The sequence below is a fragment of the Thalia democratica genome, chromosome 1, assembly GCF_965202585.1.
Source record: "Thalia democratica chromosome 1, ktThaDemo2.hap1.1, whole genome shotgun sequence".
NCBI classification, from domain to species: Eukaryota; Metazoa; Chordata; class Thaliacea; order Salpida; family Salpidae; genus Thalia; species Thalia democratica.
Window position 1 is genome coordinate 63174529 of NC_139165.1, and position 144179 is coordinate 63318707.

Sequence of the window (144179 nt, forward strand, 5' to 3'; positions counted from 1 at the left end):
TATCTTTCAATTGTGAAGTTAAATATTTTATTTAAATTACTATTTAACAGTCTGATATGTTCGTTATAGTTTTAAATATATTTTGTTGTTTACTTTTTCTCTACATTACAAATTTTCTTTGTTCATTTTCAATTAAAACAACTTTACTTTTTTGAATTTAGAGTAACTTTAAGTTTTGCGTTAAAACAAAAACTGAAATGTACACTTTTTTCAAGTATAAAATTGTATTAACATAGCAAAGTTTTATTTTTTATTTAATCATTCAAAATCAAACAAAAGCTGTATAAAACTGATTTTCATCTTAAGATAGTCAACTCTTTTAAATTATAATTATGAAAGAAATCTACTTAACTCTCAAACTTGCTCTTATTTAAATATACTTAAGGGCATGAGGGTAATTTTTTTTTTAGAATTTAATTTTTACATGATTCATTAAGCTACCAGTCACTTTTTACTACTTGTTGAAATTCAAAGTTTCTTTTAAGATGAAAGAATTATAGTTATACGGTTTGAAAGGTACTTTATGTGAGGCGCAAACTTATAAAGTTTAAGTGACTATTCTACCAAAAACTTTTCTCCTCAACTTTTTAAGCTCTTGTTTTAAAACGTTTCTAGTCTGGTCTTAGATTAACTTTGAACAACTTGTAGGAAACAGATTTTATTTTTGGTAAAAAATAAAAATTAATTTAACAGTAAAAACTAATTCTTATTTTAAAACTTTGGTCATATTATTTTTAAGTCTTTTTTTCAAGTTCTGCATTTTAGTTGTTTGTAATATTAAAAAAACATTTCCTGAAAACTTAGTAAACTGCACTGAAAATGTTGCTTATCTAAATTGTTATTTGAAACTTATTCATGCATAAAATATAAACAAAACTAAGATGTTGTATATTTAAAAAAATTCAAATTTAGTCAAGTTTAATTAGTTAAACTATGTACTAAAATTAAAAATAATTTAATGCAACAACTCAAAATTTATATGGAGTGAATTTAAACAAGTATCAACAAAACATCAAAAATCAATCAAAACCTGTTTAAAACTAGTATTGTATATTTATTTAAATTTTATCTTTTTTCAAAATGATTGTTTAACATTTGTTTCTATGTATGCAGGATTACCACGTGCCTTTTCAAAATTCTTTCCAGGTTTTCCAAATTTCTTCCAGGTTTTCAAAAGTACAAATTTTTGGGTCTATTTTTAGTTTTAAGTTAAGTTTCAGGTAAGAAACTCTGTTAATAGTATAAAAACATTGAAAAGATACTGTAAAGCTATTTTAATTATGTTTTTTAATTAAAAAAAAACCTTGATGATTGCAAATTTTTTTAATTTATATGATAGATTTTTTGATCAAATTGAAATTTTACTACTGAAAATGTGAAAATTGTTAAAATTCCAGGTTTTTCCAGATTTTTTTAGTGATTCGTGTTCAAAATTAAAAGTTTTCTTCAAAATTTATTAAATTCAAGGTTTTTCCAGGATTCCAGGTAAAGTGACAACCCTGTGTATGCTTGAGTTCATCAATTGTTCTTTTGTTAATGCAATTTATATGGATTCAATTAAGGTTTATTAGACTCATGCAGTCAAGAAACCAAGTATTTAATAGTAGACTGTAAAAAATATAATATTTATATTAATTAACTATATTAGGTTTAAAAAGGATCTAACTTTTCTGTTGAGTTTTTTTTTCATGTTTTGTTGATACTTGTTTAAATTTTGACTTGTGGCATTAATTTAATTGTACTTATTTTTAAATTTAGTACATAACTTGCCCAATTTAACTTAAATAAATTTGAAATTTTTAATATGTAACAGCTTAGTTTTGTTTATATTTTTATGCATCAATTAATTCTAATTAACAATAAGGATAAACAACATTGTTCAGTGTAGTTTACTATTTTATTGAGGTTTGACAAAATCAGAATCTTTTCGGACCATAACTTGATATTAAATAGAGTAGTTAATTTGCATTTTTATTATTGTTTGATTAAACTCTATACTTAACAGTAAATCAAGCAATATTTTTCAGTCAAGACTAATAATTATATATTTACATTAATAATGAAAACTACATATTATAAAAAATTCTAGTTATTAAGTTTTTATATATAGTGTTTTACTAAATGAAAACTTTTTGAAACTTAAGTAAGAATATACTTATAAAAAGTAAAATCAATTATAAATAAACTTCCAAACAACTAGGTTTGTTAACTTTAATCTGAAAGGTACCATTAATAAAATAATACTTAAAAAAAAATGAAATGTTTTTTTTTTGATAATACTTTATTAAAGAGAACTAATCAAAAAATTTAGTTACTATTATAAAAAGAAATATTTTGGACTTTTTTACTTTGTAGGGGTAGCACAAATTACAAGAATCCAATTTAAAGCTGCCCATGTCTCAAAGCTACCCTTTTAGCCTAATAATAGTTAAAGAATTATTTAAGTTTTTATAACTTATTCTAGATAACAATGGTCTGTTTATTTTTATGTAACATTGTATTTCGTGCAACTTTTATTTCCTAGTAATAAATATTAGATAGTATTTTTTGAAAAAAGGTTGTTAATTACAGAGTTGCCGCTCTTTGAGCCGCAACTACCTTGAGTGACTAAAAACTGTGTTGAGCCATTTTTTTTTACAATCCTTAAAAAGGTTTTTTGCCTTAGGGCAAACTACTTTAACCTTATTTTCACTTTTCTTCTCAACTATAAAATGAAAACCTGTATTATATTTATGCTTTTACATATGATGTTCAAACAAATATTTAAATAAAATATTGAAACTGTGTCAACTAAATCTCATTTAAAATCTAGAAAATTAATATTTCCTGAGATATTTAAAAAACCTTAGAACTATAGAGTTTTTTCTCAAAAAACAAAACTATCATGAGTCAGCCTGAATTTAAAGAAAAAACCCATAGTATATCCTGATGTATTCTGAGTGTGTGACAACCATGAAATGAAACAAACTCTGTGTTAGAGTAATGGAAAAATAACAAACACTATTAAAAATAATTCTTGTCTTAAATTAGGGGTGGACAGTTTTGTTGGCTGACCTAATTTACCAGAAAATTTTTTTCACGCTGGACTTACTAAAAAAAAAAGCCTTGGCAGAACATATACTTCTAAAATGTATACCATTTATATTCAAAATTATTATTACAACTACACAATTATTTAGTAAGCACTACACTTAGCATTAAAAAAATCAAGAGTACGGTTGAGAAATATCTTTTTAGTTAAAGACTTAACTTTAATTAATGTGAACAAGAAGTTTTTAAGCTGAAAAATATGTTTAGGGACAAATATTTCTGTTAGCATGATGGATCAGTTGTGGCCTGACTTTGTCTGACATACCTCAAAAATAAATTGAATTTTTTAAAACGGTAAAAAGCAATTTGAAGCAAGTAAAAACTCTACAAAATAAGATCAACTTGTAAAAAACATGGCTTACCTTTTGGAATGACATTTTTTCATTTTTTTATTTTAAAGTATAGATGGCTGTTTGTGAGAAGCTCTAATCAAAATTAAGGTTTGTAAAGTAGTTCAAGAGTCAACTTTTAGGGATCTTATCAAGGAATAAGTAAGCATATAGTGATCAATGTGGTGTGTTTAGACTAAAATAATTTTGCTTGTATTTTCAGCGTATATTTATTATTAATAACTAATAAAAAAAATAGTTTAATAAACAAAGGCATATATATTTATAACAATTTTTCTTCATATAGGATATCTTTTCAAAAAATTACATTTAAAATTCACTACACTTTTACAAGGTACAGAATGAATTCTTAAATTACAGACACAGAGTGTTTTGGTCAACCAACTTTCAGTAGTATTGAATGGGCAAAGTGAAATTATCTATTCTTCATGTCCAATAAAGTTTAAGTTCATCAACAATTACATAGTTTATGACCTATTGATATCTTACCTCATCTTATCTACTCATTTAAAATTTTAAAGAATCTTCAAAATGTAATCAGCTCAACAATATGGTTGATTGTAGAATAAGTTTATTTATGAAAGTACTAAGAAACAGTTAACATATCTTAATCTTCAGATCTTTTAGTTCTTTTACTTAGATATAATTTAAAAAGTTTTCAATTAACCATCTAACTTTTTTGAAATAAAATATACTTATAGTCTTATAATAATTCTAAATAGTAATAATATACACAAAATATACAATATCATAAAAGCAAAAGTAATTGATTCTTTGTTTTAAGTTGTTTAATAGTTTACAGAGAATTATCGAATAAACAGCATCGCTTGTAATAATCCTGTGTCCTGTACCTTAACAATTTTTAGTTTTTTTAAATCTAAAAATGAGAAATATAAACGCTATCTTTACTTTCATAAAAAATTATTTTGTTATTTAGCTAAAAATTAAAAACTCAGCATTGAAATTAGAGAAGTAAAAAATTCGATTTAAACCCAAAGTAAGTGTTTTTAACGCTGCAAGTATAAGTTATTCTATATATATAAGTTCATTACGTAGAAAATTTTAAATATGTAATCTACAAATAAATTATATAAAATGGAAGTTATTTTTCTAAAACAAAAAAATTGTCAATACATACTATAAAAAAAAGACTTGTAAAAAACAACTTCTTCTATTTTGTTCTAACTTTAGAAAAAACAAAACGAAAACAGAATTGTAATCAAATAACTTATATTTTGTTTTAAGACAATTTCTTTAACCTGTGTCAAAAATTAACGTCGAGATATTAACAACTTGGAGATATCTTATTGTTATTCTACAAAAAAACTTAACATAACTGAGTGGTCAGATCAGAATTCCAGAAATAAAGAGTTCAAAACACTAAAAAAACTTTTTTTTCTAAAACCTTTATGCTCGATTAATGGCGTTTTGCTGATAAAAATCTATCAACTATAAGGTTCAAAACGATTGAGACCTGAGTCGACTCATATAAAAATATATTAAAACAGCTATTTATTGAAAAAAAATCATGCAAAAAACACAGAAAAGTTTTTTAAGTTTTGAAGTTGAGAAATTTTTTGGAAGTAAAGCTAGTTTTAACCTTTTTTTTTTGAGGAATTCTGCTAAAGTTTGTAAGCGTTTAAAATCACTATTGTAAACCCGTAAAACTTTTAAATGACTTATTTTCAGAAATATGATATTCAAATAGTTCGGACATAGCAGGCGCACGTAAATATTTTTTAAGTACAAACCAGTTTCGGCGAGTGGTACTTTTGTTAGGGGCATTTTTCTTGTGTCTAGATTTTTTAGTAACTAAAAAAAAAAACTTTTATTTGATAGTTTTTAAACTAATTTAGAAGGATAAAAAAGCTACAACCACAACAAATCGTTTGTAAACAACAGTTTAAAAAAAAACATTTTAGAAGTTTTATAAATTTTAACGAGTTTTGTTTTTTATGTGTAGATCATCTGCTTCAATACGCCACTCCCCTGTTAGAAACTTTTTTGTACTAACAACCTTACTTAAGCACTACCTAAATAAGTAATGCAAAATTAACTGGGTTAATGATTAACTAATAAGCACCATTTTTACAGTAGGTTTGTCAGAATTTTAGAAGTAAAGAGTTCTAAAAACTAAAAAAGCGTTTGTTTCAACTTAAAATATCGGTTTTCTTATGTATAAAAAGCTAGAAACTATGTTTCATCACAATACTTGTATTTAAAAAGTATCTTAGTTTTAGTAAAACCTAAAAACTCTGTGAAATCATTAATGTTAGGAATTTTGAAAAAATTCTAGCTTAGGTTGTCATAATAAACTACAACTAATTTTTAATTAGCAGTTTATTAACAATCTTTTTACTAATAATCGTTTTAAAACAATATAAGACAAATATTAAAAAGCTTTTTACTTAAATTTTTGTTGTGTATTTGTGTCGATCACTGAGTTTCTATCCAGCAACGTTCAACTCAAAGAGTTGTTAATGCGGTCATTAGAACCCCTACGCCATCAGGTCATACAATATTTGTTCATAAGAAAAATTGTACATAAAGCAGATGCTTGCTTTCTTTAATTAGTGTTAATATTTTGTTTGAATAATTAAATTTATTATTAAACCTACAAATTGTGATGTTTAAATTACTTTAAATAATTAAAAATATGCACTTATGAAAACAATATTTAGATAAACTTACTTTAATAACTTAGCTGCCAAAATAAAGGCTGTAGTAGTAGTGAAAAAAACTATCATAAAAATTAAGCAATATCAAAAAAACAGTAAAATAAAATGTTTAACTCATTTTTTGATACCAACAAACTTGGTTAATTGTTGATTATACAAGTAATTTATTTTGAAATATAAATAAAATCCATAAAATTCTTAATTTAATTTATGTTTTCAAGTAAATTAACTTCTATTGTACAGTTTATATCAAATCTATTATTCCGTAAAGAAGCTATTTTTTTCTTCTTCTATTTCATGAAGTACTCCTTCTGCATATTCTAGTTTTTTAGATATTGCTAACTTCGACTTTTTGTTTCTTACAATTTCATCAATATACGGTGCCTGTTGCGTTCCATGCAATAAAAGCTCCCACTTCAGTAATGTACCTTTTTGAAAATAATAGTTATTCATTTTAAAAAAGTTTTATTTTGTGGTTTGTAAATCGTTTATTAAACGACAAAGTAAATAATAACTCAAAAAATTTAATCGAAGGATCTGGTGTACGCAAAAACTTTTTGGTTATTGAGTCATTCACCACGCATACAGTTTAATGTCTTGCTTAGGACAAATCATATATTCAAAGATTTTTTTAATTTACTTCTACAAACTCCTACAAGCTGTTAAATTTATAAGTTAATTAAAAATTAAGGTAATTCAAACTTAAAATAAATACTTAGTATGATACATTTGTCACTTAAAGTTTAAAATAGTGCCTATTTGTTTTTATATTTTTACAGTAGAGACTTATAACACAAAATAGGCTCGTGTTCGAAGTGGTTTTAGTGATAAAACTACTTAATTCTAATTTAGATTTAATTTTTTCTCTTATAGTAAGTAAAATGGTTTCAAAACAATTAACGTTTCGACAATTAAAATTATTTTTTTCAATTGGCCACATCTTAAAAATAAATTAATACTTATTTCATAAATAAAAAAATTATGTATGTCTATCTTTGTAAGATTGTCATGGTAAAAAAAATTGAAAAAAAAAGGGAGAAATTTATAACTACTAAAGAAAGCCATTTTTTGTAAGCTTAAAACTCGTATCTCAAAAAACTAATAACTTATAAGAAAAAAAAAAGGCTGTATATAAGGCATCAATTATAAATTTTTACACCATTTTTAAACGATTATTGGTTAATAAAATTTGGCCGAAAACATACTTTCAGAAAATAAAATAACTTTAGAATATATTCAAACTTCGATTATTGAAATAAATAACGGATCAAAATATTACAGCTGCAAAAAAACTATAAGTATTGTTATTATAAAAGTTAAAAATTAAGAAAGTTATATGTATAAAGCAATTTTTTTTTAAAGCTTAAATCTCTGTTGTATAAATTACAGTTTTACGTACTTAAAATTTTTATAAATTTTTAAAGTGTGTAAACTTATAATTATATATTGATAAAATTCCTAAAATTCAATTTGTTGGATTGATTGATGTATTAATTTTATTTCATAAAAAGTATCAGGTCAGATACTGATATAGATTTTTCCAAATTAAGCCTAATTAGAAACAAGTTTTCAAAGACAAAACGTTTTAGAGTTAAGAAAAGAGCAAACCTTTTTGTGTATTTTTTTCATTTTTGAAACCTATAGATAACTTCCATTCACCAGAAGGATCTTCTCCCCAAGTGTTTGTTGTCATAAAAGGCCAACTGTATAGTTTGAAAATATACAAATAAATGAAATTACGTTATTATAACTTGTTGAAAAACTTTAATTTTGTAGCCAAATGCTTAACAACTGTTAAGTAACTTACAATTTTTAGTTATATTATAAAAGTAAATAAAATCATAATCGATTTTTTAGTTGAGTTTTTAAGTTAATAGAAATTGTAATTTTTTTAAATTGTTTACTTATAGTTTAAAACAAAGTATATAAAAAAGTTCGTGTTTATATGTTTAACAGATTTAGTTTATCTTATTATAACAATATACTTATGACTTTTTTTTATCACTTTTCAAATATAAGTTATTAGGTAATTATATTTTGTTTTTTTATATTAAGATCTGGTCAGAACCAGCTGGACTAGCTAAATCAATAACTCTAAATAAGATGTATAAAACATAAAACATTCAATACTAGATAAAATCAATTTTCGAAATTTTACTTTTTTACACTGCTTAAGATTAAACTAGGTATTTTTATTCATAACTAGTGAGAAATACATTAGAATACGTTATATAATGTAATTAAAACACTTTATATAAAAATAAAATCAGTTACGTTGTTCATTAAAGTATTTTAATGATAATTTGCTTAAAAATATTGTTTTATAAGTTAAAATATTTTTTTCAGTAATTAAAATATAAAAACATAAACCGTTATTATACAATCGTCAGTTTTTTTTTTGTAATAATTTTATTTTTTAAAAGAATTTTGGTTAAATTTACTTTATTCGTTTACATATTTAAAGCAACAATGAAATATTTGTTTCAAACTAGTAAGAATAGCTTTGTCTGAAAAATATATTTTCATAAATTTTATTGCGTGCCTTTTTGTGTTAAAAACTTTATATACTTTAAAGTATCGCTTGCATTATTTTTGAATTATATGCCTGATTGTCTACTTTTTTAACAAAAACTTATTATTTCTAGTTTTAAATTTAAAAGGTAGGGTTTTTTAAATATGCATGTAGATATGCTTTACCAGAGATCGGCAGTCTTTTATAAGTAACAGGCAATTTTTTTATAAAAAGTTCTTGTGGTCCGCCATATCGAGAAAAATATCTTCCGCGGGCAGCAGTTATTTAGAGTTTTTTGTAATAATAAACAATATTAATATTATTTTATAAAAAATATGAGCAACTACGCAATTAGAGGCACTACTAATTACTAAATGTTAAATTATGAGCCTAATTTTATGTTTTACTTGAAAACTAAAAATTAAGTACTATTTTAGCTGAAAAGTACATTATGGTCCTCTACTTGCTGAACCCGTGCTGTTAAAACATATACCTTTGTAAGTTTTTAGTAATAAATAGTAGTGTTATAAATTATATGCTTCTAAATTTAACTTTCTATTTTAAGTTAAATATTGGTGTAAATACTTCAAAAATTCAGTTCACAACTACCTTTTAAAACCGTCTTCAGAGTCGTCATCTTTTGGACGGTTATTAAGTAACATAGATTTAGTTCCGAGTGGTGAGGTAAGATTTATTGTAACGTCACCTCTACGTGAAGATTCCAAAGTTATGAATGCCTAATAGATTAAAAAGATGAAGTAGTAAAGTTATGAGGACATTTGACACACTAACCTTTCAAATCAGTTTTTGGTGCTAATCACAATAACAAATATAAAGGTATAAAAATATTGAAAATTTATTTAGTAAACTAAAGACTATTAAACAATCGCTAACTTGGACATGTTCAAGATATTGTATATTATTACTCTTTCCCCTGCAAGCTTCAGTATTTATTTTAAGTTGAATACTGTTACCACTAGAAAACGATTTAGACTCATCGATCATACCAGCTAAACATCTAAAGCGAGGAGGAACTGTTTTCCACGTTGCTGCAGTTTTAACCTTAAAATCAAATATATTTATACAATTATGAAAAAAATACAGTAAAATTGTAAAACATAATAATTAAATTTTACAAAATACAATGTCTAAAACTGCTGTTAAAAAAGAGTGATTTTGAAAATTTTATTTGCAAGCTTTATATGAATAAAAAAATAAAACTACTTTGATGTAAGTTACAAAGACATATAAGTTGTCACAGAATTTATATAACTAAAGTACATAAAGTAAAACTAAATAAACTTTGTGTAGATACACTTATTGGTAAAATGACAATTATTGTTTACTAAACGACATAAAAAATACGCTCAAAAGGTTTGGTCTGAGGATTTGGTGTACAAAAAACATTTCAGTTATCGAGTCATACACCAGAACAGTTTAACGCCATGCCCAGGACATATGTTGCTATATGTTACAAAAATATGTGTAACTAAGAGTGCAATATACATTGAAAAAGTATAAACTTTGTATTTTAAATCTTAAAGTTTAGAATACTACCGACATCAATAGTTCTGTAAAAATAGTATTTATAATAAACTAAATAAAATTTTTACTATATGTGTAAACTCAAGTGTCATCTTTTAATTAAATTTTAACTATAGTATTTAAAAACATTTAGTATTAAATACCAATAATACCCGTTTTTTAAGTTTTAAACTACTTATAACTTATTGCTTTTGAGCTCATGATTGTAAAATTAGTGTAATAAATGAAAAATTCATCTCTATTTTTTTAGGTTAAAAATCTTGACTTTTAAAGCAGTGTTCTTTTAGAAAAAATTATACAGTAACAATACTTATTAACTTATATACCACGTGACATACTTATTTACTTATCTATACCCATTTGCTTTAGAAATAATATTTTGTAAAAATACATTTTCAATAAAAACAGCTGCAACTACTCGAGCTTGAAGATAAATTGTTTTGATTTTCTAAAATAAAATCATGAATAAAATATAAGATTTAATAAGACAATTGGACAAGCTTCCAGACTAATCTGTTTAGTTACAATTAAAAAGAAAAGTAAATTATAATTTATTTGTAGTATTATAATTAAATTGACTCTTAGTATGCTTGTTCGATGACTAAGAGGTCTTTCTATACATTAGGTCCTTTGAATCTATTTATAAGCGTCAATTGTTTTATCGTCTTCGATAAACTGTTTTTGTTATTTAGTCAAAAAAAGCGTAAAGCAAAAGCTCACTCTATGTTTACAAAAATAAATTGCTTAACCATATTTTCAGCATTTAGAACTCCGAATCCAAACAAATGATTGAATTTAAATCCAACTCCGTTTGTTTGCCAGCTGTGCAAGTTGTCATGCAACAAATTCGGTGTTGACGTCAATACTGTTAAGTGCTGTTAGTATAATAGCTGTATGTTAGTGAAATATACATATATTACTACAAACTTTACTGAATTTCAAGCTTAAAAGAACAACATACTTTTACTTTTAATAAAAGTTTTGTTTCAACTTGTCACCTGAACATCTCGCCAAGTTAGATTGTTGTTGGCTTCTAATGCAAGAGCAAAAACTCCAGCGGCTTCGGGTGCGGCTGCAGAAGTACCTGAGTGTCGTAGAGTGCATTCACCGTACAGATCAGTTGTTGCCTGTTGAGTTTACTATTTATAGACTAAATTTACTATTTATCTATAATAGTATTTCAAACATTATTAGCTAATTTATTTAAATGCGTAACAAATATATAAAGCACTCTCCTAAGTTTTTCTGTGACAGTTTATACGTATTACAATACTTTTCGTCAGAACTAAACAGTAGAACAAATTTAAAACTATGAATTGTTTTTAAACAAAAACACAAAAAGTTAAAACTATCAAAGTAATAAGCGCAATAAATAATCAGTGTAAAGTAATAAATAATTCAACTCAAATACTACTAACGGAAAAAGAAGAAGATAATTTAACTAAATAAAGACACTTTGTAATCAAATTCCTTTTGTTTGCACAGTTCTGGTTTCTCTAAAAATATGGATATAGCCTCCAACTTCACGAGATCAAACACACTATTGCAATTATGGATTGTTCTAAATCTGGATATGTCATATTTCCTAGCACAATCTCTATTAATTATTAGATGTTCTGCAACTGAAGATCTTTTAGCTGCGTTTTTGTTGCCGTTGTCTTAATTCAAGGTTCTTTTTCAATGAATTTTAAAACACAAGCAGGTAGATGTTCTTTTATCCTGGTTTATAAGTGCCTTAAAGTCTGACCGATATAGTTCTTTTCGCAAGAGTAATTAAACTTGTACACTATACAACTTTTGTCTTAGTCTGGTATCGGGTCCATCAAATGCATTTTTAATAAGGGTTTTGAAAGAAATATAACTTTTGGACACACTTGATTGTAAGATGTTTTTGTTAAGTCTTTTTTTGGCATTTGTTTTGTTTTAATATTTCTTATATACATATCAAACTTTCTTGAATGTTCTTCCTTTAGTTCATTTTTAAGCCTAATGTTACACATTTCTATGACCATTCCCAAATTGCTCAAAGAATGACTGTATTTAAATCATGATAGAATAGAATGATAGAAGATAGAACCGAACAATCAGCTGCCATTTTTAGATATATTGATAATAAAAGATAAAACAAGCTTCTTAACAAATGTCTATAGAAAAACAACTTTCACTGGGCAATACTTACACTATCAATCTTTATCTCATTTATCAATCGAAAAGTAAACCTAATCAAAACACTTTACCATAGAGCATACAAAATCTGTGCTTAAGAATTACTTCGTTTAGAGGTTGAGAGAATAAAAGTAATTTTAATAAAAAAATGGTTACCCACCAGATTTAATTAAGAGGGTGATAAAATCACACCACAATAATATAAATCAACCTAGGATATACGGACCGGAGAAGTTCCCAACAATTTTAAAACTACCTTATATTGGAGAAAATCACGCGTAATTGAGAGCAAAGTAAAAGACTTAACAAAAACATCTTACAATCAAGTGTGTCCAAAAGTTATATTTCTTTCAAAACCCTTATTAAAAATGCATTTGATGGACCCGATACCAGACTAAGACAAAAGTTGTATAGTGTACAAGTTTAATTACTCTTGCGAAAAGAGCTATATCGGTCAGACTTCAAGGCACTTATAAACCAGGATAATAGAACATCTACCTGCTTGTGTTTTAAAATTCATTGAAAAAGAACCTTGAATTAAGACAACGGCAACAAAAACGCAGCTAAAAGATCTTCAGTTGCAGAACATCTAATAATTAATAGAGATTGTGCTAGGAAATATGACATATCCAGATTTAGAATAATCCATCATTGCAATAGTGTGTTTGATCTCGTGAAGTTGGAAGCTATATCCATATTTTTAGAGAAACCAGAACTGTGCAAACAAAAGGAATTCGATTACGGGACACGTTCAAAATCCCCCCGCGATCAAAATCCACCCAGTCAAATTTAAGAACCGCTTACCGAACGAGGGTAAGGGTTAGGGGTATTAGTGATAATGAAAAGTAAAAATAAAATAAATTAAAAAAAAATTATAAAATAAATTAGTAAATAAAGAAAATGTAAAAAAAAATCGGGTGGACTTTGATCGGGTGGATTTTGAATGTTGGTGGATTTTGATAGTATACCTTCGATTACAAAGTGTCTTTATTTAGTTAAATTATCCTTCTTTTTTTTCCGTTAGTAGTATTTGAGTTTAATTATTTATTACTTTACACTGATTATTTATTGTGCTTAATACTTTGATAGTTTTACCTTTTTGTGTTTTTGTTTAAAATCTATTCATAGTTTGAATTTTGTTTTACTGTTAAGTTATGACGAAAAGTAGTGTAATACGTATAAATAAACTATCACAGAAAAACTTGGGAGAGTGTTTTATATATCTGTTACGCATATAATAGTATTGTTTAATTAAGCACTAACTATGATCGTCATAAAAGATAATAAGTCTACGTTTTAAAATAACAGAACCATTATTATATGATTAGTATAATAAAAAAATTTAAAGTTTGTTAAAAGAAATTACGAAATTAGCTATATTGTAGAGCTTATATTATAGTTAAAAAAAACTTATATATATCGTTTATTGAACGACAAAAAAAAGCGCTCAAAATATTTGGTCTAAAGACATGGTGTAAGAAGGGACCTTTCGGTTATCGAATCTTACACCACTTGGATACAGTTTAACGTCATTGTCCAGGACTTATATAATTAAGGTTTATAGTATTACAGCTATAAATTCCTATTCTGATAAGATAAAAAAGACACAAAAATTTATAACTTAGTTAAAATTTTATCAGAACTTTAGACAAAAACTTGAATTTTAAAAAACTGTGATACAAGAAAAATAATACTTACCATAAAAACTTAAAACATTTTTCCATACTCATGTAGTAAAAATTTTGAACATCACTTAGTTTTTTGTTTAAGTTTGAACTTTTAATAAATTTCTTAAATTGTAAAGTTTTTGTCTTTAAAGATAGCAATTAAAGTTCTCAATTTATTGCTAAGGAGAACAGTGTAGCTTCCAATATTTTACCATTTTATTTTCAAAACAATGTTTCACTCAAAAAGAGGTAATCAATTATTAATAAAATCTTATTTAAATAGATTTAAAGCTCTTAAATTTTTAACTACTCAACTGTTATAAAAAACTCAATGATAACTTTTTATCAAAAAATTATTACAAGAGTTGTATTAGTTTATTTTTGAAACTTTAAAAAAACTTGTTAGGTTAAAATTTAAACTTGACTAATTTTCAAAGGTTGTAATGAAACAAATACTTAACAAATGTATTTTTTGTTTAATTGTTATTTAATCTTGTTTAATGTAAAATTTTTATTTTTGCTTTTTGCATTAACCATGAAGTTTAATAGCGTAAATACAAGACAATCTAACATAAGTTGTATAAAAAGAATAAAGCTAGTTTTTAATATGATAATTCTGAAGGAAAAGTGCAAAATAATACTTTCCAGCTAATTCAAATTTTTTCAATACATTAACTACTTTTAAAAATACCTAACATAAGTTTATTAAAATCCGCAAAAAAAGCTCTTTGTGTTGAAACATTCAAGCACATACTTATATGATACAATTATAAAACAACAGTTTAAAAAAAATAAAAATTTAATGCTACTTCCTTTGAATGTATATTAATTATCGATAAAATGAATACTTAGAAATAAACAAGTATCTTCCTTTTATAATTAAATTATATTTGTGGAAAAAAATTAAGAATTCAAAATAATAAAACTTGAAATCTGTTAGTATTTTATAAATAATATATTCGTTATTACTTCATAGAAACCTTATAAGAAATAAGTGTATGTATACATTTATATGGTTTCAATAAGAATTTTGACTAGCTAATCAGTGATCGTTTGGTATCATGTCATGCAAACTTTTATAATTTAAATTGCATAGTTTATTATGCTTACTTCGAACTAACCAAATTAACATGAGCTTTCATAGAATTTAGCAGAGCTGATTATTTTAATAGTCAATATTTAAAAACTCTCTATAACAACCAAAAACATTACCTTGATTGTAAACCTTAAAAACAGTTTTTCGTTTGAATGTTGCGTTCGTATCGTCGGAATTTTATTAAAAACATGAATGAATTGTATTGACAATAATATAAACTAATGTACTTGTGTTATTATGTATTAGTTATCTTTGAAGTACTTATATTAAAAAATAATAGTTTTGATGATCATCAAATAAGTTTTTAACATATTTAGCTTTTTGGGTGACAGAGTTTATGTCATTTGCTATGTTCAACGATGTAAGTTTAAAAAAAAAAAGTCAACGATGTAAGTTTTTTTTTACACTTTAAATGCGTTAAGCGAAAAGCAGCTTGGGATTAATAAGTCTTGGTTTTACTCAAAATTTTTGGTACTTGTATTGACAATAATATAAAAAAACATTCTTTTATGTTGTTCATTATAAGTTATTACTGTATAATTCAGTGTACTAAGTTTAAAGTTATATATATTAATACAAAGTCTAACATACTTGAATTTTTTTTTAATAGTTTGATTAATTTCCAGAACTCTGCGCTCAGCAACTTCATATATTTAGTAGTTTATGGATAGTTTGTAATGTTAGATAATCCGACACTTGATATTTTAGTAAATATTTCATAAACTTTAAGAACTATAGCCTACCTTGGTAAGATGTTTGCCTCAGAATTCAAATTTTATGAGGTTGCACATTATTCATTATACTTTATAATGAATTTATATTTATTCATTATACATGTTTAGAGTGAGATGTACATTTATAGAGAAATAAAGCTTAAACTATTCTGCATCTCTAAATTTTGCCAACATCTCACAAATTATTATGAAATTTTTTCTAAGAGCCCTTAGTTTCTTTTTGTTAAAACTGCTGAAAAATTTAATTTTGCAAAGTTTAGAAGTTACTTACTAAGAAAGTAATATTGTCTGTATTTCCTGAATTGATTCGGTCTTGTTTATTTATTGCTTAGTTTTGTCTTTTTTCTCTAGCAGAACTAGTACAGTTAAGCTTTTTAATGTGTCCAAATATTTTGTTAGGCTTTGATTTGTATTATATTTTTCTTAGCTTGGGTATAATTTCAACAATATAAATTAAAAGGTTTTTACATTATTAAAGTTTATTGTGGAATGAGTATATATGGATATAACTTTTTAAATTTTTCTACTTACTACTGCAGTTCCCTCAACATTTCCTCTTCCGTTGCTGAAGGTTGAAGCGAGTGTAGAGGAACAACTTTCATCGTACAGAGCAGTTTCTCCATTGTTAACTGCTGAGTTGACGGAAATTGTCCACATTGAGGCTGCATAACCGTCACAATTACAATCATCATCTGCCCCTCCGTCCCCAGATGCCCACACATATATGCTTCCAAGCCCTTTTCGTCCCTACATATTAAAGTTCAATGTTTTAACAGCTGTCTTTTATTTTTTACATTTTTTTTACGAAGTGCAATTAGGTTCAAAACTTTAAAATTTATAGTAAAGTTAACAACTAAATAACTTTTCATGACAAAAGTATACTTTCTTACGTATATAAAATTTTTATCTTTGTCATTTTAAAAATATCGAAGGCTAGATAATTGAAAGTTAACATGAAAACAAACATATTGCTAATAAGAAGACTAAGCTCTCATACAAAGTATACTTTAAATATAAGTTATATAAATAAATATTACAAGCAAACTATACCTTGTTCACTCCATCAACAATGGCTTTGAGTGTCAATTCCCGTGGACCATCAACTGTTTTTCCATCATCGGTTGGTCCCCAAGACGCACTGATAGTGTAAATTATTTAAAAAAATTGAGAAAAAGTTTGAAATAATTTACTTGCTAAAGTACTTCGTTAAATGTTAAAAAATAATGTTTTATAATACATTTTTTTCTGAGGGTGTTTTATTACTACTTTAGATAGATTGAATATTTTTAACTGCATATTAAAATAACAAAAATCCGTCTGTTATGATTGTCATACATATGGTATTTTAATTATAAAGATAATTTAAGTTTTTTAAGCCTAAAATAATAAAAGTTTGACAAAAATTTCATGCTAAAAAACAAAGAAGAATTGTTTTATAAAATCTTTTGAAAAACCTTGCATTGACTCTTAGAACAAATAGCATATTAATCTTATTGAAATTTAATTATATCAATTACATTTACTTTACTTTACTTAGTTCTGATATAGTTTAAGAATGTTGAAAATTTTAATTAACTTTGAATTTATAATAGCAACATTTATAAATAAAACATAAATTAAGTATTTTTAGTGCCATTATTAAAGAACACTTTATTCTATAAGTTGTTGTTTGGTCTTTAACTCAATTTATTACACTTTCAAATAAATTCATCAGAGGGTTTCTTAAAAATTTTCTAGTTTGTTAACAACCTGTATATGTGGTTGATGTCAGGTTTATACGACATACTCTTTGCTTCAATAAGGTCTGTCATGTAAGGTTGATCAAGCATTCTAATTCCTGATACTTTTGAATTGAACGCCACCCCTACACCGCATATGTCATTATCTGCAATCGAGCTAACTTCTCCCGCACATCGCGTTCCATGACTACAGTTTAATTTATTTGTTCTAAACCACGATGAAATCAATTTTGGAAAACGTGTAATAAAGATTATATAATACATGAACTACGTTCGTTTACTAAATTTAAATCATACAAGGTCTAAGTTGAAGAAAAACTTTGTAAAGCGGAGTATTTGTCTAAGCTCACCAAAGTTAACATGCTAAGAAAAATTATTAACTAGTCTTATTTTTTAACTAGAAATTTATTATTGAAATTTCAACAATGTTTCAAGTCTAAATTTGTTAGAATATGTTATAGTAACGAAGTTGACACTACTTTTTTCCTAAAAACATTGACTTTATAGAATTTTCTCTATACTAAATAAAAAAATATTTAATACGAATGAGAAATCGATGTTTAAAAATATGGTGAGGGACCTGGTGTATAAAAAGGCATTCACTTAACTTACTTGTTTTAAATGTATTGAGCATTAAAAAAATTGGTGTTAAATACTCAAAAGTTGATATCCGAAGAAAATAAACATACCATTCAAACAAAAACTAAACAGTTATCTCAATAGTGCATTCACATGATTAGCAATAGTATTTTGATGATAGATAAAAATCTACTTAACTTTTGTACTTGAGAAAAAGTATTAATCTTAACAAAAGTGCTTTAATTTTAATTCATATACAAAATAAATTACAAACGATACAACACAAAACAGTACCATAGAAGTTGCAACAACTAGGAATAGACCAATGTAATTTAAACTTAATTGATGTAATCAATAATGTCTAGTCTTAAAGAAAAAGTAATTATAAACTTTACATTTTCTAAAACATATGGATTAATAATAAAGTTTGAAAACCTTTCGTAGAACTTTTCGGAAATTAGTCAATCAAACAGTTTTGAAACAATATTTTAACTTGTTATTCTAACAGATAAAAAGAATGAAACCTTCTTTATACTGCTTACTGAACATTAAAAATAATGAATTCAAGTAAAGATTAGCGTATTTTTCTTTAGAGAAAATATTTATAACTTAATTTAATATAGAGTAATAAAAAACGACTTTATTGTTTATAAAACTTTTAGATATCTCATAGTGTTAAGGCTATAGTAAAAATAATCTAGCCTTTGTAAAATTTTTTTTTTAATAATTCAGTAACAAATTTAACTATTTTTATACCGTTTTAACTTTTAGTATTATATATTTGTTTTAAATACTTTTATTATTTTTTAAACTTTATGATTTTAAGACTTAATACGACAAAAACAATAAATTAAAATAAATAAATTTAGTTTTATCGAGTAAAAACTATTGTATAAACTGTTTTTGTGTTAGAAATCGAAAAATCTTCATACTTAAAAAAACATATTTTCCCTTGATAAAAATAAAACACTGTTTGTATGGTGGTAATATTAATAAACTATTTAAAACATAATAAACAGTATTAAAGACAACAATAAAGCATTTGCTCAAGAAAAGAGAGGACACTTTAAGAATAATTGAAGTATTTTTCCCATTGTTAGAGCTGACGATAAAATACTTCGCTAGCATGTTTCATTTACGTTCATTTAATAAAACAACTATACAAATTATTTTATATACTCTTAACAAGCTAACCTCTTAGAATTTTTTCTTAAAAAAATATTTTTAAGTAGTCATATAATAATTTAATTTTAACTTTAAGTTGTCGTAGAATACTTTTAAAATATTAGTCTAGGTACAACAAGACAAAAACCTTTTTATTTATAATTTACAGACTTTTTTCTTAACAAAAACAATTTTATAGTTAATTTTAGTTTTTTTTAATTCATTAGTTCAAATAGTTTATTATTATTAGATAAATAGTTTTTTTTTCGTTTATCAGCGAGATAAAAATAATTTATTGTCTTGTAGTAAATACTTTTTTTAGTTTATATATCACCTATATATTTTTTTAGTTTACTAGAAAGCTTTTAATTTTCTGTTTACCTAAATTGCTTTATAGTTGTTATCAACTAAAAGGCAATCAATGTAGTTCTAAAAATTTACAAAGATATAAATATTTTCAACATAATATTTAACTTAATACGTTTAATATAAATCTTCTTTCAAAATTAACAATGTTTACATAACATTTCTATTAAGCTTACGATTATTATAAAACAAAACAGTTTTATTTTTTAAGATTATAGCCTTAAAACATTTTTTGTGTAGAAATTTAAAACGTTAAAGGTTTTAATGTAGGAAAACTTGAAGTACTTTTAGTATAACACACAAAGGTTTTCTATCTGATTACACGTAGTAAAGTACATTTTCAGTCAATCTAACAGTCAAAGCTTCGTTTAATTTTCTAAAAACATTATCTGCGTTTAGTCTTTATTTTAAATTTAGACTAGTTTTTGTTCCTTTAGAAAATTTTAAATTAATGGTTAAAAAGTTATATACATCTTGTAATACTTATTATAATACTTATTGTAATACTTACTTACTTAACTACAAAAAAAATTGCAAAACAACAAGTATTTAATTTTTATGGCTATCAAAAAACTTTAAAAAATAGTTATAAGCGTAATAGAAAGAAGCATTTTCTTTTTTTTATGAAATTACAAAATTAATAATTTTTTTTGCTAATTAATAAAACTAGTAAAAATTCTATTAGTTTAATTAACGTTTTTATAGAAAATATAATAATTTAGAGTAATGATGTTTGTTTAAATTTGTTTAAATTGTCCTTGAATCAATAACTATAACATTTTTCTTCTCAATTTTTTTGTCTAAACATTAACGCATATTTTGAAAAACGGAAAGCTTTAAAAACAAAAATTATTACCTGTTAAACCAATCTAAAGTAAATCTTGGGTATGGAAATGGATCATTATCGGAAAAGTCGTAACTTCCTTCTTCGTTCTGTAATTTTTCAATAATTTATTCGACACAAGTAAAATGAATTTAGTAAACTTATAGGTTTAAACGATTAAAATTTAGGACGTAACTAAAACACAAAAAAAATAGAAGTAAAAATATAATACAAAAAATTAATAATATACTCTGTTCGTGAACACGTTTACTTTTATGTTTTTTATAATATTATATAGCTGATCTATTATATAATTTTTATTATATTTTAAACTAAATATATAAAGTCTACTAAACATTAAGAAGCAGTTAAAAAAAAATATTTTTTTTAAACAAACCTATTTTTTAATGTAACACAAACATAGAATAAAACTTTATTGAACAAAAACAAAAATTTTGGTCCAAGGACCTGGTGTTCAAAAAAAAAACTTTCGGAGCAAAATAATTGTTTATAGTTTCTTCCTAAAGCCTGACAAATTAACTAACAATAGTTTTTCACTTATCTTAAAAAATTCTACAGATAAAAGTCTTAAGCTAAATAAAAAACAGTTTTTGTGAGGACTTACATAAATTGATTTCATACAAAATTTCAATTTTAAGTTATACGCTATTTAGGCCCACCTTGTAATGCTATATAACATGTTTGATATACTATTACGTTGTTATAATTATGCACGAAGTAAAGAATTTGAAACATTTAAACAGCTATTAACTTTAATGAAAATTAAAATTACAAAATAGATATAATTTTAAAAATATTTGAATTATATTGTATAAAACAATGCAAGTACTTTCACTAAGTTTACTTGAACAATGCATTTAAAACCACTTTTTAAATAAAATGTTGGTCTACATAAACTATAAGTTTCTTGTAAAATGCTAGTTTTATTCAAAAAGCCTTAACTTGACAGTAAAAAATGAATGATGTAATAAAATTAAACGGGCGGCCGTAAATATCTATTGTTGTGGGTAGTATAAAATTTCTAGACTAAAAGTCATTCGCATCGTTTCTTTAGCATGAGAAATACAGTCGATTAAAAAGTAAAAAAAAAAGTTTAAAATATAAGTTTAATGACAATTAATAATTCTAAAGCTAAGTACAAGAAATTAAAGTGAATATTATATACTTTATAGTTTAAAAGAGTAAATTTTGAGAATTTTGTTTTTATCTATAATAAGAAAAGGTGTAAAAAAGTTATTATAGTTTAAAAAAAGTGAATTACTTGGTTTTCATACTTAATTTTTTTGCTAATAAGAAAACGAGCAGTTTAACCTAAAATATCTATTAATACTGAGAAAATTTTGATTTAGTTTAGAAATTTATGTTTTAGCTTTTATTTCCTATGATTCAAAGTTATACTTTTTATTTTGGAAAACACTAAGCTACAAAAAGTTAGAATTACTTCAACAATTTTAAAAAGTGTTAATTGTATATTTTTATAAAGTTATTGATGAATCTTCAATGGTTGTTACTTTTTTTAATTTAAATCATGAGTTTGCAATAATGTTATAACAATATATTTGTTGTTTTTATGTTAGGATTTCAAGTTTTTAGGAAAAATAAAGCAATTGTAAATCAATAAAAATCAATATAAATTCTCAACTATTTACTCTATTAACTTTTTTTACAATTAAACTTATAACAACACGTTTAAATTGCCAAAAGAAAGTAAGTAAGTGTTTGTAAAGCTTTATTACAAAATTATAAAATGCTTAAGTTCTTAAAGTTATCAGTTAAACTGTAGTATTTGTTTTATATATAAAAAACATATTTTGTTTTTGTTTAGTTTTATTTTTACTTCTTACTTTTTTTTTTGTCTTCTTTGAGACCTGCTTATCTTTAATAGCTTACTTTTAGATTAAGCCTCAACATGTTTTAAGTTTTTTTTGTTTTGTATACACAGAATATTTTATAAACTAAAAAAAAATAAAAGTTTTCACATAAATTAAAATAATGTAACTTGAAAAAATAAAAGAATAAATTAAAACAAAAATTGTTAAAAAAAAAAAATTACTCTTAAAAATTATTCTTCAAATGCACCTACTTAAATGGTCTTAAGTAAAAAAACAGATAAGTGTATACAAGCTCATAAAAATATCTCTTTATCATAAAATTTATAGCTTAAGAAAAAAGAAAAGTTTTTGTACCTAAGTTTTTACACGTAATAAAAACGTATTTTTATACTTTGAGCACACCTTTAAAAATAATACTTGTTAATGTTTTAATTTATTTTCTAATTTTTACTTTTTTTTCTTATATAAAGTATTTACGTTTCTAAGTTTTCAATTTTACAAACCTTAAATTAAGACTAAATTAAAAAATTTATAATGTTTTAAGGTGGATATTAGGTTTAAGGGTAATTGATTACGGTTTGTTTTTTAGAAATATGTCATAGGGTTAGTGCTAAATAACATAGGTAAGGGGTTTTGGCTAGGTGGTTACGGTTTAGAGTTGTTCAATAAAGATTTTGGACTTAGACTATCCGTGTAAACTTAATTCTAACTAAGTTTTGTAAGTAAAAATCTTGCAAGTTAAAAAGGCCAATATTTTTATGAACACAAGTTTAAACTTTACAACTGTTTAAAAAACGATAAAAAAAGCGCTCAAAACGTTTAGTCTAAGGACTTGGTATGCGAAAAAACCTTTAGGTTATCAAGTCATACTCTACGGATACATTTCAATGTCCTATCCGGATACAGTTTTCAAAATAAAGAAATTATAGACACACCCAGTAAATGTTTCAAAAGCTAAAATTAAGTTTAAAAGATGCAAGCTGTTATAAATGGGCGGACGCTAAAAATATTTGTTATAATTTTACTTGATTTTTCTAAAGTTGAGCTGAGGTACTCGAGGCTAATTTGTTAACTTTTTACTTAATTTTTTAGAATAATATCTAGAATTTGATAATATTTATTATACTAGTTTTAAATTTCGGGTTCCCAAGCTCTATTTTTAAATGACCCACCTAAAAAAATTAAAGTAACAATTGACCTCCTTATTTAGATATTGCCCATTTACTAGTTATCAACCCATTTATTTTTTCGCCTCTTAGTTATTGGCCCTGATAGCTAAAGTACTAGGATTTGGAAACCCTGATTTAAACAACCTAAAAATTGTATGTAAAAAATGTTTTATGACACTTTAGTTGAAATCTTTTAAAGGTATATTAAATTTCAACCGTTTTAATAAAATTAAGCTCTCACAGTTTAACAGTCTAATGTTGACTCTGATATAAATCATAAATAAATATACAATTTAATACTTTATATAATAATTGTTAAAGTGTTACTTGTTTTTTGTACCAATAAAGGAAAAACTTAAAAAAGAATAAAAAAACTTGTTTGATTAAACCTACTTAAAAAATTTAAATTTACTAATTTACATTTTAAGATTGCTTCTTTATGTTTTTTAGTTTTTATCATTTTTTGAAAATTTCAAGTTAATAGTTTGTTTTATATACTGTTTTTAACTAAATATGTTTCAATAAGTATTCTATTTAGCTAAATACGTTTAGCTATAACAGTTTGGTTATCAATTATAATAAACGTTATATAATTTCAGACTTTAACTTTGTTTCGTATCAACAAAAACTATTATTAAATTATAATGAAGTCCAATAAAGACATTAGTTATAAATGTACATAAAAACGATGTCTACAATTCTTATTGTTATTTTGATATTTGTACTTATTTTTCCTGCTTTTTTACAAATAAACGTTTCCACACCACATTCAATGCCAAGTCATCTTCGTTCTTATAGAAGTATGACTTCGCAATCGATTTTTATGGTAAAAGGAAAATCAGAAACGAGACAACTAAAAACTTTTCATGTGCATGACGATGATGAAAGTTCTTTAATTCATTTTGGTTTTCCGCCAAAAACTGATGACAACAGTGAGTTATTACAGCAGTAAACTTTTTCATTATGATCGAAATAGTTTTAAAATCAGTCTACCTAAATATTCTAATTTAATCAAAGTGAAACTTTTATAGTTTTTCTAGCTTAGTGTATAGTATAATTTAAAACAACGACATCAGAGGAGTAATCATACGTAATAAGCGTTGTATATATTTGATTATTTTAGTGTTTTTCTACTAACGTTTTTTTTTTTCAGTAAAGCTTGAAATCTACAACACTATAGGATCAAGCCAGATGCGTGAAATTTTATTACGTGATCCCCACTATGACGTATATATGACTTTTTCGTTTAAAATGCGACGCGTTGAAGCATGCAAACTCTACTCTATGACTTCATACAAGATGCAAGCACATGTGCCAGTTTGTAAAAATGAGCCTAAAGTTTACTTGCTTGAGTTGAATAACGGTACATGTTACAAAGATAGCCAAACTTCGGGGTATACAATTATTTTTATGTATAATGATCCGAATACAAATCACCAGGTTACAATGTATACGTTAGTTACTAAAACCTCATGGGAATTAAATCTAAGAAGGCAGTCGTTGCTAATCAAAACTGCCCTTTCATCTATGTGCAAATCTGCCTTCAGAAGTTGTGTATTGTCTTTATTCGGTAAAAGAAGAGAAAAAAAATCAGTGAAGTACATTAAAAAAGTTAAAAATAAAAGAAAACATAAAAAGTACCGTAAGAGCCGTAAAAAGAAAAGAAAAAGAAGATATAAAAGGTGTGTAGTTGATAGAGGGGAAATAAAGAAAAAAATATTTGACAAATTCACATCAGATATGTTTATAAAAAAAATTCTCGAAGTAATAATTAGAAGCTCAGTTTGTTTAAATAACGAAACTAACCCTATAAAGATTCTGGATTCAATAACATGGTGGAAAATGACCAGTGAAGAAATTAAGATTTTGTCATGTATTGTAGTTACTTATGTGAGAAAGTCTTTAAGATCTGCATTGATGTCACTTGCTGATACAACTTGCATTCGACAGAGAGTTTGGGGAAAGTTAGTTTAATTTTTTATTAAATTAAGCATTAATCATTAAAAACTAAGTATAAAATTAGTTTCAAGAATCAAACAAGTATTTTGTTTTGTAATTTTTCTTACAACATTTAATTTTTTAAAAGGCATTTTTAAATGTTTCTAGACTTTTAATTTAACGTTGCGAAGACTATTTATTAAAAAATTTACCCAATCGTTTTAGCTTTAAAAAAGTACAGTAAAAAATTAATGTGTGTTAAAAAGTTTAAAACAGCTTTACAAATCAAATACGTACCCAACTGCTAACTGTGGTTGTCAATTTTCATTATCATAACTTTCCTATTATAATAACTTCTCTGTTTACTAACTTTCAATTAAAAATTCTTAGGTTTGGTTTTATAAGTTAAGTTAAAATTTATACCTAAAGATTTTAGACTAGCTTTGTAATGACACTAATTTTAAACAGACACACAGAAAAAAAGAGAAAGCACTTACTGGACTTGTATTTAACACCAGAGTGGGTTAAATGGGCTGGCTGCTTAAGTGATAGATCTGTTTCTTTTAATGTTAATAAATCACTTAGAAATTTAATAACCGAAGTATGCATAACTGAATAAAACTGAAATTTTTATAAAACTATACTGATCAAATTTGTTTTGAATTGACTAGTATTAATTTTTATTTTTTCTAAAGAGCTTGAAGTTAAGTACAATTTACGAACTTCATTACAGTTTTAGACAATTTTTAGATGAGTTTTGAAACGTATTGACTTTAAAATTTAAAGATATATTTTCTAATCTTCAGTGATATTCTTTTAAATTTAAAAAATATTGCTACAAATCTCTTACTAACCAATTAAATAGTTTGAAAATTACTTTTATTCTAATTTTAAACTTAATATAAAAAAGCTGTAAAAACTAGTTTAGTTTATATAAAAAAAATATTGCTCAAAAATATCTTATCTTTTTATAGATATCTTCAGAATAAACCAAATTTGTGCGTGCCTAGCAAATACTATTCTAGAAAAATTGTATTAGCCTTTGGTAACTTAGTAGATTTATTTTGTTTGTTTCTCATTTTAATTAAGCTTCAACTCATTTTAATAAACTAGAAGTTGTAATATTTATGAGTTATGATGAAAATAAACTGTTTAGCCTTCAACAAAATATTTTCTATACTGTCATCTTTATTACTATTTTAGTTATCTTAAACTGATATATATTTTTTTAATATTTAAAATTGTAAAGCTTATACTTTAAATTAAGCTTCAATTGAACTGTTCATATTTTATAAACAGCAAAATGCCGTAAGTCAATAAATTATTTGCATTAAATTGCAGTTGTTTTTATTTTTCGACGGGCTTTGCTTGTCTGAACCTTTGAAACGTAAAACCTTTTTTACGTTATTTCTGAAATAAATTTATTTTGAAAGTTCTTAACTTACCTATGTAGTATTATGCTAATATTATTTTAAATTAGAGTACTTAAAGTTTAATATAGCTTTAAGCTTGATGTTTTTTTGTTTAAAGGTTTTTTTTAAGTAGCTTTACAAAATTTACTCAAAAAATTTAATCTAAAAGACTAGGAAGCTCTATGATAATATTCTAATATTTTAACACCTTGAACATCTAAAAAGAAAGACTTTAGTTTTTCTTTGAAATTCACAACCATAACTGATAAAAAATCTATATGTACATCCATAACCTAAATCTTTAAAAATATATAATTGACATTTTTTACTTTCTTATAGAAACTAAAAATACTTTAACAAAAATTTGAAATATATTTTCTAAAAAATAATATGAGTATATGTTAGCTTTTCAAACTTTACAAAAGAAGTGAAGTATGTGTTTTTTATGCTTAGATTGTATATTTATTACATAGTGCGCGATACTTAAAGATAGAAAATAAATATTTTTATCTTCTAATTTAAATTAGAAAGTAGAGAATAGTATAAAAACTGTTTTAATCGTAAAAAGGTTGTAGGTTGTCTCGAGTACTGTTGTTAATGGTTGTTAGGTAAAGATCATTATATATTTTTGATCTCAACTTTGTTGATAGTGGCCGAAGTTAATAATGGTTAAAACGTAAATAGAACATTGTAATATTAAGGATTTAGGCGTAAAATATCTATGTTTAGCTTCTTTGACTTATGCATACTTTTTGTTGTTAATCTTTTACTTTTTGGAGCTGTTCTTATTATTTAAACTTTTATGTATTTTTTATGAGAATAAATTATATTGAAGTTTTAAAATGATAAGTTCTAAGACACTATTTGAATAAATTCTAATAAAAAAATACTAATAAAGTTCTAATAATTTTAGTTTAAATTTAGTTTTTCAGGAGAACTATCTTAAAAACCAATGTAATGATACTGTTTATAATTTTAAACTTAAAATTAAATTTTTCAACTAACGTAATTGTTATGGAGATCAGGGTGCAAATAGTCCAGCCCATCGTCCATTATTGCCACGTTCACCCCCTTTCCTGTGTAACCTAAATCCCAAGCAGGCTTCACGTTCAAGTCCAAACCTGGTTTTCCACCTGCTTGTCCTGTGTTGCTCTGTTCATAAATTTGAAATTAAATAAAATATTTATACATGTTCGTTGACATAAGCTTTACGGTTGTTTAAGTCTCATACTTTACTTACGAGTCTAGAATGTTTTAATATAAGAACACATTTGAATAAATTAAACTTCTGTAGATATATTTTAATTTAAGTTTTCTAAGTTAAAAATTAATTAAAACTTAACTTTTTTATAATAAGAATTTTATAAAATTTTTACAGTTGTTTAATTTTTAATTGCTTATTGTGTAAGTTATTTTTGTTTCTTAGTCAAGTCTTTGTAAAAAAATATATTTGTACTACAACTAATTTTAAGTACTCTAGTTTCGTCGGAAAATAAGAGAAAGTTATTAAAGCTCAATGTAAAGATTAGATAAACAGTGTTATACATGTAAACAGAATTATAAAACTATACTAATTACAAAACTACACACAAGATACCACTGATAGTGAAACAAAGGATCATTTCCATGGTAGCTGTGGTTTAATTTTTGAAAATTACCCAATTCTTTTTTTGTCTTGTAGCCTCGTTTTAGTCTATTATAACCTTCCATTTGAGTAACCCTTTTGACCTAAAAAAATATTTTACAGAAGTGTGTCTAAATTAAATTGAGCTATAAATATTTGTGTTTTTTAGTGAAATATAGGTACACAACTATTTTAAAAATATTCAGTTTTAACCAAAGTTTAATACTTAACCTTTATTACTTAAAGTAAATACGATAAATGTACTACAAATATTCAACATTGATGATTTAAAAAAAACAAAGCTTTCTATGACCTAAATAAAGAAAGCTAAGGTTAAAAAAATTAAGGACTAAAATAAGTAGATTGTATTTCTTTGTTTCCACTTTAGACTTTAATATATACTCTTAAATATATACTTTTAAATATCTACTTGATTTCGATCAGTAGTTATTGTATACTAACTCTAAATTTGACAATAACTTATTTCTTACAAGTAGAAAATTAACAGTTATATTAAGAAAAACTTAATTTAACTTTTTTTTAAATAAATACGCCAGTAATGTTGTTGAGGTAATATTTGTATGGAAATAAGATGTCATACATTGTAATAAAATGTTATATTTTTTAAACAAAAAAATAAGTTAAACAAATGATAAACTGTAACAGTTTTGAAAAATGTTATATTTTTAATTCTTAACCATAAATAAGAGTTAAACCTACTTTTTCATTGATTATTAATTTAAAAATAATCGTTTTTAGGGAAAAAATAACGTCTAAAAACTAAAAAATAAACTAAAACCTTAATGCACACAAAATTGATGTAGTTTATGTCTGGGAAAATTTAAACTAAAACTTTTCAAGTTATTTATAAAATATAAGTACTTATAGTTTTTTGTTTTGTTTTATCGTAACATATACAACTATTTAATCATGTAGCAGTAAATATCTTTGTTTATACTTTTTTGTTGTTTGAAAACATTTCGAACCTCAGAACTATGATAATAAATAATTTTATAAGACTAAGTAAGCTTTTATGCTTTTTTATTAAAAGTGACTTTACGAAGTGTTTTGGAATACACAGACTTTATTTGAAATAAAACCTAGATTTAAATATTTTAAAGAGGTTCGCTAGACAACAAAAACATAAAAGTTATCATGTTAAAAATATAAGGAAAAAGCATATAAAGTAGATTCAATAAACTTCGGTGGATTAATAAACGAATAAGTTTTAAACTTTACGTAATAAGTTTTAAACCTAAAAGACTTGGCAGCTGAATCGGGTTATCAATTTGTGTATTATAATGATTTGATTAAAACAGTTTATTAACTAACTGTAAATAAATTTAAAACGTTCTAAACTCAGGAAATTACAGTCTAGGTCCTTTGTATAGTATTTAATTAGTTTCGTACACTTTAAATAAATCATAAATCACAAAAAAAAAAATTCAGTATTTAGCTGTTCTACAGAAAGTTTTTTTTTGTGAAACTAGCCATGTGCCAAAAATATTGGGCAAAACTGGTAATCTTTTTAGGTGCGAATTGAGTTTATTTATTAACTTGGTAGTATTTTGAAAACACAACTAAAAGTTTTTCTAAAATCGCTTTTATCTGATAAAAAATTCACACATTTCTTCTTAAAAGAGTACTTTTTTTTGAATAAAAATGACAAACATCTTTTAATTCTTGCTGCTTTACTAAACCATCTAAAAAAAAACATAATACTTTGATAGTCAATGGTGTTTTTGTTAAAAAAAAATTAAAAAAATTAATAAAGTGTAAGTTTATCGGTCTTAAGGAATTAACAGCCTTGGCAAAAACAGTCATTAAAAATTTGTTTTATAATCTATAGGAAGAATTTGATCTTGTTTATACTTGCATTGGTACTTAAAAACCTTGTGATCTACAGTAAATTTTATTAATGTTTTCTAATGTCATTCTGAGCTAGAAAACTACTTATAGTAAATGACTGAATTTCCGTCCTCCAATATTGAAATTTTCCGTTGAAAAAGTGAGAAACCTAGTTATGTATTTGCTTGATATTGTGTGTTTAGAAAAAAATCCTATATTTTCTCAGTATATACTGAAGTATATGTAAATTATGTTGGAAAGTAGTAACTGCTTTCCATTTTACGTTCATCCAACGCTAAATTGCGAAAAAAAAACGTTACGTTTGTCCTTCAATGAGCTTTTAACAAGCTCCCTTTAGACATAAACTTTCAAAAACATTTCTATTCTAATTAACATGATTTTTATACTAAGATTATCTTGAATTGAAAGCTAAAATTATAACATAAAAGTATTTTTTTTTAATAAATTTAAGAATAATTCGGTTTCCTGTTTTAGCTACTTTGTCAGTAATACTTCTTCAGTAATTTTACGTTAAAAACAAAATAAAGATAAAATTAACAAAAAGTTAGCAAAAACGTACAGTGGAAAAAACTTTAATTAGATTCTCAGAATAATAAAAACACGAACAAATAAGTAAAATACAGAATCAGTTCATTAATTAAGCCGTAATTGAGTATCTTTAATTAAAAACTTACACTTTGCAATCTTTACAGCGTTAAACCACTATAATGTTATAAGGAGTCATTTGCAATGTAACAAACGAGATTAATTATAGAAACTATAAACTTCAAACTATATCTATTAAATAAGGGTCCTGGACAAGACGCTAAAAGGTATCTAAGTGGTGTACGACTGGATAACCGAAAAATTTTTCTGTACACCAGGTACTAGGACCAAATATTTGGAGCGCTTTTATTTTTATCGTTCGATAAATAATAATATTAAAACTGTCACAACTCATAAAATTATTTAGGTAAAAATTTTTTAGTAAAACCGATAAAAAACTAAGAAAGTGTTTCTTCTAACCTTATCGCAAAATACCCTAATAAAATCAATAAAAAGTGTTTACGCATTTAAACTAGTAGAAGCAAACAAAAATAAATTTTAGTTTAGGTAAAAAAACCACCAGTTTAGTATGCAAAGATTTCGAGTAATTTGAATCCACTGGTTTAGTTTAACTTGGTTTATTTTGACAAAAAATAAGAATTTTAGTTTTTACAATTTAGCATTACTACTCAATTTAAAATAACGTTCATTAGAACCAAATTAGTTAACCTAACTGTGCAACAGCTTGGTTATTATCTTTATCTAAACGACCAAAAATTTCATAAAAGGTTGTTTTAAAAGTTTTAGTTTTAAATTGATAGTTTCCGTAATAAATCTCGTTTATCAAATAGAAAATAGGTAGGTAAAACCATAATGTCTTTGTCTTAATACAAATAATTTTCTGGTACTTTAAAAATAGTAAACATATAAGTATGTACAAATTGAAAAATAGTTGCTTTTTGAAAATAAAAAGTGTATTCAAACTCTTTAGGTTTATAAAATTGTTTAATTTTTACTCATACCTGCTTAAACTAACATTGTTTATTTTTTAGACACTTAAGGTAATCGTTTTTTTTTAAACATGTAATTAATGTTCGCTTCAAAACTAACTTGAAAAAAGTGTAATACACTGTACTGTACAGCATCTTTCAAACTGTAATAATAAAAGTAGGAAATCTTAAATAGCTACAAATCCCTATACCTTCGAAGCAGTTAAAAACCATTTTAAACTTTGTTGTTAAAAATACTGATTTTCAAATTAGTACTTTATTAGAAAATAAAACTAAAATAAACACTAAATTTACAATAAACACAAAATCGAATATATTAAAAACAGATTAAATTAAATAATGTTTCAAACAGATGAGGAAAAATCAATAAGTTACCTAAATGTCACATGAAAAATTATCTCTGACGTAGTTTTCAAAATGTAAAGTCGTATCGATTTTTAATTTTCATTAATCTATCCATTTCGGTTTAACTAAAAAACAAACGTGAAAGACGTCTTGGTATTAAAAAATCTATTCTTAAAATGTAAACGAATTTTAAATGTATCTTAATACTATTTATTAATAAATATCAAGATATTTTACTTAAGGTTTAAGAAATACTTTTTGAAAATAACAAACAACTATAATCTTTTTTGGCAAAATATTTACTATGCATAAGTATTTCTCCAATATACAAAACAAAAACTTATACATTTGAAAAAAGTAGTTTCAAATGATTAGAAACTTTTTTTCTATTTAATTTGTTTCGTTTATGATTCAAATATTTGTAGTAAAAATAACACAGTCTATTTAACTTGTAAATTCAAAGTTGATAGTAACCTGTACTGCTTACTTTTTACTCGGACAAATTATGTTTACAGTATCTTTTTAAAAACAGCTATAATGGAGTTGAGAATTTTTAGGTTTAGTTGGAAGTTAAACTTATTTACTAAAACTTTTTATATGTACGTATAGAAAAATAACATCTTCATATTTCAAGCAATTACAAACTAATTAGGGTCTTTATGTCTATGGATTATTAGATTTAATTTGGAAAGTGGACTTAAAAGCTGATAAAGTTAAAAATAGATTTCATTCTATTTAGCTTCTTTTTAAACACAAAAGGTTTAATCGCAAAATGTTTCTTCATTTAGCATAAAATTGCTTTTTTTTTTGTTTAACTAACTTTATATTGTCAGCGTTTTTACATTTTTTAACCATATACAAAGTTAAAGTGAACAAAGCCTGAGTACTTTAAGTATCTAAACTATTTTAGGTATAGATTTTATAGTAAAGTGAAATAGACATCCTAAATCATACTTATCTGTTTTAGAGCAAGTTTTGAGCTAAGAAAAGCTAAATTTTGGGGAATGATAAAAGAACTGAATACAACTAGTAAAAAAAAAACCAAAAAAGGCATCAATTAAGGCCTTAAAACTAGATACAAAAGAATAAATTATCTAAAGGTTACAAATAAGATTTTATAGTAATTGAAGATTAAATGTTGAATTTGTATTGTAAAGTATAAAACAATGTAAGAATAATTTTAAACTTTAAAATTCTACAGTAAAAGATATAACTGTTTCTGAAATTAGAACTAAAGACTTAAAATCGTCTTCAAAAATACTTGGATTTATAAATTTAAATAAGTATAGATAAAAATTAATGTTATATTAAAAGTATACAACAATATTAAAGATAAATTAATCAAGTTGAATTTAAGTACATTATTGTGTTATAAGTTAATACATTTTATGAATAACAAATTTTCACAGTAATTTTTCATTATTAAACTAACACATGTTTAATAACACACAGAATTTAATTGTTGTTATATATTTCAGTGACCTGGCTTTGCTAGGGTCTCTACTAGCAAACGATTAACATTAAATTTTGAATATTTATACTTTTTGAATTGTTAAAAAAAAAAATAAAACAAACCTTGCTAGATAACTTTAGCTTAAGAATATGTGGTAAACTCGGTGTTTTTGAAATCTTTTTAACTTTGTTGTGTTGAAAGTGGTATACATCAGTATTGGTTACCACCTAAAAGTAATCTTGATTTAGTTGCTAATAAAATCTTAATAATACCTTACAACAACCTTTATTTAAAATAACTATCACTAAGCTTGCTTAAGATATTATTTTTGGATGGTCAAGATAAACCAGTTTAAAACAAAACGTATTTCATAAGACATAAACTAAATATTTTAATAACTTTTAGTATCGTTTAAAGTTATTTATATATTTTAGCTTTGTTGTGAAAAAAATTGTACGCTTTCAAAACAAGAAGATTTCTAGAACCTGTCCGTGGTTAGTAAATCCATGTCTATTTGCCAATAATTGAGCATGAATATCGTTGTGTATAGTTTTTTGAGGTTTAAAATGTACTACAAAGTCATTTGTGTACACTTTATTTTCGCATGAAACTAATCTAGTAAATATACATACTAGTTGTAGAAAAAGTTTCAGGATAGCATATTTGCGGATGTCCATCAATATTCTAAAGCTTAAGATTTTTTAAATTGATGTTCTTATATATTCTTTGTTAGTTTTTATTTTACTTTCAACGTAATTCAAATTTTGCTAAAAAATAAAATACATTAAATAATAATAAGCATCCAAATTTCTTGATTTTGTTATTGTTTTTTTTTCTAAGAGAGTTAACATTTATTTAAGAAAGTGTTAAATTACAGAGAAAAATTTTAGTTTATTACAAAACTTTGTTGCAGCCATTTAAAGAATAGATATTTATATGTTCATTACAGCTCTACAGAATTAGAAGATTAGTAAAGTCTGTACAATAAATTAAACGAAATGCAATGTATAAAAATTACTAAACTATAGTTAAACATTTAGCAAACAAATTTGTTATATTTAATTTTATTTAGTCTATGATTGACAAAAACTATTTTTTTAGAAATTTGCTGTCAAAATAAGTGTAATGAAAATTAGTTTAGCTTATGTGTTTACAAAACTGTTTTGTTTTTTTCTCTTTAAAAATTGAAAAAAGAAGTGTTTAAAAAATTTGTCGATTTTTCGCTTAAAAAAAACAATGTAACTTTATTACGGTCGGTGCTCCGATAAAGTGTTTAAGATTTACGGAAATATTTTGAGGTGTTTTTACTTCACAGGTACAGCACAGTACCTCTCAATACCGTAGGATCTTAGTAGATGGTATTGTAAATGAGCGACTGTATAATGACTTTTACCATACAGCTTTGACTGAGATTAAGTATTTTTATGCAGCTAATTCTAAATCACGTCGGAAATTAAAACGAAGTTTAAGCATGTAATATAAATAAAGTATTGTTCAGAGCATAGTTGTTTTTTTACAGGGCAACATTTGAATAAACAAAATCAGACAAAGCGTTCTAATACAAACAATTTTTATAAAAACAGTTTAAATGTCGTAGACAAACTGTTAAATTTACGTCATAAACCCGGTTGTTTTTTATTGCTCAAACTAAAGCATTAATTTTTTATAACCGTCTTACATTAAAAAATACATCTATATTTGCTTTTTCAAAGTATAGGCAAAAGAAATCTAACACAAACAGTTTTTTATAAAAATACTTCAAGTTTTATAGACATGTTATTAAATGTACTGTACAGTTGTGAACCCGTTTAATTTTTATTGTTCTAAGTAATGCATAAAGATTTCACTACCATCTGAGGTTTACCTTAAAAATCACCTATATTTGTCAAGCCTTATTTTGTCCAGTGAAAAAGCGACTATTGTTCAAAGTAGGAATTGGTCAAAATATTCTAGGTGTTTGATGTAATTCTGGTATAATACTACTGACTTTATGAGGACAAAAAGCGTTATGAAAACGACTGCTTTACTGACCAAAATTTATTAAAAAATATCTAATGATAAATACAGAAATAATTTTTCATTAAAAATAATTGATAAAAAAATAAAAAAATTAAAGAAAACTTAACATTTAACCAGTTTAGTGTTTATTATACAACAGCAAGTTCATTCAATATAAGTTTTTATATGCAACTAGTAAGAGCTTCAGTTAATTTATCAATAATTGCTTTTAAAATTTTACAATTATTTTTAAAGCTTTTAATGAGTTTTTTTAATAACAATCATTTTCACGACTTAATTAAAATGCATTTATACAATCTTTAAAAAGAATTATAAACATCTAAACTTTAACGTTTTATTTCGCAAAAACAACAATTAAAACGTAAGTTCTAAAGTACTTCCAATACTTTTATTAGTTATATAACTTAATACATTTAAAAATAGTAAAGTTGTTATATTAAGTTTTAAATGTCATAAATTATATTCTAAACATACTGAAAAAAAAAAACAGTTTTATTTACAAAACAAGTTAAGCTTAGTCTATGCGTGCATTTGCACAATTTGAAAACAATCTTAGAACTAAAAACTATGACTAGTAGGTTAGTTAAGAAAGAAAAAAAAAAACGAAAAAATCTGCGACTCTCTCAGGTACACTAACTTCATTAATTATTTAACAAACTCATGTGCAACAGTTTTTTATTTTACTTCGCTGTTTTACAATATAAATAAACTACAATAACGTCTCACTAACCTAAAATTATAAGAAGATTATAGTTAGAATCAAAAATAAAGTTTAAACGTGAACTAAGTTTTGTAATGAAATTTGATTTTTAAAAACAGAATAAAAAAATATCAAAATACGTATGTTTATAGCTTTGATGAAAACATTTTTTTTTTGTTTTAGTTATATCAGTAATAAAAAAAAACTAGAAACAAAAGTGATAAAATGAATTAAACAAAGCTTGATAAAACATGTTCTAAATTTTGTTCCTAAACTGTGAAATGTTAAGTAATGTTAGACTTTTGGATACCAAAGATATTTATTACTTTATTGCTACTTACTTGTTAATAGCTAGACTAATGTAAAAATTGAAAAATTTTTATAAAATACCAACTCTATAAGTTATTTTATCTAAAAATTTTTTTGATTCTAAGTTAACAGAATATTTGATATTAAAAAAAGTTTTTAGACCTTGACTTGTTTTGCTAACAAGAATTAACTTACAGTTTATTGTAAATTACTATCTTATTTTATAAAAACAAATTATACAGTAATCCTCCTTTATTCCACCAACACACGTCTCTGTGTGTCAACGAATCAACACACTTCAACTGGGTTGTTAATAGGAAAGAGTTATCTTTCCTATTAACAACCCAGTTGAAGTGTGTTGATTCGTTGACACACAGAGACGTGTGTTGGTGGAATAAAGGAGGATTACTGTATAATTTGTTTTTATTTATATTCCAGTGAAGTTACTTTACTAGGATCTTTTGTTAGCAAACAATTAAAACTATATTTTGAACGGTTATCTTGTTTTATAGTCATAATCAGTTTATTCAAAATATTGCATATTTAGAAAAAGTTCTCAACAAATGTAGATCAGTTAAATTTACTTATTATTGAATATATTATGTATATTAGCAAATAGTTTTGAAATCTATCGTACTTACAGTTTTAAAAGCTATAGTTAACTAAATGCTAAAAGTAGTTTTTATATACTTCAGAAAAGTCGACATAAACAAGTAATGTGTATATGTAGCTAACAGACTAAAAATTTTCTTATACGTTACGTTCTTTGATTATATCATGAGCGTCAACTATTTTTATCGTTATCAACAAACTTAAACACATAAAAAAGATACTTAATAAGTAGCTTTTTTCAATGTTTTCAGAAGAATTCGGTGTGCAAACAAACCATTCTTTCATAAGTAAAAAAAAATAACGTTTCTAAACTATTCATTTGAGATATAAAACTATCAATGCTTAAATAATAAATATATTTTTTTAACTTAAAAAACAAAAATTTAAAAAAATTATGAAATGACTACTTTAAGTCTACTTTTCAATTTTTAGCTAAATAAAATATGCAGTTAATAATTTATTTTTCCATTTTACAACTAAAGTCATTTGATTTAAAACTTTGCTTAATTTGAAATACAGTACTTATACATTTCTTCAAATGTATTAAATATAATTAGTTAAATACTTTTTTTTCTTAAAAAAAATAAAATAAAACAAAAATACATTCATACATTGTATGTAAGACGTACAGACACCCTCATTTACAAGAACGCCTTTAAACTAAACATTATGTCTTATTTGCTCAATATTTTGAGTGGAGAAAAGGAAAAATATCAAACAAAAAGAATTTTCGCTGATAATTTTTTTTTCGTTTAGCTCTAGCACCGATTTTTAGTTAGTTCTGACAAATCTGTAATTTTTTTTATCAAAGATTGTACTTATGTATATTCACTAGCTTGCAGTATTTACAGCTTATATAATGAAATGTATTTAGCTTAGCAATTTTTTCACAAGTTATCTAGACAATTGCTAAATACTATTTTAAACATATTTTAGTAAAATTGTATCTTCTAAGAAATTGAAATATGGTTAGAAAAAAAATTGGACACTATTCATAAATTATAATTATCTTATAAACAGGATTAACTAAACCTAAATCGGAAAAAAAAAACATTTAAACATCTTTTGTAACTATAGAAAATCAAATATTTTATAACTACTCTTTTAAGGGAAAATTTACAGAACGTTAAAAAATTATAATTTTTGATTGTTTCATTTTTATATCCGAACTGTATAGCTTTGATGACATAGTGCTTAAACACTCCTCTTTTTTTTAAAGCAAACATACGTTTTATACCAGGCTATTTATCGTTAATGAAAAATTTGTACCATCTACAAATATTGCAAATGCAATATCGATCATCTTACGAGCAACAAGCATTTTAATAAACTGGGTAAGTTAAAGCCATTTCGATGCACAGGCTATTTTCAAGTCTTACTAGGTTTCAATTACAAACTTAAAATACATTTAGGAAATTTTTTTTAAGTATGTCTTTTTAAGGAACCCCTCAGTTCCAACCCGCGCACAATTTCCACCCGATAAAGTCCGAGAATTGCTTACCAACTAAGGGTAAGGGTTAAGGGTAACAGTGATAGTGAAAAATAAATGAAAAATAAACTTTAAAAAAATTAATAATGAAAAAAAAGTGTTTGAATTTTGCGCGGGTAGAAATTGTGAGTATACAATTTTTATTAAGTATCATACTTGTTTAAAGATTTTGAGATTTTGTTTTTATAAATTGAGGATATTTATAGTAAATAAAACTTTTTTGTCTAGTTTAGTACATACTACCTTTAAAACTTTTAAAAATACTTTGTACTTTTTCTTATTTTTTGTATAGTATAATTGCCGTTACTTTCACTTTGCGCATATACTATTTTTTTGTTTGTGATTATTTTAAACTTCCATTTCTTAAAACAGATGCTCCTAGCTTTTTATTTTTGTTAGCTTTATGTATAATAAACTAATTTATGCATTTTTGTGCATAAATGTATAAGGGTTAGAATAACTAGGTTTAGGTAAACTTAATTAATGTGTACTTAACACTTTATGGATCACAATAAAAGTTCTCGACTTAATGATAAGGAGACTGATCAATTCAATTTTTTCAATTTCATTAACAAAACAATGTTTCACTCGTTTGAATTAAATCAAACGAGGTTATCTGTTGAATAAAATCTTATTCAAACAGAATTTGAATAAGATTAAACAATATTTGAATAATATTCTATTCAACTGATGATCTCGTTTGATTTAGTTCAAACGAGTGAAACGTCGTTTTAGTAATAAAACTTTAAATATTGAATTGAAACATAAATAATAACAACTAAACGTTAAAAAAAGGTTTATAAATGATAGCAAAACCAATGCTAAGTCATTCTAGATGATTTTACAAGAATAAAAAAAAGAGAAACGAAACTAAAACAAATCCTTTAAAAATCTGGTTTTTGAAAAATAATTCTTTAGGTTATTATAAAACTAAAAGTTATATACTTCAGTGGTTCTTTTAAAGTTTATTTACAAATACTTTAAGTTGAATTTAAAATATGGTAAAAAGAAATAACCAATAAGTGTGTAATATTAAAAAAGTAGTTTTGAAACTTTAAACATAATATTTTTCAAAAGGACACTAAAACTTATAGTTCATCTATTTAGTATAAAATTTAAAAAAAGAGATATAAGTATTAAGCTTAACTATAAAAAATATTTTATGTATATATATATTTAGAAGGAAATAAGTATAAATTTACTCAATAGAAGTGTTTTAGAAACTACTAAGATATTATTTATTTTCGAATACAATACAAACTTTTGGTCAACTTAACTAATATGCATGTGTTGGAGTTGAACTTAAATCGCTGCATAGTTTGTATAAATGAAGGTTATTTCTTACATCGTACAGCTTTAAGACATACTGTTTTTTAGATTTAAACTGTCATACTAATAGAAATTTAGATACTTGATTGTTTAACTAAAAATAGTACGCAGATTTACAGATGTCTTAATGTATAGATTTTTGAGTAAAGAAGTTTCGAATTAATACACCCTAACCGATTTTAAAGTGACACCGATTCTAAAGTGACAATGTTTACTTTAGAGTTTCGAATACGCTTTTATAAAAAATTACACCAAAATTTTAAAAGTTCAGTCTTAATAAATTAATTAGTTTTAATTCTTAATAAGTAACTTGCGGGAGAAGTTATACGTTTTTTATTTATAATAAAAGTTTCCGATTTTTTTTGAAATTATACTGAAAGAACTTAATTATTTTTCGACTTATGTATATAAAACATTTTTAAAGTTTTTACCTTGACAATATCATTATAGTCTATTGAACGACAAAAAAAACACTCAAACAATTTTGTCCTAGAACCTGGTGCACGAAGATCCTTTCGGTTATCGAGTCGCTCACCACTTGGATACCTTGTAACGTGTTGTCTAGGACAAATTATAGTATGTTATTGCCTCATAACGTCTTAATGGTCTAGTTTGTATACATAAAAATTTTTTCAATAGAAAATTTTAATAATTTTACTCAATTAGCAAGTTTATTTTATCTAGCTATAAACACATAAAATCTCATTTTTTTTACAGATTTAGTTATCAATATGCTGGAAACATGAGATAATATAAAAAAATACTCACGCCATCAAAAAATCACAATATAAAGTAACAGAAGCATAAGCAGTTGTACCAGAAAATTATAAGACTGAAAGTAACAGGGTTGCCAAATGTTTTTGATAAATTTTACCCTGGTTTTCAAAATTTCTTCCAGGTTTTTAAATTTACACGTTTTAGAGTCTATTTTTAGTTAAAAGTTAAGTTTAAGGTAAAAAACTGTGTTAAAGAGTATAACGAAATTAAAAAGATATCTAAAAGCTCCTTTAAATGTAATTTTTAAAATAAAAAAGTTTTTGATGATAAAATTTTTTTTTTTAATTTACTATACGATAACATTTTTGTGTCAAAACGTAATTTTATTACTAAACATGTAAAAATTGTTTAAAATTCCGGTTTTTTTTTTCAAAATTTTTCAGATTCCTGGTTTTTCCAGATTTTTTTAAAGCCTAATTGTCAAATTCAAGGTTTTTCAAGGGTTCCAGTTTTTTTTGTCAACCCTGAAGTAAGGAAGACATCTAAATCCAAATGTAGTAGTAATACACAAGCGACCACAAAAACTGTCAGCATAATTTATTAATAACAAGGTCCTAGCATAAGAATATTTTTTTAATTTATACACCCTTGTGGAAAATAATATATGACTAAGACAAAAAAGGAACAATAAAAAGCACAAAATTTTTAATATTAAAAAATAAAAAATGGAACTTAAGTCGAAATGTAAAGCTTTTGAGTTTATGCGGAACAGTGTTAGGAGTGTAATGATTACTACACTGAAGTTACAATTGCGTTCTTTTTACAAAGCTGGTGCTCTCATAAAAATAGTATTTAAAAGTGCGATCACAAGTTAAGCTAATGACTGAGTCGCTAATAACTTACAAAACAACAATAAACAAATATTTGTTGAAGTATTTTCAAATTTGTTTATAGACACCACAAAAAATGAGAATTAGACTTTTAAGAAAATATATGGATAAAAAATTGCAAGCAATAATATTTATTTACAACTTAGTTTTACAGCCCTACAAAAGAAATATATTTTTTGAAGGAATTTTAAATTATTTTCGAAAAAAAAAAACAGTTTATACAATAAAAGTATCTTAACATGTTAAGTTTGTACAAATTGAGTTTTATTTACCACTTATGTTGGTTTGTAATTACGACCTAATTTATGTATAAATTCTCTAACTGTTTTTATTTTTTTTGTCTACAACAACAGCTTTTTTACTAAATTGTAGATCAACTCGATTGAAACACTTTTTTTTGTTTTTTTTTAATAAACTTTTTTTTTTTATTGCTAAATCTCCTTACCAAAAGTTTTAAGCTAAAAACTAAAATAAAACTATATAAATGCTAGACTCTTGAATTTTGATACAAAATTTTTTGAAAATTTAGATTTGAGTAAATTTAAATTAAAAATAGTTACTGGTAGTTATGAAAGTTAAAAACTATATTTTTTTTTATTTAAACTAAGCTAAGTTGTTGATAAGAGAAAAACTAGACTTTTAAAGCTATGTTATAAGTATGTCATTAACTTATTTTTGAAAATTAAAATATTAAAAAAAAATTCATATATTTATAAAAATGTAACAAAAAGCAAACAAATTTTTTGCATAACTTGTTATTATTGTTTAAACTTTAAAATATGTATCAAATATATTTCGTTATAAGCGAACTAAGTTTCATTTGTTGTTTCTTTTTATAACTATAATAATTTAATAATTATTTTAACTAATTATAATAAAAATGATGTAACTATCAAAGTTAATTCAAAGTAAGATAAATGTTTTAACAATTCCAAAAAATTAAGTAAAAGTTTAAATTGAAAATAAAATATGTTTAAAATATTTCCACAAATAAATGATTTAGATTATGTCTTAAAAAAAATAACATATTAAATATTTTTTATTTAGATCATGCATCTAATTTCAACGAATTTAATAAAAAAATTGAGCTTTGTAGTTGCTCAGGTTTGAAAAAAAAAATCTTTAAAATCTTAGACGAACGACATCTATAATCCCAGTTTAAGATTTCTAGTTACTTTTAATATTTGCGAAAACTAATGGTTATAAAAAGAGTTTTTGCCTTCAAAGTAGAATGGTTTTAAGTAAAGCCTCGGCCTCGGGGCTAGTATACTTAAAAACTAGTGTAAGCTATAAAAAATCTGAGTCAGCAAAAAAAAATCTTTTTTCATTTAATTTTTAATTTTATACATTTAAACTTCATTTTTATTATTTTTCAATGTGTTTGGGTAAGGTGGGTTAGGGGTAATGATATAAATTAAACAGCAGAAAAAATAAACTTTTAAAATTTGCTAACTCAGCTTTTTTAAAGCTCAGACTCAGACTTACCTTTAAATATATTTTCCAAGCCTCAGCAAATCTTGCGGGTTTAAGAATAACTTTTTAAAACTTAATTCGTTAAAACGAGCATTTGACACAAGACAATCTAAGTTTATGAAACATAATAATTTGTAAGAGCTGTATTCGGAAAATATTTTTGCAGTTTAAAAAAACTTGCCGCATCCCTTCCACCTAAGAAAAGGTTTGGAAAGTTTTTCTTTCGATTTTATATTTAAATTAGAATAGGTAATATTACAGTAAAACATAAATAACATTTAACCCCTATCCCTTCGCTAATTAACTAAAAATTATATTCAAACCAGAATTCCTAACGCTAATTCATTTTACTCAATATGTAACAAGTTGAACAAAAAAACAAACATAAAATAACTACTACTACTATAATCAAATTTAGTTACGAGCATGAACTTGGCTTGAATGGCTTTTTTGTAACTTTTTTTAAACCAAAATTTAAAACCTTTTATTTTCAATTTCTTTAATGCTAACTTAGAACTTTTTTTTACTCTAAAGAACGTTCATTTGCTTTGCTTTTCACAAAATTTCCATCGAATTGGGATTTTATTTTTGTAGTGGGGCCTCTTTAAAAATTTATCGTTTTTTTGCGTTTTTTTTTACTTAACACCTATTTTTTTTCTGAAAATAAAAATTTTTATTTTTAAACACATTTATTAAACTGAGTTTAAAGACGTTATTATTTTTTTTTTCAATTTTTTTTATACTATAAATTTTTCAGAAAAACTCCAAATTTGCACGATTTTCGTTTTTTTGGTGCATGGTTTTATTGCAAGATATAATATTTCGATAATAATTTTTAATTTTAACGGACTTATATATTTAAGTTTTATGATGTTATTATATTTTTTTCCTAATTTATTATTAATTTTTGAATATATGACCCATACAAGTTTTACCCAAGTTCTTAGCACTTGAGCACTTTGTTTACGTAATTTGAGGGATTTCTTGCTAAAGTGCTAAGATTGTAGGTAAAACTTGTATTGGTTATATATTCAAAAAGTAATAATAAATTAGGAAAAAAATATAATAACATCATAAAACTTAAATATATAAGTCCTTTAAACATAAAAATTGCTATCGAAATATTATATTTTTGCAATAAAACCATGCACTAAAAAAACGAAAATTGTGCAAATTTGGAGTTTTTTTAGAAAAATTTATTTAGGCATATGTTATTAAAAAAAAATTACAGAAAACAAAACGTCTTTAAACTTAGTTAGATAAGTATGTTAAAAAAAAAAATTAAAAAAACTTATTTTCAGAGAAAATAGGTGTTAAGTAAAAAAACGCTAAAAAACGATAACATTTTAAAGGGGCCCAACTACAAAAGTAAAACTCCAATTCGATGAAACTTTGTGAAAAGCAAAGCAAAATAACGTTCTTTAAAATTAAAAAAAAGTTCCAAGTTAGCATTTAAATTAATAGGTTTTAAAATTTGGTTTTAAAAAAATTACAAAAAAAGTTATTCGAGCCAAAGTAACTCTCGTAATTTAGTTAATCAGAAGCGTCTTGATCTTCAGCAAAAAATAAAAAAGTCCCTGTAGTAATTCACACTAAAACAGGACTAATAAATAAAATATCTTGAAAAACTATGCTGTAAAAGCTGATCAGTAGTCAATCCCAATATTGTGATGAAAATGACCTTACTTTTATATTTACAGCTCACATAACATCTTCAAGTATTGATAATTGATAGAATTGATAGTTTATTATTTTAATTTTATTAAGTGTTAAAAAGTTAATATATATAGTAAATTAAGAAAGTTGTTTTTCAATGGACAAATATAGGTGTTTGTTTTTTAGGTAAAGTTCAGAGAATTCCACAATTAACTAATTCTACCAGTGGCTGAAGAGTAGGAGTCAAACAGTCATTGACTTTTTTTCTTACTATAAAGTCAAAACAGGTTTTATACATTTATAAATACCAGGAATCCTCAAATCCTGGAAAATCCTAGAATAAGGCAAATTAGGCTAAAAAACCTGAAATTTGAAAAGTTTTGAAAAAAAACCTGAAATTTTAAACAATTTTTACATGTAAAGTAGTAGATTTTGAATGGACTAAAAAATCTATCAAATAAAAAAACATTTTTGTGTCATTATCAAAAAAAAAATTTAACAAAAGGTATTTGAAATAGTTTTACAGTTTTTATATAAGTTGTTACTTAATACAGTTTTTAACCATAAACTTAACTTTAAACTAAAAATAGACTCAAAAACTATACTTTCGAATACCTGGAAGAAATTCAGAAAATCTGGAAAAAGTTTCTCAAAAGCAGTGGCCACCCTGTGTAGACCAATTCTTCTTAAAAAGAAACTTGCTGACAGCTCTGTGTAATTTATTTATTTATTTTTAATCTTCTCAAAATGTTTAACAGTTTTCTATTTAGTTTATTAATTATCTCATGATAGTTTTAAGATTTTTTGAAAAACTTAGGTTAACATTTTTATAGATCTGGAATGAGATTTATTTGATATGTTCAATATTTTGTTAATTTATAACCAGATATGTTCAAGAACTTACTTTTATTTATTTTGAAAAGTTTATTTAAATTTTTTACACCCTTAAGGCTAGCTCCTTACTTCTTTAGTATATGTCCTGGACATGACGTTAAACAGTTTTAGTGTGCAACTAAATAACTGAAAGGTTTTTTGTACACCTAGGTCTTTGGACTAAACGTTTTGAGCGTGTTTTTTTTGTCATTCAATTTATAATATAAAAATAATATACTAAAAATGTGAGACCTGATGGCTGTAGAGTGTAGGGGTCCTACTGACAGCTTTGAAAACTCTCTAAGTTAAACTTTGCAAGATCAATACCCATTGCTAAAACATATACAAAAAAAAATTGCATGTTATGACAGTACTAATAAAAACCTTGAAGTGCAATTCAGTGATTAATTTATAAAGTTAGATTTTTATTGGTCAATTAAATTTTAAATCCAAAAAATAAACTACTATCTATAATAATATACAGAATTAACACATATATATATATATATATATAGTTACTAAAAATCACCCCATACTTAAAAAATAATAGAACCTGTTTTGATTTGAAATTTAATAGGTAGATTTTGAAAACATATTTTTTAATAAATTTAGTAAACATTGAATGTTAAAGCATATATACACTACTTTACTTTTTATTTTTTGTTAAAAAAATATTATGAGGTATAAGTACAGTCACCTCTTGTGAATCTTAATACTCGTTTGATTACTTATCTTGTTTAGTTAGGTATTTTACAATTCTATAAAAATAGTTGCAAAATTTATAATACTGTAAATTTATTATATGTATTGAATAAGTAATATTTTTGTTTTTTTTACATAGTTTTAAATGCTAACTCACCTCTATATTTGTTAAGAGTTTGTTAAATTATGTTCCCTGACAGTTGGATAAACATTAAAATATGCTTCAGTGTAGTATAAGTTTTGATAGTAAGCAATAGTTTAAGTAAAAAATAGTTCTTTTTATATACACATAAACAATTGTTATTTACTAAATAACTTCTTTTTGGTACTAACTTTAAATAAAAATTGGAGACAGAAATTCATTTTGCAATTAATTTTTTGTTAACTTAAAATTTTTCGTTTACAAACGATTGTTCAAAACAATAGGAGATAAATTTTTCATGAATTAGTCTATTTATGCCTTTTTAGTTTGCGCCTCCTATAAAAACCCATTGAACTTTTTAATTTTGATTGCTTGTACATCAAAAGTTACTTTGAATTTTAACATACAGTAAAAGTTACTAGTAGTTAAGTTATTTATGTAAAAAGAACAAAAAGTGTTTTTCCCACCTCCCCTTTACATCTTTAATTTGATTAATAGGTAAATTTTTTTGACGTATTGCTAGCTCTACTTTAATATGAAAACAATATTTTTGTAGCCTTTTGGAAACATATAGTGTTAATTATATTAATAAGCAAAAAACAACTAATGTTTGACTTGTTTATCACAGTTTCTACGCATTAATTTGTTTACTACAGTCTACGCATTAAGCGTTTTATCAGAACAGTAGTGTTAAATATATATTTTCACGATAAATAATCAAAAGAAGTGGTTTAAAACATATCAAAAATGTACACAGTCACTGATAAAATTTTTGTGTCTAGCAGATGATTTAACTTTTTATGATACAAAATAGTTTTGTACAATTAAGTTGTCTTTTTAGTTACTGACATGAAACTTGTTAATAAATATGAAAAATAGAACAAGACTGACTATCATATACTTAACCTATCTATAAGTCAACAATTTTTCTTTGCTCATTAAAATAGTTTATATGCACAATGCACGCTTGCTTAAAGATATTTGCTCATAATTGATATTTTATAATTAAGTTAGGCTGATTTGGGATAGTCTATAAACATTTGATTTGTTTTTTTTTTGCTTCAAAAAGTGGCATCCCTGTATACTTAAGGTTTGAAACTAACAAATTTAGATAAAATAACTCATTTAGTACCTTATTTGAAATGTTTTATATACCTGTGTACAAATTTTATGTGTATGAAATTATGTCTTTATTTAGGCAAATATATTAATTTATTAAATTGTATAACTATAAATTTTCTGAATTTATATATAACCAAAATAAATTTTTAGTTTTTAAAGGTATGCATTTAGAACAAACTGTAGAAATGACTAAGCCTTGTCTTGTAAGGCACATGATAGATGGATATGTGTTTTATGAATTTGAAGAAAATTTTGATTGCTCTTTGGACAACATATTAAGCAAAAGACAAAAAGATGACATATGTGAAATTGCTTTGAAAAACGAGGAGCTTAATAAATGTGTTAATGAATCTTACTTAAATAGCACTGATAAAAGACCTTTGAGTCTAGAAAATAATGTTAACACTTTTGAAAACTCTAATGGAAATATCATAACAAAAAATTTCAGTGAATTAATTGTAGATATACATGATGACAATGACCTTTATTTATCTAAAAAAGACAATGAAATTGTATATGAACCAGAAAAAATAAAGTATAACAATGGGAATAAAGACAATCATTTAAATTCAAATTTTTTTGAAAATAAATCCTCTTTTTTGAAATACACTAAAAAAATCAAAAAGAAAAATTTTTCACCACTAAGAATACAAGCTATTTCTCCTAAGAAAAGGCTTACAAAAAAAGTTGAACTATCAAATCATTCGCAAACTTTAGAAATGTTTAAAAAATGTGTTTATAAAACCAACAATTCTTCTAGCTCTTCAGTCTCGAAAAAAAATGGCTCATTTTCATCTAACAGTGTACCATGCTGCAGCAAAAGCTTGAAATCAAATGATAACAGATTTGTTAAAGTAGAAAGAAATCAATTGAAAAGGTTAAGCTCATTTTTGATAGAAAATTCTAATAAAAACTCAGTATGTAAGATACAACCTGTTGTTGATATTACTAAGCAAGTAGAAAAAGTTGATCAGCCAATTGCTAAAATTATGCCCAATAAAGAAACTAGTAAGGTTGACAGAAATGAAAGTTCTTCAGATTTAAATGCTACTACAATAAATGAAAATACTTTAAACCACTCTGAACATAGCAGTAATGTTATACTAGACATTGACATGAAAGACATTGATTCAGTTCACAAACATGAATACAGCTTAAATGATAATCCGTTAGTAATCGAAGACAAATATATTTCTCCCACTAAAACATTAGAATGTGCAAGTAGTAAACAATTAGAACAAAACTTTGATCATGGATTTGAAATAAACATTGAAGACATTGATTCAGTTCACAAGCATGAAAACAGCTTTAATGATAATTCGTTAGTAAACAAAGACAAAAGTATTTCTCTCAGTAAAACATTAGAGTGTGCAAACAGTAAGCAACTTGAACAAAACATTAGTCCTAAATTTGAAATGAACATTGATTCAGTTCATAAGCATGAAAACAGCATTAATGAAAATATGCTAATAAACAAAGACCAAAAAAATTCTCTTGATAAAACACTAGAATGTGCAAACAGTAAAAAATTAGAACAAAACATTAATCCTGAATTTGAATATGAGTCAAGTACATCAACTTGCCAACCAGTTCTTAATAGCTGTTATGCCCCATTGTCAGAATGGTCTGTTGATCAGCTGCATATGTATTTCTATTCCTTGAAAGGTTTTGAAATAATTGCAGACAAATTAAAGTATGAAGATATTGATGGCCATGTTATGAAAGGTATGCTTATGGAGTTAGATGTTAAACAATTTGCAGATGAAATGAACATAAAGTTAGGAGATGCTATAAGAATTTTTGGACGTTTAAAGGTAATAAATACAAATATAGATAGCTGAACTATTGTTTATCTATAGTCGAAACGTTTTGTTTTGACTAGAAGAATTGAAATATTTCCAAAGGATAGAGGTTTGATAACTTCTTTTTAGTACTACAGTTCGTACACAAATCTAATGGGTTTAGAACTTAACTTTTTAATCAGTATAGATGCTGAAAAGATTTTGTTGTTTTAATAATTAGAAATTCTTCTTATAATTGCATCTTAAAATTTTAAAAAGTTAAGTATTTTAATTTTACCTTTTAATTTTGTTTTAAATTAGAACGTTAGAAATAATTTATATACAAACATTTAAACCTAAAATAACTAAAAATTATATACTAAATTAGTAAAAAAAAAAAATTATTTGTTTATTTATACAATTTGTCAAGTATTATTAAATTAATATTTCCACTAAATAGTTTTGTCTTTTCTTTAATTGAAAATACAGTTTTATAAATTTTGTTTTGCTTAAAAAAAATCATTACTATAAAAATTTTGAATAAAATCTTCAACATTGTAAATACTAGAAAGGTAGTTATCTAAAAGTTATGCCGAAATAGTTTTTTTTATCATCTAGAGCAGGGGTCGGCAAACTGTTGCCCGCGGGCCAAATATGGCCCTCAAATCCAAAATCTGCGGCCCGCGAGGTACGTTTTAGCTAAAAATACCTTTTTTTTTTAAACAAATGAAAAAAAAGTTTTCCAATAAAAACTTACAATTAGGCTCTTAATTTAATAGTTACTCTTAACTGCTTATTTTGTAATATTTTGGTTTAGAATTTTACTTTTCTACTAACTACTTTGATTACTTTTAAATAATTGCGGCCCTCTTTTACAAAATTTTCTTGAAAAATTGGCCCGCGAGTTACAAAAGGTTGCCGACCCCTGTTCTAGAGCAAAGTTAGGTGGCCTCTTAAATTAATGATCTTAAATTGCTTAAGTAAACCTTTTTGGGCCAGGTTTATTGAAAATAAAGTCTTAAGTGTAACGAGCTAGTTAAAGAACTGAGTAAAAATATAATCAACTATTTTGAAGCAAAGTTTTTTGGTACTAAAATCTGGCTTCAGTTTTCCGACCTTTGACCTAGAGTTTTCTAAATTTTATGATATAATTAGAAATTTCTTAATTCTCTAATTTAGGTTTAAATAATCGTGTTTCAGATGTTTTTTTAATTTTTACATTTTCAAAAATAAACAGTTAATATAGCTTATTGTATCGTAATTCATCATCTGTTATTATCTTTATAAATCGTTCATTGTTTAAATTAAACAAACAAACTTAAAGAGTTACTCTTCAGTATAGACTATGGATTGTAACAAATTGAACTTAAAATGTTTATGGTTTTCAAAACGTCATGTTGATGCTTTAATTTTTTTACCAAGAACAAAAAGAAAACTGTTTTATTATTTTTTTAAGTTCCAAATACATTTAAAACAAATAAAACTGGTTTTCATTAACGTTAATTAAACAATTTTTTTTGTACAAGTTGTCATGTGATAAATTAAATTATTAAGGTTTTTATCATACCAATTCTGTCATCAGACTGCAAGCCTTTCGTAGACTGAGACTCTGGTTACATTCTTATTGAAACTTGTCAGTCAGCCTCGACCGAAAAACCTGCTAACATCAATTTACAAACGGTTTATAAGGTTTTACCACGAAGCAACCATTTGCTGGCATTGATCAGTGACGTCATCAAACGGTTGCTTTGTGGTAAAACATAGTAAACTGTTTGTAGATTGATCAAGTTTTTCGGTTGAGGCTGACTGACGAGTTTCAATAAGAACGAAACCAGAGTCTCAGTCTACCGAAAGCTTATAGCTTGATGATCGAATTGGTATGATGAAACCTTTATGTTAACATGAGCTTGTCTTTCGGCTTACAAAGATCCAGGCTTAGGTCCTGCAGACTTGCCGAAGTTTTCTTTGATATATCAAATGAATCTTAAAAGATTCATGAATTTTTGTATTTGTAGCGTGATAGTTGTTTTTTTTTTTTGTAGACCTGTTTTTGTTTTAAAATACTTTCAAAAATGTTAAACTAAATTTTAAATAAGTGCTAGCCTGATAAAAAGAAAATTTATTTTACAAAATTACTTGATCTTATTATGCTAACATAAGAATAAATTTAGCTAATGAAGTCTTTAAAAGAGAAACAAGTTGATAACTAAAGTTAAAATTTATTGAAATAAAAATTTAGCCAATTTTTCTTTGCTACAAATCGTTTCTTCCAGATCAGCATCTCTTACTAGAATAAGAACTTTAATAACTATGAGACTAGCAAACTGTGTCACCACTAGTTGAATAATTGTTCTCATACTAAATCTTAATAACACTCATTTAGTTACAAAATATGGTCGATTATTTATTCTTTTGTAAATTCTATTCGTTTTATAGGATTAAATGAGCACCGTATCTAGAATGGCATTTAATTTTTTTAGATGTTTAAAAATCAAGACTACATATATAAAACTTAATATTTATATTGGTTTTTTTCTAATTTATAAAAAAACAGTAAGTGGAATTTCGAAATAAACTAATACGGATGGCATACTTCTAAGAATATTACCCTTGCATTTCAAACTTCAGTAATTATTTTAAACGCAATAGATAGTAATAATAGCAAAAAGTTTAGTACTACGAACTAAATAGTACAATACACATCACAAAATATCATGAGTGGCAAAGATGTCAAACAACAAAACAGGCTATACAGTACACCTTCATGTTTGAACGGTATATTTTGTTAAACTTTTATAGGACTCTCACACATAAAACCTATCTCAAGCTAGTTTAATTTTTTTGAGGATCTCTAGCTATATTTAACTCTTCCAAAAATCTGGCTAATTTATTACAACTTAAACGGGACTGAGTTACAACCATACTCAGAATATTTTTAAGTAAAACCTAACTAAATTATATAGTCCAGAATCATAAGGTAAAAGTAAATTGTACCAGATAGGAAAATGTTATTGAAGTTTAATAAACTCCAGCTAGTTTGTCGTGAATCGGCAAGTTTTGGGTAAATCAAACTTTTTTCATTGAAAAAGTGTCAAGCATGCTTCTTAGCAACAGTACTTTAACTTTGTTTCATAAACTCTTTCAAGCTAGTTTAAAATGTATTGAACTTGGTTTTTGTTAAACTCAGGCTTGTTTCACAAATCTTTGACTTAAGGGAATTTATATTTTTTAAGTATTTTTACTTAGTTTTGTTTATTTTACAGTATTGAAGCTCATTTATAAATTGAATTTTCCATCTAGAAGTTACTACTACTTACAAAATAAACTATTATTATTGTAAGTTTAGATCTTAGCTTTTTTAATTATTAGTTTACACGCTCCGTAAAGTTTTTGTTTCTGTAAAGGTGGCAATCTTGTTTTTTTTTTCATTAAAAAAAAATTCAATCAAATTTTGATAAATTTTGTTTTATTATTCCAAATATTTAATAAAGAGTGATAAATTGAAAACTAAACTTAGCTCTAAAACATTCTGAACTAGTCTATTGTAACTATTGTTTCGTCCTGAGCAAGATGTTAAAAGGTATCCGCGGTGTACGCCTCGATAACCGAAAGGTTCTTCGTGCACCAGGTTCTAGGACCAAATATTTATAGTGGTTTTTTTTTGTCGTTCAATAAACTAGATATTAAGATAATTAGTTGTTGCATTTAGATAAGTATTTAAAAAGCATTTTATGTTTGTTAGCGCTACTTATAAAACGTTAAAAATAAATCACAAAACATTCTTTTGGTACTTCGCAGACATAACTGGCTTAAAAATATTTGAAAAGGAAAATGGTATATGTCAAAAAATATTTTGCTTCAAATCTTTAAAAATGTCATACGATTCAATTTTTAAATAATATCAGAGCTTATAAAGAAAAAGCCAAGTTTGTTTAGAAAATAAAACTGTCAGAGAATGTATTTTTCTTTTTTATTCATTAAAAAAACTATAAAATAAAAATAGTATTTTATCAAACTTCTTTAAAAACAAAAAAGTACCCAAAATATACCATTTTTTCTATAAGTTACATCATCACTTCTATGAATCAAAGCTAATAAAAACCTAAAGGGTAGGTCTTTTTATGGGTAGTATTTTATGGGCAATATTTTATGGGTAGAATTGCTGCAATCAATTATGCCCATAATTTGATGTGATGTCATTAACATTATGGGTAGTATTTAGATGTTGCTGCAATTAAGTTGCTGCAATTAAATGAAAATCAAAATACTGTCCAGGCCTTATATAAGTATTATGGATAGTTTTTGTAGTTTTAAATTTATAAACAAACAAATAAAAATAACTTGAGTTAATATAAACCAATAGTTTGATTTGTACATTTATTTAAATTACATTTTGTAAACTAACAGAAGTAATGGCTAGACTGATAAAAATATTATGGATAATTTTTTTAGTTAAGATTTAATAAAAAAAGGAACTTGATTACACTTAAACTAATTGTTTGATTTATAAGTATATTTATGTAATTTATATTTTTTATTTTAACAGAAGTAATGGATTGGCATATTTTAAACATTTTAAATATTTTTTTTGTTTAAAATTTTATTAGCAAAATTAAAATTGAACACACATAAATCAATTGTTTAATTTATAGTTGTATACATGTAATTTATATTTAGTAAACTTGTAGAATTAGTTGTTTGGTCTCATGTGTACTATTTTATGGGCACTATTTTATGTGTAGAATTGCTTCAATCAATTATGCCATAATTTGATGTGATTTCATTTAAATTATGGGTAGTATTTATAAGTTGCAATTAAATGAAAATTAAAATACTGTCCAGGCCTTATATAAGTATTATGGATAGTTTTTGTAGTTTTAAATTTATAAACAAACAAATAAAAAATAACTTGAATACACACAAACCAATAGTTTGATTTTTTTTTACATTTATTTAAATTGTATTTTGTAAACTAACAGAAGTAGTGGCTAGACATGTTTAAAGATTATACATAGCTTTTTTATTTAATATTTAATAAAGAAAATAAAAATTGAATACACTTAAACCAATTGTTTGATTTAAAAGTATATTTATGCAATTTATATTTTTTATACTAAGAGAAGTAATGGCTTGGCATATTATAAATATTTTGGATAATTTTTTAGATAAGATTTTAAAAACAAAATTAAAATTGAACACACATAAACCAATTGTTTGATTTATAGTTGTATATACGTAATTTACATTTATTAAACTTATAGAAGTAGTGGTTTGGTCTATGTGTACTACTTTATGGGCACTATTTTATGTGAAGAATTGCTTAAATCAATTATGCCCATAATTTGATGTGATTTCATTTGAATTATGGGTAGTACTTAGATATAGCTGCAGTTAAGTTGCTGCAATTAAGTAAAAATAAAGTACTGTTTTAAATCAAACAATGGGTTTAAGTGTAATTAAGCTTTTTTTTCTTTATTAGATATTACATAAAAAACTATCCTTAATTTGTTAATAAGTCTAGCCACTACTTCTGTTAGTTTACAAAATACAATTTAAATAAATGTACAAATAAATCAAAATATTGTTTTATGTATATTCAAGTTATTTTTTATTTGTTTGTTTATAAATTTAAAGCTACAAAAACTGTCCATAATACTTATATAAGGCCTAGAAAGTATTTTATTCTTATTTAATTGCAGCCACATCTAAATACTACCCATAATTTAAATGAAATCACATCAAATTATCTCATAATTGATTGAAGCAATTCTACACATAAAATAGTGCCCATAAAATAGTACACATAAGACCAAACCACTACTTTTATTAGTTTACTAAATATAAATTACATGTATAAAACAATAAATCAAACAATTGGTTTATATGTGTTTAATTTTAATTTTTTAATTTTTTTTATAAAATCTTAAGTATAAAAATTAGCCAAAATATTTTTAATATGCCAAGCCATTACTTCTGTTAATATAAAAAAATATAAATTACATAAATATACTTTTAAATTAAACAATTGGTTTAAGTTTATTCAAGTTTTTTTTATTAAATCTTAAGTAAAAAAATATCCATAATCTTTTAATAAGTCTAGCCACTACTTCTGTCAGTTTACAAAACATAACTCAAATAAATGCAAAAATAAATCAAACTATTGGTTTATGTTATTCAAGTTATACTTTATTTGTTTGTTTATAAACTTAAAACTACAAAAACTATCCATAATGTTTATATAAGGCCTGGACAGTATTTTATTTTTCATTTAATTGCAGCAACATCTAAATACTACCCATAATTTTGATGACATCACATCAAATTATGGGCATAATTGAATGCAGCAATTCTACACATAAAATAGTACCCATAAAATACTACACATAAAAAGTCCTACCGCTTTTAAAGTTGGAGCAACGCAGACTTTACTTGTTTAGTAATTAAATATTTGTGTAGTTTCTCTTAATAAAACAATTGATAGAATTTATAAAGTGTCTACTGTTATGTTATAGCATTTGTTGGTGTAAACAAAAGTAGTAACTATAAAAATGTTTTTTTTAACAAACCTATTCTTTGGTTTTTCTTTTCTTAAAGTTTTTTTTATAAAAACTAATACACTCGATGAACTCATTAGTATAAATAAAAATTTAAAAACAAAGTTTTTGAAAAGGTAGCGTTAGTAAAATCTAATAATTGACTAAACCATGAAAATATAACAAGACTAGTTATACGTTTGAATAAGAATTAAAAATAATTAAATCAACTAATGCTTGTTAAGTTTGAAGATAGTGTTAAAACTTAATGTAGAAAATAAAATAGAAGTTAAAGACAAAAATTAAAAGACTTATAGTTGTTTAATTTGTAATACTGTTGATAGTAGTTACTATATGTTGGTTAAAACTTATTATTAAATTTAAGTTTGAAACTTGTCAACTATATGCTGGTTGATAATAACTATAGGTTAGAATGATAAAACTAAATATAATTAAAGTTTAATTATCATTTAACAAAAGTAAATAATTTTAATGTTTGTAGGTAAAAATTATTTTTTTTAAATATAACAAACTTTAATATTTTTAGTTAAATAATAATTTAAAGAAAATTTTAAAGTGTTACATTTGTACCTTGATCAAGTTATTGAAATGGCGTGGTCAGTTTTTAGTAGACTTAAGAAGTAAAAGTTCGAAAAGTTATAACTAAAACAAACATTAAACACAAAGTATCGTGGTAAGAAGCATATTAGAATCTGAATTAAATAATTCAAATTTTGTTTATTTAAAATTGATAAAAAAGATTTTATAGTTACGAAAGTTTATTTTCTACAAGTTAATAAGTGTAGTTCTACTTTAGTAAGTAGCAGGTAAAATTGCAGTTTCTAGTTTAAAAATAGTGCATACACTCTTAACTTATTAACTTATAACATTTTCTTTATTCAATAATAAATTTTATGCAAACTGTTGAACGGCATCTTTTTACAAACAGGCTCTCATAAATTATAAACTTATTATGATATTATAAATATATTTTAGTCTTATTAAGTAAATTAGTGATCTTAAAGTGTTCACAGAAGTCAATAAATATTTCTTATCTAATGATTTCATCTTTTAAGTTCAGTACTTGAAAATTTAGTAAGAAAGTAGAAAAAAATATACTAACTTCTGTAAAGTTACTAGTTAAACAACATTTTCAGTGAAAAATCAAAAAATCCTTTTTAAGGGTAGCACAGGCTTCAGGTAACCAGCCGCTCCTAAATTGTTGTACAAAAGATAAAGAAACTCATAATTTCATAAACTGATGAAGTTAAGAAACTTTTATTAAACTTACACTTCAAAAAAATATTGGTCGTGGTAAAAAAAGGTATTGTTAAACTTTTTTTTATTTAATGACAGATTAAAATTTATTTTTTTAAATGTCTGTTTAAGTATTTTCTATGCAGTTTTATAAATTTTCATAGTTCTTGAGTTATTTTGTTCGAAACAATTCAAAACATAACTATTATTTATAAACTATATTAAACTTATGTTTTTTTTTTTGAAAATTTTCAAGCGTTAGGATTTTAGTAATAAAACTTTCCTATTTAAACCTGTGTTTTAGAATTTGTGCACACTTTTGTTAGACAATATAAACTAAAATATTTCTGGCAATCATAAGGAGTTTTTCTAATTGAATTTTTTGTTTCAATAGTTTTAAATTTTGTAAATAGCAAGATTTAAATTGTACAGAATTTCTGCAGCAAGTGTTATATTTTATACTAAACAAGTTTCTTATAAGATAGTGAAAGATCAGTAATGTTTGAATATAAAATTTACTTTATAATATACATAAAAAAAAAAGTTTTTGTATCTTTAGTAGTCATCTATTTATGACTATAATTATTTTTTAGAAATTTAAATTGCAAAAAGAATTAAATAAATCACAATGCCCGATAGTCAGTTAAAGCTAGAATAGTTTTATAGAAAGATAAGTCTTTTGTATAGTAAATTTTAATTATAACTTCCATTTCTCAAAATGTAAGTAACTAAAGTGGTTTTGAAAGTTCTTATATACAAAGCAAAAAACAATTAGATTACTGCCATTAATAATACTTGATAAATATCAAATGACTTACCTACCATCATAATTACAACAAACACAATGAGGTTAAAAATCATCATATTTTAATTAATAATTGAATAATAAAAATACTTTTTGACACAAAAAAAAGTTCACGTAAAATGTATTTGACCTTATTTCGACACTTTTAAGATTATATGGTTTTTTTCTTTAATGAAAAAAAAATATTGTAGCTTTAACGAAGTTTAAATTTATATCATACGTTTTTACATACAATTTTATAATTAAACTATATTGTGTTTAGTATGGATACTGCTTAGAGTGAATGCAAAAGTGAGGTTTTTGTAGATAATTATTACAGGCTAAGATATTCTAACATTAAGTTCATTCAATAATCTCCTTAAAATTAATAGTACTACTAATTACTAAATACAAAAATATCGTTACCAACGCTATTAGAAGAATTGAATGATAGATCAGCAATGAAATGTTTTTAGTACAATTACTGACTTGTTGTGAACTTTTTTTTTTTTTGAACGAACAGCTTTACTTAATATATATAATAAAACTTGTGAAACATTTTAAATTGACATCAATTTTATACTGTTTTGTCAATTTTTTTTTTTAAGTTTAATATTCTGATACTTTTTTAAACATTTTTTTTGATAAATATTAAAAAACAAATTATAGCAAGTTAAAACACTAGTTATTAATATTCTTTATTGCCCTATTTGTAGTCTACGTAAATTTCTTTAGTAAATTAGTTTTACGACCAGTTAAGTTTATATATGCTTTACATTATTCTTATTTTTCTTTTTTGTTTTCCTGTTTAGCAATTAGATTTAGGAGAAACAACACACTTTAACTCTGCCAGCAAGAGGGAAGCAGAGGGTAGAGTGAAGATTCTCTTCTAAAAACGGAAGAAGAGGAAGTGTAATGGAGTGCATGTTTCATATGCTTTTCCATTGTTTAATTTTGATTGTTGAGTTAGGCAAAATGAGCTCAACTAATAAAGCGCTTAAACACTAATGTATTGCATTGGAAACACAACAAGGAGGTAGGTGATTTGTAATATAGTGATACAGAATTGGTATTGAGATATTGCTAAAAGTTATAATTAGACCTTTTTTAGAACTGCATGTTATTTATTTTTGTATGTTTATTATCAAAGTATTAAGAGTTTTTATTTAACAAAGCTAAAATGTTTTACATTTCTTTAAGTATTTTACAGTTCACACTATTTAAAAATTTAAAGTATTTCAAACTTAAACTTAAGTTGTTATCAACTTTTATTTTTTCCAGGTTAATCATAAAAAAACTTGTGTTTTTGAAATAGTGTTGTTATAATAGTGTTCTGTGGTTGTTTTTTATAACAGATTTATCACTCAAACTTTCAGTCGAGTAGTACCAATAAATCAAGTGTACCAACATCTCTACCTTACAATATGCTATTTTTTAATGTGTTTATTAAATTTTTACTATCATTAACTCTTACCCTTGATCGGTAACTTATTTTTTTATGTTTTTTCTTTGTTTATTTTATTTATTTTTTACTTTTATGAAAAAATGACCTTTCGTGAAAAAGTGACCCTCCGTGCAAAATTGTCTTTGTGCAAAAGTAACTACTTGTGCAAAAGTATGCAAAGTTGTCTTCGTGCAAAAGTGTCCTTTCGTACACATTTGACCCTTCGTGCAAAAATGTCTTCGTGCATATTTGATCCGTTCCTGTAATATAAGAATCATGAACTTATAAGGACAACCTAATCATTTTTTAACAAAAAAAAAAGTGTAGAACCTTTGTTTTAATCTTGAAATTATCACTTATCTGCCGAATTTTAAAATATTGTATCAATGTTACTTCGATTTTTTATGAATCTCCATTGAGTTTTAAAAGAATTTTTTTGAAGTATTTGACCAAAGTAACTAAATTAAAACAGTACTGTACAAACTTTTCCAGCAATCAAAGGTTATTCCTTTGTAGTAGTTGAAGCTATCTTTTTCACTACCATCTTTCATGCACAGTGGTCTGGCAAGTGGCCGTTGTCCATTTTATCGGTTTCAAAATTAAGCCAAGAGATTTATTTAGTTGTTTAGAGCTCGGCTTCCTCTTTTAAAAACTGGATTTAGTTCTATTCTGCTTCAAGTATAATAGAAATTATGTAAGGTTAAATGTAGCAACTTTTTTCTTTTTTGAAATATAAAAACAACTTTAAAAATTACTCAAGTTTATGTCAAAATAAAGGTCTTTAGTAACTGCGAAAAAATACCTTAAACACTTTTATAAAAATATTTTTTTAAGGTTTTTTCTTTTCTTTGGCTTAATATTAATTGAAAAAAATTGAAACTCGTATAAAATTTGTAAATAAAAATACTTTTTTTCATAAAAATATAACTACTATTTTTGTAAAAAATTCATTAGTGCATTTAAGACAAAATAGGGTATCTTTAAGAGTTAAATATCTTAAATTCCTAATGAAGAAATTTCTTTTTTTTTGTTTCAGAAAATATGACAAGGATTGTATATACAAATTTAGAAAAAAAAATACCGTTAGGAATAAAACTATTTTTAAGGTTTATAGAAGCAATATTTTGATACCTTTTGCTGTTTTTATTGAAAAAATATAAATTTTTGAAAAATAAAAGATCGAAAATTTTAAGTAGTTTATCTTATTTTCAATAAATATTAACTAGATTTTAAAATAAATTGTAGATTTTTTTTTAATATAAGTATTTCAAGTATTTTTGTGTAATTTTCTGCGAGGAAATTTTTGTCGAAAACTATGAAGAATTTTGAGTAGTTTTTACACTGTATAAGGCAAAAACTGGTTGGATTTAAACTTACATAACTTCTTAAATACTTGTAGCAGAAAAGAAACAAACCAGTTTTAAAACAAACAAATCTAGTTCTATCTAACTATGTATAACACTTAGTTTGGTTTTCTATTCAGCAAAAATACTTTTTTATAGTCAATGGCCGCTTGAACCCCGTTTTCAGCCCACTGTGTCTTGTAGGGAGTTTTTTTAGTATTTAAAAATTTTTAAGGTGTAATATTGGATTTCTCATACATAATAAACAAATTTGAAAATTAAGTATTTTCATATCAGATTACACAAAAATTGCTTTGAGCTGGAATTTTCTAAAATAACATTATAAAAAATTGATATTAGGTAGTTTAGTAACTTTTCAAAATTGGTGCTGAAATTAACAATGAAATTACCACTTAATCAAAACTTTAACATATAGCTTTAATACATATATAATCTACTCAGGTGGTATTCCACCTCCGCCCATTGTTTTCTCCATTAAAAGCCACGTTCCGACTACTTAAGCGTAATAGTTAGTTGCAGCTTAGTTAAACTATACAAAACAAAATCAAGTTGTGAAAAAAGGTTTACTCAAAATTCAGATTTTTGATATTAATATTTTTTTATATTGTAGTTTGCTTTAAATCAAACAATAGAAAGTTCTCAACTTAAGTAGTCTTAAGGAGATTAGTTATATAATTTTTTCTTAAGTTTATATTTTATTTATTATATGTTTTTATTTATTTTTTATACCTTCCATTTATTTGTTTAAAAATATTTTCTAGATGTGTTTGTAACAACTGATGATCTCTTATACAATAGTATGAGAGTGAAACATTGTTTTGTTGATAATAAACTGTAAAAAAAAATATTATTATTTCATTCAAGTTAATAATTTAAGAATAGCCAAAAAGTTTTTTTACAAATCATTCCCAGGTTATAAAAAACAAGTTTTTTGTACAAAATCAAACTTTTACAAAGTTACTGACCGAGGGTAACAGTGATAGTAAAAAAAAAAATTAACTAATAAAATTTACTAATAAAAAATAAATAGAAAAGTTAAAAAGAATAAAAAAGCTACCGACCGAGGGTAACAGTAAGAGTAAAAAATTAAAATTCGACCCGTGCAAAAGTATCTTCATGCAATTTTGTGCCTTCGTGCAAATTTGACAGATACCCATATTTTTCATATCTCATCGAAATGTTGTTACTTAGCATGTAATAGTTTAAAACCTCAGTAACTTCTAGGTTTTTTAGTGATTTTTGTTTGAAATAACAGTTGGTTTTTTTCAAAATTTCTCAAGATCCACGTTTTTTTGCAACCCTGTATTTTTTGTGGCGGGTAGTAAAAACTATTTAGTAAGACAAATTAATATTTCGAACATAAAAAAATTGACTTAAACAACTATGCTCTTATTGGTTGAATTTTGTAGGAAATAGCTTAGTACAAAACATGAAATAGAATTATTAAACTAGATATTAAGGGGCGCTTATGATAAACAGGAGCTGTGACTGATTTATCCTCGTATAAGTTTAACTAATTGTTTAATTACAAAGTTTTCACATTATTTAATTCACATTAAAATAATTTTATGAAAATAAAAGTTTACTAAACATATTAATTAATTTTCGTTACGTTTAAAAAACAATCAATACTATTCGCGTGTCAGTTGATAAACATAATCAACGTTGTGCAACGAGAGCTAAGTTAAATCCAATTCACAAACTTTCAGGTTTAAGAACTTAATTATTAACTGTGAGTTTTACATTTTATCAGCAACATAGACTGAAATAAAAGCACTGAAAAAAAAAAGAAACGAATGATTAATTAACTTTATTAAAAACGATAAAAACAAAAGTAGTACAAAAACATTATACCTATTTTATAACTTAAAGCTTTAAAAAGCATAAAAGTACTTAAGAATGGACAAATTCAACTAAAAAAAGGAAAGACAATAACTTAAATAAGCTTCAAAAACGAATAAATTAAAGGTGTTACCAAACAAAAGGCAGAATATTTGATAGTATTATTTGTGTTTGTATCATTTTAAACGTTTGCTGATTACTGCTTTATATGTATCTTGTTGCAATTTGGTTATAACTCGTCATGACCCTGAAATGGTTATAATATACAATAAATATAATATTGGTTGAAAATTACTTTATTCTACAAATTTAAACAAAACAAGGTGTTTTTTAACCACTATTACACATAAAAAATCTGATTACCTTGTTATTATTTTAATAAAAAAACTTTTATGAAACTCAATTAATTTTAAAAAAATATTGTCTTTATAAATCTAATTAATTGTCCTATGTTTTAATCCGTATATATTAGTAGATTAAAAACAGGGTGGCCAAATATTTTTGGCAATTTTTTTCAGATTTTTAAAATTTCTTCCAGGTTTGTGAAATTACACATTTTTGGGTCTAGTTTTAGTTTAAAATAAAGTTTAAGGTAAAAAAACTGTGATAAATAATATAACGACATTATTAAGATATCGTAAAGCTTCTTTAAATGTATTTTTAACCTATATGACAGATTTTTATGTCAAATCGAAATTTACCATGTAATATGTAAAAGTTCATTTTTGCTTAAAATTCCATGTTTTTAAAAAAATTTCTCAAATTCAACGTTTTTTAGACTAAATTGTCAAACTCCAGGTTTTTCCAGGATTCAAGGTTTTTTGGCAACTCTGTAAAAAGTATTTTTTGTAATTTTTATAATTATACTAATGCCGTAACATCTTATCGAAAAATTACGACTAGTATTTTGGCAATTTAAAAACATAAGAAAGAACTATCTTTTTTTTTGCGTAAATAAACAATAATAGCTCAACTTTTAATTTGCTAATTGTAAATTTATCATTTTAATTAACAAGTCTTACAACGTAAAATATATCAGATTTCAACAAAATAGAAAACCAACCTCTTCTGCAGCTGGTTCATCTTCTTCATCAGCATCAACTTCTTCCTCGTCTTCTTCCTCTTCCTCTTCAGCTTCCTCTTCTTCTTCAGGTTCAGCTTCGATCTGCATAGAAAACATTGAAATTAATAACCTATACAAATTAACAAGAGATTATTCCATTTAATTTGATAATTATTAGATATACAAGTAAAAATTTACTAACTGGAGTATTTGGATCAATTTCAAGATTTTTGTAAAGCATGTTCATAATTCTCTTGCTGAAATCAACTTGATCCTTTAACTGATATCCGCTCCTCAAAACTGCAGTGTCAAACATGACCTCGGCAATAGATTGAGCTTGACTGTCCTCAGAATCAGCCTGGTGTGTGAATAAATTTAACTCAACTTAGATAGTGAAACAAAGATTTTATCAAATAGTATATAGTATTAACAAAACATATATAAGTATCACAAACAAATACTTACTGTTAATTGAATACAATTAAAAGAAGCGGAAATTTTTTGATTACAAAAGTTGTTCGTAATAGATACTAACAGTGATAATATTTAATACATTATTATTTAGACATATTCAATGAAGATATATTAAGTTATTAATGATTTAAAGTACAAACTTCAACTTTTTCCAACAAAGCTTTGATCAAAGGATGTCTTGGATTTATTTCAAGTGTTTTCTTTTGATTTGCGTAAAAGCTGTTTGAATTTTTTATTTAAACTTATGCTATATAAAACTTATCATAAATATACAAATGCTTTTAATAAAATTTAACAACAAAATTAGTTTGGTAGGCTTGACTAATACTATTAGACATATTAACTGGAACTATTTAAGGAAAAAAATACGATGTATAGTAATGAAAATCTATAAAAACCTTAGAACTGCTAAACTATACTAAATGTAAATTAAAGAAGTAAAACAAAGTTTATTTCTTTTCTACTTAGACCCCTTTTTTTTATTTTTACTCACGAATTTTTTTGGTCTTTGTACCTCTGAGAGGATTGCAAACGTTCAAAATTTCCAGACCTAATAAAAAATAATTATTAACTAACTTGTTAGAAGTGTCAGATTGACTCTTATAAGCTTGTGCCTTCATTATACGCTCCATGTTGCCAGACCTAATTAATGTTGTGACTTAAAAAAAGTTTAAGTATACGGTTTTTAAGCAGTAAAATAATCAAAAGATTTCTGTAAGAATTAAAGTCCTTGTTAAAATAAAGAACAATACTTATATAAAATTCATCTGAAAGACTTGGTATTTCAAAAACTATTTTCTACACAAGTAAAAAATATTTTTAATTTAACAATAGTTGACAAATATAAATTTCGGTCAGCGAACATACCATCCATATTGACTAGCTACCAGTGCGCATGGGGTCTCAGTCAAACTTTCAGTTATAACAGCCTTCTCAATCTTGTCTTTCAATGCGCTCTCCTTCAACCAGGTAGCAAGTGGTTCAAACTCCTTTTCAAGTGCTTCTTTTCTTTCCTTAGCTTTCTCTCCTTGATCAATATCTAAACCTTGCTTGGCCACATTCTGGAATCTCTTTCCTATTTATTTATTTATTTTGATTTGTACGTGTGAATCTTCTTAAACACTAACGTAACTTAGAAATATATAAGTTTTTACAAAAACTACTTTATAAATACACTGTAATGAAAAATTGTCAGATGATAGAGTAAAAAACTGAAACAGACATAGAAAATGAATTTGAAGTTATTATTAAGACTAAGACTTATCACTTAACTAATTTTAAATAACTTTGTACAACTAACGAACCATCAAACTCAGGTAGTGCTTGAATAGTGTACTCATCAACTGGCTCAGTAAGATACAAAACTTCATATCCTTTTTTCAATAATCTCTCTACAAACGGTGAGTTTTCTACCTATAAGTTTGAAGTATCAAATTATACAGTGTTTTAAAATTGAAATACATTAATAAACTACAAGTTACCTCTTCTCTTCCATTGCCAGCACAAAAGTAAATTTTTTCTTGCTTTTCCTTCATTCTTTCAATGTAGGACTCAAGTGAAGTCTGGTTGGTTGGGTGCTCGCTAGAGAAAAACCTCAACAACTTGGCAAGTCTAGTCCTGTTACTATGATCTTCGATAACTCCCAACTTGATGCTAGTTTGAAGTTTTTGTTAAAAAATTGTAACCATTAAAACTCTCAAACATTGAAACATATAATAGAGTAAATATTACTGTTAAATTTTAAACAGATACAAGTTGCTTAATATTTAACTAGGTTAATTTTGAATAAACAAACAAACTTCAGATAATTTTTTATAAACATTACACAGAAGCTTTTAGTGTTGATTAAACATGTTCAAAATAAATTAAGACTTGTATAATCAAAATATTAATAAATAAACATATATACAAGCTATTTACTTAGTTCCGAACTGTTTCCAAAACTTTTCCATGTATTGTTCACTATCAATTTTTTTAATCATGTCAAGAGCTTTCCTGACAAGTTTCTTCTTGATAACTTTAAGAAGTTTGTGCTGTTGAAGTGTTTCACGAGAAACATTGAGTGGCAAATCATCAGAATCAACCTTTGTATATCAATGATTAGTGAACAGGTCAAAATAGTTTAAAAATATATATTACAACTCGAAACTGTTTCATTTTGATAGAGGACTTTATTTTTAAAATATTAATAATAAAATGTAATCAATATTGTTAAACTCTAATTGTTTTAGCTGTACTACCAACCATTACCAACACTACAAGTTAACATGAAAATACTCAAGTTAAAATATTTTATTTAGAAAAATAAAAACAAAATTTCATTTTTCAAACAACTAAAGCTTTAAGAAAGTTTTCTGTTACAAAAGAAAACTTACTACACCAGTGACAAATTGAAGATATTTAGGCATCATGTCTTGGAAGTCGTCTGTGATAAAAACTCGTCTCACGTACATCTAAACATGTATCTAAATTGACTAATATGCTACATTTGGTCAACATTGAAATGATAAAGCTATTCTTTAAGACTTTCAAATTAATTAGAAGTACTTTTTTTTTTAGTTTTATAATTTTACACGAGTTTGACAAAAATGTTTAAAATGGTAGCATATTAAACTGTTTCCATGACCATGCACCGTGTAAACAATACCTTTAATATATTTTAAAACTTCATTTTTAATGAAACATTAATTTTGAACAATATTAAAAAAAACTTTTAAACAAATAAATTGAAGTATGTTCAAAAACTATAAGAAATTAATTTAAAACAAATAATTTCAAAAAACAGAATATAATAGTAGGATGTAATATTTGAACTAATTAATTATTTGAAATTAAAACACAGAATTACAAATCTATACCAAATCATGCAGCATGCAAAATAATAACTAATTTAGTAACTAAACTAAAGCTTCAGCACCATAGAAAAATAAACGAAATAAAAAAATAGAAATTTATTAAAGAAATATTTTTTACTCGAAGTCGATATTCTAACTTGTCAAAAACATCTCTGTTTTTGAACAAAAAATTGCAACTTACCACACCGTGAACAAATGACAAATAGGAAGGCATCATGTCTCTCATATCATCTGTAATGAACACGCGACGAACATACAACTTTAAAACAGAATTCCAATGTAAGTTGCAAAAAAAATAAAACTTTTTTTAATCAAAAACACATCAATGTTAGGTTTAATTTGATAGCTTTATTGGGTGACTAAAAAGTATGGAAAACTTTCAATGTCAAAGGGAATTTTAATAATCCTAATTTTAGAAAAAAACCAGACAACAAGCATAAAATTCTGAAAATAAATTTTAATAGCATGTACCTTGACAAGGTCTGCTTTTCTTCCTGTTTGGGAATCAATTGTAGTACTAGGCGGTTTGTCAGGAACAAACAAAATTCCTTTGAACGAAATTTCACCTTCTGCGGCAAAGTGAATTCTACCAAGTGGTTTGGATTTATCCTTGTAAATTATAAAAATAAACAACATGCAACAATTACAAGCAGATACAAGGTTGCTTACTTTAAAACAATGTTTTATAATATTAAGTCGAAATTCTTATGTCATCTAAATAAAACAGTTCAAACGCAAAAAAAATATAACTATAAATCAATCAAGCATCTAGAACATAGATACAAGTGAGCAACCTTGGAATAGAAATAAGACAAACATTTTAAGCATGCAAGTTCACGTTACAACATGCAGCCAATGAAAAACAGCATGCATGTCACGTGACCTTTATGGAGTCGGTTTTCTTGTTACCATAGTCGTTGAACATTCCTTGTGGAGCGCTAGATGGGATGAACAAAATTGATTTAAATGAAACTTCTCCTTCAGCTGCAAAGTGTGTCTTGGCAAGTGGGTCTGATGAATCCTTTTAGTGCAAGATTTTGATTGATTAAACAATCTTTTTCACAGGAAATTAGCAGTAAAACTTACTTTATTTTTTCTTAATTTAAAAAAAACTAAAGTACAATATTTTGACATAAAATATAGATTAAACAATTAACTTTATGCTAGCGTTATTATAACTATCACTTAAAAATAAAAAATGATCTTACTTAACCAACATAATTTATTAAACGAGACGTATTTTACTACTACTATATAAACCTTGGAAATAGATTTGAAGAACTCTGCGTATTCACTGTCAGTGATTTCCTTTGCTGGTCTCTGCCAAACTGGTTTAGTTTCGTTAAGCAATTCCCAATCATGAACAGTTTTTTCAACTTTCTTTGTTTTTGGCTTGTCTTCTTCTTCCTCTTCTTCCACCTTGGTTAATTACATATTTAAATTTTATTTTATTAATATTCTTACGCACACTAAGAAAATATTAATTAAAACTAACAGCAGCTTCATCATCATCATCACTTTCAGGGACTTCTGCTTCTTCGGCCTCATCTTCCTCATCAAGAGGAACTTCTTCTGTGATAGTTTTTTCTCCCCATAAATAGATAGGGAAGTTCATGAATTGAGAGTATTTGGAGATCTAAGTTGTTAGTATTTTTATAAACATATTTACTACTATGAAAAAACAACAATACCCTCTTAAGTTAATTTTCTGTGGACACAATGTGTGAAAATAAATGAGAGGTTATTGTAATATTTATCTTAAACAACTACTGTTTTCTTTTTAATTGAAAAAACATGTTAGATATTTAATACTATTTCAAAAAGCTAACCAAGTCTTTAACAGTTTTGTCTTCAAGATAATCAAGAGCTTCTTCTTTCATGTATAGAGATACAGTAGTACCTCTTCCTAGTGTAACTCCACGAGGATCTTCAACAACCGAAAAGGATTCGGAGTCTGACTCCCAAATATGTTGTTTATCATCATTGTTATTCTTGGAAGTGACTACAACCTTATCAGCAACTGGAGAATTTTGAAATGATAGTTACTTAAAAATAATATACTATTTAAAATATGTATAAAACTACATATTTAAAATATTAACCTAGGAAAGAGGAGTAAAATCCAACACCAAATTGACCAATGAGATCAGATACAGAGTCTTCAGATGATACTTTACTCATTTGTTCAAAAAAGTCACTGGTTCCTGACTTTGCGATAGTTCCAAGATTTTTGATGAGATCTTTTTTAGACATACCTACACCAGTATCTGTTACGTGAAGTACATTGTTTTCTTTGTCAACTTTAACCTTTATAGACAGCTCTTCAACATCTCCCAATGCAGATTTATCTGTTAATGACATTAGCCTGATTTTATCCAAGGCATCAGATGCATTAGAAATCAACTCCCTCAGGAAAATCTAAAAAAAAAAACTTTTGTAAACAAATACAATAGTTACCTTGTATAACTGATACTAATTTAACCTCAGAGTAAGATAAACTCTTAAATATTTAATACTACTTAAAACTTTTATTTTCAGATAAACCAATTTTTAGATATTATCAAGTTTAAAACTAGTAAATTTTCATAATACTATAGTAAAAAAGAAACTATCACTTATTGAAACTATGTATAGAAAAAAAGACTTTTATTATATAGAATATAATAACCAAAACGCAATGAACTAATTAAAATTAAAAGTATTCAGTACATTCAATACAAGTCAAACAAACTCAGAATCTTAATTTCTTTCGTCTCTAAATAAGAGTTTAAAAAAACGAGAAAAGTTTTATCTTTATTCGTTTACAAATCTTATTGATGCTTGTAAATTTTTATGTTAAGTAAAAATAAAACTGCAAGATTTGAAGTTCTGAAGTATTATCCAAATACAACTAAAATTTAAGGAAAAAAATATTTATTTTAAGCAAGTTGTTGTTAAAAATGGTTGTAAAATGTTAGTGTTAAGTTGAATGTACTACTTGAAATTTATTTAAAATCCATTGTAAATGGTCAATGATACTAAAACATGTTTAAAAAACGTTTGAAATGCTTGAAAATTATTTGCAGTAAATTAGAGCTCTCAAAGTTGGCAATATTTGTCCTAATTTAAAGTACTGCATCAAATAAAAGTCTATAGTATTTTAAACTCATTTCAAGTACATATTTGAAAAGTTTACTGATACCGCTATTTGTTTAAGAGTGGTTGGTTTTTTTACCACGCTACATTACTTAACAATTCACTAAGTCCTATCTATTCAAATAAAAAATGCTACATACTAATAAGGTCAAATTTTATCTTTATTTTCAGTTTAAGCTTTTATTACTTAAAAACTATATAAAGTAAGTATTTAAACTAATTAATCAAAGTAACATTTACAGTATATGTTAGATATTAAAAAAAATGTTTACTTTACTATAAAACAAATTTAAATATAAGTTGTTAAGTTAAAATGAGTAAATGTAATCAACCTATTTCTAAACCAGTGACATTGTCATATCGAAATGTGGTGCATTAAAAGTTATTGTTATTTTTGATACATATCATGTTTAATTTTTTTTTACTTTGCAATTTTAAAATAAACAGGGTTCCCACTAAAAATTTCAAAAAAACTATTGGAAAATCCATGAAATGTAGAAAATTTATAGAGAAATTATCAATAAAAACACTGAAATATACTTTACAAACATATTTCAAGGTACATCAGGCAAAACATGTCAAAAACCATTTATAAGCAGTCTTAATAAAAAAATTAGGAAAGTTCAAGGGTTTTTGAGCTCTAATTTTAGTTAAATAAGTAAAGTTTAGATATACTGTATTTAAATAAAAAGTAAAATTATGTCCGCTAGGTGGCACACAGTCATATTTTGTAATGATGTTGCAAAGATTTTGATCAAAAAAAAAACTTTTAATTTTTGTTTTACTGTTTTTTCACTACTCAGTGTTAACTGTTTTAGCTGTTAAATTTTAATTACCAAGCAAAAAAAATAATTTTTAGGGATTTTCATATATTTTTTAATTTTTTCTAGTGATTTTTTATAAAATTGCAATTTATAGGGATTTTAGGTAATTGGCAACCCAGCATAAACTTTATCTTTAAATGTTTAAATTAAAAAACAATGCTATTAACTTGCCCCTGCTGTACACAACTATTTTATACAAAGTGTTTGCACTAGTTTTAAACATTTAACAAATTATTATTTTTTCTAATAAATTGTTACTTAATATAAAAATTAAATAGATTAAGAAAGTATCTTGTAAAAAACATGCTTTTAACTATTCAAAAGTATAAATTTAAGCGTTTGTTAACAAGAGATCCTAGCTAAACAAGTTCACTGGAATAACAAATAATACAAACTATATTTTGATTACTAGTACTTCCTTAATTTCATAGCTCTGTTGAAGTTAACAATAAAAAATGGATACAGTATAATTTGTTACAAATTACAAAAGTCTTAAAAAAACTTTTTTATTAGTATTTGTTTTAACTTAAACAGCAGTTTAAATTTTTTTCTGAAACTTATATTGATTAAATAAAATATATTAATGAGCTGTATTAAACAGTATTAGTTTTGTAACTTAAGTTGAAAACAAAAGAGATTAGATAAGACTATAGAATACTCAGAGTAGTATTGATGTTTTGAAAGACATACACAGCTAAAAAAAGTCCTTGTGATCTTAAGTTTTAATCTACACTTAAGTTGAAAATGTTGGCACAAAATTACAAGAATAGTAACTGTAAATAAGATGACAGTTTAGAATTTAGTTTTAAAAGATATATATTTTAAATTAAAAATTACAAAAGATTAAAATATTAGCTTTTAAATACTATAGTGATCTGAACTTATAACGAATGAAAATTTCTAGCTCAGCTATGCTTCATAACAATAATTTAAAAAAACTTAACTTACCTCTTTGTTTTTGTATAAGGAATTAATGATCAGCTTCATCATTCTATTAACTTCTGCTTGAAAAACATGTTTTTCTGATTGTTCCCTTAATTGTTTTACTTCTTTAGCACTTAATCCATCAATATGTATTGCTTCTTCTTCTCTAGCAATGACTTCATCATCTGTTTTTGATCCAACAACTTTAACATTATCCTCGACTTTTGGTTCACTTGTATTTTCTACAACATCAGCATCTTCATCAGAATAGGCAGGCCCAGAAGATAACAGCAAGCAGCCAACTATTAAAGTCACTACCCAAAATTTGTTTATCATTTTTATTAGACTATTTCGATTCTTTATTGATCTGTTATTTTATTGTTTTTTTTTTAATATAACAAAAAATTTATTGTTATATTTATATAAATTTTATGTTTACACTCAAATAATAAACTATTTTTGCAGCAAAATTCAAAAATAAATGTATTAAAATTTTCAAATTTTCTAATTTAAATATTATATTACCTTGTAACTGTATTCAATAAGTCTACTTTTACTTTAAAAGCAGAGTTTAGCAACCTTTAATAAGAAATGGAAAGATATACTGAAAAAAAATGTTGGCAGGCCACAGTATATTTGAAATATTTTACCTATAGTATATATGTAAACCAACTTTGCAATGAAATAACACAGAACAGTTAGTAGTTTACTTCTAACCAATAAAAAGAGCAGATTTTAAATAAACTTTAAAAAAGTATTGGTTTCTTTTTGTTAGAAACACATTAGAGATTAAAATTTGTCTAGCCACATCTGAATTTTGCTAGCCCCTACAGTAGAAAGTATCTAGAAACTCTAGATATACAGTTATCATCAACATAAGTGTATCAAATAGAACAAAGAAAAACTCAAAATTTTAGATTTTCAATATAAAAATAAATAGTTATTTGAATGATCAGTTTATTTTCAATGCATCAACTTTTTATAGTTTTTATTCAAAATTGTAAAAAGAATTAAAGAAAATGACTTATGAACTAATTACTAAATATTTTTTTTACTTTGAAGGTTATATGATAATTAAAAATTTATACACTTGCTTCCAAGTGTATCTTACTTTTTATAGTGGTCTATTATTTTTATTAAACTATTTTAAGCAAAAATTTACAATACATAATTATAAAATTTTCTTATAAAACTTAATGTAATTTGAATATACTTTTAATAAAAAAAAATTTAATACTGTTATTTGGCAAATATTTTTAAAATATTTAAAGAAAATAAATTATGATCAACTTTAAAAATTATCCTGAGCATGACGTTAAACACAGTATGACTCAATAACCAAAAGGTTTTTTGTACACTAGGTCCTTGGACCAAACCTTTTGAGCGTATTTTTTATCGTTCAATAAACAATTAAAACTTTGTGTCTCTTGGGGCTACAATTAGACTAATACAATTTGGTACAAAGAATGCTTTATACAAACAACTAAAATTTTGAAGGTACATTGAATAATTTGAAAATGTAATAAAACTATTTTATTTCGGTTCTCACTATAATATTTTCTGGCTGTTTGAACTTTGCTTTAAAAAGTTTATTTTTTTAGTGTGTTGATTAAGAAATTGCAAAATTGTTTTTAAAAATCCTGCCAAATAGGAATCCTGCATAATAAAGGATAATAAGTTACGTTAAGCTAGCTTGAGTTATTAAATAATTAAATCAAATATAAGCAAATTATCTAAATACATCAATATAATCAAAACAACATCAATATATTAACACTATATCAGTTTGGATGAAAAAAAAATTAAGCTAAGATTTAGGAATATTATTCAAAGTAGCCTAATTAATAACTTTTTTTTATGTTTAAATTATTTTCTTTAGCTCATTCTTTAAAAATTAAGTACATGTTTATTGATGGTCTGCTTTTAAATTTATTTTCATTATAATTTTTTTTGGAAAAATACCAAAAATTTGTGCTTAACCTGAAACTATTTTATAACTTGGTACTATTTTGTTTAGTTATTAAGGTAAACTAATATTTTATAAGATTATATTTGGAATAAAAAACAATACTAAATTTCAAAAAGTGTTTTACCCCTCTCTCCTATGTTAAAGATTAAGTATAACTTAAATTTCCAGCAGTTAAGTAAATAAAAAGTTTATGGCTGGTTTTTTCAGTCACCAATTTTAGTTAAAAAAGAGTTAACTCTGGTTTAAGTAAATATTTAAGAAATGTGAATAAATAATTGTTTTTTATATTAAAAAAATACAACTTTACTAAATATAAAAGCCTACATCGAAAATAATATATTAATTTTCTATTTACTTCTCATTTAATTGTTGGCTTTTCACTAACTGGACTAGCTACAACAAAGCTATGTTTCGATGTTTTAATATTAGTCAAACATTCACAACAAAACGTGTCTTACTTTAGTGAGTTTAAATTTGTATTATGAATTTTAGTTTATGGTGCTTTAAACCAATCACAGAAACCCACGCATCAACTCAAGAATAGTAAAGCAGTTGGCCTAATGTAATTGGCTATTTTAAATTACTGCAATAGTAGTGTTGGGATGACATTTTGTCTAATAATATTCAAGAATAAAAATTTAACTTTTCAATCTTTAAAATCAGTAACTGATCGGATGTACAAAACTAAAGCTTTTTTGAAGAAAAAATTGGTTAACTATAGTATTACATCATTTTTTGAACAAAAAAAAAGGTTTTAAGACCGTATGTACAAAAAATCTCGCTTATCGAATCGTAAACTTTTTTGGATACAGTTTAAGTCTTGTCCAGAACATAAAAATGGAACATGAAAAATTACTATCTAGTAAAGGGGTATTCAAACTACGGTCTGCTTGTAATTTTTAAGAAAAATGTACTTTGTTATAACCAAAAAAAAACTAATTAAACAGTAGGTCTAAAATACTATTTATATTAAAATACGTATATTTATGCGTCAACGGTTTTAAATATTTTTATAACTTTTTCTACTTTTATCTTCTTGTTCTTCTAAAGTTATAGGTTTTAAAAGCACTTTTTTATAGCTTAAAGTCGTTAAAATAGTTAAGTAGTTTGTAGCTTGATAACTGAAAGGTTTTTCTTTACATCAAAGCTTTTGAACGTCTTTTTAAGCATTAATTTTTCAATCATGTTTGATAAACTAGAAGCATACTTAACAACAATGTTGCTTGTCAATATTTTTGCAACTTACTGTTCTTTTAAAGAGATAACTCGTCACAATTATAAAAATTTGTAACCAACTATTTTATATTTTTTCCGAACATTTGGCATATTCGTTTTTCAAAAATAAAGTATCACAAATGGTATTACAAAAATTTTTACATTTTTTTTACATCTTTTTTTATACTAATTTATTAAAAACGTTTGTTTAATCTCAACTTGGATTAATTTTCATGCCATATTTTTAATCCATTAAAAATCTTATGAAACGTTACTTTTTTTACTAGCCTTCAAACTTTTTAATATAAAATTAAATTTTCACCGAAAAGTCATCATTATTTAAATAAAACTTTAAACAGCGATGTATTTTGTTGGATACAATAACTTATTATTTTAAAAGTTTATTTTTTAGGATACTTGGTGTAAAAAATCTAAATATCAACTTCTTCTAAATTTAACAAGCCTGCCATTATCAAAATAAAGTCAAGTAAAAAACTAAAAAATGTGACAGCAGTTTTAATTTTCTTAAGCTATAAAATAACAAAAACTTTTTTAATTTCTTGTACGGTTTTAAATTTTTTTAAAAGCTTTAATTTAAAATTAGATTAGCTTTCTACCGAAGGCTTTAAAATAAAAATATTTTAAAGTATTTTATTAAAGTTTGAACTAAATTAAAAAAAAATTCTTTTTTCTTTTTAAATAATAATCTAAAAAAAAAAACATAGTTTAACTATTATTTTTACTGATCAATTTTTTAACTCAAAATTTTCCATCGCAAACTTAAAATTCATTTCAAAGTCTTTTTCACCATTTATATTTAGGTTTGATTAACGAGTTTACACGGTTGAGGTTTTAAAAAATAAACTATCAAAGAAGAACTAATCAATGGACCTTAATTGTAAAAAAACTTTAAAAAGCACGAAATCTAAAAGTTATAATTCATTACTTATTAACAACTTTACAAAGCTAAAGCACCGAATATTTGTATCTCAATCTAATCAAACGTTTAGCGTACATCTACCATTGAAGTATGTTTAGCTAAGTCTAGTTTTATTTTTTGTTGGGCTCTAAAGAACTAATTAATTTAAACTCATTATTTAATTTTAATTTTACATTATTCAAAACTTTTGCATATTGAAAAAATATACTAAAAAAAGTTGTGGAAGCTTATAAAGTTTTAACTATTTTGTATTAAGTTTAATCCTTATTACGTTTTAGAAGTTTAGGATTGAATTAATTGCGTGAAACTTTGAAACTATTTTAAAAATTATTTATAGTAATGGACTTGTTTTACCTGTATCTACGATTATTATAGTATACTAATCATAATTTTTTTTTTAATTAAAGCTCTATTAAAAAAAAAAGTTAGTTTTTTACTGCAAATGTTTTTAAAATCGCTTTTAATATTTCTTCTTACCTACATAGCTTATAGTTTTTACGATATCGGAATGCATCATTTAGTAAATTTAAAAAACTCCTACGTAAGAATTTATGATTACAAATATTATTCAAATAAATTTAATATATGTCAGTTTTCTAATATACTGATATACCTAATCAAATGATAATTATTATTATTTTATTGAATACGAAATAAAACGCTAAAAGTAGTTTGTCCTAGAACCTGGTGCACGATAAAACCATTCGGTTATCGAGTCGTACAACACTTGGATTATGTCTCAATACGTATTGTTCTAACATGTTAGAACATTTTAAAATTAAAGTGGAGTATTTATTATTAACTACTTGTATTAAAATAAGGAGAATTTTACATCCATTTAAGTGTTTGATATTAACACTGAACAGTGACGACGTACTCTATTTAATTTTTAATATCTGATGAACCTTTTGCACTTTAAATAATTATTTGAGTCTATTTTGGAGATAAACTTTAATTTACGATCAAATTTCGATTTTTAACTTACTCGATTCAAAGATAATGTATCGTTTTATTTTGTATACGTGCATATAATTAAAAAAAAAGTGTCTGTATTTCAAAAAAGCTTAAGTGTAAATTTCAAACTAAACAAGCATACTACTAAATTATGTAATCAAATAAAAACAACAACAAAACAACTAATAAAGATTTAGCTTAAAAAAGTAGAGATAATAAGTAAATAATAATAAATACAGACGCTGAATTAAAAATTACACGTAGTCAAAAAGTTTGCATTATGAAAAATCGACATGCATTAAAAATATACAATTTATTTTTTCAAAATTGTCACTTTGTCGGTAGTTTTACCGTAATTGATTCGGAGTTTAATGTCAATAGATTGTTGCATGGACTATATAAATTTGTTTAATTAGGCATAGGCACTGTTGTTTCTTTTAACTGTTCTGTTTAGTTTGTAATGTTTGTCACATTTTTTTAAACGTGCACTGCAAATAAATGATTATTTATATTATAGTTTTAGCCTATCAAGTTAGTATATTTTGTCTATTTTGTATTATTGATTATTTAAGTTTTATTTAAAAAACTTTTTCTGACACCGTGGGAGTTAAATGATTGACGAACTTTTACTGTAGAATGTAAAAACAAAATTTTCTTAGTTATATTGATTGCGTTTTTTTGCTGTAAATTAGTTATTTCAATTTTTTACTCTTGATATTTTTAGATTTATAATTTTTATATGAAAATATTTAAGCTAGTTACTTTTTTTACAAAGCTTTAAATTAAACTTATTAATGTAGTTTTACAAATTAAAAATACAAAGTTTCAAAGATAATGACTTCAAGATTGTTTTAAAGCTTATGGTCAAAGACAGTTAAAAATTCTAAATAAGATAATATACAATCAATCTGAATTATATAATTTGAAATTTCGGATTTTAAGTTGTCAGAATTCGAAATGTCTTGCACTTGCTCCTTTTTTGAAACCCAGCGTTTTTTTTTGTTATAAGTTTAAATCAGGGTTTCCAAAAGTGGGCCATATGGCCCCCTTTGGGTTTATTTGAGCAACTTGCAAGGGAGCCAAACGGTTGTAACTAATAAAAGAGTTTTGTCGTGATTAGATAATACATAAATTTTAAATTAAATTAATGAAAATATGTCAATCAAAGTTGAATTAAGTATTATTTTTGATTATATAATACACCATTTAGTACACTGGTTGAAATAGCACAAAAATTTAAATTTTTCAAACTATTAACTTCAAAATAAGAGTTACTTTAGATTTTAATTACTTCTTTTTTTTTGTTTATACTAATTATGAATATTAGAAGTTTAATTCAAGAAGACATCAATTTCTTATTGGTATATATTATTACTACAAAGTTTGTTTATTTTAGAACTATGTGAATAACTTTACAGATTTTAAACTTTTAAATGGACAAAGTTTCTTTTTCAGTTTAAATTTAGCATTGTTACCACATAATCACACCAACTCAATTATCGTGAAATTATTAAAATAACAGGCTAGTTTAAACTTGACAAATGTGCTTTTTAAATTACTGTATAAACTGTAACTGACATATACGAAAATCTGATGCAATTACTTAATAATGATTTGTTTTTATTTAAGTTTTTATTTTTAAAGAATACCTTTTTTTAATGAAATTTAACGTTTATTAAGCAAAAAATTATTTTATAAGACTTAATGTAAATATAAAAAGTATTTAAGAACGTCTGGAAATGGATAAGCATAAGCTTACTAAAAAGTTGTAAAATATAACCTTGTAAAATAGTGTTTTCTAGGAGTTTCAACAAAGGTGTGACGCATCGCTTATTAGTGCACCAATTCACACTTAAGTACAAAAATAGTGCGCACATTAAATTTTATGAAAAATCTTGGAGGGAGGGGCAATTGCTTTTAAAAATTCTTTTAAGATTTCCAGAAAACTTTGACAATCTCTTTATTATTTTAATTGTACAAAAAGTTAAGACTGAACCTTTTTATACAGTAAGCCTAGATATGTTAGTTTTAAAGATGTATATTTTATAAAAAGTATGACTTATTCTTAAAAAAAAAATAAAATGCTAACTGTTTTACTAGTATTTATTTGTTAACTAGATTCATTGTAAAACTACTTGTTTAAGAAAATTGTGTAAGTCTTTGTTAAGTATCAAATGTTTGATTGGTTTTGCATGCATTTTTCGCCGTATAAAATTAAAAAAGTTGCAATTTATTACTAACGTATTATTTATTAAAAATAAAATTTGAAATAAAAAAGTTTTCATCCTGTTGTCTTTGTATTTTTTTTTTGTGCTTTGTAAATACAGTTTTGTAGGTTTATTTAATAAACTATAATTAATACCTATGTAATCGAAATATTGCAATCAATAACTGAAAATATCTATAGTATAGATTTATGAGTTTGTTATACCTAAAAAATTGCATTCAGTTAGACCAGGGGTCGGCATCCTTATATAAGTAGCAGGCCAATTTTATTACAAAAATTTGCTCGCGGGCCGCACTTTACAGAAAAAAGTCATCGCGGGCCGCAGTTTATAGTTAGTTATCGTAATGAATAATACAAAAGTACTAATTAAATAAAAATTGGGGCAAAATAAGCTATGAAACAGCACTAGTAATGAGTAATTGCTTAAATTAAACCCTATTTGTAAGTTTTCACCACCGAATTTTTTTTTCTATTGTTTTAAAAAAGAATGATTTTAGCTGAAATGTATTTCGCGGGCCGCAGATTTTGTCTTCAAGGGCCGCATTTGGTCCGCGGGCCGCAGTTTGCCGACCCCTGAGTTAGACCATTGGTCGGCTACCTTATATGAGTCGCGGGCAAATTTTTCTACATGAGCTTGCTCTCGGCCCGCACTGATTAGATAAAATATTCCACGGGCCACATTTATTTTAAAATAATTATACTAACTATGAATAAACTATATTTTTAAACTAAATTGATATATTCCAACTAGATGATAAATTCCAATAGTATTTATTTACCAAAAAATCTTTAAAAGGAACATGTAAGTTGTTTACCCAATATAATCAAAATAGCAAAAGGGAATTCTGGTAAATAGTTTTTATTTAAATAGCACTTTTTAATTGGTAAGTGTTAGTTTGTTGTATAAGAATTTTATATCTTAAGAATATTACTTACTATTACAGTTTACTTACAGTTTACTATTTTATTATACTTTATACCTATTAAGGTCGTAATTTTTTTTGCCACCGAAACCTGATAGTGAATAAAATACTTAAATTTGCATTAATTTATTATTTAAGAATCTACCTTAAAAATATTTTCAGATGTTTCATTTGTAAACTTATGTATGAACTTAAAAAATGATGCTATAGATTGAATTTGCCTACAAGTATGTGTTTACTTTTTTTCTATTGCTAGAATTTTTTTATAAAAAAAACAGAATACGTATTAAAAAGCAGTGGTAAATTATAAAAATTAAAAGGATAAACATGTGTAATTTAATAAAAAAATGAGTTACTTTTAAATTTTAAACGTAGGGTACATATCTTTATAAGTGTTGAGTTAATTAATTTTTATACAAGCTCACCTCAACTAAACTATAAAATAAACCCACTACTTTTCGACTTTTTGCTAAACAGGAGCTCTACAGTTTATTAGTTGCTAAAAGAGCATAGTTTTTTGATTATTTTTTTTCAAAACTTTTTTAAGAAACAGCCTTAAAAACAAATAAATAAAGTTAAGTTTAAAAAACGTTCTAAATTCAATGTATTATCAAACCATGTTGCAGATTGTGCTTAAAATTTTTTACCAAAAACTATTCGATTTTTAAAAAGTTATTTATTACTCTATAGTCTATGTCAAGGAACGGCATGCATTTGGTAGCGCAGACCAAAAAAAAACTTCTTGGGCCGCAGTTGTAAGTTTATTTACAACGTTACCTTTTATATTCTTCATAACAGACCCCGGAAAAACTAATGTTAGTGTTTAATATCTTGTTAACTATACCGTAGATTTTCTTACTTTTGTTTTTCAAACCCCAGAATATCTTATAAACGTTTAAAAAAATTCTGTAGCAGGCCAAATTTTTATGATCGCGGGCTGCAGTTTTATCTTTCACGGGCCTCATCCAAATTATAATTAAAAAATGCTCGCAGGGTGCAAATTTACCCTTTGGGTACTGCATTTTAACCGCGAGCCGCAGGTTGCCGGTCCCTAAGTTAAAAAATATTGTTTGTAAAAAGCATTGCATAACATTTAGCTGCTAAAAGTTATGTTAAATTGTTTTTGTAATAAAATAAAACTCCTAAAATTAATACGTATCTATTAAATAGTTAAGTACTAATTTAATTTTTAAAAGTCTTTTACAGTCGTCTTTGTTAAGTTGTAAAAAGTTTAACGGCTAATACAACTATTTTAACCTTTAATAATGAAATTTTTACTTAACATTTTGTTTTTAATATGCAAGACTTCTTTTAATTAGTAAAAGAAAAGAGTTTATAGAGTAAACCACAAAAAAATTTATTATTAAAGCTTATTAAAGGTTATTAAAGCTTGTAGAACTATTCATTAATTGTTTCATTTAAAAAATAATTTGAACAGTTTACTGTATTTTTAAATTAGTCCTATATAGTTTGTTAACACTTATATTTAAAAAATTTGAATAAAAGCAATAAATAGTTTTTACTCTAGGTTTAAAAATGCATGTTTAAAACTAGTAAACAAATCAAAAGCTATTACTACATTCGTAATTTTAATGTTTACGTAAAAATATATCAATAAAAATAAAACACAGCTTTATATTTTAAGCAGTTTTGTGTTTCATTTTGTATTTAATATACCAAAAAAGTTAAACAGCTTCATAAAAAATGATGTATTTAAAATGCTAAAATAAAAAAGCTTTGTCATCGACAATAAGTATAACGTTGTAAAAAATAATGAAATATAGCAGTGATATATTATATTAAACTTTTCGTATTTTAAATAATTTTAAAATATGCTGTATAAGTATTATACCGTTTGCATTTTCAACAGTTGAATAAAGTATTTTAAGATGAAAACAAAGTCAAATTTATTTTTGAAAGTTACACACAACAGAAAAACTATAAGATTAAAAGCAACACTAAAAACACATTGTACACAAGTTTGCATTATTTAATAGTGAAAGGCAAAGACAACATAGCATGCTTTAAACAACAAAATTTTTTGTAGTTTAGTAAAAAAATTACACTAGAAGTCAAAAAAACTTAAATTTGTACAATTAAAACTGATATAAGTAAGTTTAAATTTAATAATAAAAAAGTTATCAAAAGTCTAAATTTTGTTATAATGTATAGCTTGAAAATGGTTTATAATTCAGTAAACTTTAAAGTATGTATTTTTGAAAACTAGTCTACATTTTTTTATAGCTGTTCTATATTAAAAATTTTAAAAATAAAAGTTTTTAAACATAGGTTTGATGTATCTTCTAAAACCTTATATATAACTTTTTTATTATCTAAAGGAGCTAAAAAATGTGTAGTTAAAGTTCTTACGATGCCTTTTAATTAGTAGCCTTCGATGTTTTTTCCTCGCTTTTCGCTTTTGAGGTAGATAATTATAGATTTCATTTTTCTCGATCATCTTTTTTAAAAGTCTGAGTTTACTAAATCACAGTTTTTAAAATCTCAAAATACAAACTCTTTTTCCTTCTATCTACTATAATAAGCAGTTTTCAGACTTTTATACCAACTGAATAAACATTTGTGAAATACTTTTGTAGAATTCATTAAAAACCAGGTATTATACAGTAACTCTGTAAAGAGCTAAGAAGAATGTATACAAACCAGAGACCAACAAATATCAGACTAGATATCGTTTTGTGTTTTTTTGGACCTCCTAATTCAGCACCAACTGATGGAAGTCTTCTCCTGAGCACCAGAATAAAAATAGCAATTACAGCAAATACACTGAAAACGACAACTGAAAAACCTGAAACATAATAAAACTAAATTAAAAATAATTCTAAAACATTTTAAAAACAAGTTTTCTATAAAATATTTAAAGAAACATCTTTAAAAAATTAAATACAGACACAATATTTTATTGACTAAACTTATTTAAATAAAACTATTAAAAGAAGCCTGTAAAAACCTAAATTTCCAGGATCAACCCTGAACACTTTTTCGTCATCAGTTTTTCCGACCACACTCCAGTATACAGCAGCAATTGTCCATGCAAGACCAATACCAAGAAAGACATTTACAGCATTGGAACCCGTCACATTACCAATTGAAGCATCGGCGTACTGATCGTTAATTGCTGCAACTTTGGACGCAAACGTATCTGTTTTAAATTATGCAAATTTATTATTTTTAACTTAGATTTTTTTTGGAAACTACTTAATGTCGTAATTTGAACTAAATAAACTAAAAGTTAAAAAAAAATATATTAATAAGCGTTTTTCGAGCATAAGTCACGTAATAGAAATTTGTTTTTAATTATTTTAAATATTTTCCTAAATTTTTAAATTGGTGTTGAGTACACAAAAAAAGTTGTACGTAGATACATTTATATAACTACCGGTGTGTACCTGAAACACAGTTTACATTATCCTAAAAAGTGTATAAGTTAAGTATGAGCAAGTATAACTAGTAAAAAAATTAGTATTTATTATTATTTTTCGAACACTAAAAATATAATCATAAAATCAAATTTACAAGTACTTTCTTTTCTAGTAAATAAATAAACGTTTAAACTATTCTTAAGTAGCACAAATACTCAAGTTTTTATTTTGCATGTACAACAGTGATAATTTTCTAAAATGAAAAACAAAACTTATAATCATATGTATTTTCTCATACTATAGACTCATACAATTAAAATAATTTTCTTACAAAGCTATTAAACTTATATTAATTGGAAGAATTATATTTTTTTTTCCTATTTTCATAATTAATTAATTTTTATTCTACTTAAAGCTTTTTTTTACCTCATGATAAAAAGGTATAAAGCTTTACACTACAATAATAGTTAAAAAATTACAATATACGGAAAACTATAACTAAAAATAGTTTTAAAACAAGAATTTAAATTTAAAACAACTATTGGTAAAAAAACTACAAGAACAATTACTAATAGATTAGTTTTATATACTTTAAATGACGTAATACAATTTTTGAAACAATATTTGAATTAGTTATATAAATCATTACAAAGTTTCGTTCATATAAAAAAATCTTACCTCTTACTTTTTGTACATGATACATTTCGAAATTGAAGTAACTAATACGAAATAACTACTGCATAGTCTAACTACCTTGAGTTAACAAAAAACCAACACATGGTCTTAGTAGAAAGGGTTTTAACATAAATAACTTTTTAAATCTTTACTTAACAGCAATTAAAACATTATTAAAATGAATACAATATGTTTTAAAACTCAACTGAAATGTATCAACAATTCTTTAGTTAGTTTAACTTTTTTGTTAAGCACAGCATTTTTATTTTGCTTAACTGATCCCTGAGTAGTAATGAATGCTTACCCGGCACACTAGTTCCCATTGCAACTAAGGTAACTGCGGTGACTTCATCGTTAAGGTTGATAGTGCAACCAAAATGAGATGCAACATCACCAATTACAGCAGTGAGTAAACCGATCCCGATGATCGAAACAGTAAAGCATGCCCAGCCACCCATGTATTCAGTAGGGGGGACAAAAGCAAATAAAAGCTGCAATTTTAAAAAGATATCAAACAACAGAAAAAAAGAGCTTTATCAAATTTGAATATAACTAAAAATCAAACAACAAACTTTCCAAAAGACAGTGAGAAAGTGCATAACGTAATCGAAAAAAGACGGGTCGTTTGAATCACCATCATCATCGTCGTCTAAATAACAAATATTTATATTCTAAGATAATATTAAGCTGTATTTTAGTATTGAATTACCGGGAATCGATCATTAGTATTTATAACTTTCTAACATATATTGGCAGTAATATTAGTAATAATGAATAAGGCTTTTAGTACATAAAATTTTCGTTTTAATGAAACTTAAGCTTAAAGTAAAAACTTAGTAAAATAATTGCTTGTTTATACTTATCTGTTTTTTTTATTTTATATAAAAAACTTTAAGCATGAATTTGTCTACATTTTTAAAACTTATAAAATTAAGCTCATATTTAGCTAAGGGTTTTAAAAAAAAATTAAGCTAACTAAAAAAATATTGTTAGGTATTAATATCAATAAGTATATAAAGTGGGTGTTTATTACAGTAAAAATTATAAGTCAATCATCAAAATAATTAATTATTTCAATCTATGTGAAAAAGTTTAGTTATAAACTAAATCGCAGATATATAAACTTCGAGCAGAATCATATTAAAAAAGTTGATAAAAAAAATAATGATAAAGAAAAAAACATTTGATGACATTTTGAATTTTTTTATAAAAACTGTTCCTTAAAAACACTGTTTTTATTAATTTTTGCCTTAGTTTTTTTAATCCACCATTGTTCTGTATAGTCTAAATTAGTTCTTATAGGGCTTTCTAAAAACTAAACTGTGTATGCATTTTGTGAAAGTACAGTAAAGTACAATACTAGGGGATTTTTTTAATTGTTTGTTGTTTATAGAAATAGTTTTTCTTAGTTACAGTAAACAAAAAAAAATTTCTAAAGTGTCGTTTTCTCAGTTTCTCACATTGAAAAAATTATATAAAACTTTACTGATTAATCTCAAATATAAGTGTTTCATTATATTTGAAGTAAAAGTATTAAATTCAGTATTTTAATAAAATGGTAGTTTTTAGTTTTATTTTAAATTTACTAAATATATTTAATTTACGGTATTTAATTTTCTTTAGTTTGTTTGTTTTTTAATAAACGAAAGATCTCTTCAAAGCGTTTGTATAAGACTGAGACTGATTTTTTTGATGGTTCTAACCATTTTTTGTTTTTGTCTACTTATACCATGTTACTTTTTTAAATTTTATGATTACCTGAAACCTACAATCTAAAAACATCGAATGCATTTTTTATATCAAGAAGTTAGCTAAAAAGTTTAAGAGAACAGCAAATGTTCGTTAATAATTCAGTGACAACGTAAATAGTATGATTTATACAAAGATAATATATAAAGTCAGTCCTGGCCAGCTAATATAATTTAAGTTTAAACTAAACTTAAATCAATTGATTTTTTAACAACTTTTATTAGCTCATTTTATAAAAACAACTTAAAGGTCAGTATTTTAATTCTAAGCTATATAGTATTTGCATAAACTTAACAGATTTTTAGAGTCCCTTTTATTATTAGTCTTTTAAAATTAGCTTAGATCAGTGTTTTTAAGTTGCAAAACGTTAAGTTATTAAAAATTAATTTTAAGTAAACAAGTTTTAATTCTTTAGTATAAAAGAAAAATAATAAGTTTACAATACATTTAAATCTCTAACTAATATGTATTTCTATAAGTGTAATTTAGTTTTCTACTAAATAATTTGATACAATTACTTAAGCTTTATTGCTTTCTTATTTACTATATTAAAGTTGATTGATAGGTTCTATTTCTTAAAATAATATTAAATTAAACTTAACTTTAACTAAATTCTGTATAAACTAAAAAAAACATTAATTCGCACTATTGACGTTCCTTTAAATTTTTAAATACCTCCATTGACTGACAACGCCTCGATAAATTGCTCCCTCCACGAAGATGTTCCAACAATAACAGCAAGATTTGCTTTTTTAATAAGCTTGTCCACAGTGTTCTGTTAATACTTTTAGCTTAGTTTTATTGAAACCTCATAATTTATCGATCAGAGTAAAGTAGGGTTTAATATATATTTTGTAAGTTTTAAAATTCTACTTAATCTTATATAGTTAACTATTGTTTGAATTTTTTTTTAGTTTTATTATTTATACGTTTGTACTAAAGTTTGCTTAAAATGCTATCTGGTAGTAAAATCTGTAGATTTATAAATTGCATACAAATAAACCTATATTTTGTTACATTGAAAATAAAAATTTATAATCATCATAGACATTTATATCAAACTGATATAGTTAGTTTGAAATTTAAAACAGCATGTAAACAAGATATTAATAGATTATAGTTTTACAATTAATTCAAGTATTATTCATTTATATTTACTTCTAATTATATAAGCTAATATAATGTAACTATGATGCTAGTATGTTCTAGTACTAAACATAAGTTTAAGCTCAACACAAACTATAACTTTTAATAACATGTTTTTTTTTAATATCTCAGAACTAGATTTTTATTAATTTTTTTTGTTTAATACAAAGTTTAGTGTCACTATTTCTTTTTTTTGCATCTATTCTTTCGTCAAAGTAAAAACTTAACTTAATCCCTAAATTTTGAATGGCCTTTATCTAGCTCTGCTTAGTATCCATACAAAATAAACGATTTAATCAAACCTTTTCTAAAGCAAGTAAAAATAGGGAGTTTCAACTAATGTGAATGTATTTGATAAGTTAAATATTTTTACTTCAATTTAACTAAATATTTATTTGATTGTATTACAAAATACTAGCTGTAATTTAAATTGATTACTTGAAATAAAAAAGTGTAAATTCAAATCATTCAAATAAAAGTATTATCTTAGTTGAAGTCACTTCAATTATTAAACATAAAAGTCTGGAGTTTATCAATTGAAACTTGATAAGACGTTTTAAATGTAATTACAAATGGTTAATAACAACTGTCTTTGAAAGATATCTCAAGTTAAACATTTTTTGTTAGATGTAAAATACATAGACTGTTTAAAAGATTAATGTTTTTAGCATATTTATGAAATTAATAAACAAATTTAAAATCTCAATTAAGTTCTGTTAAAAACACGTTATATATTGATTTTTCACTATTTTTTATATGAAAAGCTCTATTTTAGTTTAGTAGCTTACTAACAATTTAAGTAAATGTTTTGTTGGTTATAAAACAACTTATTTTCAATAATTTAATAATTTTGAAGCTAAAAATGACTTATAAAATTGTTGAAAAATACACTACTTCTAAAATAAAAACTTATTTGTTGGAACACAAGCCTTTCCAAAAACTTCTATGTTCTGATCATTGATAATTTATTATTGTTGCAATAGTACTATAGCTCTAAAAATATTTATTTTTAAGCTTAGTACAGTTTAAATGCATTAATGTTTGGCTAGTTAACAAGTTTAACTTTTAGTCTTTATTGAAAACAATACTTAAAAAAAAAAATTGAAATATATATTATAACAAAAAAATTATTTCTGTATTTTTGGATTTTTATTGAAATATTCTATTAAGCTCATTCTTTATTATTCAAAATATAGTTATACATATCTAATTAATACTAATTTATTGCTAAATTTTTGTAAAAAATTAAAAAAAAAAAAAAATTCTGCTAGCTATATAGGTTCGATTAGAATATTTCTAAACTGACTTTAAACTCGTAACTTTCTTCTATCAAGATTTCTAAAGTGTGGTTTTCTCCCAATCTTGGTTTACCCAACTCTGCTATTCTTTGAGCTTCTTCTTCGTCAAAATTCGCACTTTCGTTGGTTTTAAGCATTTTCTCTGATTCATCCTTACCATTGATCCCAGAATCACTTCCGGAGTCTAAATGAATATCACATAATGACTAAACTTTTTGTATGTTTTTAAAACATAAAAAACTTTATTAATAAAATATTAGCATAATGTGATCTTTAACTTTAATAGATCAAACAAGCAAAAATCGCTGGAAAAATTGTAACTTAAGGATACGACTACAACTTGACTTTTTCGTTTCGCTACCAAAGAAATTAAAAAATTCAAGAAAGTTCTTAAAAAAAAGTAATATTTAAAGTAAATTTGCTATGTGTTTACAACTTTATTTAAAAACCATTAATATTTAAGAGAATTAAAACAAATTTAAGTAAGTAAATATTCATTTGTAAAGTTTTTCTCTTTTATTTTAAATTATCTAAAATAAAGTACTCGGATAAACGAGTTTATAGTTACGACTAGAACTTTTAAAGATATCCTTAAATTCTTTTACTCTGTTAAACATTTCAAAAGAAAGTAAAATGTTCTTTAAGCCAAGTTAAATGTTTTTAAAGTTTTCACTTTTATCAAAAATTAAACATTTAGTTTGGCTAAAATTGAATTTGTTAGCTATAGAGAATGATGAAATAACTGTTGTTATTCTGTGACAAGTTGTAATAAATGACAACACAGCTGTTTTTTTATTACTCGTAAAAACTAAAACTTTACGTTATAAATTAATTTTATTTTTCAAAATAAGCTTATAAAATGTCTTCATAAAAATGTTAACACTAACTAAAAAGTTAGCAGCTGTTACAAGCATGCAGAATCTAAATAATTGATTAAAAACTATGAGTTGGGAAAATTTAGAAACATATAACTTTTTTTTTGTTTAAATTATAAAAACAGTTCAAAGAACTAAAAGCTTGAAAATAACAAGAAAAAATACAATACAGTAACAAAATAATAAAATAACATATGTTTTAATAAAAAGTCAAAAAAAACTAAATGGTAAAGTGGCATACTTAAAAATTTTAATGGTAAAGAAGCATGATTTAAAAACTTTGAGTGAGTTTTGTTGAGTTGATTTGATTAAAGCACAGTAGCCTTAAATGAGTAAAACTACAATTGCCACTATAAAAATATTCAATAATTTTTCTAATCATCAGTTTATAATACTTTTGTATTGATTTAAAACTATTTTTTTTTAATAATTTAGTTTGAAGAAAACTATAAGTTTATACTAATTAATACAGTACAAAAATCATAAATATTTTTTGATAATTTTAGTTAGCTATTCAGAAAAATAAAAATAACATCTACAAAGCAATTATTTTTTCTTTAACTATTTACCACAAAATTTTCATTTTCACTAAAAAGTTTATTAGACTTGGATCAAAAAATTATAAATACAAAGACACACCCAAATAAAAAAAAAAACTAAGTAGTTAATTAATGTTAAGTTTAATTTAATATTTACTAATATTATGTGCTTTAAACATATAAAAGAACTAAGACATGCTATTGTTAGGATGTCAAGAACTAAAAAAAACCTGAATTTGTGTCACTACTGTTAGATGATCCTGATTCAGACTCAGACACAAGCCTTGGAGTAAAAAGTTGAAGGAAAAAGTTTTTGTTTTTTTCATATTCCTCATCATCTATTATTGCAATGTTCACGTGTTTACTGTTACATAAACATTTGACTTGATATTATAGCAAGTTTAAATTTTTTTAGATATGTGAATGTTATGAAGTATAACAAAATAAAAAGAAGTTTATGTAAAGCCACCAAGTAACCTACTTTTTAAATACTCACGTTTAATGTGTTGTTGAAATTTATAGTATGATTTAAATACCTTCAGGACATTGTAAGGTACTAAAATGTTATAGAAGTTTATATTCTATTTATTACATGTATGTCGATTGGTAAAAAGTGTTTATTTTTTCAGAATTAAGTAACTTTAATACCAAGTAGAACTTTATTTTATTTCTAAAACTAAACAAAGTTGTATAAAATTTTAATATATATATTTTTAAAAATAGTTTAAATTTTTAATCTGTGCATATAAAAGTTTTTCAATTCTCATTGTTTACTCAGTCTTCATTTTAAATTTTGTTTTCTATTGTTTGCTTTTTTAAAAATTACTTGATTATCTTTCAAATCATATGTTTTATAAGTTTTTAGAAAAGCTTTAAGGTGTTTTTAATTCGCTATTTGACTTTTATCAAAATTAATCTAATTTGATAATTTTTAGTAATTGCTTATTAATTTCTAAAAAAATTATTAATAAAAATTTTGTTTTACTTGTTTTAAAATCTTTAAGAAATAATTCTTTTTTACTTAAATAAGAAAAAAATGTTTCTATCTATTTGAATCAGACAAATGAAAGAAAGTTAATATATATTTTAAACTATTAAAAAATAAGCTTAAACTCAATTCTTAAAAATTTATATATTTTTGTTACTAAGTTTTTGAACGGAAATAAAAACTGTAAAACTGTTATTTTTTATAAAATTACAAATAAAACCAACGAAGTTTCGTCATCGTCAAATTCAAGTTCTCCAACTGCATCAACGTAATCAATTCCACCACCTCGAGCTGCCCCATTGATTGTTTTGTATGGAACAACTATTTTGCCTCTAGCCCCAGAATTTCTTTGAACTTCTATTTTTAACACTCCAACTCCTTCAGTTACCTTTTTAGTTAAAAATTACTTTAGTTTCAACCTTGTTTGTTCTTAATATCCTTTGAAAACCTTGGATAAGCAAGTCAATTACGCATCAACAAGTTAAGGTGAATTAGTTTCTAATAATAAGACGTTTAAAATGATTTTTAAACTTATTTTAAACTTATATGCTTTCGAAATAATTTTCTAGAAGTTTGAGGAAACTGTTATTGCAAGCTATTTTATTTACAGTGTTAAAAATACAAGTACACAGTTACAATATTAACCTTTGCATATTAAGAAGCCAGTGTCTATGACTAAGTGTAATTTAAGTTTAAGGTAGAGTAGGAAGTCTTAGTATTGAAGATTTATTAATGACGTACAGCAATGACTACTTCTAAAAGTTCTGGAAACAATCAGCACTCGTGGGAATTGTAATATTTAAACTTTCTATGTATTTTAACTTTTGAAAAGCTTTTATCAATCCTATTTATTTCACCAGTCAACTTGTTACATTTAATTTTGCTATAAAATAATATATATTGCTTAAAAAAAGTATCAAACATACCAAACTTGTATTTAAAAGTTTTATATGCAGCTATTAGATACTAAACAGAATGAATCTTAAATTTATTTGTGTTAAAAAATACAGGTTTGCTTTATAACAAAATAAAGTTCTTTTTAAGTTAAGAATTTAAATTGCTGTATAAAAGCGTATTATAAAAAGCTTAAGATAAGAGTTAATAAGGCTCTTAAAAATAAATTAAACACATAGTTTTGTTAGTTCCTTTTAGTTATTTAAAAATTTTAATAACTTTAAGTTATTATGATTTGTTTAACTTGAGATAGAAATTAAAGGTTTTAGTTAAATAACAAAGATAAAACACAAAAATAAATAAATTAAAAAAAATTGTTGTAAATTAAAACTTCAACCAGAAGAGCTAATCTTTTAAAAAAATTCTAAAATGTTAAACTAATAATCTTATTAAAGATTGATTAAAAGAGTTTAACTTTTATTTATAACTTCTAACAAGTATGCCAATAAAAGAAAAAACGAAACTTATATAAAGTAATAACATAAAAAGTCTGCTTAAAAACTTTTGTAAAAAATATCATACACTTTGATTGTTTTTAATTTTTGTAATCTAATTTCTAAACATACTTGCTTTTGTAGTGACTTTAAGTAATATATAAACATGTACTTTAAAAAGTTTCCCAAAGTATTTGTTTTTTTATAAACTTTACAAATTAAAGAACAGCTAGATTCAATGAAACCTAATTTATAACGGCTCTGCTTTGAAAAAAAAAAAACATTTCATTACGAACTTGTAGCCAAAGGGCAACTTTGTCTTAATGTAATTTAAAAATGCATTAACATATATTATGTTTTATTTAAAAATAATTATAAAGTATTAAATATTTAGTAAAAAAGTTCGCTGGTTTCAGCAGTAGTAAATAATAAAAAAACAGTTTAAAGCTTTATGAACATAGTAATTTTGCATTTTTTAAGTTTTTAATATGTTTAGAAATATTTTTTTCACTATAATAGAACTTATTTTTTTATTTAAAAAAATACTATTTGTATACTTTTGTTTTATAAAAGGTTTAGGTTTTTTTTGTATAGATTGTATCAAAAACTAGCAAGTTAGTGTGAAACATATTGGGTAAATTTAATTTATATTTTTTAAATTATTAAGTTAATGACAATTTTTTTTACTAGCCTTTAGAACATAATCTAGTAGCCTGCTTAACTCTGTTTTGTTCGCAGATTTTCATAGAATTAAAAAAAAAAATTATTAAAAACTTATTTATAAATAATATTACAAAGAACAAATTGTTTAAATGTTAGACTTGTATTTGTGTGAAATTATAACAAAATATTTTCTTAAACCTCCTTTATTCAGCTTAGTTCACCTACAATCGATTTTATTAAATAATTTATACAAAAATTGAAAGTTACCAAAAAAAATTATAAATAAATAAAACAATCAAAAGAACTTTACAAAGTTTATACTTTAATACAATCAAATTTTAAGTAATTTGTAAATTTTTTATATTTAGTTGAGAGAGATAATATAAATCCTTCTATCATTAGTAGAAATAAGGTGGTTTAGGTTTATGGTTTAAAGTTATTTTAAAACTTTATAAACAAAAACTAAAACAATTATGTATCATATTAAAACCAGTAACTGTTTTTTCTCTTCATATTCTTAATTGTTTTTTAATTTCAATATGCATATTAAGATATCGCCAATTTTATCTGTATACATTTTGTAAACCTTCCTTGAAAGGAAAATTTCTTTTTAAATGGTTATTATCTAAAAAGAAGATTTAAATTAAGAACAAAATATTAAAATAAAAATATATCAATGTCTTTCTAAAAGTTCTTATGAATGCATATCAGAGTAAAACAAAAATTTAAAACTTCTATGCTTATGTATAGGCAAAGGTGTTTTAGCCATTAAAACTTATTTATAGTACATATTGAGAGTAGAAAAATAGTACCTAACCCTTTTCGAGACGGATTTGACCCTATTCGGTTTACAACACAAACTTCATATTAAGCATCTTGTGCAAAAAAACTTAAGCTAACTTTTTGAGAAAAACAAATAAAAACTTTTATAGTTGTCAGTAGGCGATAATGCTAATTTAATGATTTTTTATTGAAGACTTATGACTGAGAAACATTTTTCTTTTAAAAATAGGTAAAAATAAAACAGTAGCATATTTGAATATTGTTTATTAATTCAAATTTATAAAGGCTGCCGACCCTGCTATACATGAATATATTCTTAAGTAAAAACAAAATTTATTTAAATGTTGTAACCAATTTAACTTGCTAACCAAGTCTGCATTACTTTCTTAGTCAACTGATCTACCAAAAAAAAAGATTGTCAAAAAAAACCGTTAATGTTGGTTCGACAAATGAGAAAACCCCGGCATGATCATCATCCAGTATAACAACAGTTGCCACGGTAGGAGGGACTAGCTTGGCTGGTTCACCTTGCTCTTCATACCCCCCATCTGGCGCATGAGACCGAACGTTGAACAGTTCGATCCTAAAAAATTCATCTTCTTCAAAAATATCGTCATCCATGATTTCTATCTATTTTTAATTCGTAAAATTTAATATTTACCTACTTTCTAAATTGTCTGTATATTACTTTTGTTAAAAGGTTATTTAGTGTTTTACTGAAAATTTCATTAAAAATGTTATGTTGACAAAAAAAATTATTATGATTACTCTTGTAAGTACTTTAAATATAAGACACCGTAGAACTATTTTATTTAATTGATAGAGAAACGTCATTAGTCAAATAAAGCACTTGCGTACGGAAACAGCTGTTTTGATTTTGTAGCACAATTAAGACGTTTACGTTCTATACTAAACAACAGCAAACTTTCAATGTATATAGTTTTATTTAAAATTTTAGGAGATAAGACTAAATTAAATTATAATATATAAAAAACTTAACGAATAGCTCTGTAAACTAAAATTCTTTTGAAATGAGCTTTAATTCGAAACAGAACACTTATTTTATATATTTTAGTTTATATAAAAGAATATAAAGCCTTTTGTTTTTAATTGCTGTATTTTTTAAATGTTTAACTTTAAGGACCCTTAAAAATGGTTTTAGCAAAGATTGTTAAAGATTTGTTAATGAAACAGTTTTGGGATTCTGATTTTTAAATAGTCTTTCAGAAACTAAAAGTTGATTTTTTGTTTTGTAAATGGCTCATTTATTAATTCGTCAGTAGTTTGATATTAATAAATACAAATGTGTTAGTAACTAGTTCGGTTTAAATATTTAAGATTATTGTAACCGACTTACTTAAATGAAAATAAAAAAGTGTATAACTTTTTTGTACAACATTTTTCCAATAAAATCCTTTTTTTTATAAAAAATTGCGCATTTTACTTTAAGGATGCTAGTACACTTTTGAAAGTATTAGCTTAATTTAAAATAAATAAAACGAATGAAAACTATTTCATACACAGTTATTTAATTTTCATATTCGATTTAATATACTAATTTATATTTTACATTTGTACCTAAACTATTTATTTGAGTATTAGGAAAAACTATAGAGCAAATAAAGTTAGCGTTTATTAAAAAATAGCTTATAGATAATTTTTATTACTTGTACAAATCGATGAGTTTCACCCGGCCTAAAAATAAGAGTTGACTCAGTCTTAACATAATCGCTGCCTGCGTTTGCTGTGCCATCGATCGTTCTGTAATCAACATAGACAGTCCTGTTTAAATCACCGCCTTTTCGAACTACCTATGTATGTTAAAAGTAGTATTTAGTTTATCAACTTAGTTCATTTGATTAATGTGATTAGAATATACACTTATTTTAAAACGAAAAAAAGTTTTTTTTTTTATAGATTATGTTACAACGATTGAAATACTTTTTAAAATGCATCTGAAAATTATAAAAGTCCTGCTTAAAAAATAAAATAAAAACAAGCTAATTTCATTTAAAGAGCTTTTGCTTGCAAACAACTTAGCTTACAAGTTTTAAACAGTAAATAGCAAATTTAAAAGATCGCAGTAACTTCACGCTGTTTAAATTGAAGATATAATTCAAAGTTAATCCTTTGCAAATGTCTGAGTAAATGACCTTTATTTAAATGTTGAATTGCAAGCTAATTGAAAGTTTGAACGCCTACTTTTACCATTTTATTGTTCAGCACTGTGCTACTACTTATATGTTTAAAAAAATTTTAAAAATCTAAAAATTCAAGAGTAAATTTTGAGATAAAATAACTTAGTAAATATTTTAAAGCCACGAAGAAGCGTTGTTCAAATTTTAATGAAAAAGGCAATACAATAGTGATCATTTATCTTGACAAAGTTGACTTTTCTTTGACTTAAACTTATTATGAATCTACTATTTTTTTTAAGCAGAAATTATACACTTAAGGCAAAAAAAAGTTCCAATTATTAAAAAGCGTAAAACTTGAAAACTTTTAGCTTGACGAATAAACTTAAAATAAATTACTATTTACAACTTGTTACTTTATAATAGAATACTTAAAAATAAAAAAAACACTTTAATCTAATACTAAAGTTAATGAAAAAGTATTTGTTTTTATATTAGTTTTTTAAAGACAAAAAAAAAAGATTGGGTTTTTAATTTTAATAAAAAAACTTAAAATTAACTCCTTAAATATATAAAACAAATAATTTATAATAAACCCTTTTTAATTTTGTTTTATAATTGTTTTAACACTAGAAAAATATGAAAATTTAATAATTACATTTATTTTGGTTTCAAATAAGAAAAAGTAAAAATTGTAATTTTATTAGTAGTTAGAATACTTACCATGAATATAAAATATTTATATAAATTTAAACTAGATTGTTTTTTTTGTCAATTTAGTTTATTTATTTCAAAATTTTGAACAAGTTCTTTTATGACTAACTAATTAACATTTTTTAGTAGTTTATAATAACTGTCTTAACGTTATTGTAAATTCTTTTTTTTTATAGACTCAAAAGACTATTATTAGAAAATTGTTTTTAATTAATCTTCAACAAGTAATTAAAATTACTTATACTTTTAGTCGTACTTTCGTGCTGAATTTATTTCTTCTCCGCATTACAAAAGTACTTTTCAATCAATTTTAGCTATATAATAGTAATGTTTAAAAATTATTGTAATAAGAATCACAAGTGTGGCACCACAACAAACCGGCCAATATACTACAATGTCAAACGTCACGTTAATTCCACGTTAGATTTATTACATCACATTTGACCTTGGTTTCTTTTTTTATTATAGTTTTAGATATAAAGACAAATAAAAATTTTAAGATCTTTAGATTTTTTAAAGTTTTAATTTATAGTTGTTTAATAAAGGTATTAAACAACAATCACTAATATTTACTTTAGCAAAATATTAATTTATTTAGTGATTTTTATTAGTAAATTTATAACTTTAATCAATTTGTTTGCAAAACAATTATATGGTTATTAAATATATATTACATATTTGTTATCTAAAAAAAAGTTATTTTGACTTTCAAAATATATAATAATAGATAAATATTTAAAAAAAAATACTATATCATAAGTTTTTATGATATTAGAACTCATAAAACAACTTAATGTATAAGCGTTTTTTATTGACAGAAGTTTTAACAAAAAAAAGAACTAAGTTAAATATACCTTTATTATCTTTTAAGTAAAAAATAATAAGCAAATAGAAAGATATTTAAACACTTTAAGAAATTTATAAACATAATTAATGTATTTTATTTGATTTTATTCTTTCATCAAAAGAACTAAATAAATAAGAATGTCTGTCATGACACTAAAAGTATTGACTCTTCCTTAAAAAAATAAAAATATCAAATATTGCTTTAACTATAGTAATAATGTTATAACATTTAAGTTTCTCAAATCGTTCTTCTGGTATTTAAATTATTAATTGTAATTTTTTTGTCTTTATTTTAATTACTGTACATAAAAAACTGATATACTTCAAAAAAAAAACAAATATTTTGTTTTGAACTCATTATTAATGCTTGAAGTACTTTTAGTCGTGTCGTTAGCAACAAGTAAAACAATAAATAAAAGTAATTTTTTGCTTTAATTATGTAATTGAATAACGGTTACACAAAAGAAAGAACACTAAATTTTAGATAGCCTAAATACTTTTATTACAGAATAATAATCTAAATTTAAATAAATGTTTCAAAGTAACACTCGAAAACAATATATATTTTTTTATTTTAAGAATCTTATGCAAGAATATTTTTTTGCTACTAAGTCTTTGCACTAAACTGATTAAAAACACGTTTTTAAAGACTAAAAAATTGACGGATACAACTTATCATTTAGAATTAAGGAGGTTTAAAAGTGTTAAGACCACTAATTATTGTGTAAAATTTACAACCAATACTTGATATTTTTTTCTTAACTCGATTGGTAAACCATCTACAAAAAATGCGAAATGTCTAGTAAGTAGTACTGTTGTATTCATAAAATACGGAAGTTAATAAATTTTTTAAGTTTTTTCCTCAAAAAGTTTGTGAAATTTTAATTAACACATCGATTAAGTATCCTATAAAATAAAAAATTTCAAACGATTGTTAAACTGTACGTCTTAGAAAACTTTAATCTTATATTAATATTTGACAGATTTTTTCTATATTTTATTAATAAAACTGTTTAAAATTTTTGAAATAAGATATGTTAAAGAATTTTAGTTTTAAACTATAATTTTTGTGAAATAGGTCAAAAAAAAGATTAAACTATCTGAACTGTTTTAAATTTTCAAACTTTTTTGTATAAATGTAGTTAATAATTTGTAGTTACTGAATTATATTGAGAAATAAATAAATCTTAATATCGTTTTAAATTTATATACCATTTGCAACTTAGTATCAATAGATTATTCATTTTTTTATATTATATTACACATAGCTTTTCAAAACTATACGAGTTTCATTTTCAAGTGATAAATTTTAAATAAAATTTGAGTATAGTTCAAAATTTTAAAGTTTTGAAACGATGCAAGCAAAGCGAACTCCACAGCCTGGAATCAATATTGATTGAGAAAGAGCGACCTAATTTAAATACGCAATTAGCATTAAATGGAAAAACAAAATTATTAACAATCTATAAATAAACATACCTTTACTTTAGTTATACTTGCTAAATTTCTAAATTTTGTATTTATTTGAATTTATTCATACGTCATAATTAAAAGTTATTTTTTAAGCTGTTCACTTACCAAAAAATTTTTTCAAATTTCATTTAAAATTTATCACTTGAGAATGAAACTCGTATAGTTTTGAAAAGCTTTGTGTAATAAATTATAAAACATAATGAATAAACTATTGATATTAAGTTGCAAATGGTATATAAATACGTTCAAAAACATTCCTATAATAGTACGTTTTAAATTTATAATTTTACCATTTATTTTTTCCCCAAAACTTAATTGTTTTGTGTATTATTTTTATTTTTTAATTTAATCTCCGAAATTTGTTATATGTTTTCTAACTTTTTTATAGTTGTGACCCTTAACGTTTTAAAATTGAAAAACATTTTAAATTAGTTAACCTGTGCCTCACAATATCCGCAGTTTTCCATGACTTTGTACTCAGCCGGCTCAAAACTAATTTTTGCTTGTTCATCATCTTCATCTTCATCTAACTCGTTTAGTGTTTCTTCCTAAATCATAATATGTTTTTATATGAATCTTTTAAAAAAATGTATGTAGAAATTTGTTGAAAAAAAGTTTTTCAAAGTTTATAAATTTATTTAACAATGGATTAAAAGCTGAAATTTTTACAAATAAACGGACCTTAATTCTTTTTCGATTTAAAAAATACTATAAACTTACAACAACGACTTCTTGTTTCGTTTTGTTAAGTATATTTCCGGCTCCTGTTAACATCCTAGTTGCTTGTATCCTGTAGAAAGCACGACTCTTTTGCTGCTTGCTTAGTGCTTCTACCGACGCCATCTTTGCAATTTCCGCCATATCAGCGTCAGGGAACTTTCGTCGTAATTCTCTCATTATCCTCACCTGTTTTTAAAAGTTGCTTAGCATAAAGCGGTGCATTATAGCTTATTAGGAATAAAGCAAAAACATCACACTAATATATTTAAAAGTTCTCTTAAAAATTTTATTAGTCAAAATTTACCATGCTTTTTCTATTTTCTTCAGGGTCATCGGATGTTTCTTTCTGAACAAGATCCTCACATACTGCAGAGGTTGCAACAGATCCATTTTCTAGATTTTCAAGATGTATATCTGTGAAGTCTTTGTTATTTTCTCCTTCTATTTCTTCATCTGGCCTACCTTCTGTCTCAACTACAATGTTGCCTCTTTTTGCTCGATACCTTAAAAATAGTTGTCGTTTTACCTAAAGTTGTGCATTAAATTAAAAAAATAGTTACTTATATTGCGTATTATTTGTAAACAGTTTAGCAAAGCAAAACAATCTGAGAAAAAAAGTATATTATCAACTATATTTATCTTGACTTTTTTTGACATTTGATATTGGAAATACTTTTTAACAGTCATTAACAACCTTTTGTACATGTATTTGTACACTAGAAGCCTTCTGTCGGCAATCCAAGCCATAAAGACAAGAAAAGGGAAGAAAAGAAGAGTTATTACACCCTCCAAAGGCGTCACTATTGAAGGACTGCTAATAGAAAGAATAAAGTACAACCAGAAATAAGCTAAAATTGACCAAACAGCTGTGACGGCAAAAACCCGAGGGTGCTTTACTTTTCGCTCTTCGTCATCAGGAATAACATACATGCATATAGCAATAATTATAAACAAGTTAAATGAAGCAGATCCAACAATAGTTGAAGGTCCTAATTCTCCTGCTTTGAACCCTCCAAAACAAATCTCAATTACAGAGAGCATTATTTCCGGAGCAGAAGAACCAAGAGCCATTAGAGTTAAGTTGGAAACTGTTTCGTTCCATATGCGGACCGTAGTAACCACTTTCTCTCCACTTTTGTTCTTATACACGATCTCTTTTTCCTTACTAGTGATAACTTCTATGGAAGCCATAAACCTATCGGCAATTATGGAAACTCCGAGAAACAGATAAATCATTGCAATCAAGTATACGGTTGCTCTACCAACAATTTCAGTTCTTGACAGTTCAGAGCTGTCATAAGGTTTCCATGCATACAAAATGGTACCGTCTTTGCAAACTCGAGGCTCTTTAAGCTTATCACATCGGTTTACCTCTACAACATTACTTGATGTAGTAGAGTTTTCAGTGAGGCATAAGGGCAGAAAAGTGATATAAACAACCAAAACTATTGTTGCAAAATTTGAAGTCATAAAAGTCATGGTTAGTTAATTTTAGAAAGAAGTTCGACAAAAATGTATCAAAGTTGTTTCATTTTTCTTTAAAATTTACCGATAACTTCTGTAAAATTATACATGCTTGTTAAGTTAATTAACAAAAAATTAATAAATCTTAAATTAATTAAATTGTTAGAGGCTTCGAAGTTAGTTATTTTTTGACTAATAAACTTTACTCGTTTATACTTATTCTGCTACTAATATTTTTAAAAGCTTAAATGTATGTATTTTTTAGTTTTAAACTTTATGAAAAATTTTGAATTTTTTTTTTCATAAGTTCAAAATGTAAACTTATAATGCATAGTTTTATTTCAAAAAGTATTCTTTAATCTAAATAACTTTAATTACTATACAAATGTTTCAAGCGTGTTTCGAGATACACATTGTGATAGCTAACACACTTAACAATTAAAGTTTTAATCGATACAGTTTTTACTTACTTTAATTGCTACTTAATATGCAATATATTAGAAACAGCTGAGAACCGAAAGAGAAAAATATTGATCGAAACACTAATACGCACTAGAAAACAAGTTAGGTTGATCTGGAAAAAGCAATTATTATCTGGTTCGCCTCCGAACTTCAAAATTTATTTTTGATTAAGTCACACTTGCTAGAAAGTTATAGAAGTATAAACTTAGGGAATTTTAAGTGCGCTCTATCTATTAGCTTGTTAGAATAGATTGCAATTGACTAATGAATAATTTACTAAGTGCTTTACTTTCTTTTAAAAAGGTTCATCTACAAAATGCCTCGAAATGCGAAGCACAACTCCTAATACCTACTTTTAATAAACTTTTTTTTTAAACTTCTTTTGTAGTTTTAAAAGTTGGCTAATATTAACGGTGTTTCGAATACTTTTTAGAGCAAAGGATTAGATTTTAAATTATAAATGAAAAACTTCAACAACAAAATGAAATTTTGCTACTTATAAGTTTGAATAAATTTAGCGACGGCATAGAGACTTCTATTTTGTAAATAAACAAGAGTGAAAATAAAAAAAAACTATCGTATGTTACAACAAAAGAATTCAATGCACAAAAAGAAAGTACTCTTATTAAGTTCAATATATTTTTTTTAAATAGTTAATGTTATTACTTTATTGCTTTTTTTAAGTATTATTTTATACTTTAAAAACCTAACAAGTAGTAAATTAGTTGTTTATTTATTATTATAGTACTGATTACGAATATATTTATTAAAAAAGATATTTATAAATTCAATACAGAAAATATGACATAGTCAAGTAGAAGTTAAACCATAAAAAAGATTTTTTTTGTAAAGAAAAAATAGCTTTGCGTTGTCAATAACGTAGTTTTAATACATAAACTTAATAGGAGCTAGCTTAACAGTTTCATTAAGTATGTTTTTGATTGTACTTTGTTTAAATTTGTATACATATATATATGTATTATATATAGATAGTTGCCCTCACTAAAACTTAATTACAAACTACTATATCATTAAAAGGAGCTTTTTAACTATCTAAACTAAAGCTTGTGCTGCAGATAAAAAAATCAAACTAAACTTTTAAGTTTTTGAATAAAGTATTAATATATATACTTCCTAAAAACATTGAGTACTAAAAGCTGAACGCAACTAACTTAATATCTGAATTTAGTTATTTTAATTTTAAATAAAGTACGATTTTCACTTATTTTGCTTCATATCAACTAATCATATCTACTAATCCATAAATAGGAATTGAACTGCTAATTAAATTTACAAAAATGGTCGAAAGAAGTGTAAGCCCGCGGCAAGTTGACCTCTGAACAGAAGAGACATGCAACAACTGAAATTCAACAGTCGAACATTTGAACTACAGAACTTCTGTCAGCTCTCTCGTTTTATAATGTTATCTTAGACGCTGGGCTGACGCAAAACGTGAATGCGAGTTTGCAAGAGAAAGGCTGGAGGCTGATACTAAAATTAGAAAGTTTTTCACGCAAATACTTTGTCGCAAAAACTTGTTACTCATTGTCTTCCTTGTTTGGCATAGTACATGTGAAACTGACGCTTTTCGGTTACTTAAAAAGCAAGTGCAACAAGTTCACACAGTATGGTTTGATTGTTTGCTAAGAAGTGTCTTTTAATAAAACTTTACAAACCGTTTTATTAACTCAAAAATATGTTATCAAGAAAAGTCAGTGAAAAACTTAAGCTTATGCTTTAAATATTGAACAAAGTTTATTTTTAAACTCCATTTTAAAACTACAATGGTTACAATAGTTTTTCAACCGTCAGATTATTAAAAATAATCACTTTTAACAATATCTAAGGGTTAAAAATTAAAGTGTAGCTCTTTAATAATAAATTAATATACAAAGTTTAAGTTCGTAGTGTGACAATATCTTTTTTAAATTTTCAACTTATTTTGTAATTTTAAAGTTTGTTTTTACAAACGTTAGTAAACATTTTAAAAACTTTTTTATGTTGGTGTCCTTTTAATTTTTGTAAATTCTGTTTCATTTAAGATGTATAAAAAGTCTTCTAGTATGAAAAAATTAACATGCTAAAGTATTTAAGGCTTTTAAGTAATATTATGCCTTATTTATCTCTTTTTAAAAACTTAAACTCTCAAAGTATTTTAAATTGAATTATATAAACAGAGTTTATGCATTAAAGCTTTTTATTTAAGAAATAAAACTGGACACTTAGTACTAAAATAAACAATATTGGTGTTCTGTAAAAGATCAAGTGTTTTATGAAGTTTGTATGTCATAAAGAAGTGAGCTAGCTTTACAAAAAAAATAATATCAATTAAAAAAATGAGTTTTCCAAGGCGGCAAATGGACTTGAACTTTACCAATAGAACCTCATAAATTTTTGATTTGCTAAACAAAACCTTGACTTACCAAAAACCCATAAAATCAATGCAAATCAAAAAACTATATTTTTACAAGACCTAGATCTTTAAAAAGTAACATTAAGTTATATCTAGTGATTAGTTTTAGTATTAAGACTGTAAATTAGTATTTTTCATTAAAATTCATTAAAAAGTTTTTTTAAATTCTTCAAAACTTATCCAAAGATTGATTTTAGTTTAGCTGAGTATACTGAATTTCTTCTAACTTTAAAACATGTTTTGTTCTAAACTAAATTCTTCGAGTACATTTAAAATACAACGATTTCAACTGCTTTTAAATTTATACACGTTAAAAAATTTAAGCTGTAAAAAGTATTGTAAATTTAAAGTTTTTAGATAAAGTTAATAGTAAAGTAAAGCTAAAAGCTTAATTAACATAGAATATTAAATATATTGTTAGAAAGCTCTACATTCTACATTCAATTATTTTAACTAAAAAAACTTTACAAATTTGAATTAAAAATGACATAAATTTTAGTCTATATTATATTTTTATTGACCATAAAAACAAATACTGCAATAAATGCTTTTAATTTAAGTAAAATGTATTTCTTAGTTTATAACTCAACATTTTTATTGTTATTAATAGGGACAAAATAAAAGCATTAAATTATTATTTTTTAAAAAGTTTATATAACTTTAAGCTAATTTTTAAAAGTTTAAAATAACTTTATTGATTTATAGCGTAGACACAAAATGTTTTACTTTAAACAATAAAATGAAATGCGTTGCTATTGTTGCCAAAGTTTTAATCTTTTCCCAACTTATTACATCTTTAAAGTGATAGAAAAAGTTTTGTAATAGAACTAAAAACTATTATTTTTGTTAGATAAAAAAAAAATTAAAATGTCAACAGATTGTAAGTGTATTAAAATTTTTTAGCAAAATATCTACAAGTTACAGAATTAGTTTATACTTTCCAAAACATTAGATAAATATAAAACTAGCTACGAATGTAAGAAAAATAAAGTAGCTAAGGTTCAATAAATTTAAGGCTTTCTCATAAAACTTTAATCAAAAAAAGCTAAACTTTAACGTTTTTATCTTATAAAAGTTTTAAACGCAAAATAATTAAAAGCTAAAAGCTTATAAGCCTATATTTTGCAAAAACTTTATTAAACACCAGTTTCTTTTAAAATTAATCATTGCAAAGCTTACTAAAAAACTTTACTGTAAAGTACTAATTGATAAAAATTCTAAACTGTAACAATACAAAATAACTCAGTTAACTTGAACAGTTTCTAAATAAAAGTTCTTTTAATTAAAACTGTTCATTTATTGTTGCTTACTGTCGTAGAAAAAAAGAAGTTTTATCAGCGGTTATGAGTACTAAAATAAGAGATCGTGAGCTTTTTTGGTAACGTCAAAGAAAGTTGTTTTGATTTTAAAACCTAAAAACATTACTTTTTTAAATATCATGATCGAAAAGACTTTAAATTTGGCTTTACGTAAAAACGTGACGGAACGTAACTCGTTAAATTAATAAAAAACTGTTGTCTAATCTAATGCATCAAATGTCATCATTTCATAACATTTGTGCTTGTATTACAAGCGAGCAAAAAACCATAAATTTGATTAAAAATTTCATTTTTGCACTTTTAGGGTAATGTTAAACGTTTTATCATCAAAATGGTGCGTAAAAAGGAGCTTTTAATACAAAATTTTGCTTAATTTTATGCAAAAAATAACTTTTGAAAAATTTCGAAGGAACTAATCAACGCAAAACACATCGTAATGATTGCATATTTTCGTCATACTGCTTTAGGGATTGCTACGCAAGTGAACTATTACAGCAATTTCAAAATTAATTTTCGTCGGATTTTTCATTAAAATAGTTTTAAAACTTCGTTATTATTTTTTATAAATCTTATGAAGTTAGGCTTAAGTTCTTAAAACCAACTAGAATATTTCCTAAGCAAATTTTCAAACTTAACTTAAAAAATCAGTTAAGTTTTTATATCATATAACTACCTTTTTTCAATATTCTTATTCATGTAAAACTAAATAGAACATAAAATGTTTGTCTTAATTTTTTCAAACTGTATAATCGATTTAGGTAAATACTACGCCTTAGTAACTGCTTTAGTAGTTTTATGTTTCTATATTTATGAAAGGTTTTTGAGTTTTTAAAATCACTGCTAGTTCCTTTAAATGTAATAAATAATTTTATCTTTACTTCTTAACTTTAAACTCATTTAATGCATTTTACTTTTTGACCACTTAAAAGGTCAAAGATTAATATAAGATAAACTATGATTATTATGATAACTTGATACTTTAAACTTTCAATTAAACAAATTAATGATAATACCGTGCGTATTTTTAATAGGTATAAAAGTATAGTGTACTACAGTAAAATATTGGTAGTTTAATAATATACTCTATATATACTATTTTTCAATTGATTAATAAATTAGAATAGTTTGTTATTTTCATAAACATACAGGTTTGTTATTAACTGTAACTAAACCAAAGTAATCTTCTTAAAAAATAAGACTATGCAAAAGTTTGTATTAAGAAACTTAAGTGTACTAAAGTTGTATAAAGCATCAAACAAAATGTTTTTAAATATTCTTTTTAAAATTACCTAACAAAATGATGACCATAGCATAAGAAAGAAAGTCTGTTTTGATGTTTTTTGAAGAAATTTGTTTTTGTTTGGAAAAAGTAAATAAATCATTTTAATACCAAATTTAAAAACAACATGTATACAGAACATTAAAATATCAAAATATTTACAAACATAATTTTTTTAATCTTACAATGAAAATATTAAACATAAATAATACAGTACTTCGGCATTTAAGTACTTATTTGATCATTAACTATAAAATACAAAAACAAATTAAAACGAAGTTTTTACGAAAACAAATTCTGCTGATCTTCATAAATTTTTAAAGTTATACCTTACTGAATTTAAACTTAAAAGTTGTTTTATAAATATAAATTTAGGGGAAATTTTTTAAACTATACTTTTTATCATTTTAAAAGTGTAAACTCAGCCGAATCTTATGCAAAAATAACTGACATGGAATACAAAAAAATACTCTTTAAATTAAATCCCTTTAATATTTTTTGTATGTTATGATCAAATTAAATAATATCTTATTAGAATCTAGTTAATTTAAAAGTAGAGTTTTGAATAAAAACTTTACTTTTAATTCAATAAAAAGTTTATGTCATATTTGGAATTCTATAACTACACGTGGAATTTTTAATGTATAGTAAGTGAAATCTTTTTTTTAAATAAATCTTATTTATAAAAATGTTTGTATTAAAACAACATCAGTTGTACATGTTCAGCTGCTTAAACGATGTTGATAAAAAGTTTTAGTAATAAACATTTTAAGGCAGATTTTTTTTATTAAATAAAAGCACAAAGTGTTACAATAATATATCATTAAAGTTTTTAGAAATTAAATAGAAAACAGATATTTACGTAAGTTTAAAAAGTCTAGGGCTAGGCTGTTATAATTTATCGTATGTAATAAAAAGTTTAAAATTTTTTTTAAACATTACTTCTACTACAAATGTTATCATTCTATGAGAACAAAACAGTATTTATTACATTATAAAATCAGTTCTTAATGAAAGTACACCATAAGGATCTATTTTGATTTTTATTCATTAAGTAAAATATGTTAACTAGAATAATTCTGCTTTAGATAGTGTATCAATTGTGGTCAAGTACGAAAGCTAGTTATTACGCAAAAACAAACGTTACCAGTTAAGTTAAGTCGTCGTGCTACTGCACTGTTATTTAAATGAAAAGCTGTCAACATCTGTAAAAGTGTAATGTATACTTTTATCTTTCTTTTACAAAACACGGTGTTTTAAAAATGAAAGTTTTGAAACATTTTAATGCTTTAAAAACGTTACTAATCCCAACCAAAGAAAAATGTTGTCTCTAATTAATTTTTATAAAATCAAGTAGTTGAAGTTTGTGCTTGCAACATTAAGCCACTTAACGGCTTTTCTAGAAACTACTCAGACAGTGTTTTTAAATTCAAATATGTGCTCTTAATCACGTCATATTTATAAATCGAGATCATTCGGGTTAACAAGTAACACAAATCAGTGTTAATCATTTCGTTGACTACGTCTTCATAGTTTTTGTCACGTCTATGTGTGAAGTAAATGAATTAAAAACCTATCTATAGAGTTGAAACAAAAAAGAAATTTAGTAAAATTTCACATTAAGAAACTAAACAAATGTTTGACATAATTTAGTTTTTATAATGTTTGTTCAAAACATATCTTCTTTGTGCTACTTTTGTACCTTATACTTATAAAATAAAACGTTTTCCTTAGTTGTGTGAATTGAAAATAAATGTCTAAGTTGAACTTTAAAGTTAGCATAAGCTTTAAAACATTTTTTTTAATATTTTTTTTCAAAATGAAACTTTTCTATTTATTTTCAACATTAAGTATGAAGATTCTTAGAAGATTACAACATTAAATGTGTTTTATTTTTGAAACTGAGCTTAGTGTATTTTTTGTACTACTACAGCTTTATATCATTATGAAAACATAAATTAAAAAATAGCATTTCAATGTTTTTATCTTAAAGTAAGTGCTTTAAGACTTTTTTATTTTGTTCTACAAAGTTTGTAGATTTTATCGAAAAGTAAGTCAGTTTATTACGAGCAAACGATTTTATGTTTATAAATATAGTTAAATAATATGTTTGTAAATAAATAGTTAAATATGTATGTATACTTTTTAAAACTTTTATTCTAAATTTGGAAACCAAAAATTACTTCTATAATTTTTTTAAAAGTTTACTTAAGATTAAAGTTCTAAACATATATAACATAAACTAAACTTAAATGGTATAAATAATTTTATGTTTAATAGTTATTATTTCGTAGAAATAAATAAAGTGCTAAGTTTATAAAAATATAAATTTTAGAATTTTAGTCGCTACAAAATTTTCATTACAAAATTATTTAATTACGATTTTTATATAAAGTTTCTAGTAAGATTACATGCTTTAATAAATTTGATATTTGACACATACTTAAGATTTTTTGTCGCTTAAATTAAGTAATTGCTTTTAAGATAGGTGAATCTAATTGAATTTTATGCAAAACAAAAGTTTTACTGTTTCAAAGAATCTAAATAAAATCAGAAGTTAAAGAATCATTAAAAATATTAAAAAGTTTTCATAGAAAAGTTAAATAGGTGTAGTTATAGTTTTTATTAAACAAATCTCATGTAAATATTTTTGTTTATAAACATGATTTTTTAAAGTATGTAGATAAAAACTCCTACTACATTAAGTAATTACTTGTGTTTTTAAAAATACTTTTTACCATAAAGTCTTTTTTTTTTATAACTATTTGTGACAATTTTTCTAAATATACAACATAACTTTAATTTAAATATAGTTATTATTCTAATAATAATATAGTTTATTGAACGACAAAAAAGCGCTCAAAATATTTGGTCAAGGACCTGGCTACTTTAAATGAATATAAAGTTTCAAATATTGTGTTGGACTGTTTTTAAATCGCTTCTGCTAACTTTATTTATTTTCAAATAATTTAAAAAAATAATTTTTGCAATGTTTTTTATCATACCATTTTTTTTTTTTAATATTTTTATTTCAAATAGAACAAAATTTTATTTAAATATTGCTAAAAGTTTCACATAAAAACTACATTTAAGCACTAGAAATTTTTTGAATAGTCTGTCTTAAATAACTTAGCAATCAATAATGTAAAACAAACAATTTGATACCGTCATAAATTTTTTAACACTATCAAATAAAAAAGTATTTGTTACAAATTTTAAAAATTGTTTTTTTTTTTTTTTGAGTTTTACTTTACGGCATAACTGCTTTAGTGGCCTTTGCTAAATATTGTTTTAATAAAAACTAACTTTTTTGACTCAATTGACCTCAAATTAGAAAAGTTCATGAGTTTCCGAAAGAAAAATAAATTACAATTTGACTGAAAATCTTAAGTTTACTTCAATTAATCTCTATAGCTAAAAAGTTTTGCTTTTAGACATTTTTTTCTATTTTGTTAGCTGTTTAAAAACTCACGAGTGGAGTAAAAACTTGTTTTTGATTTTAATTCATTTTAACGTATAACAACTAAGAACAACTTAAAATTGTCTAGTTTTTAGGCAACTTATAATGCTTTTCGCAGTTTTTTTTTTATCAACAAACGTTTTTCTTCTTCTCAAGCTTACAATTGCCAAATTTTTAAAACCTTTCCTCCTTCAACGGAAATTGTCGTTTTTTTTCTAAAGCATGTAAAACTGTATAGAGTACATTAAAGGATAGTTAGTAAAATACGACAGTAGTATACTTAAAAAAAATTTTGCTGACAGTTGAAAATAAAATATGCATAGTTAACTGTTTACTTCCAAAAACCACAATATTAGATCAATACAAAATTTTTGACAAATTTTGCTGTTAATTTGTTCAAATCTGGAAATGTATTTGTAAATACATGTCTAATGACAATTTGCAGGTTTATTCAGCTGCTTGGTTAAAAGAAAAAATGAAAAACTACTCTTGCAAAAGTCTTTTTTAAGCTGAAGTATCTTAAAACTAATGATCGACCGGATCCGATTTTGTTTTTTTAAATTAAGATCCGACCGGAACTGACCCTGTTCTATGAGATTGAGATCCTGTTTTTTTTTAAGTTTTAATGTTAGATTACAGTTCAAAATTGTTGATTTATATTGGTTTAGTACCTATAATCGGGAAGAATTTTTTAGCCGATAAACTAAACTTACCAGAAAAGAATTTTACAGCTTGGACATATTAGGTATAAATTTCGGCGAGCCTTTTAATTTAGGAAATTGTCCAAAAGATTTTTTAATCTATAAACGCAAAACTGTAGTGAAATAATCATTTTTAAATAATTTGTTTTCTTGTACAGAAAGTCACGATAGAAATAGCACATTTGCTGTAGAGAAGCAAAAGTTTAATTGGTTTGCAAAACTTATTTTCAAGCTAGAAAATATGTCGCACGCCAGAGATTTTTGCAAGGCAGGCCAAGTTCAGATTAAAAACGGTGCTTTGTCCATTTATAAGATGTTTATATGTTCGGATAATAATTATGTAATTTAGATAAACAATTTTTAGTTTATTAAGACATTTTGTCAACTTTTATCTGACATCATATTTGTTAATATTCAAGGTGTTTTTTGCGTATTTTTCCAACTTTTGTAATTATATATATAAAAATAACCAATAAAATTCAAGGCAAAAATATTTCAGCTTGTTTCATATTATCTTCTTAAAATAAGTTGAAAACGATTTTAAAAGTTTTTTCATGTTTGCTATTACAATTGTTTTTTTTTCGTTTTATAACTTAAGTTAAAGTTAAACTTTAGGTCTAAAAAATGTTTTTTATTACTGTTTTCTATTTTTCAAAACTTTAGGCTTAGACCCTATTTTATTCGTACGTTAACAAACAAGTTTTTTAGTTTATTTGACTATAACTTTCTAAGTGAATATTACTTAGCTAATCTCCGTTTATATTTTCAAAGTCGTTTGTTTTATTTTTGAGGATAAAGAATTTTAATTTTTAAAATGAATTTTAATTAGTTCGTAACAGATTGTAAAAGCATATAGTTTACGACTCAATAATCAAAAAGTTTTTTCGTACACCAGGTTCTTGAAATAAACTTTTTGAGACCTATTTTTAAGAATAAATGTATTGTCTTTAAATTTGGAAAATAATTTCAAAGTTTAATTCGATACTAAGCAACAAAAGTCTTAGTAATACTCCAATCAAATACAAGTTGAACTAACAAAAGAACTAAACTAATTTATATATGCAGACGTACGAACAAATATATACTACTAATAAACTGGAAAGAAACCAAAACCACCCAATTAACTGTTCTATACTAATATGAATTTTACTTAGTAAATGATATACTATACTTATTAAGGTTTTTTAATTTTTTTGACGTTGTGTTTTGCAGTATGTTTTTATTTCGTTATTTTTATACTAAATCCTTATCCGTATCAATAATACAATATATACATTTATATATATTTATTATTTAAGCAAATACATATTTTAAAATTTTGATATTTAATACAGTTTTGATAAATTTTCTTTTTTCAAACTGATTACAAGCATCAATTGTATTTTTATTAAGCATGTATAAGTGCAACTGTTTATGTGCTAATAAACTACTTTACTATTTTTTGAAATGTTAGGTTTATACCAATGCAACAAGGTAGCAAAAAAACAGTAATAAGTTTTCCATATTGAGTTATTATATTTGAGATTATTGAACACTAAAAAATAGTTTTAGAATTAGAAAAAATATCAACATTATGTATTTGTTTTAATTTGTAATCCTGTTAGTACTAGTATTAGTTTTATCATTGTTTTTTGTAGAATTTATATTTATGAACATTGCATAATGCATGAAACCGTGTGTGTTTTAATAAATTATAAGTTTAGAATTGTAATTAATTTTTTTTAGCTCCCACTAGTAGAGCTCTTTCTATAAATATATTTAACTTAATAAAGTTACTCAGTTTAACAAAAGTAAAACGTTTCGCAAAAGTCTATCCGGCCTGTTATGTACAAAATGCTAGTACATATGGCTTCTCGACTAAAGAAGTTAGCCTAACCTGTTTTATAACATTGAAAAATTGTACAACGAATATTTTAGGAATACAAGATAATAGTTAAATAAGAAACACAAGAACAAAATGTATTGGTGTGCAAAAAAGAACAGAACGAAGCAAAATTAATATGAATAAATCAATCAATTAATCAAAATGCTTTTGTTATGGTAAACATATGCCAATAAAGAGCAAGTAAAATGTTTAAAAATTTTATTAAAAACTTTTGTAAGTTTTATTGCAACGAGGAAAACTTATCAATATTTTTAAACCTACAATATAAATCGATTACATTTTGTAAAATCACTAAAACGATTGGCTTGAGCGTCCCAGTATGTTTTTTCTTTAACTTGCAGATAATGTTTTCTATTGATGATAAGCTAGAAGTTGATATAAAATGGATCACTGTGTAACTCTTTATACTATTGTTGGATCTAAAAGATAAATAAAAGTGTTAGTGATGAAATTTCTTTTAAGGAGGAGAAAAGACAAGGTTTAAAAAATACTTCTACATCAAAGCGTAAATTAGTTAATAAGTATATGTTAAAGTTTCAAAATTTTTATTTTTTATAATAATCTATAAATTTTAAATTAGATTATGCTTTTGTTATAAACAAAATGAACTTTTTGTGTTATTTTTATTTTTCATCTCTTCATAATGTGTCTTTAAGTTTTAGTGGCTTAGGTTTTGATGCCTTGATCCATCGTATTGACAATAAACTTACAATAATAATAATCATGGAAATTTGTTTGTTCAGGATGGTTTATTTGTTTCTTTTCAGGATCTTTTGGTAACAAGTTTAGTGTTTTAATTTTTTTAATTATAAACATTTTTTCAGTCAAAAAATTACTACTACTCTTTTCAATTAAATAAATAATTAGATCTACCGGAAACATAATTTGTATAAAACTAAAAGTTTTTCAAAATCAAACTCTATAATTTCGTTTAATTATTTTTGAAATTTGAAAAACGTTTAATTTTTTAATAGTAATATTATATATTGAACGATGAAAAAAGTGCTTAAAAAGTTTGGTCTAAGGACATGGTGTACAAAGGAACCATTCGGTTATCGAGTCTTACACCACATGCTTATAAAATTTCTTACGAGCTATTACATATAAATTTTTTTATCATCTAAATGTTTAAATATTTAGTAATACAACAATCAATTATACGAAATGAAAGAAAATAAAACTAAACGAAAATTAACTGAATTTGGTGTTTAAAAATGTACTTAAAAACTTGTCTAATAACATAAGAACTAAAAAAGTATATACAACTTTAAATTAACTTATAAAAGGAGATAAAAATACTTATAGCAAACATGTGAATACTTGAATGATAGGTTACAATTTCTTAAAAGAAAGTAAAAATGTAATACGCTGAAATATTTTTACGTTAAAATATATCAGTATTTTGTGCTAAAAGTGTAACTTATCTTTTTTATTTAATAGTTTTACTTGAACAGTAAAAATATTTTTACATTTGAATAGATAAATAAACTATTGTATAGTTTTTTAATAATTTTAAAGAAGTGAATTCTATCATAACTGAACTTAACTTTTATAAATGAAAATATAAAGATAAGTACTGTAACATTTATGCACTTAATGAGAAAAATAAAACAATAATAATAATAACAACAACAACAAATTCCTTCTATTTCAAAATACACTTTTTTATATTTTGAATACTTGTCTAATTCTAAAATTGTAATAAAAAAAAGCAAACCATATTTGCAAACATTAAAAAAAAATTTTTTCAATTTTCTTTAAAAAAAGATATTTTTAACATAAGTTTGCTTAAAGTAGTTATCTCAGCTTGCTATTTAAATACTTAATTTCCTGATCACTAATAACCTTGATAATAGATAACTTTTAAGTTCATCCTGGAACTTTCCAAAGTGACTTATATTTTTTAAAGATAATGTTAACTTAGTCCATAACTCACTTCCTTGGTAGGATAGCGATTTATGACCTATTTTGCTGTTGAATCTAGGTAGGAAAAAAATTGTTTCTGAAGAACTCGTATAATAATTATAGAAATTTTTTACACTTTTGTAGTAATTTTTAAAGTTATCTGGTAATAAATTATTGTTAAACTTAAACTTAAACAGACCTACTTCATACAGACTTTCAAAATCTATTATTTTTTTCTGAGTTTTTAGTTCTCTTACACTATCATCATATTTCTTATAATGCATGCATCTAGATGCTCTGTTTATGAGAAGATTGATACCATTTATACATTTTTTATTTGCTCTTTCCTAGCACAACAAGCCATATCTAACATTGCTCATAAGCAAAGAGTTGAAGATCAAATATAATGCTTTTTCATTTAAGAAGTATCTCGTTTTATATCGTACACCCAATGTTTTTGTAATTTGTTTTTTATAGTTTCTATGTGTTCTAGCTATTTTAAATTTCTGTCTATAGTTATTCCCAAGTATTTATAGCTATTAGTGTTTTTATAACTGTTTTACCTATTTTTAAATCAAGATCTATATTTTTCCAAGTCTATTTTGGATTGATGTAGAATCATGCTTGTGGTTTTATTAAGGTTTTGTTTAAGTTTGTTGCCCATAAGCCAACCTGATACCTTTTTCAGTTCTGTATTAAAACTTTTACTATAATTAAAATGTGTTTTTTGTGAATGTTTTGCATAGCATTGTATCATCTGCAAAGTTAAGGACTCTAAGTATAGTGTTATTCTGTAATTCATTTATATGTATTACAAATAATAACGGCCCTAACACTGAGCCTTGTTGTACACAAACTTCACTTTTTTTCACAGGTTAACTCATATCCTAGTTGCACTGCATATCCAAAGCTAATGAACTGTTTCCTTCTATCTAGATATAAACTAATTAGTAGATGCAAATTACCTCTCGCACCATAAAATTTCAATTACCCTAGTAAGATATTTCTATATACACTACCAAATGCTTTAATTAAATCCAAAATGACCGCACAAACTGCGTTTATTTATTACAATTGGACAGAACCCCTTCAACAAATTCTGAAAGAGTTAAAGTAATGGGAATAACCCCCTCTCAAACCAAACTGAGAATTATTTAAAACTTTATTTTTTAGAAAAAAAAACTGAACAGGCGATTATAGATTACTTTTTGAATTATTTTGCATACATTAGATAGAAGTGAAATGGGTCTATAACTTACTGGTACTATTTTTAATCCTGATTTAATCCTAATTAATTTAATAAAACTAACTTCAAAATTATAAGTTTAGAATTTATAATTATAAACTAAAATTTTATACAACTTAAGACTTTAACCAAAGTTAGATGAACATTTAATTTATTTATCATTGCATCACATAAGTACAAAAACATAATAAATGTTGCGATACGACAAATAGCGGTTTTGTTCTTAATAAAAATATAGAAATTATCAAAATCAAATCATATCTTTCTAAAATCATTTAGTTTTACTAATAAAAAGAAAATTAAAATATTTTTGATTTTTTTATTGGTTTTTACAGCAAAGTTTGTTGCTCTTATACATTTAAAAATTAAGCATATATACTAACTGCCTATTTATCAGGTGTTTAGATTGGTCTCCTTGAACTTGTGCAACCCCTGAAAAAAAAAGTCTTTCAAAATTCGCTAAAAACTTTGTTTGACTTGTACATATCTTAATATAATTTCTTAGACTTTTTTGTATTTTTTAAAATTGAATTGAATTTACAATAAAATTGAATTTACAAGGTTTAAACTTAAGTTTTATATTTTACTGCTGCACTTCTAACAATCAGCTGTTTTCAATTTAAAACACAAAATTTTTTGTGATGCCATAGTAAATTTGTAATTTTTGAGATCTTATTGCACTAGGAAACTTGTATGTACTAATATGAATTAGGTTTTGTCAAAAAGTACCTAAAATAATTAAATAAACGAAGTATATGGTTTATGAACTGTTTTTAAACTATAAATTACAGTTTACTTCAATATTAAATACCAAACTTTAACTACACTTAGATAGTTGATGTATGATTTACGTGAAGAAAGTTTTTAGTATATTTAATAAAACAGCATTTTCAAGCTAGTTTTTATTAAAGCAGATTCCAGCAAGTCTTTTACTTTGACAATTTTATATTGTTATTTGTTTTTTTTTAACTCTTCAACATTTTATTTTAACAGTTTACTAAAAACCGACCTTTTAACTTATCTACAACGACATTAGTAGTGTGATATTTCAAGATTTTTATTAAATTCCAATTTAAAACAAATATTTTATGTTGCTTTATGTTTTAAAGGTGCTTAAACTTTTTTACTGAATTTTAATAAAAATAAAAGATTTATTTTATGGTAAAACTTTAACTTTTATTGTTAAAGTTAGTCAAAAAAATTATTTTCACTAACAAAAAATATTTTAATTGTAGATAATATTGAAACTCAATTTTTTTAAACAAAAATGTTTAATATCGTATTGTGCAGTTTTAAATTATACTGGTCTAAGACAAAAGTATAACTTAAAATAAGTAAATTTTTCTTTAAAGATTAGTGATTAAACTCAATGATTTAATTAAATTTAATAATAAAAGTGTACAAATTGTCTTTAAAAGAACGTATGGCTCAATTAGAGATATACCTATCTGTTTACTTAAAAACTATTTTTTAATGACTTCTGTGTGTAAACTATCATTATTTATGTTAAAACTTCTAAAAATGTGTCTAAAATGTTGCATTAAATTAAGTATAAAATAGAATATAAAACTGTTGATAATCTATTTAAAACAAATTTTCTCTGACTGTAAAACAATTTATATACAGTTTTCTCAGTTAATTACTTTCTATTTTTTACAACAGAATATATAATACAGTTATATCAGGATAAACTCTTAATTAAAAGTATATAAAAGTCAACCTAGATAACTATTGCAGATAAAGCTAAGTTAAGAAGATTCAACAACAGCTGGTTAAATTTATATATATCGTTATGGCATATATATCGTTAATTAAACGACAAAGAATACGCTAAAACATTTGGTCCTAGGACCTGGTTCACGAAAAAACCTTTCGGTTATCGAGTCGCACACCACGGATACCTTTTAACGTCTTGTCCAGGACTGAATTACGAATAAACATTGATTGTTTTTTAGTACCAGTTTTACAAATATATACTTTTATTTTTACTAAATATACATTTGTTACAGATTTAACACATTAGTAGACACATACTTTATTTTCCTAAAATGTTGTGTTAAAAATAGTATCGAACGAGTAAACTATGTACTACCCCACTTAAAAATCCTAAAAACCGCCTCGTAATTTATTTTAATTCACTAGGAATAACTTTTGTGATAGTTAAATTTATATATTTACAAAGCGAAAACGGATAAAGTTTTAATTAGATTTGAGTTTTGTGCGAATTTAGCTAATCAAGATTAAAAAGACTATTCTTTGAAACAAAAATAAAATAGTACAACTTGTATCTCAGCAAATTTAAAAAAAATAATTGAAATAACTTATTAATATTGTTTATTGAACATTAAAAGAAGATCGCTTAAAGTATTTGGTCCTAAGACCTGGTGTACGTAAGATTATTTCGGTTATTGTGTCGTACACCGCATCCCAAACAAAAACTTTGAGTACATTATTAGAAATAAGTTTAAAGTAGCTCATACTGCAGTACTCATCAAACAATTTTGTTTAAAAATAAAATTTAGTGAACACAAAATCTAGTCATTATAGTTATATAACATCTTTTTTTTTTAATTAAAAACATCTACTTGAATATCCGCGCTGCAAATTTTTTTAAAAGCATAGTTCTTACAAAAAATCCAAGCCTAGCGGTTTTGACGCTTGAATGTTTTTATTACTCTTAAATTGTTATTCTAAAACCATTCTAAAACTAGCGGCTTTAACGGATTCTATTTTTGCAAATAAGGACCCAACACTCTGCAGAATAAAAAAAAAATTGACATATTATTTCTTTATACAGTCATTTCCCGTAAGCGTAAAAAAAAAGACTTTGCGAAGTTTTATGACAATTTAAAACTTATTGAAATTTAGTTTTCAAATAGTACCTAAAAATATAAGCCTATTAAACCAAAAGAACTTTCAAAGTTGTTGACATCATTAATACTTTTACCACATTGTTTAACTTTCACTAGATTTTTAAGAAAAAAAATGTTTCAGATTAACAAAAGTTTTTTGCTTTTATCATCTAATTAAAAAAAAACTTACTCACTTGTAATTTATTTTGACTTTAATAGTATAAAACTAAATAACTAAAAAACACCAGCGTTTTTGAAAATATCTCTGCAAGTGTAAACTTTTTTATAAAAGAACTAAGAAAAGTTTTTATAACGTAATATATCCTTGTTTTGATACAAAACTTTGATAATGAAAAAGATGGCATCAAAAATTATTCATATTTTTTTTAATTATTCATATATCAATATTTTATAAATTGATGATACATAATAACAAAAAGTATTATTATATATACATATATAGTTATATAGTTTATTGAACGATAAAAAAACGCTCAAAATATTTGATCCTAGGACCTGCTGGTGCACGAAGAACCTTTCGGTATTGACATCAAAGATTAGTAAACTTCTAAAAGTAAGTCATCGCTGAATTGCTATGTGATAAAACTTATTGCGTCTACTTATTATACTAGTTACTTTATTTTATATTCGTAACACTTGATAGTCTAAACCGTATCACATTGTCTAAAATGTATACTGGTTTTCTATTTAGTTAGCCAAACGAAAACAGTTTAATAAATAGGGCCAGGGTTGCCAGACATGTTGAGTTATAATACTCTAAACGTTTTTTTGTTTTAACTTGAAATGTCAAACTCGAATAATTTTATGTAAAACTCTGCCTCGGGTGGATTTGGGTAAATATTTTTAGGTATTTCAATTTGAATAGTTTTTATACTTTAAAATTGAAATAGATCCGATTATGAAAACTTCTCCTATTATTTTCTTTAGGTTTTTGTACAATTTATTAACATATTTACACAATTTTGTTTGTTTTACCATATACTATAAAAACTTTTTTCAGTGAACCATTTAAAAAATTAGTTGAATACTTTATAAGCATTAAGGAAAAAATTAGTTGGCACACACTTATATCTTAGTTAAACATATTTATACTGCACTGCTTAATTAAAACTTTAAACTATTTTTTTATTAGATAACACAGGAACTGGTGTTTATAAAATTATTATATTTCAAATTAAGACGGCTTTCAAAAAAACTTTAACCGAATAAATGTAGGTTGATATACTTTGTTGCAGAGCCTAATGTTCGGTTGATTTTACTTATGAAACTTTGTTGAAAGAGAGCCTTTAATTTAATATATAATGAACTTACAAACAGACTATCTAGATTATGCCAAGCATTAAATTTAAATAAAAACCAAGAATAAACAAAATTTAACTCAAGCTTTGTTTAAAAATGTATTGTATGTTTTGCAAACAATAAAACTACTCAAGTTTTTGTTTGAATAACATTCTTGGCAAGCGTTTGCTTTAGTGATGTCATAGAAGCTTAACGCTTGGCTACAAACTTTAACAAAAATCGTAGCTAAAGTAGAGATTTAAATGTTTCTACATTTATAAAGTTCGTTTAAAATGCCGCATAATGCCGAAGTAACAATTGAATACGGTCCATACAGGGCTTGTGGAATACTTAAATATCGTCTGTCCCGGATAAATGGTCTGCAAAAACTGTTGAAATCCAATGATCATGATGTTATTTTAGAAAAAATAAATGACTGGAATACTGTTAACTTAATTGTCAACGGTGTAAATGTTTTTAGTTGTCGCGAGGACGATTTAGACTACAACGGGGATGGAAAGTTAGACGGACTTTGCCTGGAAGCTGTAAACAAAGTTTTGCTAGCTTATTAAACGTGTATGTGTAAGGTTTACGAGCTTTTATTTCAAACTCTTAATAAATTTTAAAGTGAATTCTTTTCTTACAAAATAGAAAAAGCTGTATTTTTTCTAGATATTAAGTAACATTGTTTAAAAGGATATACACTAAAAAAATTAGTTAAATTAGAATAAAAACATATGTTTTTAATTTATAAATAAGCTAAAGCATCCAGATATATTCATTTATTTTTTTGACTTGTTTTTTTAAAGCAGAAAAGATAAGTTTTATGCAACTGTTTAAAGAAGATACTTTACTTTTTTAAAATTAATTTAAAAAATATACATCTCTGAGTATTTAGCTTTAAACAGTTAAAACATTGGTTTATAATTTAGACTATTTATATTCAAATACTATTAAGAATTATTATGTGTATGTTCAGAAGTGTGCCTGATAAAGTACTTTAAGAGGCACTAAAATTCAAAAACAAGTGGGATAAATAAACTTTATAATAACAATCTGCTTTAACTTTCTAATTGTGTACTTTTTACTTTAGAGATCACAGTAAAAGTTCTCGACTTAATAATAGTGTAGTTCAAAAAAAGCGCTCAAATATTTGGTCCTAGGACCTGATGCACGAAGAAACCTTTCGGTAATCTACTTGTATACCTTTTAGCGTCTTGTCCCAGGACGTTAATAAGGAGAATAATCAACTCAAGTGTTTAAGTTTTATTTTCAAAGCAATGTTTCACTTGTATGACAACTAGTGATGTACCGGACCCGGATCCGGACTTTTTTTCAAATTAGGATCCGGCCGGACCCGGACTTTTTTTTTTTAATTAGAACCCGGCCGGAACCGAATCCGGATTTTTTTTCAAATTAAGATCCGGCCGGAACCGGACCCGGTTTTTTTTTCAAATTAAAATCCGGCCGGATCCGAAACCGGATTCTTAATACTCTAAGTTATTTGTAATGTAAGTAGTATAAAAACTACTATGTACGATAATGCAATTTTATATAACTAACTACTAACTAAGTTGTGTGAAGTTTATCTTTTAAGTGTTATATCTAACTATATACTTTTGAATTTTGAAAAATTTTAGTTTAAAAAAAAATTAGACTAAAAAATATTGATGTGCTGCTAAAATAATTAAATAATAAGAAAATTTATGATATGTTATTAAGGTCTAGTTAAGATTAACAGTTAAAAATAGTAGCTGGTATGTTTGCTAATTTTCTTAACAATATTTAAATTTTATTAAAATTGAAAAAACCAAAAGAAAAACTTAAAATTGAAAGAACAATAAAAAACACTAAAATATTTTTTCTTGTTAAACTAATAAACTTTCCATGATTTTTGGCAACCAGAATATCACCTAATTTTAACTTATATCAGGGTTGCCACTCTTTGATTCAAAAAAACTAACCTGAGTGGTTATAAACTTTTCTGAGTCAAAATGAGGTTTTGAAAAACAAAAAAATAATTACTTTAATCTAATAATCAGTAGAACAACTAGCCACACGGTTGAACATTTTAAGTAATGTTTACAATTAAGGCTAAAGGGGGGTTAAACACTTTTTTACAAGTTGATCTTATTTAATAGAATACTATCTTAGCTACCAGATGCTTTTTATAGTTTTATAAAATTCAAAGTAGTTTTTGAGATATAAACAGTCAAAGCCGGAGAGTTCCATAGGGACCTAATGGAAGGCGCAAGCTAAAAACGCGGAAATATCCAATTAACTAAAAATCTATTTCCTCCTGGGTTTTTTAAGCTAGGTACCTCAAATTTTCAAAAACATATTCCTTACATAGTTTAAAAGCTTTTGAGTGTTGGAATTTCAAATAATTGAAATTTACAAATTTAAGGTCTAAAATTAAAAAAAAAACACCTTTTTTTGAAAAAAGGGGACTTTTTCTCAACATAAAAAAATTCCTACACTCAAATGATTTAAGATTTAGTAAAGAGTAAATTGTGAAAACTTGAATAAGACTGCTTAAAAACTGTAGGAGGAGATAGATTTTTGGTAAAATGGTTTTTTTTTCGCCTTTTTAGTTTGCACCTTCTATAAGGAAGCTATTGAGCTGGCCGGCTTTGACCCCTTGTATCTCGAAAACTACTTTGAATTTTCTTAAGCTGTAAAAAGTATCTGGTAGCTAAGATTAAAATCTATCAAATAAGATCAACTTGTAAAAATCGAGGTGGACCCCCTATAGCAGGGGTCGGCAAACTGCGGCCCGCGGGCCAATTGCGGCCCTTGAAGGGTAAATCTGCGGCCCGCGAGCACGTTTATTTTTTGAATGGGATGCGGCCCGCGAAAGAAAATTCTGTGGCCCGCGAGCATGTAAATGTGGCCCGCTGAGCAAAAATATATTCTAAGTTTTTTTTTATGGTAAAAATGCTGTAGTTTGTTTAAACTTGATTAGTTTCATTTGAACTCCCTAAATAACATTATGAAACAATTTAAAGGCTTCAATCCTTTAGATTAAACAAGTAAAAAAGACAGATTAGCATTCGAGCTGTGTTTTATAATAACTTTCTTCTTACCATAACAAATTATTATCTGAAAAAAACAGTCTTAAAAATACTTGAATTCAGTAAATTATTTATATAACATCTATTAAGTAATTGAACAAAATGCAAATGTTTTCCCTTGTGTATAAAGGTAATGTACAGTAATTGACAAAAATGTCTTTTCTTTAAACTTTATATATTTTGTTAAATATTTAACTTGTACCTAAGACATTTTATCACTGTATTTAAGTGTACATAAAAAGACTAAAAATAATATAATAAAAAGAAACAAGGTTTATTTCATTTAGATTTAACAAATTTGAATGTTGTATAAGTTTTCTGTGTACTTTAAGTTAATTCCTATGCACACCAATGTACAGAGAAGTTCATTTTTGAACCACTTTTAAAACATTATTTAAGTTAGATTTAGTTCAATTTAAGCATAGTTTTCGATTATAATTGTTTTGACATAAAATATCTAAGAGTGTACAGACACATTTAAAACAATAAATACGACATAATTACATTAGTTTTTGTTCAGTATACATTTTCATTTTACAAACAAAACTTTTTGTCAACTTAAGTTAATTTTTTTGCATTGCACACTTATATACACAGATGCCTTTTTTTGGAATTACCTATTTAATACAAACTAGATTTAGGGATAATAAATCTGTTGAGTCTGTTTATTATCAATAAAAATAGTTTAAATTTAAGCAAATAAACAAAACATTGCCACACACTCAGACTAAGTCAGACTAGTTTATAAACTTTTTAAATATCAGCCAGTTTAGGCATTTTTCAATTTTTGACTTAAATTGTTTTTTTATTCTAAAGTGTAAGGATAGTTTTTTGATCGCTAAGGCAGGATTTTTTATTTTGAAGAGTGGCAAAGTAAACTTATGATGTATGTTTTATTCTTTTCACAGTTTTGGTTTTAATTATGATATATGTTAAGTTTTAAGACTTGCAGCTGCTATAATTGGAAAAAAATATTTATATTAGTATTTACATATAAATGTGAAGAATCATTGTCACTAAAAAACCTTGAATTTTGAAAAGAAAACTTGAAGTTTGACAATTTAGGCTAAAAATATCTGGAACTCAAGAATTTTCGAAAACACCTTGAGTTTAACCAATTTTTACATATAAAGTAATGAAACTTCGACTTTATACAAAAGATTTCTCAAAATTTAATTTATTAAAAAACACATTTAAAATCGCCTAGCAGTATCTTTTAATGTTGCTTTACTATTTTAGAAAGTTTTATTTTACTTTAAACTTAAGTTCATACTAAAATTAGACTAAAAAGCCTGCACTTTTGAAAAGATGGAAGAAGTTCAGAAAACCTGGAAAAGATTTCTTAAAAACCTTTGGCAACCCTGAAACTGTTTACATTCTTTCTAAGACTTAAAAATAGCACAAATACTTTTTGTTTGACATATGTTACGTGTATACAACATAAAAAAGTTTCTTTTTACAAAATATGTAGTAATGGTAAATTTATGTGTAATGACCAACTATTTCAGTTTTCTTATCTTTAACACCCCTTGTAGGTAATAAGATTCATATGCTTTCGCAGTATAACGTTCTTAACCTTCTTAATAAATATATGTAAACCTTTTACAGAAATTACCATAGTCATTATTTCAATCACAGTAATTATTTCAAACAGTATAAATAAGACTCAATATTTAGAACAAAATATATTTCATGCTTCTTTCATCAGTTGTATACTAAGCAATAAAAATAAAGTTTTAAATCTAACTTATATAGTGGAAATGCAATCAACGTAATTAATAATAAAGCAAAGAGTAATTAACAATACATAAGTACTTCTAATTACAATGCAACTAAAAAATTATACAACAGAGCAACAATTTATAAAACAGTTTAAGAAAACAACGAAACAGTATAATCAAAATCTTTATGTTTACACAATTTAGGTTTTCTTAATAAAATACAAATAGCCTCAAGTTTAATTAAATCCGAAATGTGAAAACAATTTTTAACAATTTTAAATCTTTTTAAATTATAATTACTAGCACAATCAAGGTTATTTACTAAGTGTTCAGAAATAGCAGATCTTTTTGAAGCATTTATTACTCTAATAGATTTAATTTTCTCCTTATTCTTACAAAATTCATCATTCCCTGGAGGAAAAGATCCGATAACAGAATTTAAACAAAGTATGGTAGTTTACCAGTTTAACTGCTTCTGTGAAGCTAGTTATGTCGGGATGACCTCAAGACAATTTGGCATAAGAATAAAAGAACATGTTCCAAAAAGCATTGATGAATTTTGTAAGAGTAAGGAGAAAATTAAATCTATTAGACTAATAAATGCTTCAAAAAGATCTGCTATTTCTGAACACTTAGTAAATAACCTTGATTGTGCTAGTAATTATAATTTAAAAAGATTTAAAATTGTTAAAAATTGTTTTCACATTTCGGATTTAATTAAACTTGAGGCTATTTGTATTTTATTAAGAAAACCTAAATTGTGTAAACATAAAGATTTTGATTATACTGTTTCGTTGTTTTCTTAAACTGTTTTATAAGTTGTTGCTCTGTTGTATTATTTTTTAGTTGCATTGTAATTAGAAGTACTTATGTATTGTTAATTACTCTTTGCTTTATTATTATTAATTACGTTGATTGCATTTCCACTATATAAGTTAGATTTAAAACTTTATTTTTATTGCTTAGTATACAACTGATGAAAGAAGCATGAAATATATTTTGTTCTAAATATTGAGTCTTATTTATACTGTTTGAAATAATTTATTTTAATGTCAAATAATGTTTAATCACAGTAATTAACTAAAATGTTATTTTTTACAACTTAGGTATTTTGTTTGAAATGTAGTATATACCTAAGTTTCTCTTATAAATGTTTAATCAGTACATGTTTTATGTGAGTGTATACAAAATTATTTAAAACAATACAATAATAAGAAATAGAGTTTATTTCATTTTGGTTTTGACACGTTTTGAATTTTTTAGAAGTTTTCTTTGTATTTCAAATTCGTTTCAACGCTTACCATTGTACAGAGATGCTTAGTTTTGAACCACAATTTTAAATTATACTAAATTTAGTAAAAACACCTCAAATAAATATTCTCAGATGAGCAGCATTTGTTGTTGCTTTCATCTTAATATATCGATTAAAGTCCGAATTTCATTTATTTGACTTTAAAATATCAGAAATTGCCTAAAAGCGAACTTTTTTTTGTCAATGAAGAAATTAACAAAATAATTTTACTACCACCAACACAAGTTCTTTAAAAAAGTTTTCAAATCTAAACGTGGTCTCCTTTTAAGTATTTACTTTTGCTACTTTATAACTTACCTTGAAAAAATTTTCTGTTTAGTATGTAATTACTGAAGATAATCATGTACTTTCTTAAAACTGACTTGAGCGATTTGTTTTTTTCGTTTCTCGCAACAACTCCTAATTAACGTTTTGTGATTCTTATAAAACGTATAATATTTTTATTCTACTCTTTTTTGTAAGCAATATTTTCATTGCAGATAAAGAAATGAACAATTGCTACAATTATTAATAAAAAATAAATTTTTCTACTTCTTTTATGGCTTAACAAATTGTTATACTTTCGTCAACAATATTAATGAAACTTAAATGTCCATTCAAGCTGACCTACAATAGTATTGTTTTTTGCTGTATATATTTATTTCACTGTCAAAAAACTTCGTTATTTCGTGAGTTTTATCTAAAGCAAGGTTGCGAAACAAACTAACTATTTGAAAAACTCACACTTGGTTAAACCTGTTCAAGACATTTAAGAAAACTTAGGTGTAAGTGTGAAATTTTTATTTCAAACACTTCGAATAAATATTTGAATTCTCAAAATAGTTTTTATGACTGTAGTGAAGTTGATTAACTTTTATTTTTTACTTGTCGTTTTAAATATTTTGTACGTTTGTATGATGATACTTTAGTTAAGTATTAAACCTTTTGTTTTTTCAAGTCAAGTTTTTTTTTAACTTTTAATAAACTTAAGCTGGTTTTATGTAATTTTTTGCTTTTAAAGTGGCAACCATGTAAAAAACTAATTATTTTTTACATTATTTACGTTAATTTTATTTTTTACATAAATATAGGTACTAAATTTATTAAGTTAACTATTTACTAAATTTTTTTTAAAGTGCAAATTATTTGAATCACAAAAACTATTTTTAACAGTTTAAACTTTTTTAAATATGAAAAAGTGGTTGACATTATAAACGATATATAAAAGTGACTTATAGATGGTTTTTAAGCTTGGTTTTTATAGAGAGTTAGGTTGTAAGTAAAATAAAAACATATTAAGTTAATCTTATTATTTAGTTTTTAAGATAGAACATAGTTTGTTAAGTCTTGAGTATATTGGTCTATGAAAATTTTACTACATTAAATGTGTATAATTTAAATAGGTATTCTATGTGTAGCTAAAAGTCATTAAAAACAATAAACTGAATAAAAACAAAAGTTTTTTATTAGTGTCACTAAAACTAAAACTGCGGCCCTCGAAGATTTTGGATACTTGAAATTTGGCCCGCGAGCATCAACTGCTTGCCGACCCCTGCCCTAAAGCCTTACCAATCTAAAATCAATTAAAATCAAGTTCTTTAACAAAATTAACTAGAAAATCACAAAATATTGAAAACTGAATCATCTCAAATTAATTCAAAATCTAAAAGAAAACTGGCCTGAGTTTTTCAAAAAATCTTAAAACTAGCCTAAGTTTTTATAAAAAACTAAACTAGCCTGAGGTAGCCTTAGATTTTCAAAAGTTCACAAAAATTTTCAAACTAGCAGGGTTGCCACTGTTTAAGTCAAAAAAAACTAGCTAGAGTGAGTATATATTAGCCTGAGTCTAAAATTACTTTAATCTTATAATCAGTAGAACAGCTAGCCATAAAGTTGACAATTTGGTAGTAAAGTTTTTTATTTTACAACATAGGTAAAGAGTTGCATTTCTGAAATGTTTGTTTCATAGTTAATGTAAACAAATGTAAATTAGTCACGTGTACAAAATGAGCCAATCACGGTAGGTGTTTAATTTTCGAACGTATTTTCTGACGAAAATGACTCTTTTCAATTTACACAGGGTTTGTTTTTAAAAAAATACTTCTCTGTATGCTCTTTTTTACTAACTAGATCCGAATCGGCCGGATCTCTACTAGGATCCGGTCGGACCCGGATCCGGACTTTTTTTTTTCAAATTAGAATCTGGCCGGAACCGGATCCGGATTTTTTTTCATATCAAGATCCGGCCGGATCCGGATATCAGACAAAAATGGCAATATCCGGCCGGATCCGGACCCGGATAGTGAGTCCGGTACATCACTAATGACAACATCGTTTAAACTATTTCAAACGAGTGAAACATTGCTTTGACAATAAAGTTTAAAAATTTGATTTAACCTTCTAATTATAAATAAACAAAACATCACAGTTTAAAAAATTATTTATTTACAGCTATATATTTTGATTTAATTCAAAAACTAACTAAAGTAGAATGAATTTGTGTAAAAAATAAAGAGGTATTAGCTATTGCTTGGTTTAAAAAATTAAAACTTATTTCAAAACTGTAAGCTACACATTTCTCGTCAGGTACGCTTTGGATCAAAGCGCGTACTTTATCGGGCTACTGTATATAGTTAAAAACATATTATAAGGTGTTTTTAAAAAAGTAAAGCAAAATTGTTTTTATTTGTCTAGCTAGAAATAAATATGCAGTAAAGTAATTTTATTTGATACATTCTAAGCTATGTGCAAACTACAAAAACTCCTTATTATGTTTTTTTTTTGCAGTACAGCATAAAATTTAAAAAAAATCTATGCACACTTCAAAAACAAAAACTAAAATTTTCATTTTACTATTATTATTACTTTTTAATTAAAATTTGATTGCCATGTCACATATTTAATATAATAAGAGTTTAATTTAAGGTTTTAAAATATTAATTAGGATAAAAGTGTATTTTGTGATATCAACTGTAAACACAACCTTTAATTCTATTTTTATTTCTAACAATAACAAAACAAAGAGACTTTTTTTCATTGATTCAAGTAAAACTTTGAAGAAATTTTACCATACACCAAGTTCAGATAAAAAAGATTGCCTACAAATTAATTACCAAAACAACTAAATTAGATATTTAATTATTTTTTGGATATCTTTACTCAGTTAACTGTTGATAAGTTTTTGTAAAAAATAAGTAACTGATATATAACTTAATAAAATGTGCTCAGTTTTCATACTATCAAATTCAGGGGCGTCGCGTGGGATGGAATGCTGGAGCTGCAGCTCCACCTAAAAAAAATAAAAAAAATTTAATTGTTTTATTTTTATTTTAGAGTCTAAGTTTTTAAACAAACAGCTTTAAATGGCCCCTGCTTTAGCTGTACAACCCCAAACTACTTTAAAGTAATTTTATTTTAAAGCTGCGGAAATGAGCTTTAAAACAATATAAAGATTAGCTTAAAAATAAGTAAGTTATGTTATCATTAAGTTCTACAAAAAATACAGCCAAATGTGTACATGAACGTCGATAAATTCCCTGCTAAATTAGTTTTTTTTTAATTTTTATATTTAATGTTCAAAATGTTCGTAAAATTGGAGCTGCAAGCTCGATCTGTGTCAGCTGCATCGTAAACTTTTACAAGTTTTCAATACAAAAAATGTTTAATAGTTGAATTCTGGAGCTGCATGAACTTGCAGCACCATGTAAATTAAATCATTATCGTTGTTGAAAATTTACTACAACACAGGAACAGTAAGACAAGTTGAACTCGAGCAGAAGAAACTCGAGCAGGGAAAATCGAGCAGTGAAAAATCGAGCAGGAAAAACTCGAGCAGGAACAACTCGAGTAGAGAAAACTCGAGCAGAGAAAACTCGAGCAGAGAAAACTCGAGCAGGAAATACTCGAGCAGGAAAAACTCGAGCAGGAACAACTCAAGCAGGGAAAACTCGAGCAGGGGCAACCTCGTTTTTTTGAAGTTAGTTGAATTATTTATTTTTTTGTGTTTTATTACTAGTTATACAAGTCATAAAATTAAGTTAGTCTTGGAAAAATCGTAAAGCAGACTTTATAATTGATAGTATCAATTATAAAGTCTGCTTTACGATTATTCCAAGACTTGTATTTACATGAGTGAACTTAAGTTACATATTTTACTAGATAAAGCAACTTCTAAACATATTCTTAAACAGTTTAGCTGTATGCATAAGAGTATTTTTTAACAAGAAATGCATCTGTAAACACAAACTTACTTAACTTTCTGTGTCGTACACATTAATTTGAGTGTCTGCTGCGACTTAACAATTTAAGCAGAATCGTTAAAAACAAAACTTCTCTAACTCTAGTGATTCTAAACTACTAATGTTTTGCACATAAAATGTAACGCTAGATAAATAAACAAATTGTATATTAATTTTAAAAGTTGTTGGATTGCTAACATATCCGCATGGAAAAAAATCTTTGAAACATAATAACAACAGTTTACGAAGTAGTTGCTTTATTTAAACTATCGTACCTTTCTTTTTATTAACCTATTTAATATTATTATTAACATCTATTACATTCATCTAGTATTTTATACTCTATTCTTTGAAGCACTTGTGTTTTTCAGAACTCCGTGAAATTGTGTTACTAGTTTAACATTGAGAAACGTGTGCAAGATTCAAAACATTATACATATGCATAAGGAAAACATCAAATACTTTTTATGTATGGACACAGTATTCTAACTTTTAAACTGCCATCTTCAAGTTCATAGCACAATTTTTCATGGAGTGTATACTTTCTATCTGTTAATAAACTAAAAGCTAATACAATATACACTCTTTTAAACAAGTACATTAAATTGAGTGATTTTTTTTATAGTTTTGACACGAATTTATAAAAAAAAGGCTACACTTTACTATCTACTCAATAGTACAGTTGCCATAGTTTGTATTTTTGTAGTTAAGAGTTACAAATGTCTAATTTAAGAACGTGGAACTTTTGTTTTAAATATTGATTTAGTACTTTAACAAGCCAGTCGTATTTTTAACAACAAACAAAGTATAAAATCAACAGATACTCTTTTACCATTACATGGTTAAGTAATATTTCTAACTTATCATTTTTAAACATGCTTTTAAGTAATAAAGTTTAAGATATTTTCTATATAAATAATTTTTATTTATATAGACTTTGCACCTAACTTATTGGAAGAACATTAGAACAAAAACAATACAGTTTGCTGTTTGAGTCTAAAAAAATTTAATAAAACAAGTAATCTTTAAAATGATATTTTTATATATCAATTTAACTCATTTTCTTCAAACTGCATAGAATAACCACTGCTAAAGTATAATCAAATATGCTTAACATAGAACGGAACCCAGCAAGTTTTGTAAAATGTATAAAATAATTTAAACAAATGTAAATTTTATTTTGGGTATTTAGAGTTCATACTATAATCCAACAGTAAACAAAAAGTTTTATAAAAAACATTAACAAAATGAAAAAAGTTTATAGTTTAAACTTATGTTATAATTTAACCTTAGTATAAACTTTTTTTGGTTAAAACAGATCATATTTATTGACAAGAGCTTTATTACAACCAATTAATTAAGTTTCAAATAAATGCATGCAATTAAATATAGCATGTATTTCAAATGTATTTTAAGTTATTTAAATTTAAAAAGTATGATTATTTTAGCAAAACATTTTTCTACGCAATTTAATTGAAAAAAAAATTGATTACTCTTAAGTAGGGGTGGGCAACGTTTTTCAATCAATGGGCCGGATCCGGAAATATTTAGTCTTTTGCGGGCCAAAGCATTTTGAATTAGTTATTTACCGGACCCAGTGTCCGGATCCAGTCAAATAATTACTTTTTAGATCCGAATCCGACTGCATACTAATTTTAAGTCGAGATCAGGATCCGGTCTGTTGATAAGTTTTGTGAGTTTTTATAAAAAAAAAAGTAACTGATATATAAAATAATAAAATGTGCTCAGACTTCATACTATCAATTATAAAGTCTGCTTTACAATTTTTCCAAGACTTGTATTTACATGAGTGGACTTAAGTTACATATTTTACCAGGTAAAGCAACTTCTAAACATATTCTTAAACAATTAGCTGTATGCATAAGAGTATTTTTTAACAAGAAATGCATCTGTAAACACAAACTTACTTAACCTTCTGTGTCGTACACATTAATTTGAGTGTCTGCTGCGATTAACAATTTAAGCAGAATCGTTAAAAACAAAATTTCTCTAACTCTAGTGATTCTAAACTACTAACTTTTTGCACATAAAGTGTCACGCTAGATAAATAAACAAATTATATATTAATTTTAAAAGTTGTTGGATTGCTAACATATCCGCATGGAAAAAAATCTTTGAAACATAATAACAACAGTTTACGAAGTAGTTGCTTTATTTAAACTATCGTACGTTTCTTTTTATTAACCTATTGAACATTATTATTAACATCTATTACATTCATCTACTACTTTATACTCTATACTTTGAAGCACTTGTGTTTTTCAGAACTCCGTGAAATGGTGTTACTAGTTTAAAATAGAGAAACGTGTGCAAGATTCAAAAAATTATACATATGCATAAGGAAAACAACAAATACATTTTTTGTATGGACACAAACATTCTAATTTTTAAACTACTATCTTCAAGTTCATAGCGCAATTTTTCATTAATTGTATATTTTCTACCTGATAATAAACTAAAAGCTAATACAATATACACTCTTTTGAACAAGTACATTAAATTGAGTGATTTTTTTATAATTTTAACACGACTAAAAAAAAAAAAGGCTATACTTTACTATCTACTCAATAGTACAGTTGCCATAGTTTGTTTATTTGTAGTTAAGAGTTACTAATGTCTAATTTAAGAACGTGGAACTTTTGTTTTAAATATTGATTTTGTACTTTAATAAGCCACCCGTATTTTTAACAACAAACAAAGTATAAAATCAACGGGAGCCGATCATTTCTAACCCGCTATCATTTCTAACCCGTTCACTTCTAACCCTATCATTTCTAACCCGATCACTTCTAACCCGATCACTTCTAACCCGATCACTTCTAACCCGATCATTTCTAACCCGATCATTTCTGACCCGATTATTTCTAGTCCGATCACTTCTAACCCGATCATTTCTAACCCGATCGTTTCTAACCCGATCACTTCTAACCCGATCATTTCTAACCCGATCACTTCTTACCCGATCATATCTAACCCGATCATATCTAACCCGATCATTTCAAACAAGATCATTTCTAACCCGATTATTTCTAACCCGTTTTAACCCAATCATTTCTAACCCGATCATTTATAACCCGATCATTTATAACCCGATCATTTCTAACCCGATCACTTCTAACCTGATCATTTCTAACCCATTCTACCTGTTTATTTTATTTCTTAATTCTAATCTAGATTTTTCCAAAAACTAACTAGTTTTAATAAAATTATTAAAGTTTTTTTTTTTTTTCTTTAAAACATTATGATTTTAATGTGTTAAGTAAAAAACATTGTTAGTATAAAATTTAACTTTAGTATTAACTAAACATAAGTTTAATTTATTTTTATAACCTTATTTTTTGATATATCATTCTACACATAACTTCAAATTTTTTCATTTTTTCATATATTTTTGTTCTTTCAATCTACTTTAAGAGACGTTCTTCGTTAATAATATAAAATTAACTAATTCGTTAACTCTACGATATTTTGAACTATTCTGTGTAGGATTTTAAAGTAAGCAGTTATATTTATATTTAAGTTAGATCTTATAATAATTCACGTGACTAAAATAATTTTAACATACGCAAATTTTAAAAAGTAAACCTTTACAATTGTAATATTCAGATACAAAAACCGTTATATTACGGTCTAAAAACTACACTGTAAGTCTGTTATAAATGATGTAATATTGCTGACTAATGTATTAGCGCTTTATAGTAGGTTATTTTTAAGTTTCATTTTAGAAACTTTTACAAATTGTTATACAACTTGCATAGGCCTATTAAAATGATGCAATTCAAACAAACGCTAGTAGAAATTAAATACTTTTGTTATATTAAGTGAAAAAGCCTGATTTTTAGGTATAACCTATATATTAAAACAGTTATGTCGTATAACAAACTGCAAAAGTATATTACGCCGATTGACCGTCTTGATTTCACTTCATTAAAAAATTCCTACTTAGTCCTAGAGCAAAAAAAGTCACTAACAATTAAACAGACATGTTTATTTGTATAACTAGTCCGAGGTTAATCGAGTCTAGCCCATGTTATCTTCTTTTAAACCTTCAATTATTTCTATAAAATATACAAAATATTTTTACGACTTAAATTAGTACTTTAGTAGACAAAAATTTCTTTAAAATTTATTTTATTATGAACAGTTGAAATAACGTAAGTATAAACTAAATAAGTACTGAAAAACATTTTGAAATAGAGTAATAAATTAATTATAGTTAAACTAAGTTTAACTAGGAGCAGAAGTTTTAAAAACTACATCAAGTTTTTTGTTTCCTTTAATCAACTATTTTTTCAGACGATTATTACACGCAACATATTTACTTTTTATTCATTACAGTAAAGCCAGCTTAAAGTCTATTGATTTTATTCACGGTGTTTCTTTGCACCTCCAAATTTCTTAAAACAATTTTTGCATCTCTAATTTTCTAGAAACCTTTATTAGAGTTTCACAATACAAACAAATTTTATTATTTTATTATAAATTTTTAAAATATACATATTAATCAAGTAACTTTACTCATATTTAATTATCGCTAAATAATCTAAGTTCTTGTGTTTTTGGAAACCTGTGAAACAATAACTTTTAAAAGATATCAAGAAATTTCTTAAAGAAGTTTCTATTCTTAATCGTGAGAAACTGTTTTTGCAATTTTAAATTTTGAAAATTATTAAATTTTCATGATTAATGTAAACTTGTTTTTCTCTATCTACATCATATTTTGAAAAAAAAAACGTAAATTAATAAGTTTTCGATACTTAACTTTTATAGTTAAGTTTATTGTGTAATATATCTTATTTAGTTTTTGAATATATTTTACCATTGGCTAAAAGAAAAAAAATTAAACTTAAGTTCTAGTAAATGACGGGTTCTAAATATTAAAATAACGTCTACCTCTACTTTTGACTTTTTAAACAGTATACACTTTCGTTTTAAGAACTTAGAATTTAATAATGATAATTTTAAATGAAACCACCATACTAATTACGATTACTAAATTTTGTTAACTGTATTATTTCGAGTTTCATATATACTGATAATAATATTCTTAAAAAGTTGTAAATTATATAAATTAGCCTTAAACTTGAATGCAATTTGCCAATCTGGTCTCCATACTTAAAAAATGTATATTAACCATATAGAATCATTTCAAAGAAAAAGTACGGAGTAGTCTTTAACGGCTGCGAAACTCATTAAATTTCTTACATTGACGACTATCAAAACTTAATACTTATTCTTTATAATACAGAAGACTTATAATTGTCCTAATGCTTTTTAAAACTAATTAACTACAGTTAATTAATAGTCCATTTTTAACTTTGTTTAAATAAATAATTATCACGAAAATAAACCATTGATTTATAAACCTAACGAAAATAAACCATTATAAACCATTGATATAATATGTAGAGTTTGGGTAACTCTAAAGTTTGATTTTATTAGCAGCGCCTTTCCTTTGTAAATAATATAAGGTTTTTCAGTATTTTCGATAGATATTTTTCCTAATATTCTGTATACCTAATGTGTTTTGGACTTAAAATTTAGTGGTTAGTCAATGCACTTATTTTTTTTTTTTTACAATTGTCTGTACCTTAATTCTAATAATGTTTATTTCAACTTTATCGATTATGCTTTGGCAAAGCGACAAAAACAATTGATAAAAAAACAGTAAAATACCAAACGGTTGCACAAATGTACAGAATTTAACTCTAAAAGTCAGGATGTGTATATCCGGTTGATTTTTAAACAAGAATAGATTTTATTCATGAAATTTTGTAGTTTGTTTGAATTCTGACATTCTAGTATGTTCTATAAGAATTTTATAAAAGTAACCATGAACCTTCTTTTAATAAAGAAGCGCGTAATTCAGACAATTTTACTGATTGCTGCACTAAAATCATTAAAATAATTTACTAAATCGTCTCAATATGTGTTGCTGAAAATTTAAAATAATGTTTTTTATTTTGTTGAAAAGAAATCGGAAATTAATTCTAAATTGAAAGTTTGTGCAACTGTGTTTAGTTTTATTTGAACTCACTGATCGATGAAAGAATTGATGTTAAACTTGCTTGTTATGGAGTCAAAACCAAATTTGTTAAAACATTCTCCTTCAAATCATAAATAAGTCAATTAGTATTATACTAAAAAATTAAATTCTTTTGCTGTTAATCTATAAATATTAGACAAAACTATAGTTTCTGATTTTAAGGTATATAAATTTGCGTCTGTTTGTTAAGTGTCATTCAGTTTAAGTGGCTCAGATTTTGATGCCTGGGTCTAGCGTAGGATAACAAACTTCCAATAGCAATGAATATCAAAAATCAAATTTTAACAAAAGCTATCTGAACATTAAGTTTTATTTAAAACAAAACTAACTAAATTTCATTAAAAAACAACTTTGTTGAAATTAATTTGTTTTAAAAGCAAATCCTTATTTTAAAACAATAATAAACAAATATATTAATACAGATCGGGTTAATAATTGTCGGGTTAGATATGGTCAGGTTAGAAATGATCAGGTTAGATATGATCGGGTTAGAAATGATCTTGTTAGAAATGATCGGCTTAGAAGTGATCGGGTTAGAAATGATCGGGTTAGAAGTTATCGTGTTAGAAGTGATCGGGTTAGAAATGATCTGGTTAGAAAAGATCGGGTTAGAAAAGATCGGGTTAGAAGTGATCGGGTTAGAAGTAATCGAGTTAGAAGTGATCGGGTTAGAAATGATCGGGTTAGAAGTGATCAGGTTAGAAATGATCGGGTTAGAAGTGATCGGGTTAGAAATGATCGGGTTATAAATGATCGGGTTTGAAGTGATCGGGTTAGAAGTGATCGGGTTAGAAATGATCGGGTTAGAAATAATCGGGTTAGAAATGATAGCGCTTTAAAAATGATAGTAAACCAAAATCAACAGATACTTTTTTAAAATTACATGGTTAAGTAATATTTCTAACTAATCATTTTTTAAACATGCTTTTAAGTAACAAAGTTTTAAAATATTTTTTACACAAGTAAAAATAATTTATACAGACTTTGCACCTAACTTATTGGAAGAACATTAGAACAAAAACAATACAGTTTGTTGTTTGAGTCTAAGAAAATTAAATAAAACAAGTAATCTTTAAAATGATATTTTTATATGTCCATTTAACTTATTTTCTTCAAACTGCATAGAATAACCACTGCTAAAGTATAATCAAATATGCTTAACATAGAACGGAACCCAGCAAGTTTTGTAAAATGTATAAAATAATTTAAACAAGTGTTAATTTTACTTTGGGTACTTTAAGTACATACTATAATCTAACAGGAAACAAAAAGTTTTATAAAAACATTAAAAAAATGAAAAAAGTTTTTAGTTTAAACTTATTTTATAATTTAACCTTAATATAAACTTTTTTTGGTTAAAATAGATTATGTTTATTGACATATTTTTAAGGTCTCATATATGACACAAGTTAAAAACGCAGCTTTTTAAGTGATCCCGACAAAATATATATTACAACGACTAGATGAAAATACAACACACAAAAATAATTTTGTAGCTTTTCCATTAGTCAGCATTGGATCCGTTGGCACAAAAATACAGAAGAGCTTTATTACAACCAATTAATTAAGTTTCAAATTAATGCATGCAATTAAATATAGTATGTATTTGAAAAGTTTATTAAGTTATTCAAATTTAAAATTTTAAATTTTTTAGCTAAACATTTGTCTACGCAATTTAACTGAAGAAAAAATATTGATTACTAAAAGCATAGCTTTTTTTTTGTAATCAAGTTTCAACTGTTTAGTAATCTAACTAGAACACAATAGTTTTTTATTGCTAGTTAAGTTCTAATAGTTAGTGAGATGTATAATAGTTTAAAACTTACTTCAACTCTGTCTAAAAGCAAAAAAGCTTTTTTTACTGTTATTTTGCAAAAGTAATAACATTGCTGAAATTAAATCTAAGTCAAAAGTACTATTTTTAAAGACATGGCTTAATTATTTTTTCTAATTCGGTTTAAACGTGTCGGCGAAATTAGTTACATCTTTTATTTCAATGATTTAAGTTTTGGCTGTGGTGGTTTTTTAAAATATTTATAGCTTAAGTGATTAACAAAAAAGTGTATTTTGTGATACCAACTGTAAACACAACCTTTAATTCTGTTTTTATTTCTAACAATAACAAAAATGAGACATTTTTTCATAGATTCAAGTAAAACTTTGAAGAAATTTTACCATACACCAAATTCAGATAAAAAAAGTTTACCTACGAATCAATTATCAAAATAACTAAATTAGATAATTACTTTTTTTTTGGATATTTTTACTCAGTTAACTGTTGATAAGTTTTGTGAGTTTTTGTAAAAAAAAAGTAACTGATAGATAACTTAATAAAATGTGTTCAGATTTCATACTATCAACTATAAAGTCTACTTTACAATTTTTCCAAGACTTGTAAGTTACATATTTTACCAGGTAAAGCAACTTCTAAACATATTCTTAAACAGTTTAGCTGTATGCATAAGAGTATTTTTTAACAAGAAATGCATCTGTAAACACAAACTTACTTAACCTTCTGTGTCGTACACATTAATTTGAGTGTCTGCTGCGACTTAACAATTTAAGCAGAATCGTTAAAAACAAAACTTCTCTAACTCTAGTGATTCTAAACTACTAATATTTTGCACATAAAATGTCACGCTAGGGCTAGATAAATAAACAAATTGTATATTAATTTTAAAAGTTGTTGGATTGCTAATATATCCGCATGAAAAAAAATCTTTGAAACATAATAACAACAGTTTACGAAGTAGTTGCTTTATTTAAACTAGCGTACGTTTTTCTTTATTAACCTATTGAATATTATTATTAACATCTATTACATTCATCTACTACTTTATACTCTATACTTTGAAGCACTTGTGTTTTTCAGAACTCCGTGAAATTGTGTTACTAGTTTAAAATAGAGAAACATGTGCAAGATTCAAAACATTATACATATGCATAAGGAAAACATCAAATATTTTTTATGTATGGACACAAGTATTCTAACTTTTAAACTGCCATCTTCAAGTTCATAGCACAATTTTTCATGGAGTGTATACTTTCTATCTGTTAATAAACTAAAAGCTAATACAATATACACTCTTTTAAAAAAGTACATTAAATTGAGTGATTTTTTTTATAGTTTTGACACGAATTTATAAAAAAAAGGCTACACTTTACTATCTACTCAATAGTACAGTTGCCATAGTTTGTATTTTTGTAGTTTAGAGTTACTAATGTCTAATTTAAGAACGTGGAACTTTTGTTTTAAGTATTGATTTAGTACTTTAACAAGCCAGTCGTATTTTTAACAACAAACAAAGTATAAAATCAACAGATACTCTTTTACCATTACATGGTTAAGTAATATTTCTAACTTATCATTTTTTAAACATGCTTTTAAGTAATAAAGTTTTAAAATATTTTCTATATAAATAATTTTTATTTATATAGACTTTGCACCTAACTTATTGGAAGAACATTAAAACAAAAACAATACAGTTTGTTGTTTAATACTGAGAAAATGTAATTAAACAGTAATCTTTATATAAATATTTTATATGTCAATTTAATTCATTTTCTCCAAACTCACTGCATAGAATTAACCACTGCTAAATTATATGATTCTTATTATTAACGATTTTTTTTTGAGCAAGATTTTGACGCCTGGTTACATTTCAGACAACATTGTATGAAACTCACCTGTAAAACTAAACACTCTATTTAGACTTGGAAGCTTTACTTTACAGTTAAGACTTTTTTGCTGTATCCGTTGTTAAATTAGTTCATAATCTCTTAACATTTAAAATAACCTACATAAAGACATTAAAAATATATAACTCTTAGTTTTATTGTTAAACTTTGATAAGTTTGCCTAATTGAATAATTTCTGTAGTTTACACACTTATAAAAAAGCTAAAATACTTATTTAAGTCTTATGTTCTGATAAATTGAAAAGTTTATGCCGATAACGAAGTACAGTTGTAACATTTTTTGAATATTTTTTTTTGAAAGTTCAGTGATTATGCAAAGAAAAAACTTTTGGTGACTTAGATTAACTTTGTGATTTTTTCTTTTTAACAATAAATTAAACTTTAGTGTCTAAATTTTGAAGTAATGTTTTTTAATTTACTACAACTTAATTTTTTTTAATATCCTTATACGAAAATTATTTTACTTTAAGGTTTAAAAAAAAATTATACACTGTATAGCATCGTGTATTTAGTGTGCAGTGCATACTATGATGTGCATATAAGTTTTGATGACTATTTAAAACATTTTTGAATCAGACATGTATTTTGTCTTTTTTTTAAAGGTATCTATGGAACAATCTTAACTACTTTAAATGCAGCATAAACTAGCAGATACACTTAAAGAATAATGGTTGTAGTCTTTGTATAACAAAAATATGCACTTAATTTGATTTCGTGAACAAAAAAAAGACGTTTAAAATATTTGGTCTAGGACACCTGAACATATTTTTTAATGATCTTTTAAGAATAGGTTTAAAAACATTTGAGAAGCGCTGGTTTTTAAAATTGGTTAGGTATTAACATCTAAATTTTTGTAAATATTTCTTCTGAACTAGCTGTAGTAAAATTGTTTAAACTTTTTATTTTTAATAAAGTAAGTTTAAACAGCTATGTATTGAAGTTGTTTAATTTTCTTTTATACAAAGTGATTATCTAAATAGTCTACTAGTACTTAAATGATGGAAAACAAACAGCTTATTCTACTTAAAAGCTGTGTGAGTAAAAAAGTCAATATATTATAGTTAGTAGTGTATGTTTCTTAAGTGAAAACTTAAAAATGCATATGCTTTAAGGTTTTTATTTAATATTACTATGCCTTTGTATATCTATTAGAATTGTAAATTAAATAACATTTTTATTGAGAAAATTGTTTAAATATTGGTTAAGAATCTCTCGTATCTTTACACACTTTTTCTGTGGACACAATGTGCGTAAATTAGTGAGAGGTTACTGTAATTGTAGTTTCACTGATGCCTATTATATCAGGTATAACTTTATGTGAGGACATTAATTCTTAAAGTCCTAAAATAGTCATAATTAAATTGTAAACCAAGTATTTCATTTTGGTTAAAAAATAAAAAGAAAATTAAATACAATTTATTACAAAAACAAATCAGCATCATCAAAAGTTCAGATTCCAGACTGGATTTGTCTAAACTCCATCATTAGATTATTACAAAATACATAATATAAGCAATAATTTACTGTTTGTTAAGTAAAGAGTGTAGTACTGGGAAAAAACAGATTTAAGAAAAATTTATGTTTTATGTTAAAATATGAGAGTAAAAAAAACCGAGTATAAAAAGAATATTAAAAAAAACTCTACTCAAATAAAATTTCAGATTACTATAAAGAGCTATTCTTTCCAGCTACACTTACGCCCGACAAGCTACAAAACTTTTGTCGCTAGCGGGCGTTTACCTTCCTCATCCACCACCAGCCATGGGTGGAGAAGCGACCCCGTTACCCTTTCTGAATCCTCCCATTCTCCTGTTGCCACGACGATCGTCATCATCGTTTCTACAGAATATATTATTAAGTAACTACTTAATTGTTTTGAGCATTAGTCGATTTTTTAAAATAACAATTTATTGAACAACATCGCTTAATACTTAAGAGTTTTTCTGAAGGCAAATGACTATATTTGTTTTTTGGAAATGTTTAATAAATTTAAAACTATTTTGTTGGATACAGTCAGATTTGTTTTTCAGGATTGGCAGGTTATCTCGGATGCTGTTGTTGTTGATCTTGCAGTTAAGTTCATTAATTACTACGGTGCTTTGGAAAGCTGACAGTCACATTTTAAGCTTATTAAAAACAATTGTCGTCACATACATTTACCATACATTTTATTAAATCAGTTAACTTTTTTTTATCATGTAAGTAGCTACATAATTCAATTTAAAAATGGTAGTTAAGTTTTAATACTATAAAACGAATAAAAAGTAAATAGCTAGAAAATACGTATTTATAAAACGTAACTAGACACGTTAGATTACTATTTCTTATAAAAATCTTTTACAAAACTAAAAATTTGATGATGAAAACATGCTTTTAAGTATAGATAAAGTATTTTAAATCAAGTATATTTTCAAAATATAGAAACTTAGTTTTATTTAATAAAATTAAATACAAAACATTTTTTGGGCTGAAGAACTTAAATAAAGATTGTTCAAAATAAAATTTTCGTCACAACTTTACAAAATAATCACTTTTTATACAAAATAAGTAATAAGTCGAACAGTAATACAACTTCAATGTAGTTGAATTTTTAAAAGGCAATACTTATTTTTTATACTGTAACCAGGGTTAGCACTCTTTAAGTCTAAAAACTGTCATAAGTGATCAAAAACTGTCATGAGTGACCTTAACCTGTTATTATTCATTTTAAGTTTTTTTTAAAAATCCTTTAAAAGCTGTTATTTTAACTTTCCATAGCTAATAAAAACCAAGGTCTTCAACAAAAACTGTTAAAAATTAGCAAAATATTGCAACTAAATTAACTAAGTCTCATTCAAAACTATCCTGAGTCGGCCTGGGTTCAAAAAAAAAAAATATCTTGAGCTTTTCTGATTCTTCCTGAGAGTTTCAAAAACTTCTATCTATCCTGAAAATGTGGCAACCCTATGTAATTAACAGTTTATTGAAAACATGAGGCATTCTAAAAATCCAACTAACTTTATAGGATATAATATTATTAACCTTAATTAAATAAACGTAAATTAGCATATATTTAATAAATGTAAAACAAACAGATAGTATAACATATTTCATAATTATATTAAGAAATTTATTTAAAATCAAAAACAATTTCTTAATATTTTCTGATAACAATACCGATCAAAAAAAGAAAAACTTTAATAAATTTTTGTTTTTTACATACTTAATTATTACTATAAGAACTTAGTTTATAACTTTTAGTTTAAGTTCAAAAATATTATAGAACATTTTTAGTTTTAATAAGTTTTAGTTATATTTTGATAAACTAACCCATATCTTCTGGATCTTAACTGGTCCTTTTTTAATCCGACATCGAACATTGTTAAAAACCTGTTAGAAATAAATTTCGACTTAGTAGCATATTTCAATATTAGAAGACTTAGTTTACTACACATAGTTGTCATTAAAACAATTGTAAATTCAAAAAAAAAATTATGGAAATATTTTTTTAAAGTCTGTAAACCAGGGTTTCCCAAAGTGGGCGATATCGCCCCCCTGGGGGCGATTTTAGTAATTCGGGGGGCGATAACTAGTAAGGGGGCGAAAAGGGGGCGATTTTAAAACTTTGGGTTGTCATAAAATTTTTACTTTATATCTTGCTATTTTACTAATTTTAACTTGCTATTAAATATTTGACCCTGAGGTAAAACTTAAACAAAAAAGCTTATTGTGTTTATGTGAAATATAGAGAAAAAAATCAAGTACTTATGGCTCCTACTTTCATGTTAATTACATATATTTTCTTATTTAACAATTACATAGATCATAGACGATCGGAATTCCTCTCCCTATTTTTTAATCTGAAATACATGTTATTTAGGATCATAAATGCTTTGTAAAAATCTATGTTTTCTATATTAATTAAACCTCATAATACTTCCAATTGTTTTTTGAAAAGTTATTAAGTTAGACTAAGAAATAAAACTATACAGGGTTGCCAATTTACCTAGAAACCTGGAATTTGACAATTTACGCAAAAAAAATCTAAGATCTGGAACTTTTAACAATTTCAACATATTAAGTAGTAAAATTTCAATTTGACACAAAAAAGCTATCATGTAGATAAAAATATAGATCCTTTTTGTGACAGATCTTTTTGAATAAAACGACTCACAGGAAACCTTCTCAGACTTACAAGCTGGCCTT

At 24.9% G+C, this 144179-nt stretch overlaps 5 protein-coding genes across 5 annotated transcripts in view; 1 reads left to right on the forward strand and 4 right to left on the reverse strand.

The window, feature by feature from the left end:
• Positions 1-6376: 6376 nt before the first annotated feature.
• LOC145837959 (neuroendocrine convertase 2-like) lies at positions 6377-59021 on the reverse strand. The gene is made up of 14 exons (XM_082945463.1): positions 58935-59021; positions 33830-33934; positions 28472-28609; positions 27887-28033; positions 20543-20619; positions 17588-17764; positions 16889-16976; positions 16370-16585; positions 11174-11302; positions 10925-11050; positions 9525-9692; positions 9240-9367; positions 7727-7821; positions 6377-6546 (listed from the first exon to the last, which is right to left on the reverse strand). Exons 1-14 carry the CDS (start codon positions 59019-59021, stop codon positions 6377-6379), a joined length of 1851 nt encoding a protein of 616 aa, XP_082801589.1.
• A 3679-nt stretch (positions 59022-62700) lies between these two features.
• Positions 62701-72383, reverse strand: LOC145842275 (endoplasmin-like). Its single transcript, XM_082949734.1, has 16 exons — positions 72045-72383; positions 69240-69555; positions 68967-69157; positions 68633-68773; positions 68398-68556; positions 68021-68158; positions 66658-66735; positions 66203-66366; positions 65764-65935; positions 65587-65695; positions 65150-65357; positions 64859-64924; positions 64423-64501; positions 64011-64166; positions 63809-63910; positions 62701-62992 (listed from the first exon to the last, which is right to left on the reverse strand). The coding sequence occupies exons 1-16, from the start codon at positions 72354-72356 to the stop codon at positions 62975-62977; spliced, it is 2409 nt and encodes an 802-aa protein (XP_082805860.1). The 5' UTR covers positions 72357-72383; the 3' UTR covers positions 62701-62974.
• Positions 72384-81908: 9525 nt separating this feature from the next.
• On the reverse strand, positions 81909-101174 carry LOC145849965 (sodium/calcium exchanger 1-like). The gene is made up of 14 exons (XM_082955096.1): positions 100315-101174; positions 99925-100123; positions 99621-99806; positions 99338-99448; positions 95400-95543; positions 94162-94362; positions 91123-91286; positions 90141-90274; positions 88505-88680; positions 86728-86827; positions 84876-84952; positions 84608-84794; positions 83217-83408; positions 81909-83054 (listed from the first exon to the last, which is right to left on the reverse strand). Exons 1-14 carry the CDS (start codon positions 101097-101099, stop codon positions 82852-82854), a joined length of 2859 nt encoding a protein of 952 aa, XP_082811222.1. The 5' UTR covers positions 101100-101174; the 3' UTR covers positions 81909-82851.
• A 19009-nt stretch (positions 101175-120183) lies between these two features.
• On the forward strand, positions 120184-120834 carry LOC145844093 (UPF0728 protein-like). The gene has a single exon (XM_082951444.1). The coding sequence runs from the start codon at positions 120199-120201 to the stop codon at positions 120475-120477; it is 279 nt and encodes a 92-aa protein (XP_082807570.1). The 5' UTR covers positions 120184-120198; the 3' UTR covers positions 120478-120834.
• A 20559-nt stretch (positions 120835-141393) lies between these two features.
• Positions 141394-144179, reverse strand: part of LOC145845286 (selenoprotein K-like) — a 14895-nt gene continuing 12109 nt past the window's right edge. Inside the window, exons 3-4 of the mRNA XM_082952692.1 lie at positions 143304-143363; positions 141394-141833 (exon numbers count right to left, since the gene is read on the reverse strand). Of these exons, the coding sequence (XP_082808818.1) occupies positions 141740-141833; positions 143304-143363 (154 nt within the window). The 3' untranslated portion in view covers positions 141394-141739. The remainder of the gene's footprint in view (positions 141834-143303; positions 143364-144179) is intronic.

What these genes read in the sequence shown, in the direction of transcription:
- LOC145837959 (XM_082945463.1), bottom strand. Translation starts at nt 59,021, where the DNA reads ATGCACTCCATTACACTTCCTCTTCTTCCGTTTTTAGAAGAGAATCTT. An exon ending in AATATCTTGAACATGTCCAA is followed by an intron (nt 9,368 to 9,524) that starts GTTAGCGATTGT and finishes TTAATCTATTAG; the next exon opens with GCATTCATAACTTTGGAATC. An exon ending in TGAAAAAAATACACAAAAAG is followed by an intron (nt 6,547 to 7,726) that starts GTTTGCTCTTTT and finishes ATTTTCAAAAAG; the next exon opens with GTACATTACTGAAGTGGGAG.
- LOC145844093 (XM_082951444.1), top strand. Translation starts at nt 120,199, where the DNA reads ATGCCGCATAATGCCGAAGTAACAATTGAATACGGTCCATACAGGGCT.
- LOC145849965 (XM_082955096.1), bottom strand. Translation starts at nt 101,099, where the DNA reads ATGACTTTTATGACTTCAAATTTTGCAACAATAGTTTTGGTTGTTTAT. An exon ending in TACAAATACATGTACAAAAG is followed by an intron (nt 100,124 to 100,314) that starts GTTGTTAATGAC and finishes ACTATTTTTAAG; the next exon opens with GTATCGAGCAAAAAGAGGCA. An exon ending in AAACTCATCGATTTGTACAA is followed by an intron (nt 94,363 to 95,399) that starts GTAATAAAAATT and finishes AATTAAAAATAG; the next exon opens with ATAGAAATCATGGATGACGA.
- LOC145842275 (XM_082949734.1), bottom strand. Translation starts at nt 72,356, where the DNA reads ATGATAAACAAATTTTGGGTAGTGACTTTAATAGTTGGCTGCTTGCTG. An exon ending in TGGAAACAGTTCGGAACTAA is followed by an intron (nt 65,936 to 66,202) that starts GTAAATAGCTTG and finishes ACTTCAAACTAG; the next exon opens with CATCAAGTTGGGAGTTATCG. An exon ending in CTGGCAATGGAAGAGAAGAG is followed by an intron (nt 65,696 to 65,763) that starts GTAACTTGTAGT and finishes TCAAACTTATAG; the next exon opens with GTAGAAAACTCACCGTTTGT.